Source organism: Leptosomus discolor, chromosome 6, assembly GCF_034619465.1.
Source record: "Leptosomus discolor isolate bLepDis1 chromosome 6, bLepDis1.hap2, whole genome shotgun sequence".
In the NCBI taxonomy this organism is placed as follows: domain Eukaryota; kingdom Metazoa; phylum Chordata; class Aves; order Leptosomiformes; family Leptosomidae; genus Leptosomus; species Leptosomus discolor.
Genome location: NC_141396.1, coordinates 49,328,573 through 49,472,393, shown reverse-complemented (window position 1 = coordinate 49,472,393; position 143,821 = coordinate 49,328,573). Strand labels below are relative to the sequence as shown.

Below are 143,821 nucleotides of genomic sequence, written 5' to 3'. Positions count from 1 at the left end.
GGCTCAGTACTGGGGCCACTCCTGTTTAACATCTTTATCAATGCTTTGGACGAGGGGATGGAGCGCACCCTTCGTAAGTTTGTATATGACACCAAGCTGGGTGGAAGTGTTGATCTGCTTGAGGGTAGGGAAGCTCTACAGAGGGATCTAGGTTCACTGGGCCAAGGCCAATTTCATGAGTTTCAACAAGGCCAAGTGCCAGGTCCTGCACTTCGGCCACAACAACCCCCAGCAGTGCTACGGGCTTGGGAAGGAGTGTCTGGAGAGCTGCCTAGCAGAGAGGGACCTGGGAGTGTTGGTCGACAGCCAGCTGAACATGAGCCAGCAGTGTGCTCAGGTGGCCGTGAAGGCCAATGGCATCGTGGCCTGCATCAGAAATAGCGTGGCCAGCAGGAGTAGGTAAGCGATCATTCCCCTGCACTCGACTTTGGTGAGGCCGCACCTTGAGTACTGTGTCCAGTTTGAGGCCCCTTCTACAAGAAGGACATTGAGGTGCTAGAGAGGGTATAGAGGTGGGCTACCGAGCTAGTAAAGGATTTGGAGCATGTCTCATATGAGGAACAGCTGAGGGATCTGGGGCTGTTTAGCCTGGAGAAGAGAAGGCTGAGGGGAGACCTTATCACTCTCTACAACTACCTGAAAGGAGGTTGTAGTGAGGTAGGTGTCAGTCTCTTCTCTCTAGTAACAAGTGATAGACAAGGGGAAATGGCCTTAAACTGCACCAGGGAAGGTCCAGGCTGGATATTAGGAAGAATTTCTTTACTGAAAGGGTTGTCAAGCATTGGAACAGACTGCCCAGGGAGGTGGTGGAGTCACCATCCCTGGAGGTGTTTAAGAGACAGGTAGATGTGGTGCTTAGGGACATGGTTTAGTTGTGTTGGTAGAGCTAGGACAAAGGTTGGACTTGATCACCTTGAAGGTCTCCGAAGCTGTTCTATGATTCTATTTTGCATGTTGTTCAGTGACCTCCTCTGCAGAAGCAGCCATCCCAGGCAGTGCTGAATCCACCTGTTGGTTTAAATTAAACTGTTTCTTTTTCCATGGTTTCCATGGGTACTAGGTTTAAGCTGTGGAACACATCTGGGGCATTTAAAAGATGAAGACAGACTTTTCTTCTGCTGAGTGCTAAAACCAATTATTTCTGAAAAGCACTAGCAAACTTGGCATTTCTGTGGGCAAGTAACTTGGCAAGTCCAGAGAGAGCAATTGATTTCTTGCATTCAGCTGCTCAGCTGTGTTTTCTATTGTCAATTTGAGGTATTAATTTCCAATGCAGAAAGGAGAAATAATTCCAGTGCTCCTTTAGAGGGAGGAGCAGCCTGTATTTGCATAAGCCATTTGAGACCTTGTTTCTCCTAAACCTAGCCCTGCTCAACCACATACTGTCCCAAACTCACCAGCTTCTTCTCATTTGCTTAGAGATGCTGAAAATAGGTTTCGCATCTTCAGAGCTCTGCCACACAGATATTTAAGGAGTGCAAATATTGAACAATCTCTTCACTAAGGATGCAATGTACACATCCTTAGAGGTAAATTTAATTAATGCCAGTTGATTTTTAACCAAGCCAGTCTTCAGAGTAAGCACTCACGAAGACTGCTCAACTTGATAAACAGCGCAGAAGGAGTTTTCTTGTTTGAAACTGAGCTGGGTTTGCAACCAGAGTATGGACCATGTGTTCTGATTTACCACACTAGTATTTATAGTATATAATCTATAAAATACAGACATTATAGTCATTCAGAAATGTCAACAAGAATTATCAAAGCTGTTCCTACCATGGTGGCTTTAACTCTAAAATCTGTGGAAGTGCTAGAGTTGTTGAACACTAATTACTTTTATGTGTCTGAGGGGATACATATCTAAGCTGTAAAAATCCTGCATCTCTCACCCTGAGACTATTGACTTTATAACCAAAAAAATATTTGGATCTCTATGTTCAGTCCCCATGTCACAAATTCCAAATGTCTTGCTGCTACATATGTGAAAAATACATGACTTCTACAGTATCTTCTTCCCACCAGAGAGTGCCCTGGGAATTGCTGCATATGCATTTCTAGTCTAAACACCAGCTAATGAGGAGCTCTCCCTTGAGTCAGAAATCCCTTTCTGAAAAACATAACCTTGTGTTTGAAGACCAGGGCTGGTTTATTCACTATTCTACTGCTGCAAAAAATACCTTGTTGCTAATCACAGGCCAGCTTTTGTGTGTTTAAATCTTAGGTGCCCTCCCCAGGAGTTTTTTTACTCACACTGTTAGATGCGAGTAAAAATCTGTTAGCTTCAGCAGGTCTGCTCAGTTTAATAAAGGGCTTCTGTTTGCCATAATGCAGCTTCAGGCAGCAAACTGTAAACAGATTATTTTCTCTAAATAACATTTAAGGCAACTCAAGTCCTCATTCACTGAAATTATTTGGAACAAGGTTTTTTGGCAGAAAAGATTTCATATACGTATGCCACATAGCCTAATGTACATGTATAGGTGTGCACACAAACACCCACCTTTAACCTTGAAAGAACAATGTCATTTACTTCACAGAGAACAGGATTAGAGTCTCCATGCTAAAAGGTTTTAGATGGTAGTAACAGACTGACTTACTGGGAAGACGGCTCACGTCGTGCATATTTTTGCCCTGTGTGGCTATTGCCTGGATTGTAATATTTTGACATTAAATCTTTACAATAGTATTTCCACCATATGAATTTCGTCTATTTCCAGAAATTGTCAGCTTCACAACCTATTGGCTTCATTACTCAAAAAGCAGAAGAATCACAGAATGTTACAGATTGGAAGGGACCTCAAAAGATCATCTAGTCCAACCCCCCTGCCAGAGCAGGATGCAGCTGTTTTCTCCTCAGTTCACATATGGAAGTAAAGGTATATTATGTCAATATGAAACATTGAATTATTTGGATTTCCTAATGGCTTGGCAATAAATTGCATCAATGATAAGCAATTACATTTCTGCACAGGAGCTGCCTCTTCATGTTCTGAGTATTGAAAAGAAACTCACCACCTGGATGAAACCTTCTTTTACTTCTATATAAGAGCATCTTTCTAAACCAGTACCTCAAGCAGTTTCTTCAGTTGTCAGCTGTGTCACAAGCACGGACAAGCTACTCTTCTGCTGAGGGCTGATATGTGTAGACTTGACATGAGTAACACAGTAATGAATTTTGTTTGACATTTCCCATACTCAGCCCCTTGTTCAGATGCACAGACTTCTGCCAAATACAGGCCAGAAAGCTAAAGATTATCCAACCGTGCCTATGAAGGTTGAACTTCTGTGACTATCCAACAAAATCAGTTTGGCTGTCTCCAAGAGAATTCCATGTGAGCTAACACCCTGGATTCCTCCTGCTGCCAGCAGGGAAAGCAGGTATTTTAGAGAGGGGAGTCACCAGGCCTCATTCAAATTTATTTAACCTTTTTTCTTGGATATGATGTCTTTTTTTTTTTGGGGGGGGGGGGGGGGGGCAGGGTTAGGGGGGTGTTGATGGTTAACTTTGCGTGGAGGATGTCACTCTGCTAAATCCATCCTTGACAATTATACAACAGGTCAGCTTCTTTCTTCCAGAGCCACATGCTGTTGTCAAAATTGTTAAAATTAACATTGCAGCTGAAAAGAGCAGCCTGTCTGCTGTCTGCTCTGTGAGGTGTCCAGCTATTCTCATCTCTGCTGGGGATTTAATTCAATGTACTGTTCTCACCCTAGCCTAATCTAGAGTGATTTGGTCTGAGCTGAAGAAACTAACCACAGAGGGCCTGTGTTTGAAGCAGCAGGCAAGACAGTCATCTCTTGATTAGTTTCAGGTATTATATAAAGTCACAGGTAATGACTGAATGCATGGAAATTGTCTTCTGTATTTGACTAATGCAGAGGATTTGCTTTTAAGTTTGCAATAGAAAATGCTTTCTTAAAAGCATGAAAATGTCTTATAGTCAGATTTGAAACTGAATACAATGCTCTGATTTTTTAACCAAAATACTTCTAGAAGTAAGCTGGAATTTCCAGAATCAGCTTACTGCTACATAAATATAATTAGATTGATCTCTCTGGGCACTTCTTCCAAAAGCATAGGGTAAGTCCACACTCAGAGCATGAAGAGTGGTCGAAAGGGACGTAAGGAAGAAGATGGAGATGAGTCACAGGCTTCTGAATTGATGACTTTTTTTCCACAAGACTGTTTAATGTGGTAGTGTCAAACATTCCCCAAGATTTGAACTGATGGAGATGATCAAATCCATCTGCCAATGGATTTCACAGAATCACAGCATGACTGAGGTTGGAAGGAACCTCCAGAAGTCACCTGGACCAACTCCATGCTCAAGCTAGAACACCTAGAACATGTTGCCCAGAACCATGTCCAAAAGGCTTTTTAATATCTCCAAGGATGGAAATTCCACAACCTCCCTTGGCAACCTGTGCCAGTGCTTGGTCACCCTCACAGTAAGAAAAAAAGTGTTCAGAGGGAGCCTCCCATTTTTCAGTCTGTACCTGTTGCCTCTGGTACTGTCACTGGGCACCACTGGAAAGAGCTGGATCCACCTGCTTTGCACCCTCCCTTCAGGTATTTATGTACATTCATAAGATCCCTCCTGAGCCTTCTCTTCTCCAGGCTGAACAGTCCCAACTGCCTCAGCCTTTCCTCATATGAGGTGCTCCAGTCCCTTACTCATTCCAACAGCCTCAGATGTCTGAAGAACTTTGCTGTAGCTCTCAAAGGATCCTGCAAAATGAATGTCTTGTTTTGTTATTAATCCTACCATTTCTTATAACTGTCTGAGGTCACAGGTGCAAACACTATGCAGCAAAGTCAGGACTACATTCTACCACCATCATAGGAACAGGCTGTCAAGTAAGATGCATCTTAATCTGTTGATTACATTAACTAAAACATTTACATGGATCCATTTAGGATACAGCATTTTTATTTTACAGTGAGAATCAATGGTTGGTGCAGTAAGAAGATATGACAGAGAGAAGCCATTATCAGCAACATTGCCACTGTCAACTGAATAACGTCACAGAGAAGTCGGTATTTGAAGAAGAAAATGCAGGTTGGCTTCATAAGATCCTGGGGTTTGGCTGCCTGGGCTCATGGCCAAGGTAGCTCAGCTGGGACCATGGGAGAGGCTCCCAGAGGCACTGCAGGGAGGCCAGGGCCACAGATAGCCCTGGTCTTGGGGAAATGCTTGTAAACTGAGGCTCCGTCACTCAGGCCCTACCAGAGCTACAGCCACCACTGAGTTCTGGTCCTGCTGCAGCCTGGCTGTGGCCCCTGATCCAGGTGCAGACCACACCTGCAGGCCAACATGCATATTATCAGGCATTACATGATCCAGGCAAAAAAAAAAAAGAAATAGACATTGGTTTACTTGCAGGAAAATGAAGTTGTTACTTCAGCCTGCAAGCTCCTTCTACATAACAGGGGGCATGTTTTGATGAATTGCCTGGGGCAGAAAGCAAGAAACGTGCAGCCATGAGCACATTTTACAGAGAAACATTAGGGCTCTTTGCCATTAATACTGTATTTATGTCACTGCTGTTTAGAATACATCTGACTAAATGCATTTATGGTTGTACTCAGAGAAGGAGACACAGATGTTTCAGCAGTTTGGCTAAATGTTATCTCACTTCAGGCTCTGACTAGAAAAATTAGTAGTTTTCCAAGTACTGTGGCAGTCATGATTATCTTATTACTGAGTATGCATCTTGCTAATGGGATCCTTCCTCTGATAACAGGATTGAGAGTTTGGTGACCAAGAGCACAGAATCTTTAAAAGACACACCTCATGTAGTTAAATATCTGAGATTAATTGCAAAGACTTAGCAACATTGCCACTAAAAACCTTCTGTTAAACAGAGGTAAGATTTTCACAAGTAATTTATGTAATTACAATTCAAATTTTGAACAGAACATCATTTTTCAGGAGGAAGTGACAGCTACAGCTTTCTTCAACTTCTACATTTAGCCCATAAAAGGCTTAAACTATAACAGCTGCTCTATCACCCGACAACCCCTCACCAGCCAGGGAGGAGAACAAGGGAAAAGGAGAGCAGACCCGTGAGTAGAAGAGAAACAGATTTAATGAAACACCACCAACAGAGATATACAGAGGTATACTCAGCCAAATGAATAGCCAGTCATCACAATCAACTGGAGAGCAGTCCTCAGGAGAAACCAGAGTAGAAGGAACCCCACAGGAACTCTCTCTCCTCAGCGAACCTTCCCCCTTTATAATGACCACAACATTACGGCATGGGCTACCCCTGTAGCTCACTCAGGTCAGCTGCCCTGGCTGACTCCAAACTGCTGATGGCCTGCCTGGCACGGCTGGGCTGGGATTCTGTCCCAGCCAAACCAGGACATTCAAATAATCACGTTTGACAGAAGCTGATGAAGAAAAAAACCTGTCTAATTCAGAGGCATAAGCAAGACCTACAAGGTCCTGTTTATGTGTTCCAGTTATGATTAGTTTGGTAGTATAGATCTGCACTTGGGACTTTGTTACTGCTGCTACAGCACTGTAGGTTGCTTCTGTGTTTTTGCAGTCCATTCCGTTGCTTGTGGGTAACTTTTCCTTCTCCAGTTGGTTGCTGCTTTCAGGACATCAGATATATCTCTGAGCTAATGTGTCATCTGTGTGGATTTTCCAGGCTATTTTGCTGGTCAAACGTCCTACGTATTTGTCAGAGACACATGAAAGAGTAGTCAGTGCTCTGTCATTGCTGTCTTACCCTCCATTACAAACTGCTGCTGTCAGAACAGTCAATTCTTATTGCCCTGGCTGCAGCTGAAACTCAGTTTGCCAGAGCATTTTCAAGATCAGGTTTCTCACTATGCTTCTGGGGCTGCCAATGGTCTTGTTTGTATTCAATATTCTGGCCTCTGGGACATTTATGTCAGGTTCACAGAATCAGTCAAAACCAAAAGACAGAGAAGATACAAGCTCCTTCAGCAATACCTCAGAATACCAGCACCATCAATAGATTATGAAAATCCAGCTGTCAGTGCTAGGGAAACAATGATTGCTTTGGCAAGAGAAAGCCAAAGGGCAGCACTGGCCGCAGCCAACCAAAGTCAGTGCTTCAATCTTATAGAATCAGACTTGTCTTAATAAAGACTAAAATCAATAGGTTCAGTTACAACTGCACAATGAGGAGAGGTATGAAAGATTCTCATGTCTACTTAACAACAAAACTCAGCTGCCTACATTCGCCAGCGTATGTACCAGCTTCAGGAGCTGGGGATGCAAGCTCTGGAGTCATCCTGCTTTGCGTGACCCTGTCAAGCTCTGGCTGCCGTCTTTCCCTCTTCCCCATTTCTCCTCTAGTTTCATTAAATTGTCTCGATTTCTGCTTCCTTCAGCATAACACAATAGTGGCTTACAAAATGCAGGGGGCACGACTTCACTTGGAGTGACAACAGATTGCTCCTTCAAATGTAGGGCATCATCAAACAACAACATGTTCCAACACCTTAAAGCAATAGTATCAACTATATAAAAATTACATGAAAATTTTCAATGTGCATCATGTGGGTATGGCTTAATTCTTAGATTACCAAAGAAAATATCTGGGCAGAGTACAACAATCACAATACTAGAAGCTTACTGGGCAAATAAAAGCGTGTTTAGAGAAATACACCCAATGGCCTTCAAATATGAAAACTTGCCTTTAAAAAAATCTAACCAGAATACTCAAAATCTGGAAACATTTAACTAACAATTAACTGGCTTGAATATATATTTTTTTAACCTACATAATAATGTGCCTTCTTATGTAATGCACTCATCAGCCCTCAGCTGCTCTCTACACAAGAGGCATCTCTGTGTCTCAGCCAAAGCCCTGCCTTCCCAAAATCCAGCAGGCAGGAAAACCCACCTCCCACTGATCCTTTTCTAGTGTCCAGTGTCAGCTGCTTGTGGGTCCCTAAGCCCTACTAGGACTTCTCCCCACCACCTGCCTACTCCGTAGACCTAACTGTTGGCTGCTCTATTCACACTAGGCCTCTGGCATGGACGTCTGCCACTGTGTTTTCCCTGGAACACCCCATCCCACAACCATGAGGTGTCCCAAGGTCAAGCAACAGCCCAGAGCTGCTCCTTCTCCCCTGCTGCTGCATCAGCATCAGCATTGAGCGGTCTGGCAAGCCCCAGGCAGCTGCTGGGCAGATGCAGGCAAGACATCAGCAGACATCATGGCTCGCTGCTTGGGTTTTCGCATTGCAGAATACATGTGCTTGCTTGAGGTGAGCCTCTGGCTGATGTTTAGGGGTGGAGCAGGGGGTTTCGGGAGCTCAGCATGGACTGCTGCTTTTCCAAAACCATGGCTGTGCTTGGGAATAGGCTGCTTCATAATGGCCTTATTTTTAGGAGATCAAGGGGGATTCTCTCTCTGCAGTCGCTCCTCCCGCTGCTGTCCTAAATAAGAAACCATAGCTCCCCTTGATTTGAACTTTGGCACTGGCAGTTTGTCCTGCGGTGTTGAGCCTCCTCACGTCTTCCACAGCTGCTGCTTTACCAGGAGTTGACACAGATGCTTTTAGCATGACTCAGTTAGCACACGTCTAGCGGCTCTCGGTAAGTTACCTCCAGTGTCTGTGGGGCCAAAGAAGCCACTTTTGAGTTCAAATTTTCTTGAAGCAGCAATGAAGCTCTGCTGCACTCTCTCCTCAAAGGGACATTTTCCTTTGGCTCAGGTGTCGTGCTGAGTTCCCAGCACTCCAGTGACTGTGTGTATCTACTCAGCAGCAAGAAGAGCCTGTTGAGCTTCCTGAAGTCTGTGTGAAACCTTTGATTCCACCTTTTCTTTGCAGACTAAGGTGACTGCAGAAGCTCAAGGCTTTGCTCTCCTCCTCTCCAGAGCACTTGCCACATTTTTGTGGACTTGCTGCCATGTTTTTGCAGTTGCCTGGCACAGGTTGGTTCTCCAGAAGTGATTTATGGGCCGTGCTTGTTGTCAGGCCTGATTTGTTGGAAACTGGAAAAATATTTATTGAAACTTCATAGCAGAGCTGTAATCTGTGATTTCTCAGTGATGCTTGGCCCTGCAGTGCTTGCTTTAACAGCTGCTGTATTATGAGATTGAAATGTGTCTCATAATACGAGTTTAGTAAAAGTGTAAATGTCTATATCATAGATCTATCCATGTACGGAGACACAGCAACCTGAAGCTTAAGCAGTGTGATACCTCACACAGGTGATAGATAATACACCCACTCATGGTAGGAGATGTGACATGTTAGTAATCAGTTCTCTCTCTCTCCCTCTTCCAGAAGAGATTTTCTTAGCTTTTCCTCATAGGAATGATGCTCTAGTCCCTTAATCGTCTTCATGGTCCTTCTTCGGATTCTCTCCAGTATGTCCATGTCTCTTTTGTACCGAGGAGCCAAGCACTCCAAGTGTGGCCTCAACAATGTTGCATAATATTCAGGCAAAAAATTTGCTGGTTTGCAGCTGGGATGCATTAATGACTGACACAAACATTATTTCAAATGGTCAGGATGACACAGTGCAATGTTTGCAGTATTGCTGCCTCTGGCAATTTGGGCATATGGTGCAGTGCAGAAACAGTCGTCTGAGGCAATGGAAGCTTCTGCTTCCTTCTGTTACAGCGTTACACAAGTAAGGACATTTATATCAACTGCTGTTAACTGTTTACTTTCCTGCTCGTCAGCACAATTGTTGTGACTGGTGGCCATGTTTGAATTAACAGCAACTGGCCTTAGTATCACACTTTCCAAGATGTGTCCCTTGAGCCACCAACTGACCAGCAACTGATGTCCTGAAGTGTTTTCCAGCCTCTGTATCTTAGTTACAAACGTACTTTTAATCTACTCCTTCTGTGAGAAGCAGCCCCATTACATTACTGCTTTGACCTTGCCATCAGAGCTGCAAGGTTCTTGTGCTTTGCCACAGGGAACAGCACAGGCAACAAGTACAATAAATGTGCATTTTTTTCTGCTTTGTGAGTTGCCTGGCTATTGGTCAGGTTCTGCCGCACCAGAACCACCCTGGATTTAAAATCCTCCCTGTGCCTTTCCACATATGTATATGAATACATATATGTGTATGTGTATGTGTATGTATAGAGTTACTTGCTCCTCAGTTCATTAGCACACTTCCCTCCAAAACATTTGGGCAAGGCCACAGGGGTCTCTGCCCATACAGAACCATAAACTCCGAATGATTCAGGCTGTAAGGGCCATGAATGAAGAAGTGGTTGGGATCAACCAGCATGGATTTTCCAAAGGCGAATGGTGCATGATTACCTTGAAGAATGCAAAGACTGGCTCTGTGGATGAGGAAAGAATTATTACTCACCTTGATTCCATCAAGGCTTTCAGTACAGTCTCCCAATGCATCCTTGTAGCCAAATTGATGTGAGATAGACTGAAAAAGAGGACGACAAGCTGGATGGAGTATTCACTGGACTTCCAGGCCTAAAGGGTGATAGCAGCAGGGCAAAGTCCTTCTGGCAGCAAGTTACTAGCAGCATCCAGCAGGCTCGTTATTAACAGCCAAGCCGACAGGACAGAGTCCACCCTCAGCAAATTCATGGAGGACATCAAGTTACGTGAGAGCATTTGAAGGGGAGGGCCACTATTCAGAGGGACAAATAGCTTAACAGAATCTTCATTAATTTCAACCGTGGCAAATGCAAGGCCTTGCACCTGGGATGGAATTGCCCCCTGCGCCAGTTCTGCACATGAGACAGACTAAGCTGCACAATATTATGGGCTGGGGACTGACTGGCTGGGGAGCAGCTTTGAAGAAAAGGACTCGGGGGTCCTGACGGGCAGTGGACTAAGCACAAGTTCACCCTGCACACTGGCAGCAATGAAGGCCAACAGCCAACTCAGCTGTATCGACAGAAGCATAGCCCATAGATTGAGGGAAGTAATCATTCACCTTTATTCATTGCATCACATTGGTGGCATAACGTACATCACCAGTACACCACACTTTACTCATTACACCACATCTGGAACCCCGGTCCAGTTCTGTGCCCACCCGTACAAGAAAGATATAGGTAAGCTTGAGTAAGTTCAGCAGAAGACCGTCAAGATGCTTGGGGGCTGGAGCACCAGAGCTATAAGGAGAGATTGAGGGAACTGGGCTTGTTCAGCCTGGAGAAGAGACGGTTTCAGGGGACCTCATAGTCCAAGGGTACTCCATGCACTGGAAAATACTACCAGAGCTGCAAGGGACATCTCAGGGTGAATGATAATTAGGTATAAAAGGGAGAATCAATACAAGGACTTTATTCTCGTATTAAGGCTACAAACAAAGTATCCTTCAGTGTCTTCGGGGAAAAGTCTGTATTTTCTCACTAGAGTAAAATAGGGGCAGGTGTTCAGATTAGGGAAAGTTAAACTAGGAGAGTGGCTGAGGGACAAAAAATGAAAATAAGACAAAGATACACTTTAAGTGTTACTTTTTAAACTTTTTTACTATTCTTGTTTATTTAGTCTTTCATAAAAATTGTTAATTAATAAAGAAAAACTATGTTTTACTGTATGCTTTGCAGCTGGTAAAATTTAAATGTTTTGCAGACATAAGGAAAAAATTAAGTTTAATTTCTTGAGAAGAAACCTCTGAAAAAGACAATATCTAGAAGTCTTTCAAAAAGATGCCTGTATTTATACACATTTGATAATATTAAAAAAAAGTAATGCATTAAGAGTACAATAATGATAATCCTATGCTGCTTTACATGTACATTCATCATTTAGAGGTGCAAACATACCATTTTCATCAAGACTTCAATACGGTTTAAAATTGCAATATGCATTGAACATAGAAATTTATGAAATGAAAATGTGTATGTATTAACGTACCTGGTTCCAGTTAAAAACATTGAAAAAAGAAGGCAAAAAATAGTGAAAGTAACAAGTCAAACAATTGTCTGAAATTAATACAGCTAGCACAATGTCAGGAGAACTTGGTGTGGGTTTTTCTAGGTCAATGCAGAAGAGTACATTCAGCATCATCAGATGTTCTACCCTGTCTGCAATGACATTCTGAGACACCACAAAGTGTCCAGTTATCTTCAAAGTTACACGATTGCTGAATGAGAAGACTTTTATGGCTGGCTCTCATTTTCTGCACTTTCAATGGCAGCATTGTTTTTCTCAACTACTCTATTTGCATTTCTTGTTTCTTCTAAAACTGCTACTAAACTTGACAGGGTTGTGTGAGGATCAAGCAGTTTCAGAAGAGGTATGGCCATCTTTCTCTCTTTAAAGACACGGTTCTGAATTGTCATAGCTAACATAGAGTCTACGCCCAATGATGAAAGTGTTGTATTCATGGTTAGTTTATCTGGGTTAAATCCGGTGAGATCACTCACCAGTGAGGTGATATAGTCTTCAGCTTTGATTAAGGCAGTATCCTGGACGTGAGTTTCCTCCAAGGTTTCAGGCTTGTTCCTGAATTCTTCTGACATAAGTGATAGGAAACGACTTTTGAGTGAAATAATCTGAGACAAAACATGATGCGATAGAACTTGAAAGTTTAATTTGATGACAGCTTGCTGCGGGTTATTCAAAAGTAAGCTCTTCCTGAGACACTCATGAATTTCATGCACTTGCAGAATGTCTATGCCCTTGGATCCCAGGATGTTCTGGATATGGTTTTGATTGAGCAGTAAGCCAAGATTCAAAGCACCCCAGTTAATGGATTGGCCTGAAAGCCCACAGTTCCTCCTGTAGAGACAGAAGGCATCCAAGAAAGAGTTTGCAGCTGCATAGTTTGCCTGGATGGAATTTCCCAGAAAGGAAGCAACAGAGGAGTAGCACACAAAGTAGTCAAGCTCCTGGCTTCTGGTAGCCCAATGAAGATTTAGGACCCCTGCTACTTTTGGGCTCAGCACTTTCTGAAAGTCAGCCAAGTTCAGAACTTCAAGATGGCCATCGTGTAAAATGACAGCACTTTGAAATACACCTTTGATTGGACTCCCTGCAAAGATATTTGCAATGGACTGGAAAGCTTTCTCAACATCGCTGGTCAAAGTAACATCACACTGCACAAACACTACTTTGCTCCCTTTATGCTGCTGCTGCAAAGCTGTCATCTCTTCTTGCTTCTCATTGCTTGGAGTTTTCCTGGAGAGTATTGCAATACACCCTCCTCCATTCTCGGCTATGAATTTCACTGTTTCAAAGCCAAGACCAGTGAGCCCCCCAGCTACTACGTAAACAGCATCCTCCTTAAACAGTTTATTCTGGGGTTCATACAACGCTATATCTGAAAGCATGGTGATGTCCTTCTGCCTTCTCAGCACAGCAATTGGGATAGATTTGCAAGTAAAATAGGACGTCACAGAATTTACCCTTTCAAAGTTCCCAGTCTGCTGAAAAACAGAACCTGATAGACGACTAAACTGTTTCATATCCATGGAATTGATCCATGCATACACAGTCTTTTGCAATTCCTTTAGAAGTGCTTTCTGGAAAATGCTGGTAAGTGTAAGGATATGAAAGGTGATATTTTCATGATCAATTCCACTGACATTCTGGATACATTCAAACTGTCGATTGCCACACACTATCACGACATCTTTGAGAAAGTACATGTGGGCCAGATCCTCCTGAGACACTCTGTTTACTGGAGGAAGAACAACAAGGGCATTGCATAAGTTTATATACTGGAACTTATCAGGAGTGGGCCTCGCAAGTATTGTTCTCCAACCCATCTCTTCTGCTGCTGCAGAGAGAACATGGCACAAAACTGATGATGGCTCTGTAGAAATAATACCCAATGTTCTGCCATGTTTCCCCTCGGGTAACCTCCGATTGAAGATTTCCCATGCAATGATAAAGTAGGACAAACAAGGGACAGTCCGAAAGCATGGGAATTTCTTTACATTGAAACAAACTGTTCCTGGAATCCGAATTCTGGATGACCCAGCAGCTGGATAACATGAAACCACGCAATCTCCCACTTTAACTTTCTTCACATCAATGCCTGTTGCTATTACTGTGCCACTGAAATCAAGAGCTAAAAGTCCGTGTTTGTCTACCGCTTGTGAATTCCAATACAGTGTATTACCAAAGTTACGACTAGAAACACTAACAGGAAAATAATCTTCTGAGTGGAGACATATTTTATCCACTTGAATTTCAACACTCTGCTCATCAAGCTGAGTAGCAGTGCTGGTGGATAATTCAGCAGACAAGTCTTTTGCCGTGTACGGATCAGAAGTGTACAAAGTGAATGTTTCTGACTGCTGGAGAGATCTTATGGGTCGGCTGTAATCTGCATCTACAAAAGATGTGCGTGTGATTTCAGCCACATAAGTTCTTCCCTGGCTGATGCAAACTTCTGGATAGTCCGCACCTTTGTGTTTGACAAGAACATCTGCTAGCACTGAGATGTCCAGGGAACTGGAAGAGCCGAGATCAATCATCTGAAATGTGATTTCTGGAACTTCAAGGACACAAGTTCTGGTCATGCCATACAATGCAAACCCACAGTTAACATGGTCTACACATCTTTCTGTTGTTCTGTAGGTGATCACTCTGACTGAACAGTGGGACGTTTTCTCCCTTAATGCCACAATAACTTGGCGATAGGCTTCACAACACTTTGCCAATTGGTCTACCACTTTGCTTGGGAGATCTTCATTTAACTTTTGAATTCCCCACATGAACAGAATTTCATCATAATCCTCAACCTCTGCTCTCATTTTATTCTGTGTATGGCCTTCCAAGAGGGCTTCCCAGTCTTCATACATAACATATCTTGAGTCAGGATGCAAATATTTTTTGAGCTGCTCAGCTATCCCAAATTTGTCAGCAAACACTAGGACTCTGGGCATAGTCCCCAGGTGTCCAATAGTCTGTGAAAGAGACACTTCATTCCACTTGTTTTCAAACAGCAACTCATTGTCTCTGGAAAATGCTTGCTTCATGAAAGTGATGGCAACGCGCTTGAGTTCAGCCAAAATGAAGCCATGTTTGTCCATAAAGCATCCACAGACCTCTAGGCAGTTCCCAATGGATTTGCTTGCTCTCATATATATCATCATTTCTTCCTCCAGCGGTCGGAGCACCACCAGGCTGCCTATCCCTGAAGGAAAGCCTGCTCTGGACTGAAGTATCCTTGACGTCATGACAGTGGTCATCTGCAGAAAACAGTCGAGCAGTACTGGATGGATACAATAGTTGTACAGCTCTCCGATGATCTCCTTGTTCACCTTTATGCTCATTATAGCTTCCTTTAGTTCCTGACAATAATGCACATTACTGAGTTGCCTGAATATGGAGCCGTACTGAAAGCCAATCTGAGACAGTACTTTGTAAATCTCCTCTCTGCTAATCACTGACCTGCATCTTTGATAGATGTCTTGGAAGGAGATGGTGCTTTCTTCCACCACAGCTTCAGGCCCCTTTGTGACTTGGCCTGCAGCATAAACTGCATTGGAGGATGAGAGTATCTCAAAGGCTGTCACTGCTTTTTGTGGACTCAGCTTGATACTCAAGACTTGGGAACTCTGTGTGAGAACACACGGTGCAGAAAAACTGATACTCATCTGGCAAGTACTCAGAGGCACTCTAGGTCTTGAGCTGCTCATCACAGAGGCCAGAGCAAGCTCCACATAAAAAGCACCAGGGACTAAAGCCACACCATTGTTCTTGTGCTCATATAAGTATGATGTCATGTCCTGAGACAGCAGGCAGCCAAACTCCATGTTGTCACTGTTCACGCTGTAAATCAAAGGATGACTGGAGCTGATGCCTCTTTGGTTTGCTTGTTGATGGATATCCAGACAGCCCATGAGTTTTTTGCGATCAAATTGATACCGCGGAATGGCCACTGGAATGCTTTGATACCCATTATAAATGTGATGCCAGTTGGGATTATACCCCAGTTCAAACAGATTTCCTACCAGGGTGAAGAGTGTCTGATACTCCGCATCAGTGTGCAAAGAAGAGAATACCTTTCTGCCTTTTCCTAGAGTTTCCTTTATGCTTCTCTGCAATGCTTGGTGAGGACTTATTTCCACAAACACCACATTTTCCCTGTCTCTAGCTGCAGTTTTGATGGCTTGAGTGAAAGCAACAGGCTCACGAGTATGCCGCGCCCAGAATTTGCCCTGAGCAAAGTCATTTTCAGAAGCAGCCACTCCAGTCAGCGTTGAAATCACTTCAATTTCCCCCTTCTGTTTTTCTAAAGTCTGTAAGTTCTCTTCCAGCTCCCCAAGTATTATATCCATGCTGGGGCTGTGGTACGCAGCTGGGACATTTAAAACACGAAGAAAGATGTTTCTCTGTCTGAAAGCTTGAGCGAAATCTCTCTGGACAGCATCCACAGAGTCTGAATTCCCAGACAAGGTGCAGGAAACTGGGCTGTTGAAAGCTGCAATGCACACCTTTCCTGAGTAGGGATGCAGGCGTTCAGCAATCTCTCGAACAGGGATGTTTCCAACAACCAACATTCTGCCGCTGGCAGTCTTTGCCTGCAGCCTGCTCCGATGATAAATCACTTTGACTGCATCTGCCAGGGAAAGGTACCCAGCAAAATGTGCAGCAGCAACTTCCCCTACTGAGTGGCCAACAGCAGCAACGGGCTTGATCCCCCAGTATTTCAGAAGGGAAGCTAGGGCAACCTGCAGGGTAAAAAGCAAGGGCTGGGAAAGCTCTGGATTCAACAAATCATTTGGGCTACGAGCTCTTGCTGGCAGGAGCCTGATAGGAGCGTGTTTCTGAAAAAGTGCTTCTATTTCCTTACACTTGTCTCTGAACACTGGCTCTGAGCTCAGCAGTGCCTCACTGAACTCCTTCAGTGTTACGCCGTTGCCACAGAACACAAACACCAGCTGTGGTTCCACCTTTGACATGGTAAGTTCAGTGCTCACTGCCAACATAACCTCCTGATGCAAGTGTTGGAGAGAATTTGTGACAAAAGCTTTTCGGTACCTATAGTTGGCGTGGCTTCTTCTGCAGGCAGATGTATAGGCCAGGCTTGGGAGAGTTATGCAGTTCCTTGCGCTCAGCTGGTCAGCTGTATCAACCATTGTCATCTGAAGGGACTTAACTGATGCCGCTGACAGCAAAACTAATTCAAGGGGCCTCTTAAAGGCAGGAAGAGGATCTAGCTGCTTAACCTGTCTGACTATGATGTGAGCATTTGTTCCTCCAAATCCAAAGCAGTTGATGCCAGCTACTCTTCCATACTCACTGGGTTCTTCCCAGAGCTCGACAGTTGTGGGGATGGCAAGCTTTAGCTCCTCTGTGTCGATGCTGCTCATCTCCTTCGAGTAATGCAAGGATGGAACAATCTTTCCATGATGCATCATCAGAAGCACTTTGATTAACGCTGCTGCTCCAGCTGCTGATTCAGTGTGGCCAATATTTCCTTTCACTGAACCAATTTTCAAAATGGAAACTTGCGAAGACCTGTTTTTGCAAATGACACTGCCTAGGCTTTCAGCTTCAGTAGGGTCTCCAGCAGCAGTTCCTGTACCATGTGCTTCAATGTACTGCACAACTGAGGGATCAACACGAGTTTCATAAATGCTGCGCAGTAATTTCTCTTGCTGTATTTGCGATGGTCTTGTGATTGAAGTCACGGACCTACCATTCTGATTTACCGCACTGATGTTTATAACACCCCAGATTTTGCTGTAGTCTTCCTTTGCCTGTTTCACAGAAAGGTAAAATTATCTTTAATAGTCTCATGCTTTCTCTGTGTAGGAGAAAACAAAACAAAACAACAAAACCAAGAACAGAGTACAGTACTAACTTTTACATGCATGATCCCTTCCCCATGGCAGGGGAAGTGCATAAATGCTTAATGCTTAATAAGTCATTGATCTTAAGCTTGAATTGGAAAATCTCAAATTGAAAAGTAATTATTTAATCTGAAGATAGAAAATTCAGATAAGCAACCAGTCTTATTTTAGGCTGCTTCACAAGCAATCTTACCTTTTTCAGTGGTTTGAGGAAAACAACACCACAGCCTTCTCCCCTTCCATAGCCATCTGCCTTTTTGGAGAAGGGTTTGCTTATTCCCTCCGGAGAGATCATTTTTGCTTTACTGAGAGATACAAAGGTGCGGGGATCTAGTATGCAGTTCACTCCACCACAGATTGCTGCCTCACAGTCTCCTGCAGTAAAATTAAAACATGTTCACGTTTAGATGTCCAAGTGATAAACAGAAACCGTAGCAATCCTAATTTCGTTGTCCAGAATCTCTTCAGTCCCATTACCTGATTTAATTGCTTGCAAGGCGTAATGCAAAGCAAAAAGAAAAGACGAACATGCAGTGTCAATAGCCAGTGATGGTCCAGTCAGATTAAATGTGAATGAAACCCTGTTAGCAGCAATGCTCATTGCTGTTCCGATACCATCATAATGATTTATTTCACTCACAGCTCTGCTTGTTACCATTTCATAGTCTCGATTCATAAGACCTGTAAAAATATCAAACACATCTCATGTCAACCCAAACAGAAGGAATGGACAGCTCTAAACCTGATAGCATGTTTCAGTTTGCTCTTTTAATAGTAAACCACATGGCATCAGTGCTGCTGTGGTGAAACTTTGCTTCAACACAAGTCAAAGGCAAAATAATTTCCCCTGGATCAAACTTACACAAACATACCTAACACTTGAAATTTCTACCTGCGGAGTAGATGACGAGCCTTTCCTGACAGCTTAGCTCATTCCATGATGCGGTTAAGCTCTGTGTAGCCTCCTTAGATCCCTGTATCTCAGTTTGAGTGTGGTTGTTTTGGTTTCGCTATGGGAATATATATTAAGAAGTTACAATGAGGACAGCTGGGATATAAATGTACAGGACATTAGCTTCAATTCCTCAGATGTTCCAAGTTAAATGTCACAGCATAAGCTACATGCAATGCCTGTAATTTATCTGTGGTTTTCTCACGGTGATCCAGTAAGTAAGACAGAAATAGAAAAGAAGAACAGGGCCTGTGAGAGTTGTGACGTCTTTCTGTGCCTGAAATACAGTGGATCCCCAAGTCCACAGGCATGCATGGAAAATGCAGTATGTCTATTCAGAGACAAAGCAATAGGCTCATCTGTGAAAGAAGAGCATGTCTCAGACTAAAAGGTAGTCTAAACAGTTTGCCTTTATAGTTACATCAGCCTGACTAGCCCAGAAATTTCCCCTTAAAAGAGACACAGATTACACCAGCAAAAATGTGCTGTTATGGAGGGGAGGGGAGGGGAGGGGAGGGGAGGGGAGGGGAGGGGAGGGGAGGAGAGGAGAGGAGAGGAGAGGAGAGGGAGAGGGAGAGGGAGAGGGAGAGGGAGAGGGAGAGGGAGAGGGAGAGGGAGAGGGAGAGGGAGAGGGAGAGGGAGAGGGAGAGGGAGAGGGAGAGGGAGAGGGAGAGGGAGAGGGAGAGGGAGAGGGAGAGGGAGAGGGAGAGGGAGAGGGAGAGGGAGAGGGAGAGGGAGAGGGAGAGGGAGAGGGAGAGGGAGAGGGAGAGGGAGAGGGAGAGGGAGAGGGAGAGGGAGAGGGAGAGGGAGAGGGAGAGGGAGAGGGAGAGGGAGAGGGAGAGGGAGAGGGAGAGGGAACCATTGAGTTCAGTTGGAACGAACATCTAGTCCATCTGCCTGACCAATTCAGATCTCACCAAAAGTTAAAGTATGTTATTAAGGGCATTGCCCAAATGCCTCTTACACGCAGACAGGCTTGGGGCATTGACCTCCTCTCTAGGAAGACTGTTCCAGTGTTTGGCCACTCTCTCTGTAAATAAATGCTTCCTAATGTCAGGTCTGAACCTCCCCTGGCACAGCTTTGAACCATTCCTACGAGTCCTGTTACTGGATACCAGGGAGAAGAGATCAGCACCTACCTCTCCACTTCTCCTCAGGAAGCTGTAGAGAGCAGAATTCACCCCTCAGACTCCTATTTGCCAAACTAGACAGACCCAGAGTCCTTGGCCGCTCCTCATAGGACATGTCTCCCAGCCCTTTCATCAGCTTTGCCGCCCTCCTCTGGATGCCTCCTTTTTAAATCGTGGGGCCCAGGACTGCACACAATACTCAAGGTAAGGCTGCACCAATACTACATACAGCACGACAATCACCTCTTTTGACCAGCTCATTATACTATTTTCAATGCACCAGATCCCTGTCTGCAAGGCTGCTCTCCAGCCATTCCTCTCCCAATTTATACTTGTGCCCAGTGTTACTTCATCCCAGGTGCAGAATCTGATAGTTGTTCTTGTTAAATTTCATGCCTTTGAGAATTGCACTCTGCAAGGTCTCTTGTCCCTTGAGAGAGACAATAGCACCTCCCAATTTCCTATCACCAGCAAACTTACTAATGGTGCATTCAACTCCTACATCCAGATCATTGATAAAAATATTGAACACAACTGGCCCTAGAATTGAGACCTGAGGAACACCACTGGTGACTGATGACCAGCGACCAGCCAGATCTATGTCTATTCACTGCAACCCTTTGAGCCCTGCTGTTCAGCCAGGTCTTCACTCACCACACTGTGTACCTCATCATCTCGCAGTTGGACAACTTGTCCAGAAGGGTGCTGTAAGGGACAGTATCAAAAACTTTACTAAAATCCAGAAAAACTACACTCACCACCTTCCCTTCATCCACTAGGTGGGTGACCTTACTGTAGAATGATATCAGATTCAACAGAACTTTCCTGTTGTGAACCATATTGACTGTGCCTGATGATTCCATTGTCCTTTAAATGTCTTTCAACAGCCCCCAGTACAGTCTTCTCTGTAACTTTTCCGGGTGCTGAGGTAAGCGGTTGGACAAGTGCACCTTGGTAGCACACTAGTAACTACATGATGATTTCTGCTGGTTTAAAAGGATTTTAACCCCCACAACACCTTAATCAATGTTATACTGGAAAACAGTATTCTGGAAAAAAATGTAGGCTTGGCTACCACTGGGAAGACACTAAGACACTGCCTGAAGACACTAAGAGGAGCACCTGAAATAGATATGTGAGTTAGATAATGAACTTCTAGAGCAGCCTAAGCAATCCTTACCAAAAATAACCCTTAGTGTCATAGCACAGTAGCCTTAGATGTCCAGTGCTAGATATATATGTAAAGATTATGAAGGAGTTCTTCAGTATTTGTGAGGTTCAAACGTTCTTTCTTCACCATGAAGTTTTCATCTTACCAATAAAAACACCTGTTTTGGTACCACTGACAACTTCTACAGGGACTCCTGCATCCTCTAAGGCTTTGTATGTGCATTCTATCAGTAACTTCTGTTGCGGATCCATGCGTTCAGCTTCTGTATTATTAATTCCAAAAAGGTGGTTGTCAAATGAATTAAATCTAAAACACACAGACCAGAAAATGGTACAATATATATACAATATGCATTTACTTCTAGACTCAAAGTACACATTCTTTTTCAATTTCATGAAAAGCAAAGCAGTAATTGGTGTTTAGACCACAGTTCCCATTTACAAAATTCAGAAGAAAATGTTTATAGGCCAAGGATATTTTATGTCCCCCGAAAAAAAGATGTATTTTTATCAACAATTCTGAATTTCAGAGTTATAAGCCCATTTGTAGAAACTTTCATTCACATAGTTATCCCACTAGTACCAAGAGGACTCCTCAGATTACAAAAATTTGCAGAATGAGACTCCCTTTGACATAATGTGGTCTTAGCCAACAAGTTTTAAACAAAAATTGCCTTCTAAATTATTTTAAGGCAATATAAACTGATTACAATTCAAAACCAACAGCTCAGATGTTTCCAAGGGATACCCATACTTCCCTATAATAAGTGTGTTTATCTTTAAAAAATCTTCAAAGTAGGCCCATGCTTACAAATGACCAAGCCCAGGCCTAATCTTGTATCCCAAGATCAGACTTGTATGGCCCCCTATCATTTCTTTATTTCAGTGGAGAATTCAGTATCTAACATGGGATTAATCACTGAAGTAATTCTGGGTCCTACAATTCAAACCTGCTAGTATTATTCTCAGTAGGCAATAAGATTGCTTCCGTGCATGTGAACTTCTTGTTTGAATAAAGGCCTACAGCCTGAGGATTTAAGGTGAACGTGGATTTAAAACAAAAGACATTTATGTTGATCTTACTGTAATTTGCTACTCACATTGGTCATAACCCCTGTGCAGCTATATCCATATGTCTGGGATAATTTGACATGAGACATGAGAACACAAGTGGAGGGATGCATACTGCAGTTTTCTCCTCCGGATTTTCTCTTTACAGTCATATCTTTGCCTGATACTTGTACGCACATAATCCCTTGGTATTATGAAAGGGTGACTCAGAATAAAGAAAAAGTTTCTTTCTTTAAGATGTGACATTATGAGCCTAGAGAACAGCAAGATCATGACGAAATTATGCATAGTTCAGGTTTACAAGCAAGCATAACACTCAAATTAAGCATAAGATCTCCTTCTTGACTATCTAGCAAAACCAGACTTCCTTACTTCATCTCCAAATTGCCACACAAACACATGAATTAGGGCTACTTGTCCCCACAAGCACAGGGTTAGGTCCTAAGGTCCAGCAAAGCTGGCTAACCTTTAGGCTGAAACTGGAGGAGACCTACCAGGCAGTTCTTACAGCTCAGAGTCCATACTCCCCCACCTTCCTCCGCAGTCTGTAGTACTGTCGACAGTATCAGTTATTTGACAGGCTGGACCCCACCTCAGATCCAGTATATATCCCCTCGTGCGTAATGCATATGTACTTCTGTATACCCAAAATGCAGACACCCTCGTCACATGACAGGTGACATCTCAACACGTATGAGTAAGTATGTACATATATGTTGGATTATGTAATTAAAGGTCATATGTGTTCCCAGCCCAGACGTGTACATATGTGTTTAATGCGGCCTGCAACTAAATTTGCTCATCAGTGTCACACACCAGGAATTCCTGCAGTTTGACAGATGCATGTTCATCATGGGAGACAAAAGAAAGCTGGTTCCTAGGTCCCATTTATAAGCTCTCCCTGTGCCTTGCACCCTCTGAACGGCTGGACACATTAGTCCAAGTAAAAAAATAAAAAATCAGTGGCACAACAGAGTAACAGACTCACTCATTGAGAAGAGCAGCTCGCGTTGTACATATTTTTCCTGGCTTGTTATCATCTGGATCATACCACTCTTTGGCATTAAACCTCTCGGGAGGGATTTCTACTGTGCAGTTTTTGCCTTCCTCCAGGACTTTCCAGAAATTGTCAATTCCATCACCTGTTGTACAAAGGTTTTAAAGTAGATTAAGTTATGTGCTCCCCCTCCCCATACAGTCGCAGAAATGCACACTCAGTTACAAGGAGCTCCCACATATAAGCCCAGGTTGCTCAAGTAGAAAATTATCATTCTTTGGTGAGAGAAAAATGGAAAGGCATGACTGATCGCCTCACCGCTTGCCTAAAAGCAAAGGACCCCCACAAAATCCTTAACCTCCCTCTGTCCCTGTTTCCCTATCACCTCACCACATCTGCATCTGCTATATACGTGCATTATTCCTTAATGACCACATGGGTATGACGAAGTCTTTCTGTATCTGTACAGCACCACTCCTTAGGCAGCTCCACTGGCAGCTAGAGGTCATTTCTGGATGTCTCTTGGAAGACAGACTGAGATTACCAATACCAGGAAAACGACAGAGGTGTTATCCTTTGTCCCTAACACTAGAAGGGCATCTATATCAAATATAAAAGTACGTATATATTCAACACTGACAGAGCCCAACACCTCACTACTGGATTGGGAGGGACCCTGTCCTTACTGGTTGAGATCCAGAGCTCCATCTCCAGGCACTGAGGATATGTCTAGGCCCTCTTCTTAGCCCTGAAACCAAATAACATAGCATTGTAATGGGTCTGCCTGAGATGCAGCCCTCACCGTGCTGTGCAGTGGTAGCTAGATAACACACCAGTGTTTTGACTACTGCTGAGCCGGGCTCATACAGCACCAAGGCTGCTTCCCCAACAGGAAGAAGGGGGGGACATTCATTTCGCGTTTGTCATCCGGAGCAACCGCTACGCGTCCCGGAGCCCTGCTTCCCAGGAAGTGGCTGGACATCGCCGGCTGATGGGAAGTAGAGAATAAGATCTTTTGTTTTGCTTTTGCTTCCGCGCACGGATTTTGCTTCATTAAACTGTCTTTATCGGACCCATGTGTCTGTTGTTATATTCTCTCTCCCCTGTCCAGCTGAGGGGGGTGAGAGTGATAGAGTGGCTTTGGTGGGCACCTATCTGGCCAGGGCCAAACCACCACAGGCATCCACACAGTGGCCCACATTTCTCCTCCTCCCAGCTTCCACTTCCCCAACTTACGTACTGGCTTTACCCACACTCACTCTGGAAACAGTCCCTCGCAGGTGCTAACTTGTGGCATGCCGACCGGGAGAGCTCCAACTGACATGGGCCAGCAGGGGGCTGGGACTGCGCTGGCAGTCAGTAACAGTGATCGCAGGACAGCATTCCCAGCTAAGACCTCCCATGGTTAGTCCATCATCATAGACACAGCCTCAGACACCAGCCGCACACGGGGTACTTTAACAGCTCCCATCACTCAACGGTTCTTTTGAGGCAAGCTTAGAAGCACAGTTCTGACCATGTGTAGTGCGGGATCAGGACACATGTTCACTTACTGCACGGCGAGGTAATTAAGAACAATGTTTCTGAAGGGAGTCCTTTTACTGGCATGTCGGGACCCACAAATGGCCTACACCAGATTACTGTTTAATGCTCAGGTAAGAGACTGCTGCTACATATTTACCAGCACTTTACTGGATTCAGAACCATGCATGTTTGCTCACAGTTAGCTATAGGCCACATAGTTACCGCTGTAGCACATCTACCCCTTGAATCTTGGACAAAGTGAAGCCAGGAAAACTGAAATGTGGTGAGGGCAAGAAAGAACACAAGGAAAGGGAGAGATTAGCATGGTCACCTTGAAGCTGAATGCTGACTTGCAAGGACAAAACTGCATTCTACTCCCTTAATTATTTCTGGATTTTTAAAATCTGTTATCTATCTAATGTAAAGAGTATGGCCAGTTGACAGTGGCAGCCAGAACCTAGAAATCCCTCAGAGCTATCTAAATGTCTCCACCCATCTAATCTCACTCAACCATCTAATCTCAGAATATAGTCAACCGTCACTTTCATAGGGCCTAATTGTAACTACGATTGTAAACATGAAACTACTGTAATACAGGCTACTGGCTTTTATTACCATAGGCAATATCTGAAGACAGCTGAATATACTGAAGTCAGCTTCCCATCTTGTACAAGAGGGAGTGTCTAGGTGTGTATTTGTTGTAAGAGGCAGAATCTGTCTAGAGACAGAGCCATATTTATCTAGCTCTGCTCTCTTCTGGGACCTTTCAAAGTGAATGCTGTAACAAGGCAGGAAGCTTTCTTTTAAGAAGACCCAATCTATTTATATTATAGCCAGAGCTGGTGATACTGACAGGCCTCTGATCTGTCCTGTTCCTATGGATGTATAGTCCTGCAGCAATGCACAATCATCCGGCCAGTGCACGTGCAGAAAGTTCAAATCATTCCGGACCCACCCTGTTAATTTGTATGAGTTTCATGTGTGCAGCTCAATGCCCTGCCCACAGCCAGCACTGCAGGTCCCTCTGTCAGCAGACAAATTTGAACTAATTATTTTCCACCAGAGCATGACCTTTTAAAAAGATCCTACAAGTAGCAAAGCAAGGAATTCTACGAAAGTAGGGGAGGAACACATTGTTTTCCTCCACCTCAACATTAATGAGTGACTGAGCTTTTCATTCAGCAGCATGCTTTGCTTTTACCCAAAACTTACCTCCAGGAAAGTTGCATCCTATTCCCACAATAGCAATTTCATCTTCGGCCTCCATCTCCATCTCCTGGACTGTGCAATACAGGTATAAGTGTCAGCCAGCTCAAAAAATTATGCATTTATCATTAAACAAACATTAAGTTAAAAGGTGAACTTCCTGTAAACACACATACTTGTTCAAAGCTTGATTAATCTTGAATGATCTTGAATTGGTTGTGACGAGAAATGACACTTCCCACAAGTGACCAGAGCTGTGCAGTATTTTCCTTGTCGTCTCTGTTGGTCGAGACCTCCAACTCATGGACCACTTACCCAAATTATACCACCTACTCAAAAGAGAACAATAGAAGACTATGACAGAGGCTGTGCGCTAATTTGCATCAGAGGCGAGAAGAACCAATCATCAAGAGAATGATAATGAATATGCATTGTATAGACTGAATATGTATGAATTTAATATATAAATATTTGTTGGTTGCAATGTGCAGGCGGACATCTTTGGGAAGGATCCCATGTCCCCGGTGCGCAGGGTGCACATCGTTAATAAAGGACATCTCTACTTATCTAACTTTGTGTAGATGAGTTTTTCTTACCACTGCAGATTTGCAACTTCTCTACTTTTAGAGGAAAACCCTTGACTAATTCCCTAGACTCCCTCATTCACAGACACTTCCTTTTTACTGTAAACTTCTGCTACTGCCACCAGCTGATCTGCTCTTGAACCTCTCCCTAGATCAGCCCTGCTTCACTTCTTGCCTACAGAAGTGAAGGGTGCATTGATCAAGGCACACTGCCAGCTCTATCATCTCTATGCTATTCACAGAGCAGATCTCCCAAGCAGATTCTGCAAAGTACCAGCTAAAATCAGACCGCCTAACCAGACACTCAAGTAGCTGAAGAAACAAAAGATGCTTCTTCCACACACTGGAAAAGTGCCTGGAAAGAAAAATCTTATTCAGAGCTCTGCTTTGCTGGATCCCAGGGCTGCTTAGCTTTTGTCTGAATCAAGTTCCTCTGTAGTCAGCAGTTAACACCTACCGACTGTACTCAAAGCCACCAAAAGCTGCAAGATCTCTCTCTTCCTGACAATGCACAGCCTCCAGGTAGCCCCATTACAGTCATACTGGCCTTTCAGCTCATTTGCAGCTTCACGGGGAAAGCTTTTTGTCGTGAAGCAACCCAAAATGAAATGTGAATTTTTTCAACAAATTAGATGGCAAAGAAAAAAATTGCTTGAGACCAAATTAAATACCTCAGTGTAGAATTTAAAGCTGACTTTTTTTTAATTCTGAGAAAGGAACTTGTGAGATAAAAATCAGTTCAATTCAATTGATTAGAGCTCACTAGGATGCTCACCTCAGAACCATTCAGTCCTCCTGGACTTGCTTCAACCCACAAAGAGAAGATTCATGTTGAAAGGGATTTTTGGGGATTCTTGGCAGTGGTGATATATTCTTATCTCATGATACCACAGTAGGTCCCAAACAGCCCTTCTCAGTTATTGGCTGATGGAGGTGAAGCAGAGATGAGGCTGTTTTACAGCCCCACACATCACTCATATCTACCATTTTTTGGAGGTTTGCTTTGAAACGCGAAATTAAAAACAACTGCTCAGATTCACACTTCGAAAAATTTACCTCTTGGTTCCATTAACTAAGACAGAGAAAGTTAAAAAGTCACCTAGCAAAAATAAGGAGACCAGAATCTGGCTTTCTAGGAGTAAATTCTATTTTACCAATAACACAAATTCTAAAATGGCATGAAAATAATTTTATATTGAGTCTTTCAAAATTGTCTATGATGTCTATGTTTTTTCCATTTCATGTTTTAATTTCATTGCTAACCTAAAGCTGCAAAGCCTCACATAGATACTCTTGTGAAAAAGGTACTTTTAATCATTTTTCCTAAGTTAGCGCTTAAATAGTATGTAATAGAAAAATAAGGACCTTCCGATTATAACATAAAATATATCCAGTGAGCTATGTGTCTTACCTTGTATCATCCCAGTAGGGTGTACTAATAGGCTGAATCTGCGGAAGTTGTTTATGTAGGATTCTGTGAGGTTTCTTATTCAAATAAGCATGGTAAAATGTGGTGAAAATGTTAATGCCTTGCAAAGAAAAAAGGAAGTCATGTGATCAGTCAGTGACTCCAACTGAAGTTCAAAACTACTTCCCTGAAGTAGTACATTCTTGAGGCAATTGGGTTTTATACCAGGGCAAGAGTAAAATCTCTGTCTTATCTAACTTCTTACACTTAGTAAAACAATAAATTGGAGATATCCTTTCCATGAAATAGCCCATAAAAATTTTATGGTCTTAAGAATACGATTTAAAAGACTCTGTCTTTAACATAACAACTCAATTTGGTTTGCTCTTAATATCAATGAATCTGGACTAGCATTTAAAACCCCATCTATTTGTTGAGGCACCATTTGTGAAAACTAAGCACAAACTCTCTATAAACTTCAAATCTGAGGTTTATGTTGGATTCCATACCTACATTTTTTTACCAAGCAGGAGCATTTAAATATGCAAGCACAGAAAGCCTTGTTGAAAGACAAATAGTCCAAAAATATTTCTGAGTCCACCAGGACATTAAAAGCTATATTGAGCTTTCCTTCTAAAAACTGCCATCTTCTTAAAAGCAAAACAAACAGTAGAATATTCAGTAGTAACCTCTGAAGTCCAGTAGTCTCTGCTAGATGCTTTTTATCTCTCCATCATCTGATTTCACCCCAAACTCATCTTTCTCCTATTCTGACTTTGTAATGGAAACACTGTTGGATGAGCCAGGAGAGTCCGTATATGGTTAACGTTTAACGCCATTCATTTCAATGCCAGTTAAACCAGTCTGAATACCAGTGACCCAAACTCAATATGAACAATACGAACACTAGTGCAGTACTAAGTGCTGTTAATGTCATTGGTTAAAAATGTAAGACTGGTTTACAGTTATCAGTGTGTTGCCTCAGTGTTGGTGACTTGCACTAGTCTCATCACAACTGGAGCATATTCACAGACCTGAAGTAAAGCCATGGTACTCAATCCTTCTGAGCAATGCCAGTAATAGAAGTATGACCAGCTACGGAAGTGCATGTAGCAATAATGGATTGAGGCTACTATTATTGCCATAGGAGCCTATTTATAACTGGATTATAAGAAGCTGGTTTGTAATCAAGTTTATTATACATTTCATCTAAATTTAGAAGTTGAAAGTTAAAAATGGTGACAAAAAAAGACCCATCAGATGGGAGGCACTACCTTTGTTTTGTCTCCCATGTCATTACAGTGCCCACTTCTGAACCAAACCTTTGGTTTGTTCTATCCAAATCTGTCTCTGATAATTTCAAAAGGACAAATAAAATATGTGTGTATTTCCCCAGGTTTTCAAACCAACAATTACGTTCTGCCAAGACTCAGATATAGGAGAACAGCTATTCATTTGCCTAGTCTTCATTATTTCAATCAAGTTTTTCCTGTCTTCATGTGCGAAAACATGCATGAGTGAAGTTCCTGTGAGACTGGATTTATTTCAGAGACCACAGAAAGAAAAAGCAAACAAGAAAATAATTTGAAAGGTTTTTAGTTCCAAGTAGATATGAGGACAAAAATACTTGTGGGTTCCCTACTTCCGTCAGGACACAAGAAGGATTACTATGCAGAACACCAGAAGCTGTTTCTTCACTGAAGCAGTGCTCCGACCAGCTAGCACATGGCAACAGAAATATCTCGTTCTGCATTATTGCGAAAACCCAGTAAGAAAAGGCAGTGGCTCTTGGGCAAACCATTTTTTAACAAGTCAAATATCAAAAATCAGCTTTCTACATAATGGTAATTAATGGATATTTATGTGTCATTGAATAAGGGAGCAGTATTTACCTTTCTCATTCTACATCTATGAAGTTTTCCAGTACATTATTATTATCACTGTTGTTGCCATTGTTACAGCATTGATAATGACACCAAGCACAGCAGGGCTCTGCTATGTCAGGACCTATACTAATCCACAGGGAGAAAAAGGGCCTCACCACAAAGAGTAATGTGTGACAGCCCCTAGTTCTTTGTATTAGTTCCCAGTGCTCTGCACTATGGAGCTAGTCAGAATGAACAGAAGGAAGAGAAAGAGCAGTTTCTGGCCTCTAAATTATTTATCTTGGATTTTATTTTCCACTTTAATGGTTGCAAAAACAAGCCTTCTGTATGACAGTAAATGATGCAAAGCCGCCTGCATGAACTTGCTGAGAGCCTGAAACAATAAAGTTTCCAGGCCCTGCCCCTCTCAGTCTAACTGTGAAGAGTCCAGTGCCATTGCTGATAGTTTGAACATGGATGAAAGCAAGTATTTTCCTGATATTCAGCAGGTAGAAGACGTGAGATCATAGTATGAAGATGTTTGCCTAATTTTCCTAAAATGTGGATGATAAGGAAAGGACTGAGCACAGGATGAGTCCTCTTCATTTCCTAGAGGTGGAATCTGGAAGCTATATGCATTGCATAAACACTGAACCTCTGAAGGTCACTGGGTTATATTAATAGAAATAGTCCTGATAGAACAAAAATGGCCCTTAAATTAACACAGGTTTTGCGTATCAAATGAATTCTGTTGCTCCAAGTCACAGTAACAGTCCTATTATATATACTTTCCCCAACCATATGAAAATGATATTGCTATTAATGATAATCATAGGGAATGTGAATATGAAGCACTAGAAACTGAGCAGGAAAGAGCTTAGGAAACTTTTGTCTTACAGATCTGATGTTCCTCAAGACTTGAAAGAGCAGGATCAGCATCTGCCCTCAACTAAGGATGCTGAAACTGAAACATTATTCCAAGACTGTCAAAAGGAATCAGAGAATCGTTGAGGTTGGCAAGGACTGCTGGAGATCTGGTCCAATCCCCTTGCTCAAGCAGGGACATTTAGAGCTCCTTTCCCAGGACCATGGCTAGAGACTCCACAATCTCCCTTCAGGTATTTATATGCATTAATAAGATCCTCCCTGAGCCTTCTCTTCTCCAGGCTGAACAGTCCCAGCTCTCTCAGCTTCCCCCTCTTTAAGAGATGCTCCAGTCCCTTAATCATTTTCCTGCCTCTTCTCTGGACTCTCTCCAGTATGTCCATGCCTCTCTCATACTCAGAAGTCCAGAACCAGACACAGCACTCCAGGTGTGGCCCCACCAGTGCTGAGTAGAGGAGAAGGATCACCTCCCTCGACCTGCTGGCAATGCTTTGTATAGTGCAGCCCAGGATACCATGGCCTTCTTTGCCATAAGGGCACATTGCTGGCTCATGAATAGGGTTCATCTCTTTTAACCTGGGCAACCCAAATGTTAGGCACATAGTCTATGCTAGCCATCTGGCTGTTGTCTTCAAAGACAACAGACAAAAAGCCTGCAGTGGGAAAATCATGTAAGTTAGATAAATCCACTTTCACTGATGAAGGCAATAGAAGAATAATTTCCCTATACCTACTCAATGTTCTTCTTTTATATATGCAGGGGTGCCATTAGTTCTTTTTGACACTTAATCTGAGATCTGAAATAGACTAGTTATCTTAACAAGGCTACCAGTTTCCTCTTCAGAATCATAGCTTCTTGTAAAGAAATACCACATCCTGTCAAAATCCCCGACTAGCTCTATTCTTGATTCATGACATTGCATTTAGCTATTTCAAAACTTTTCCCTGATGATTCTACTATTGACTAATAGCATCTGGTATCAAGGCTTAAATTGAGGTGTTTAAATTGTTATCTTTTTTAAAAATACAACATAGCTGTGCATAAATAGGTATAGTTTTAAAAAAAAGTAAAAATAGCCTTGAACCACTGGGAAAAGCCATGTAAATAACAAACGAGCATTTTCATAGAGTCACAGAATCATAGAGTACCTGACAATCAGAATGCCAGAATACAATGCTGGAAGGCCAGAATGCCAGAATACCCCAGTGGCAGAATGCCAGAAGACCAGAAGGCCAGGCTGCCAGAATGCAAGAACACCAGAATGCCACAATACTAGAAATCCTGAATGCCTGAAGGCCAGAATGAAGAAAACCAGAATATCAGAATGCCAGAATACCAAAATGCAAGAATACCTTAATGCCGGAATAACAAAATGCGAGAAATCCAGAACGCCACAATGCCAACATGCAAGACTGCCAGATTGCCAGGTTTGAATGGACCTCAAAGATCATCTGGTCCAATCTTTTTTGGCAAAATCACGGTCTAGACAAGATGGCCTAGCACCCTGTCCAGCTGAATCATAGAAGTGTCCAATGTTGAGGAATTCACCACATCCCTGGGGAGATTATTCCTGATTGTTCTCACTGTGAAAAATTTTCCTCTTGTGTCCAATTGGAATCTCCCCAGGAGTAACTTGTGCCCATTACACCTCATCTTTTCCATGTGACTCCTTTTAAAATGGGAGGCTCCATCTTCTTTGTAGCCACCCTTTAAATACTGGAACATGGTGGTAAGTTCTCCCCTAAGCCTTCTTTTCTCAAAGCTGAACAAACGCAGTTCTCACAGCCTTTCCTCATATGGCAGGCTTCCCAACCCTTTAATCATCTTTGTGGCCCTTCTCTGGAGCCTCTCCAGCCTGTCCACATCTGTTTTGTGTAGCAGGGACCAAAACTGATCGCTGTATTCCAGGTGTGGTCTGGCAAGTGCTGAGTAGAGTGGAGGGAGGGAAGTTTTGGGCAAAACGCAGTCAGTTTGGGGCAGCTGTTAATTCCCCAATGCGATTTACTTTGCTCACTGCATCCTAAAGTTGATCTGGCCATCCTGTTTGGTGGGGTTTGAGAAACCTTTTTCTTAGCCCATTAGTCCTTTCAACTGTTCCATTGGCTTGAGGATAATATGGGGTGTGGAGTATCCACTGTATCCCCTCATCCCTCACCCACTCTTGAACCACCCTGGCAGTGAAGTGGCTGCCATTGTCCGACTGAATAGATTAGGATTTTGGCAGAAAACTAAACCACATTTTGAGTGTTTGCCAGTGTTGTCCCCCATAGCTCGTGCAGCTGCCTCTGCTTGTGCAAGTGCTGGTTTCTACTGCCACCAGAACATATTGTTTGCCCTCAGATTTTCTGAAGGGACCTATATAGTCCACTTGTCATGTTTCCCATAATCCTTTATTATTTCTCAGGTGAAGTGGGGTGGATGATGATCAAGGCAGGTATGGCACTGGCCACAAGCAGATACAACCGTGTTACAGAGTTCATGGGTTACTGGCCAGCCTTTACTTCCAGCCTCTTTAAAAAGATCTTTGATTCCTGAGTGTCCACGTTTAATGTGTAACCACTCTAATAAGGGTTCCCATTCTTCTCCCTCTCCTGCTGTCTTACTCCTAGGTGCTAAGCAGGTGAGGGAATCTACCTGGTTATTTAAAAGACAGGCAGGGTCATTCCCACTTTGGTGTGCTACAGCCCACCCCACAAATAGGGGTTTCTGTTTTGCCACTCCTTCCACTTATCCTTTTGCCAAACCACTATTCGATTTACCCCCCATTGAGTCTGTTCCCAGAAGGGAAGCATTTCGGTGCATCCCTCCTACACTGCATATGACTCAGTATAGATATACACAGGTTTCCCTAGTTTCAATTTCAACAACAACACTCCACACTATGACTAATTCACCCACTTGGGCACTTCCCTCCCCCTCTGTTATTATCTGATCTTGTGAATCCACATGAAGAGCTACTGTTCAGCATTTCTATTGTTTTCCTTCCCTTTTCGAGGAGTCATCTGTGAACCATATATTCTTTAAATGAGGTTCGGGGCGGGTGGGGGAGCAATTTTCATGACCATTGTCAGAGGCTCCCAGTCTGGCGTCTCTGCAGAGCATTTCTGTATTTGAAGTAATATGGTCACCCCTTCCTCTGCCTGGTAGGTGCCACAGTAGTGATCTGATTGGGCATTCCATTTTCTAGCTGTATCTCACCAGGTGACTCCTGTGGGCAGAGACATTCCAGCGAGTACCTCTTTAAGGACTTTAAAGGGTCCCCTCAGTATAATTTTGTAATGGGTCTGCCTGAGATGCAGCCCTCACCGTGCTGTGCAGTGGTAGCTAGATAACACACCAGTGTTTTGACTACTGCTGAGCCGGGCTCACACAGCACCAAGGCTGCTTCCCCAACATTTCCCCAGTAGGCTGGGGGTGGGTAAAAACTTGGGAGGGGATATAGCCAGGACAGCTGACCCAGACTGACCAAAGGGATATTCCATACCACATGACGTCTGCTCAGCAATATAAGCTGGAGAAAACAGGAAGAAGGGGGGGACGTTTGTTTTGTGTTTGTCATCCGGAGCAACCGCTACGCGTACCGGTCCCCTACTTCCGAGGAAGTGGCTGGACATCGCCGGCTGATGGGAAGTAGAGAATAAGATCTTTTGTTTTGCTTTTGCTTCCGCGCACGGCTTTTCCTTCATTAAACTGTCTTTATCTGACCCGTGTGTCTGTTGTTATATTCTCTCTCCCCTGTCCAGCTGAGGGGGTGAGAGTGATAGAGTGGCTTTGGTGGGTACCTGGCATCTGGCTAGGACCAAACCACCACAGTCATTTTGGCGCCCAATGTGGGGCACAAAGAATATGAGATAAGGATAATAACTGGGAGAAGTGACGGGCAAAATATGGATGTAACAATGTTAGAAAGTGAAATGATTATGGAAAATTTATGTTGTAATTGTGGTGAAGGGCCAAGGGGTGGATTGTGTGTGAATTGTCCACCTTCATTTGATGATGTGATGAAGTTAATTTAATTTTGGTGTGGGGAATTTTTTCTTGTGTTGATGTTGAGTGAAGTTTCTGTGATAAATGTAGATTTTAATGATAATTCTTACGTACATGATTTACAGAGGTGAGGGGTGGAATGTAACGGGTCTGTGTGACAAGGTTTTGGTGGCAGGGGGGGTTACAGGGGTGGCTTCTGTATGAAGTTGCTAGAAGTTTCCCCTATGTTAGATATAGCCAATGCCAGCTGGCTTTAAGATGGACCCGCCGCTGGCCAAGGCCGAGCCCATCAGCGACAGCGTTTTTCGCCTCTATGATAATGTTTTAAGAGAGTGAAAAAAGTTGTTGCGCAGCAGTAATTGCAGTGAGTGAGAGGAGTGAGAATATGTGAGAGGAACATTCTGCAGACACCAAGGTCAGTGAAGAAGGAGGGGGAGGAGATGCTCCAGGCTCCGGAGCAGCGATTCCCCTGCGGCCTGTGGTGAAGACCATGGTGAGGCATGCTGTGCCCCTGCAGCCCATGGGCAGTGGAGCAGATGACTGCCTACACCCTGTGGAGGGCCCCCACGCTGGAGTAGGTGGCTACCTGAAGGAAGCTGTGACCCCGTGGGAAGCCTGCACCGGAGCAGGCTCCTGGCAGGACCTACACTGGAGCAGTTCATGAAGAACTGAACCCATGGGAAGACTCACACTGGAGAAGTCGTGGAGGGCTTTCTCCCATGAGGGTGACCCCACATTGGAGCAGGAGAAATGTGTGAGGAATCCTCCCCCTGAGGAGGAAGAAGCAGCAGAAAACAACAGTGTGATGAACTGACCCCAACCCCCATTCCCTGTTTTCCCCCCTGTGCCGCTCGGGGGGGGGGGGGGGGAAAATCGGGATCAAAGTTAAGCCCAGAAAAAGGAGGGAGGGGTGGGGGAAAGGTGTTTTAAGATTTGGTTTTATTTCTCATTACTCCTCTCTCAGTTAATTGGCAATAAATTACATTTTTCCTTTAATGGAGTCCGTTTTGCCCGTGATGGTAAATGCTGAGTGATCTCCCTGTCCTTATCTCAACCCCACAAGCCTGTTATTTTTTTTCTCTCCTCTCTCCTGTCCAGTTAAGGATGGGGAGTGATAGAGCGGCTTTGGTGGCCAGGGTCAACCCACCACAAATTTTCTGCTGCCGCATGATTTTTTCCACCTCCTGCAGTGCTAAACTGACTATGAATAAACCCTTTTCCCATGCTGAATAATGCTTTTCTGCATCTTTAAAACTGTGTGAGTAAAACCCCACAGGTCCAGTGGGTCCTGAGGGGTCACACTGCCACATGTGCAGAAGGAGTCCATGAATTGCAAAACCCCATTCAATCTGCAGAGAATCAGTCAGATGGATTGGTCCCAAAGCCTTGCATATCCTGGCTTCAAAGACTAACAAATTCAAGGCCTCCTCATGTGCAGGGGTCCAGGACCACATAACTTTCTTCCAAGTGAGGTCATAGAGGGGATGGGCTATAAGAGAAATGTCAGGAATATGTTTTCACCAGAACACTAGCAGTCTCAGGACATGCTGGAATCCTTTTTTATTCTCTGGCATTTTAATTCTTTCAAGGATATTTAATGTTTCTGGAGGAACACATACTTCCCCTCCTTTCCACCAACGGCCTAAAATTTTTACTTCAGTAGAGGGGAGTTGGACCTTTTCTGAGGGAATTCAGAGTCCCACATTTTCCAGGTGATTAATTATGTCCGTTTGGGTTTGTCCCTCTGTAATCAGACCCTCCTGTTAACACACCATCAGTATATTGGTATATTCTAAGTCCCTCTCCAAGAGTAACCTGTTCTAATTCTCTTGCTAGTACATAATAGGCCAGGGTTGGTGAGTGGCAATAACCTTGGGGAAGGCGCATGAAGGTATACTGTACACATTCCCAAGCGAAGTTGAAGCGATCTTGGTCCTTTTCAGATAAGGGAACCGTAAAGAACATGTCCTTTACATCAATAGTGGCCAGGATTTGATGGGCCTGTTCCTGGACAGTCACAATCAATTCAGCGATATTCAGCACTGCAGCTGTGAGGGGGCTGGTGCCAGCATTGAGGTGCCAATTAATCCACGGCTAGCCACCACCTGCCATTAGGTTTTCTTACTGGCCACACAGGGGAATTGTAGGGGGAATGACTGGCAACAATTATTCCCTTTTCGTTGAACTCAGAGGTCACAGGGATGATACCTTCATATGCTCCCAAAGGAAGTGGGTAAGGTTTTAGAATTTTGGAAGGAGGTAGTTCTGGGATGGTTTGGAGCAAGCATATCAAAGCCATGGGGAGACCAAACACCCACTCCTTCCCTTTTGAGTCGACCCGGGCCCTTCCTCTTAAGATATCAAGTCCTAAAAAGTTGGTAGGTAGGACGCCCAATATCACTGCAACCCACAGCGAGGTCTCCTCCCCTGGCAGACAACATTTAACCCTCGCTGTGGGCTGCGACCTGGAGTTACCTGAGGCGTCCCTAACCCAGGTTTGTGTTATCGGCAGGTTTTACCAGCAACCACCGCTGCCTGCTGGGCAGACCTGCGCCCCCTGCCCACCAGGAGAGCGACGGCACTCTTCAAGAGGCCCGAGGGAAAGGCGATTAACAAATCCCGGCAGTTGTTCTCAGTGAGCCTCCTTAAATACTCCCACCCGCCGTCCCCGGGGGCTTCCCGCTGGTGCTTCTGCAGGGGCTGGGGGCGGAGTCCGCAGAGAGACACCTGCACACACACACCCACCCACCCCCGGTTTTTTTTCCCTGGTTTTCCACATTTTCACCGAGACTTGTAAATTTTGAAGGGGCAGCCCGTCCATTAATTCCCGAGGAATGCCTCTTTCGATCCTCTCTGTCCATGTTTTGTTCCTCGAGAAACTCCCCAGATTTTCCCCTGTGTCAGTTAGTTGGGGCTTTCCCCAGTTTCTGTTCCACGAAACAAGGTTCGGGGTTTCCCCTTACCCTGCGCCGGCCGGAGCATCAACCCCTCCCCTGCGCTGCCCCCCCCCCCCTCCGGCGGGGCCCGGTTGCCCCCCCGGCTACACCCGCCCTCGCGCTGCGCCGGGAGGGTCCGGAGCGCCTCGGCAGCCCCCTCGCCACGGGAGCCGTCCTGCGCGGGCTGACAAACCGCCGGAGCGGGGAGGGGTGTGGTGGGACCAGCCACATGCCGTGCCTTAGCTGGAGGCAAGCGGCCTTCTTGTCCCGGGGGCAGGGATGACAGAGGGGTCTCCTCTGTCCAGGGACTCAGACCTCCCACCCAACAGGCGACCCTTTGGGTTAAAGACCACGGCTCCTGCTCATCACCCACCACCAGGAACACGCTGGGGCCCCACACCCCTGAGCCTCTTCCTTCATCAACTCAATCCGGTCCCCCCTCGCCCCCTTATTAGGGAGACTCTTCACACATAATTGTGTTTCACTTTCCCATGCCTGCTGGCTGTACTTCTCTTGAAATCTGTCTAATTCAGTAGCCAAATAAGGTATTTGCTTTGTAGAAACCATAGGTACAGCCTCAGGACCATCATATGTCACCTCAGTTTTAGTAAGGGGTCTGAGGCAAAGATTCACATGACCATCCTTTTGTGATCACAACCTCCTCCCAAGGGTGCTTAGAAGCAACATTGCCATTCAAATCTGCCTCCTTTATTCAACTCCAAAAACCCAATTCACTATCGAAGTCCCTTTCCAATTCCAACCTTAATTCCCTTTCCCAGTCAAAAGCATCCCAGAGACTATTCTGTAATCATTTATTTGTCCTCCATTCAGCAGGTAATAATTTCTCAGCCTGATCCCCTTTTCTCTTTCCACAGCTAATTCATCCCAGAGACTCTCAAATAATTCCTGAAGGGACTCGATAGCCTGGCGCTCTATCTGCTGCACAACATGGTCATCCTGTTGTGCAGCCATTAAAGCTGCCCCCCAAAACTCCACAGACCACAGTTTTTCCTTTTCCTGTTCTGGATGTGTTTTGCAAAATCCCTAATTCGTTCAGCTGCCACCTCTGGGGTTTGCCAGTTTCCTCCTGCCCACTCACATCCTCTTGGTGTAGAGAAGGCTTTGTACTCTTTCAAGCAATTTTATCAGCGGGGAGCAGTTGAGATCGGGCTTGTCCCGGGCCACCATGATCCCCTGCCGAAGACTTTTTGTTCCAGCCAGAATCAGTTCCCCTTTTTCAGCTCTCTGGCCGATATCCCCCTCTTGGAAAGCTTTACGCCGCTTGTTGTGGATATCCTGCCAACTACACCAGTTTAAAGTGTCCTGTCCCACTTGTTGGGACAAGGCGAGGTTGTTTTGAATCTCCACACAGCAACAAGGAGTAACAACAATTACTCAAAGGTTCAGAATTCAAATCAGCTTTACTCAGTAACTTTAACATTGGCAAAAGACAATAATCATAATGAGAATTATAACCTGGATTGAGAGTTGGCAAAGGGAAGTACAATCCCAACACTTATTGAAGCCAAACACAACCACAATGCCCCTTAAAGGCAAACGCTTGGCCCTTGTAATAGTTGAGAATGAGAGGAAGAAAGAAAGAGAGAAAGGAAAGAGACAGAGTGTAAGATATCACAACCCTCGGATCCCACATCAGTAAGATGTGGCTGGCCGGCAGATCCCCAGGCATTGGGCACATGGTTTCCTCGCCTCCGCGCCTTTTTGAAATCTTTATCCCCACCCCTTAGAGGCAGATTGACTGCCACTGCAAGCATGCATGCTCTGAGACATGACTCGTCTAGAAATGAGTCGGAGGGCTACACCAAGGCATGTGCACTTCACGGCAAGAACTCTCTAGAAATGGGTTGCGGGTGGTGGTGGCATCAGGACACGTGAACTTTGTGTCAAGGGTCTGCACCTCAGTGGCAGATGACTGACCTCACCCAGTGCACAGGCACCAAGACAGAACATTGCCAAGAGGGGACGCTGGCCCACTAGACACCCTACCCCACCTCTGCAGGATGTGGTCCTTTGCTCCCCTCTCCTTTCATCTCATTCAGACGAGGCAAGTGTTTATGACACTTCACAACATCTCTGCAGTGGTATGACACAGGAGGCAGCTAAGGAACATTTTTCACTGCTCTCGTTGGCCTGGCTTATTCCCCAGCTGGTTGCAATGGCAGGAGTGTTGCCACTTTGGACCCTGCCCCCTGAGTCCTTCAGTTTAAAGCCTACCTCACCACATTGGCCAGCCTGCTGCCTAAGATTCTCTTGACTCTTCTGGACAGGTGGATCCCATCCCTCTCTGACAGGCTATAGTCAAAGAGTGTCCTGTTGTCATAAAAGCTAAAACCCTCACAAGGGCACCAGACACAAAGACAGAAGTTGATTTGCATTATATGTCTATTTCTGGCTGCACTCTCCCTAACTGGTAAAATGGCAGGAAAGGTAACTTGGGCACCAGTACTTTTTGCTTGCACCCCAGGGCTTTGTAGTCCTCCTTGATTCTGCCTAGGTTCTGGCTTGAGGTGTCATTCATGCCCACAGGGAAGAGTAGCAATGGATAGTAGTCTGAGCCCTTGACAAATTGTGGCACCCTCTTGGCAACATCTCAGACCTTACCTCCCAGAAGGCAGCACACCTCTCATGACTCCATCAGGCCAGCAGACGCGTGCCTCAGTGCCCCTTAACAGAGAGTTATCTACTACAAGCTCTAGTTGTTTCTTTTTGCAGTATCCACTGTATGCTGCTGGCACAGTTTCTCCTTGCAGACCTTGCTCATGGGTGTCTACAGCTGTTAAACCTCCATACTTGGTTTTTGTTTATAATGCTGGAGGGTAGGGACCAAAGCAGAGTCATGCTCTTGTAGGTCCACAAGGTTCAAGGTGCCTCATTCTTTGATGTTTGCCACAGAAACATGGTTCTGAAACCACTTATCCATCTCCTTCTCCGCCCCTCTAATACTGTGCAGCCTTTTAACTGCTTCCTGCAACTTGGCCACCTGATGCAACAGATCATCAACCTGTACACAGTGTTGCAGGTACTTATCTCATGTCCAGGAAAAGAGCCTGGACACTCCTTGCAACCTACCATCTGTGCTGAAGTCTCCGTCCTTACTGGTTCCATCTGGGTGGGAGTATCAGACATTTCAGGGTCTTTCTCTACAGAAACACTGGTTTTAACTCCGAGGCAAGTGCCCACTGTTATGGCAGAGACCTAGAGCACTTCCCCAGGCTGTGGGCCTACAAGAAGTGTTCACAGCCCCTCTCACACACCTTTCTGTGCAAACTGCGGCATCTTTGAGCCCCATTTGCAGGCCCTGGTCACAGCACTCCTGGTCACGACGCTCCCCAGGGCCAATGCACTCCCCTGTGACTGCTGCTTCAGTGCCCAAGCTGTATCACCTCTATGGAGAGCTGCCGGCTCCTGGCAGGGCTCTCTGCCCTCCCTCAGGTGTCCCTGCCTCCAGGAACACCCCCGGGCACCTTGATATAGCCCTCAGCCACAGGGCTGACCACTGCCGCCACTGCATGCCTCACTGACTTTCCTTAATATTCAAGAGCAGATAATTTACACCTTCCCCCAGCATTAAATTATTGAACAATTAAGATTTTTAATGCAAAAATAAATTGTATAAATTTAAATCTAGCCAGTAAGCGAAACAGTAATAACAGAAATACAACAGAAGCTTTCTATATGACTGCAAACAAATTGTAGTGTGAGGCCTCAGCTAACAGCTCACTCAACTCAAAAACTTCTTTAAGAAAAGCTCGTTTTCCTCCTGGTTCTTGTTAACAGCCCTCAGCTCAAGAGCATGCAACAGCCTTCACAGCTTAGCAGGCTGTTAAAGGATTACACAGTGAACAAGGTTTCCCAGAAATCGCTTCTTCCAGCAATTCATAAGGGTCTTACCCAAGAAGCAAGACAACCGTATCACTCTGTTTAAATATATAACTATATTACTGAAGGGAGTTTCTACCTGGCCAAATGTACAGGTTGCTTTGTGAGTCCTGTAGGCAGCAATATCACATTTCACTATTTTAAGAAATTCACATACATGCACTCACACCCAAACGTACACCAGCTCATAAAGTGCAAATGGCTGACGTTAGCCAGAGAGAGAACAGAAGTCAAAGGAATTAAATAATTTTAATTAAATTAAATTGCAGGATCTCAGATACACCAAGCACACACATTCATATTTACAGCAGTCAGTGAACATATAACTAGACATGTAGACAAACACTCCGCTGTAGAGATACCTCTGGGACTAAGAAGCAGTCGACTAAGAGAGAGACCTTCTCACTAAAAGAATTCCTAAGATGTATTATGTGTTATAGGCTCCCAGCAAAGTAAACTAAGATCCACCTCAGACTTTTGCAGTTTAGGGTACACTTCCAGCATTTATTTTTAATTCTTAACAGCACTACCTCCAACACAACGATCAAATAGGTGAATAAAAGCCCAAGAGAGACTACTGATGACTGTTCTGCTCTGCTGTGGGCTTGTGCCACAGAGGCACCCACACAACAGCCAGAGCAGTCACTCAGCACACCCCTACAGACCCAAGCAAACCGCAAACCGGGTGCCAGGCAGAGGCACTCACAAAACAGACAGAGCAGCTACCCAAAAATGGGGATTTATCCCAACCAAAGTTAGAGAACACTTCGACAGACCACAGTAAAGCTCAAATCTCAGTTGGGAATATACCACTACACAGCCGACTTAAGAATTCCTAAGTTTTTTAAACAGACCTTGCAGGAAAACGATCCAAAATGGGCATGCACTCACCCACGAAAAGGGGGGAAATCTCTTGCTTAAGGGGACCCAGAAACTACAATCACTCACCCAAAAGGGGCGAGGGCTCCCTCAGGGCTCTATCCAGCAGTATTCACTCACCCAGGGTGGGGGATGAGGGCGCTCAGCCCCGGGGAGTTTCCTCAGGCAGGTCCCAACCCCAGGGGAGAGTCCCCGACCGCAGACCCCTGCTCGAGGAGGACCGACTCCAGCCGCCCTTCCGTGGGGCCCCATTTATACCCGAGGGCCGTCTGACCTGTGGTCAGTTCTAATGAGTCGGCTCCAGCAGCAGAAGGCGAGGTAAACACAGTGATCAGGCTTTCAATGGCCGGAAAGCCCCTCCTGGGTGTGCTTTGTCCGCCCCCGGGAAAGACCTGATCTTTATCGGGGCTATTAGCAAGCCCTGTCAGGGCAGTGCAGCTGCCATAATCCACCCCGTGACCACAGTCATGACTCAATGGGTTTCCTTGAAATGGTGGTGCAGTAATCTCTTGCCTCCGAAGTTAAAAGGAAGCTCAGTCTTGGTGACCTTAGGGCTCATCGTGAATCATCATTCCTTAATTATTCTAATATCCAATACACAAACAGGTTTCAAGGGGTTAGTCTACCATTAACACAGGTTTCACTACCATGCATCTACTACAGCTTATTACAATTGTTTACATTTAGCCTGTACCCAGGACTAAACTGTAACTGTCGCTTTGTCACCCAATGAACCCCTCACCAGCCAGCGAGGGGAACTAGGAAAAAGGAAAGCAGACCCACGGGGAGAAGTGAAACAGATTTAATGAAACACCACCAGAGATATACAGGGTTATACTCAGCCAAATGAATATCCAATCCTCAAGAGCAGAGACAAGCTAGAGGAAGAGCAGGCAGAACCTCAGCAGGAACCCCACAGAAACATTCCTTAGCAAACCTTCCCCCTTTATAATGACCGTGACATTACAGGATGGGCTACCCCTGTAGCTCTCTCAGGTCAGCTGCCCTGGCTGACTTGAGCCTACCTAGCATGGCTGCCCTATGATTCTATCCCAGCCAAACCAGGACAACAATTCAAATTACAATAATTGACATGCAGAAAACGGACTCCACGATCTGTGAGACTGTAAAGTAGGTACGTTTATTCAGCGCTGGGCAGCACGGGGGGGGGGGTAGCCCCACCAAAGTCATGCGCGTCCCAACGCGGCAACTTGGCTTAGATTTATACAGTTAAGCGTTACATATACATAAGGTTTCCCAATACACCTATACATATGTATGACCTGTCCCCGCTCCGTATTAAAATTAGTCCCAAGAAGTCATTTCCATAAACTTCTCCCATCTGCGCTTGTGCAGTGCCTCCTTGTGGTGGTCGTTGGGGGTCGTAAAGATGAAGGCTGATGGCTCCTCTTCGTCACCGCTGGTAATCCCTTGTCCTTGCGCAGACTCAGTTGATCTTCAGCTCTTGCCCAAACTTCAGAGTCGGTTTCAGCCGGTTCTTAAGACAGGTTCATAATTCTTATTGGGGACTGTCTATTGTAGGAGGGCACAGCACTTCTTGCTTCAACTAATTTGTACAATGGCTAACAGAAACATTAAGCAGCATCTATTAATTCCATCCCCTGGACTATATAGCAATCTAGGTAATCATTAAGCAACGCCTTATCTACTAAGATTCCCTTAACTCCTTCTCTCATAATCATAACTACAATCATGTATTAAAGAAAATCCAAACATATTGAAACTTTCCTCAATTATTCCCCAGTACAGCAACAATTGCTTCCATGTCTTTTGTCGCTTTCTTCATTTCATTGGTCTGATCCTGAAGTGACATTGATACGTTCATGATGTGAATGCACCGAGCACCATATTCAGCAGTTTCCCACAGAAACATTAAAACATAGCACAGTGCCGTTCCAATTCCCACCCTGTGACATCAGCAGCAGGTAGGAAAAGTGTAAGTTCATCATTCAGTCAAGTTCCACTACCATTTTTGCCACCACGTTGTCATGCAGGTCCTGGCTGTTACCATTGCCAGTAGGAACACCAGGGCAATCCACTTTTCATTGTCCTGTAAGAAAATACAGGGCTGGCCTCGGCTTAGAAGCTGGGCTTCAGGGTTAGAAGTCAGGGACTATCCACTGAGCACTAATACGGACTGGTTTACACTTCCATTCAGGGCTTCACAGGCATATAAGCCTCCGGCTTTTGCCAAGGTCATGGGTACAATGCCAATGGAGGGTATCTTCCTGTTACAGATTGGCCCACGTATGTCTGCAGTGGGAGCTCGTCCCTTTTATCATCTGGTATAGGATCAATGCCTTTTAGTGGTCTTGTAGGACAAAACACTCGAATTTTGGGGTTTCTGTAACTTCCCCAGTGGCCATCAACAATAAAGACCACTTGTGGTAGCCACAAGTCCCAGTTATGGTGTGAGATATCAGCAGGTCTTTTAATCAAACCATTGGTTCATTCAGCTACACCATTAACTTGAGGATAATATGGTGGTTGGAACACCCATTTAATGCCTTCCCCAAGAGCCCAGTCCTGCACCACTGTAGCCGTAAAACATGCAAGTTTAGCTAAGGCACTGTGGGCAACAGTAGAGGAATGTTTATCCTTAACATCTAAAGTGACAATCCATGAGTGGGCAGCAGCCTGTATCGCTGCTACTATTGAGGTTATACTTAAGACGGCAGCCATTAGTCACGGGGTATTACTATTCAGTTTTCTATAATCAGTTGTTAAATGCCACCATCCATCAGGCTTACGGACTGGCCAGACTGGAGAATTGTAAGGAGAATGGGTGAGACTTATTGTCTGTCTCTTGTCCAGGTCACCAGCCCCTTCAGTGATGCCCCGTTTGGCTGCGGCTGGCAGCGGGTACGGAGCAACGCGGGTTACGTTGCATCGCGGCAGCGCAGGAGCTGCAGGGGCCTGATGCGAGCGACCTCCACCCCGCAGCCTCCGAAGCTCCACACGCTGCCATTGGGCAGATCCCACTGCTTGCCTGCTAATACATCAACTCCCAATATATTCCCCTTATAAGGGCTCAGAGCTACCTCCATGGCCATCGTCCGCTTTTCCCCAGGCACCCAAAACTGAGTTCGTGCTACGGGACATTTTTCTGCTGCACCCATTACCCCTACTATGTTTATAGCTTTCCTCGAGGTTTAATCCCTAGCTCTTCGGTTTGTTGCATGTTTAGAACCCTAATTTGGGCTCCTGTATCAATTAAGGAGCTTCGAGCCCACGGGATGTGTATGTAAGGCTCCCTGTCAGCGGGCCACGGCAAGCACCCACCGTGGGGGGCGGGCGGCCGAGCCCCACACCGCTGCTTCCAGGGTTCCGACCCCTTTGGCGGCTCCCGCAGGGGCGCGAAAGGTTAACGGCGCTCTCCCGCGGAGGGCGGTTGCCCGCCTCCCCCCCGGCCTCCCCTTCCCCCCTCCAGCCGCTCCGCCGTTCGCCGGGTACGGCCGGGACAGCCCCTCGGCACCACCCGGGCACCCCCAGCGCCGGTCGCCCAGGGCCGCTCCCGCCCGGCCTGCGGGTCCGGTCCGCTGTACCCCCGCAGCCCTTGAACGAGCGGCCCGAGGCGGCCGGGCCCCACCGGCGCGGCCACCGGCGCCCCGGGCCGCCCCCCCGCACACCGCCGGGACACACGCAGCCTCAGGCGCCCCCTCCGCCAGCCCCAACCGTCCCTGACCCGGACAGCGCCGGGCTCTCCCCGCTCTTTGGGGCCCACGCCCCAATAAGCCAATAAGCCACTCGGGCCGTGGGCGACCGGTCGCCTGCGGGGCCGTCGCTCACGGACACCCCGCTGCCTCCTCGTCATTCGGCAGTATCCGATGCCCTCCCGTTACTGACACCCTCCACAGGTATTCGGTTTTGGTTTCACCCGGCTTCCGCGAAAACTTGGCCGGAATTCCCGGAGCTCGGCTCCGACCAGAGCAGTGCGGCCGGTGGGTCGGGGGTTCCCGCCGCGACGTCCCGCGTGACTATCTGTTTTAATAAGAGGCCGTACCTCATTTCCCTCCAAGTCCTCCGTTTCCTCAGAGCTATTCTCCTCAGGATCTTCCCCATCGTCCTCATCCTAAACCACGGGGTCAGTGCTCGTGACTAATTTTCGGTTTTGGACATCACTGGGGGGCTTTTTTGCTTGCGCTGGCACGATCCCCATTAGCAAACATGTCCGGACTCTCCCTTTCCAGTTCTCTCTCTGACTTCTCGGAATAGTCCTATGCCCGAATTACACAGGCACCTAGGATGGCACACACAGTTTCTTTATCTACGCCGCCCCAAAAAAATTCCACAGCTTTGTCCCAGCCTTTCTACGACCAGCTGCAGGTCGGACCACTTCTCCCGTGCCATCGTATATTTGGGGGAGAAGGGGCACAGCTGTCCCCATAATAATTTCTCTATTGACATCCAGCTGACTACACCAGTAAATGTCACAGAGGCACCCACACAACAGCCAGAGCAGTCACTCAGCACACCCCTACAGACCCAAGCAAACCGGGTGCCAGGCAGAGGCACTCACAAAACAGACAGAGCAGCTACCCAAAAATGGGGATTTATCCCAACCAAAGTTAGAGAACACTTCGACAGACCACAGTAAAGCTCAAATGTCAGTTGGGAATATACCACTACACAGCCGACTTAAGAATTCCTAAGTTTTTTAAACAGACCTTGCAGGAAAACGATCCAAAATGGGCATGCACTCACCCACGAAAAGGGGGGAAATCTCTTGCTTAAGGGGACCCAGAAACTACAATCACTCACCCAAAAGGGGCGAGGGCTCCCTCAGGGCTCTATCCAGCAGTATTCACTCACCCAGGGTGGGGGGTGAGGGCGCTCAGCCCCGGGGAGTTTCCTCAGGCAGGTCCCAACCCCAGGGGAGAGTCCCCGACCGCAGACCCCTGCTCGAGGAGGACCGACTCCAGCCGCCCTCCCGCGGGGCCCCATTTATACCCGAGGGCCGTCTGACCTGTGGTCAGTTCTACTGAGTCGGCTCCAGCAGCAGAAGGCGAGGTAAACACAGTGATCAGGCTTTCAATGGCCGGAAAGCCCCTCCTGGGTGTGCTTTGTCCGCCCCCGGGAAAGACCTGATCTTTATCGGGGCTGTTGGCCCCGATCGCTGGCAGGTCAGGGCGGTACACCGGCCACAGCTTGCCTCCCTGACTTTGTGCCTCCCTGACTTTGTGCCTCCCTGACTTTGTGCTTCCCTGCAAGCATCACTAAGTGGCACGTCCACAAAAGACGTGGGACAGGCAAGTTTTCACAGAATCGCAGGACGGTTCAGGTTGGAAGGGATTTCTGGAGATCATGTAGTTCAACTCCCCTGCTCAAGCAGGGACACCTAAAGTTAAAGCTAGTCAGCAGAATTCTGGGAAAACAGGAAGGTTGAAGGGAGACTCCAAAACACATTAGTAATGGATGTAGAAAAAATTTGACTTACCCAAAAAAGGCATTCCATGGTGTAGATTCCTGCATGTAATGACCCTTTTATTTTCTATACTCTATGCTGAAACTACAACAAAGATTATTATTGTATTCTGATTAAAAACATCTTACAAAGCATGTGTCCATCTGCTATTGTCAACAGGAAGACAACACAGACTGGATCTAAATAAAGATGGCAAGAGCTACTTCAGGATTTCAGTGAACGTTTGGCACTTAAAAGACAAATTTAATTTAAAATAATAATTAAAAAAACCCAACCAAATTTGCTCATCCAGCAGTCATCTAATCTGGGAGATGAACTGACAAGATGCCTCTAATCTTCAGCTTAAAAGGTTCCTGACCTTCTGTTGTTGACAATCTGTTCACACCCAAAAGTGCTGTGGGCTGAAGGGGCAAGCAACACGTTCTAGACAAGACCATGAGATTCTAGGCAGATGCGCTAGACATTCCTATGAATTCAATAAGGTTTAACAGGCCCAGAGCACACTTCTCTCAACCAACACGAGTGGATCATTTCAATATACAGCACTGAGGACATTCATTTGGTGGATTGAGAACTGGCTGAACGGCAGAGCTCAGAGGGTTGTGATCAGTGACACAGAGTCTGGTTGAAGGCCTGTAACTAGCGGTGCTCTCCAGGGGTCGGTACTGGTTCCAGTCTTGTTCAACATACTCGTCAATGACCTGGATGAAGGGACAGAGTGCACCTGCAGCAAGTTTGCTGATGATACAAAACTGGGAGGAGTGGCTGACACACCAGAAGGCTGTGCTGCCATTCAGTGAGACCTGCACAGGCTAGAGAGCTGGGCAGAGAGGAACCTAATGAAGTTCAGCAAGGGTAAGTGTAGGGTTCTGCACCTGGGGAGGAATAACCCCGTGCACCAGTACAGGTTAGGGGTTGACCTGCTGGAAGGCAGCTCTGCGAAGAAGGACCTGGGAGTCCAAGTGGACAGCAAGTTAACCGTGAGCCAGCCATGTGCCCTTGTGGCCAAGAAGGCCAATGGCATCCTGGGGTGCATTAAGAAGATTCTGAGCCAGCAGATTCTGAGAACCAGAGGAGGTTCTCCTCTCCCTCTACTCTGCCCTGCTGAGGCCACATCTGGAGTAGTGTGTCCAGTTCTGGGCCCCACAGTTCAAGAGGGACAGGGAACTACTGGAGAGAGTCCAGCGGAGGGCTGTGAAGATGATGAGGGGACTGGAGCGTCTCTCTTTTGAGGAAAGGCTGAGAGACCTGGGGGTCTGTAGCCTGGAGAAGAGAAGACTGAGACAGGACCTTATCAACATTTATAAATATCTAAAGGGTGGGAGTCAAGAGGATGAGGACAGGCTCTTTTCAGGGGTGCTCAGCAACAGGACAAGGGCCAACAGGCACCAACTGGAGCACAGGAAGTTCCACCTGAACATGAGGAAAAACATCTTTACTCTGAGGGTGGCAGAGCACTGGAACAGGTTGCCCAGAGAGGTTGTGGAGTCTCCTCCTCTGGAGATGTTCGAAATCCACCTGGACGCAATCCTGTGTGACCTGCTGTAGGTGAACCTGCTTTGGCAGGGGAGTTGGGCTAGGCGATCTCCAGAGGTCCCTTCCAACCCCTACCATTCTGTAATTTTGTGATTTAGCTTTGTTCTGATTGACACTGGAGATGGTGACACCTATTTGCAGCCAGAGCTAATAAATTGTTCATCACAATGAGGTTCCAACTCATCTGTCCTACAATGCTCATCTAGGCACCAGGGAACCACTAGGAAAGTTTTCTACCTTCTGCCCTGAATTATTTTGCTATTTGAGTCAGTAACTGTTTCAGAGAAACCCTTAGTCTTGATTGGTAACCAGGATCAATTATTTCCACCTCCCAAATTAACACCCTAGCCTCTAGGCTGCAGAGCCAAACCCCCTTGTGCTCGCCCTCTTGGTGTCCTCTTCATTCTCCTTATGCAGCCACCCAGATAATGGGACTCATACCCATGCTCTACCCTTCCTGGATAGGGGCTGTAATCCCTGATAAGCTGCTATTGAAGAAGCTGGCACCTCTTCACCTGGTTGCTGTTCACTTCTTTTTAACTCCAGGCACACAGAAGTACCCATCCGCAGCCTGAAGTTAGGTATGCAAAACATAAGTTGATCAGTGCCACCCAGAGTTGTCATTTCCCCTTGTTTGCTGGTAGGTAGGACTTCATGCTCCTTAATCTCTGCACTTGGGGGCCAGAACACGATCTAGCCAGCCTGGCAGCAGCAGAATTCTGCACAAGCACTTCTGTTGAATAAAACTTACCAGCCTAACTTGGCATACCCAGTGGAGCCATTCACTGAAGCAATGCATAGAAATTAAGCAGAAAAGTCATCATTTTGAGGGAGGGAAGAAATAGGTGGCGCTATTGCTAAGGTTATTCTGCTACTTTCTTGCTTCCTTTGTGGCCTCTATCCTCATCCTGCCCACAAGATACTAGTTCTTTGTAAAGATCAGGTAAAAAGGGGAAAGAAGCAGAGGAGGGAGAAGGAATTGTACTGTGTTAAGATCCATTTACACCTTTTTTTCTGCCACCTGCTCAGTTAAGGTACAGATGAATGAGCACTAGCTCCATAGATTACTGCAAGTCTGGGTACGGCTTTAGGTATTCTGCTTGATGGTAGAGTCTGAGCTGTACAAGCTGTCCAGAAAGAACTTAGCTTGCCCTTTCTTTGTGCTGGTGGAAGGTGAACCATTGCACATTTGACAATCGCACAGCAGTGTTTGTGTGCTGCGCTTGAGAAAGAAAGTTCTGCTTGGAGGCCTTTTGGTTTAGCGTTTGCATCAAGTATCCTGTCCATTAGGCTATATGATTTCTGGATGTCAGCTGTCTCACCTGCAGTCGTTTGTGAGAGCAGACAGAGCGAGGGTGGTTCCACCAACCACGCTTCTTGCCTTGGAAGCAAGAGGTTCCCTTAAAGTTCAGAAATGGTCTGCAGCCTGGGAAATATTACTAATCAGCCAAGAGGCAACTCTTTACCCCCTCAGTGTGGTGCAAAATCTCCCTCTGGGAGTGTTTCCTGGGGAATCCTTGAGCCAGCCCTCAGGGGGTCTTGGCAAATGGCTGGTAACCAATCTGCCTGCTGAGAAAGCTTCTCTACACAGCACCTACTGCCTGGGAGATGCTTCCATACTATGCTGATATGCTACACCAAGAACCCATGTGAAAGAGGTTCTAAAAATTCATCATTTTTTGTGTCACCCTAAATCTCTCCTCTCACTGGTAGAGCCTATGTATCTTCACCTTGTCATCTTTCTTGATGCAAAGATCAGTACATATCTTTACTCTTGTGCATGTAACTGTCCAGCGCTAATAATGTGTTTAGCACCTCCCATATAAACTAATCTTGTCCAGTGCTGACACCTGGGAGCTCTCCTAGCAAACAGCAGCTTTCATCAAGAGTTCTCTTCACAGACAGGGTATTGTTCAGATCTGTGCACTTGTCATGCCAAATGCCTTGGTGAAATATTTGACATGTAACTAAAAGAGCCCTCAAAATACTTTCAGACTGAGCTGTATAAGAAATAATGCCTGGCTTGGATGCTGTGGGGTGTTTTCTGCCGGTCTAGCTGTGTTAAGCAGCTTTGGATTGACGCTCTTCTGCAGAGTGCCGTTTGTGGTCATGGTAGCAAAAGCACCATTTTTTATTCCAGGTAAGTAGAAAAAGAGAGCGGGACTCAGATAGGAAGACTAAAGCGGAATTAAAACAGCCTGCAGGGAGGGGAGGAGATGCTTGGAGGTGCAGCCTCCTCTGAGCTCCTCCAGGCGGGTTAGGCACTCAGCTCAGCACCCACACTGGGACTGGAGCTGGGCTCTGGCGGAAGGGCAGCTTTTCCCAAAAAACGATGCCTGCTCTAGTTCCACTGCTACGGCATGAAATCTATAAGTGAGAGGGTGGTATGCCAGCGCTTCTGACACTATTCTGGCATCCCTGGTAATTTGGCCATGACGATTAATCATTTATTTAACTAGTGATGACACTTGAGGTGTGCTCAACTGGGTTCTGTCGCCACATTCCCCTGTATCATCCCCTGCAGTTTTCTGTAGGCATACTGTATATATTTGCGTATCTCATGAGCTCTGGATAAGTTAGTGTACCCCAAAACAGCTTGTCGTTAGTACTGTTCTGTGGGACTGCTGAATTTGTCAGCAATTTAAGCAGGTGCAGAGGTCTTCCCCAAACCATCCACCTCTTGACGACCTCTTTTTGTGACACAGTGAGAGCTACCTACTTCTCTGCTGTTAGTCAGCCTCAGAGTAGCTCAACAGCAGCACCATGGAACGTGTGTCTGGAGTGCAGGTCGTGCTACACTAGCACTGACTTAATCCAGTACCTGTATTGTGAGGTGAATACGGGAAGTAAGTTACCAAAAGTTTTTGTATCCCATTTTCAGAGCGTAGTCTTTGGTCAGATAAAATTGACCCTGAATATAGCTTAAGCAATAAGCAGGATTGTCTATAATTCATGTGATGTTCTCTTGGTCTTGGTCTCATGCTGAGGAAAGTACATGGAACTCCTGGGTAGGTAGAGGCTCTGTGTCATGCTAGATATCTAATGCAAGTGCTCCTTAGGGCACGCATCGTTTCTTTGTTTCCTGCATAGTTCAAACGCATTTGGTATTAGCTTTTGTTTGCTTATCAATTTCAGAGGCTCTAAATTTCAGAAAGACCCTTTTGTATAACTGAGAAAGGGCTTAAGCCAGTCCCCAGATCTTTACAAGTAATATGCAGACTTTTATCTTCCTTGCATTAAAGCAAACAAATTATCAGTACATCAGATGAATTTGTTTGAAGCCTGCCTGGTTTCCAGAAGCAGCCTGGCTTGCTGCCATCCAGGAGTACCTTCTGACATGCTGCATAATTCACCTTTGCATGTCTACTGGCAACTGTCTGCTCTGGCAGCAGATAAGTGATTATATGCTTAGCTATAGCATCTGCGCTTGCCTCTCTGTTCACACGGTCTTGCTTCACCTTTTTGTGTGATTAATTTTCAGGGAATAGAAGAGCCCTTCACAGAGTAACATTGGTAAAATACTGAAAGGTCTGTGATTAAAATCTCAAGAGTTAGCAGAGCTGAGAGAAAGCACATCGGCTTTTTGAACTTCAGCTCGCTTATTCTTCTGTCTTAGTAAAAAATCTAGCCCAGGACCCAGCCTTCCTGGTAGGCTTTCATGGGATTCTGGTGGATAATATATGTGAGTGCATCAATATTAATGTGAAGATAAATTAATAATAAATCATGAATAAATGCTCAAAAACCAACTGTAGAGAAGATAAGTGGAGAGCAAAGCGCATAAAAAGGCAAACCACTGGAAAACTGAGGTCACTGTTCTCCCATGTGATAACAGCTGTTCTCTCTGTCTGCTGAAGGCAGAGCAAGAAATTATTGGTCTAATTTGCTGCAGTGATGAAGAAGAGAGTCCAGAGATAACAGGGGATGCTTCCAGTGACAAAGGTGGTTGAGCATCAGAATAAGCGATGTATTTAAGTCTGTGTAATCTACATCACTGGACACCTGGACAGCAGATACAAGACTCTTGTCAGAGTCGGACTAGGTGTGCTCAGTCCTTCAGAAGAGCAGGGTGAAGGATTAGCAACCCATCAGGGCATCAGGAACTTCTGAAAGGTAATAAATTCAACTGCACAGAAAGGATCTGTTTTCCTGTACCTGTTTTAACTTGCATCAGCACTAAAGCAATGTAAATAGCCTAACTTTCTTTTTCAAATTTTTAGGCAGACTTAAGTATGATTGATTTTTTATTTTGCTGGGTGTTAGTGGAAGCTGTCGTTTGCAATGCAGTGTTAACTTGTCCTCCTCTTGCAGGAGTTGGTGTTGATGACATGTTCATCACGATTGCTTCCTGGGAGCAAAGCTCAAGCAAAAAAAAAGAGATTTCCGATGTTAAATCTCTGCTGTCTGAGACTTGCGCAGAAGCAGCACTTTCTGGGAACATCACCACTCTCACAGATGTTTTGGCCTTCTTCATTGGCACCTGGACTGCTTTTCCATCCACAAGACCATTTTGCCTTTATACAGGCACTGATTTTATCTTCTGCTCTGTATTAAATCATAAAAGGGAGCAAGGAAACCAACACTGACTAACTTGTATGCCTGTGAGAGTAGACAAAGATGAGGCTGCTAAGTCCTGCCTCTACAGTGCTTGCTGTATAGGCAACTGTTCTAGGCAGTCATCTCAGCTGGAAACCAAACAGCCAGGAAGCAAACATCCAACGAGCATTTTCTTTAAAAAGTATTATGGTCCTTTTTTTACAAATAAATCGATCAAGCTACTTGTGGTGTTGCTGTTCGGAGCGTATTTGGGTGGCAGTATTTATGGATGTATCAGATCAGGGAAGGCATCGATCTTCAAAGTCTGGCAAGTGATAACTTATGTTATTCCATACTACGATGACGATGACAAATACTTCTCAGCATATGGCCCCAGGGTCGCAGTTGTCATTACTGAAAGTGTAGATTACTGCAATGAAACTGTTCATCTTGGCATTGGGAGCTGCACACAGAATTTAGAGGGCATTTCCTATGTAGACAAGAACCTCTCAAGAGTCATGGCTGAGGGTATACAAAAAACTTGCAAGCAGTGGTTTGATAAAGATAAGCAATAAGGCTCTTTTCATTGATAACTTACCTACACTGTTCCGAATTGTTCCCAGTTTTGAGTGGAACATTAGCAAGACTCAGGATAAAATAGAAGCTTCATGTTTCTTCATCCAGATGGTGAACGTGACTTCAGCCATTGACAAGAAGAATCTTCTCAATCAGTTAAGGGAGACAGCCAAGCAGCGCAGCATTCCATTAGCGGTGTACCACCCCGCGTTCACCTGCTACGACCAGTACCCAGTAACAGCGCAGAACACTGTTCAGAACATTGGTGTTGCTGCCAGAGCAATGCTCGTCGTCTCCCTTTGGCTTATGCCCAACCTGTTGCATTCCTTGTGGGTGACTTTTGCTATAGCTCCTGTTATAGTTGGCATTGCTGGTTTCATGGCATTTTGGATCAATCTAGATTCCATATCCATGACCAACCTGGCCGTTTGTATAGGGTTTTCAGTAGATTTTTCTGCTCATATTTCCCATGCCTTTGTTACGAGCAGAGTCACCAGCCAATAAAAGGGCAATCGAAGCTCTGTCCCTGATGCATTACACAGTATTATGAGGTGCAGTGTCTACTATATTAGGAATAGTTGTCCCAGCTGCAGCAAAGCCTACGTATTTAGGACATTTCTCAAGATCATGTACCTTGTTATTTTGCTCAGGGCTCTTCACGATCTTATTTTTATTCCAGTGGTTTTAACCTTTTTTTGGAAACTTCAGCAAATCACCCCACAGTACAAAATCCAATGACAGATCACTCCACAATACCGAATCTAAGCAGCTAGAGCTTAGGTTTGGAAACTACAAGGACTGTCAGTGACTAAGTTAAATGCAATACATATTTATTATATGTAGATTCAAATGCAGTGACTTTCAGGGAATATAAGAAAGGAAGAAAATGAAGGACAGAAAAATAAATGCAACAGGGAAGGGAAGGCTTCACAAAAGCCAGGCAAGAAAAAGAACAGAAGAAATGAAAACACACAGAACGGATTTGCATTTTCTTGTTGTTTGTGCGTGCTTGATTAACACCTTAATATTGGGTGGTTTTTTTTTTTGGTGACTTCTTTACTGGGTATATTGAAGTTGTTATAAATGCTGACCACTGCATCAGCTTAATGGACTACGTTACAGGTTTGTCAGCCAACGTACACAGGAGGGAAGAATAACCCACTGGTTTGCATTTCCTGCCTGTTTACCTTGAAGCTGCAACTCAGCCTAACACTGAGCCTGAAGACAATTTTCTCCCAAGAGGCTCAAACCTGGAGGTTTTACAGCAAGATCACAAGAGGTCAGAACGGCCTCATGCTGCACTGCCCCATAAGCCTTCAGGAGGCAAAGGCTGCTTAGGCTCTTAATGCAGCACAAGAAGGGAAGATAAACTGACTCACATTTTCTATTCAAATCCCTCTTTTCTTGGTGTCCCATTTTCTTGCATCATGCAGCTGTAAGAAAACTGTGTGTAGCTTCTGGTGGCTGCACCTAGGGAAGGGATATGCTGTAGGCGATTGAACTCATGTGGACCTCCTGTGTAACCACCATGGAAGATGCTGTGCTGTGACACGACAGGGCAAGGAGCCACTAGAGAGAATCAGGCCCTGATTGAGGACAAAGTGAAAAAGCAACTCAGGTTTAAGCCAGTCAGTCCTAAAACCATAAACCCATAAATTCTATTGTGTTCATCAGTGACCACACATTCTGTGATGTGTTGATAGAGTAGAGGAGCTTTCACTGAATGTGAGCTAAAAATGTAGGAAGTGTTCTTTTAACCTGTTGGGATGAGACACCAGATGAAAAGTCAATTCATTATTTGTTGCCAATTTAATGAGCTACCTGTTGGAAATCAAATCAATGATGGTAACTGATGTTTGTAATTTTGGAAAAAATTGGTCTAGGAGTTACTACTATTCAGTCCAAATCTGCAGCTGTGGAGTGTTTTTTCCCAGAGATAGAGCAAGTGCGACAACACCAGGGTCTGCCTCTGTTCCACAAACAGCTGGCAGAAGCCTTGAAAACACCAGCCCTTGTTCTCGTGTGGGACTTCAACTTACCAGACATCTGCTGGAAATACAACACAGCAGAGAAGAAGCAATCCAGGAGTTCCTGGAGTGTGTGTAGGATAACATTACGACACAGCTGGTAAGCGAGCCCACCGGGGGAGATGCCTCGCAGGACCTCCTGTGTACTAACAGAGAGGCACTGGTGGGTGATGTAGTGGTCACAGGCCGTCTTGGGCTTAGTGACCATGAAATGACAGTTTTCAATTTTTGGCAAAGTAAGGAGGAGGTGCAGCAAAACCACTACCATGGACTTCCGAAGGGCAGACTTCGACCTGTTTAGGACACTGGTTGAGAAAGTCCCTTGGAAGCCAGTACTAAAAGCCAAAGGGGTCCAGGAAGCTGGACATTTTCAAGAAGGAAGTCTTAAAAGCACAGGAGCAGGCTGTCCCCATGTGCCGTAAGATGAACTGGCGGGGTAAACAACCAGCCTGGCTCAACAGGGAGCTTTTGCTGGGACTTAGGAGAACGAGTCTACCACCTTTGGAAGAAGGGGCAGGCTACTCAAGAGGAGTATGGAATTTAATCAGGTCATGTAGAATGAACATTAGGAAGGCAAAAGCCCAGTTAGAACTCAGTCTGGCCACTGCTGCTAGAAATAATAAGAAGTGTTTTCACAGATACTTTAACAATTAAAAAAGAGCCAGAGAGAATCTCCATCCTTTATTGGATATGAGGGGGAACATTGTCACCAAGGATGAGGAAAAGGTTGAGGTACTTAATGGCTTCTTTGCCTCAGTCTTTAATAGTCAGACCAGTTACCCTCAAGGTAATCAGCCCCCTGAACTGGAGGTCAGGGATGGAGACCAGAAGAATTCCCTCATAATCCAGGAAGTAGTAGTTAATGACCTGCCAGGCCAATTGGACAGTCACAAGTCTACAGGACTGGATGAAATCCACCTGAGAGTGCTGAGGGAGCTGGTGGAAGAACTTGCCAAGTCACTCTCCATCATTTATCAGCAATCCTGGTTAACGGGAGAGGTCTCGGAAGTCTGGAGGCTTACCAATGTGACATCCGTCTACAAGAAGGGCCGCAAGGAGGATCTGGGGAACTACAGGCCTGTCAGCCTGACTTCAGTACCAGGCAAGATTATGGAGCGGTTCATCTTGGGTGTGCTCACACGGCAAGCGCAGGACACCCAGGGAATCAGGCCCAGCCAGCAAGGGTTCATGAAAGGCAGGTCCTGTTTGACCAACCTGATCTCCTTCTATGACCAGGTGACCTGCCTAGTGGATGAGGGAAAAGCTGTGGATGTTGTCTGCCTGGACTTCAGCAAGGCATTTGACACAGTCTCTCACAGCACCCTACTGGACAAGCTGGCGGCTCATGGCCTAGACAGGTGCATTCTTCACTGGGTTAGAAACTGGCTGGATGTCCAAGCCCAGAGAGTTGTGGTAAATGGAGTTAAATCCAGTTGGCGAGCGATCACAAGTGGTGTTCCCCAGGGCCCAGTTTTGGGGCCGGTCTTGTTTCCTATCTTTATCAATGACCTGGGTGAGGGTATCGAGCGCACCCTCAGTAAGTTTGCAGATGACACAAAATTAAGCGTGAGTGTTGATCTGCTGCAGGGTAGGAAGGCTCTGCTGAGGGATCTGGACAGGCTGGATTGATGGGCCAAGGCCAATTGTGTGAAGTTCAACAAGGCCAAGTGCTGGGTCCTGCACTTGAGTCCCAACAACCCCATGCAGCGCTACAGGCTTGGGGATGAGTGGCTGGAAAGCTGCCTGGTGGAAAAGGACCTGGGGGTGCTGGTTAACAGCCAGCTGAACATGAGCCAGCAGTGTGCCCAGGTGGCCAAGAAGGCCAACAGCATCCTGGCCTGTATCAGAAATAGTGTGGCCAGCAGGAGCAGGGAGGATTGTGCCCCTGTACTTAGCACTGGTGAGCGAGGCTGCACCTTGAGTACTGTGTGCAGTTTTGGGTGCCACAGTACAGGAAAGACATTGAGGTCCTGGAGCGTGTCCAAAGAAGGGCAACGAAGCTGGTGAAGGGTCTGGAGCACAAGTCTGATGAGGAGTGGCTGAGGGAACTGGGGTTGTCTAGCCTGGAGACAAGGAGGCTGAGGGGAGACTTTATCACGCTCTACAACTGCCTGAAAGGAGGTTGTAGTGACGCCGGTGTTGGTCTCTTCTCCCAAGTAACTAATGACAGGACAAGAGGCAATGGCCTCAAGCTGCGCCAGGGCAGATTTAGATTGGATATTAGGAAAAATTTCTTTACTGAAAGAGCAGTTAGACATTGGAACAGGCTGCCCAGGGAAGTAGTAGAGTCACTATCCCTGGAGGTGTTCAAAAGACGCATAGATATGGTGCTTAGGGACGTGGTTTTGTGGTGGGCTTGGTAGTGTCAGGATAATGGTTGGACCTGATGATCTTAGAGGTCTTTTCCAACCAAAACGCTTCTATGATTCTATGTTCCGTGTGGATTTCTGACCAGTTGCATGAGACCCAGCAGCCAGGGCAGAATCCTTCTGTTTCCTTCATCATGTCTCTGTTTATGGGGACAATGGACTGGAAGTCAAGTCACTCAGAAATTAATGATTAACTTCCAGGACAAAGTGAAAGCGTTATTTCATCAGCTGAACATTCTACTATTCATATAGTAGAATATGAATATACTAATATACTAATATTCAATAATGGTTAAATGTTTGTAAAAAAAGTTACAAGTCTTCTAACACTGCGGAGCTGAAGAGCCAGTGTTGTTCACAGAAGGAGAAGCAGTTCTTGAAACAGTAGTCAAAGACTGAAAACTAGTAACAGTCTTAGAAGAAATATGTTCCTGAGGTGGAAGTCAAAACCCAGTGCTGCTACAGCCCATACGGTACATCACAATCTCACTACTGCAGCCAGCAGCATCACATTTCCAGGACAGGGCACTAACCACATAGCTAGATTTAAGAAAAATAAAACCGAAACACCCAAACCCATGCACCAGATTCCCCCCTTCTCCCATTCATGTTTCAAGGTCCATATTAGTGCTTTTATTATGGCAACTGATACAGCCATTTCTGCACCAATGAAGCTCCCAAAGGGGCATGTGACGCACTTGCCTTGGCCAACACCAGAGGAAGGCATCTTAATAAACACTAGAGAGAAGGAACAGGAGTCCCACTCTTGGAAAAAGAACAGGAAGCGACTTCTGAGGGAAGCAGAGCAAGTGCCCACTTCACACACGTAGTCTCACCTCTTGCCCTGTCCTTGGGCCATGTTTCAGAAGCAAAGATAGCTCTACTTGCTTCTAGGAAAGGTTTCCGAGCAGATGAATAGAGCAGACAGCTGCCAATGGCCTGACTGCTCTATTTTCACAGCCAGTTTAAGGGATCAAGATTTAGAAAACTGCTGTGCCATTTGAGCTGACTCAGGTCATCACGCCGTAGGAAGCAGCCACAAAAAGCAGGTCATGTCTTTCACTGGAAGTTTGCATTTTCTTTGTATGAGGCCAGAATTCTGCCATCAAGCTTAAGTCAGCCTCGGAAATGCAGAAAATTCAGAATCGTGTCCAAGTCTGAAGCTCTTATTTTATGTGCCACCGTGCTTGTGGCCAGTTTAGGGCTATTTAAGAATCCAACATCCATCAAAGCACCCAGCTCTGCCCCGTTATCAACAACACGAGGGTCTGTACTTAAAGGGAACTGAGGTTATTCTCACCATCTGACTGATGGCTGGAAGCCGCCGTTGTGCTCTCCTACCCCTGTCCAGTGATTCTGGGAGGAGGAATTTCCACTCCTACATGCACCCGAAAACACCAAACCCAGAGCCTAAATAGCCAAGTTTCTTTGAGGCCCCCCAGACAGCACATGCACACAGCCAGCTAGGGATGACAGCAGACTCTCCAGTAACACCTCGGCTGTTAAGCGGGCCAGAAAGCAAAGATACCTTTCACAGCTGATGGTTAATCTCTAACAATCTTCCCTCAGGACCCAATGAGATGCCACCTTTTTTTTGTTTGTTGGGGTTTGGGGGTTTTTTGAGACTGTGCTCACTTCTTTGCATATAGCAAGCAGCTTTTGAATGAGAAAAACAAGTCAGACCTCAAGGACTTACCCCCCAAACAAGATCATTCAATACAGACGATTTTAGTGCCTTCAAAAGTGAAACGTGTTTTTTTTTGTTTCTAAATGCAGATTCACATTATTTGGCTGGAAAAGTTCCCATTCAAGTCCCGCTACTGAAGCAGCAACTGAAAAACGGTCTGAATTTCTAGGGAGAACATTCTCTAGAAATCTAATTAGAGAGTGTGCAATTTTGCCATAATTCTGAAATTTATTTACAAGTTTAAATGTTTTATACACCTCAATTTACATAGTAGGGAACTTGGTATTACATTTTATAGCAATTTACAGTGAATAAAACCAAATATGCATAATTAAAATTAACCTTTATTACTCCAAAAACAGATGCCAAATATGCAGTATACCTCCATTGGCATATTCCTAAAATACATGTACAACTCTTAACTAGTCAGCCTAGACATTTGGTATACTGTTTTATAACATTTGGACGTTCTCCCACACTGCACTGGGATGCCACTATAGTAAGCTGACAAAAATAGGCAAACAGAAAGTTATCCTGGTTTTGAAAGAAAAAAAAATAATGCATGTGCTCTTACTAAACCCCCCCCAGGTTACAATCAAGCACTACACTCAGAAAACTCTAAAATACTATGTTACTTCTAGGTTTAAGTGCAGCTACCAATTCCCATTCCCATTTATTGGCACCAGCCCAACTACTTTAACATCCAGGTACGGTAACCTTCAACAGGAATACGCTAAGGCAGGCCCTCTCTGCAACACAAGTTCATAGTCCCAAGAGTCTATAATTCTTTGTGCAGAAAGATCATCAAGGTGTGTTATTCCCAAAAACCAGTTCCAGGAGATCAGAAGAATACCGGCATATAATCGCTAGCAATCACTTCCACTTGATTGGAAACTGCTTTTGTTTTCAAAACCTTTTTCTTATAATTCTTAGAACTTCCAGAGGTTTCTGTAAGGGTTGAAAGAAAAGGCTTTGTTTCCTATTTCTGCTGTTGAACAGAACCGGGAATGTTATTTGACACAAGACATGTTTCAAACATTTTTCTGAACTACTCTCCAGTGAGTAATATTGCCCCTTTGAAGAAGCGATCTGTTGGATTATCAAACGCCCATATGCAGTATTACTAGAAACTCGTGCTGCAGGATCTCCAGCAGTGTAAAAGCACTGCCATCAAAGCACAGTTATCCATCTCCTGCAGTCATTAAAAAAAAATGCAAGAATCCTGTCAGCAGCACATCAGAGGTCACAGGTATTTCTCTCATCCCTGCCACAGTTCTGCCCAAAACATGGTCCAAAGAGTCTTAGACATGTTCAGCCTGTTGGTTTCACACTACAGTTTCTCTCCCAGCCATACCTGTGTGCATTTTAACCCCGAGAGCAGTGCAAACACAATCACTTACGTTTTTGTCTGACGTGGAGCTCCTACAACTCCCTTGAACAGAGATGCACTGTGTGGCCACTTCATTCTTAGAGATGTTTTGTTACATTTCTAAGTAAGAAGTTGTCTTTAAAAGTGATCTCTAGCCCGAACCAGAGCGTGAGCACTAGTCAGACTGCATACTACTGTTTTATACATCAAGCTGCCACCACCCATAAAACATTCCATAGCACACATTGTGGGGCATCACTTCAAACGCACACGCAGCAGCACGGCCCAGGAAGCTATGCCAACACACAGCGGTCTGTCTGCATGTTTTTCTTCTCAGCTTCCACACGTTTGACTAAACCAAAATGCCAAATTCAACCCTGAGATTTAGCCTTCTGAATTAACTTCTTGTGCGAAGAGTACAGGGAGCAGAGGATGAGGAACTTGCTTTATTTTGTGTGTCTTATTCTGATGAGACACAACAAACAGATGAGTAATAGAAGCTCACAAGAGACAGAATAATATTAAAGTGTCACTAATGCCATACGCACATCAGAAGGGAAAAAAGGCTACGCTGCGTAAGACTACTGCATTGCTAGATGTACATTCTTCAAACATTGCTAGATGTACATTCTTCAAATTACCAGTTACTGCATCCCGGAAGTTATCATCTTACTTCCAGTTTTTTTCCCTCTAGAACAATTTGGATTTCTTTGGCATCCAAGGTCTCATATTTCAATAAAGCTTCTGCTAAATTCTTGTGTTCTTTTGCACGAGTCTTCAGGATGTTCTTCGCTCGCTCATACGAGTCCTAATATTAAAAAAAGGTGGAAGGAGATTTTAAAACTTTAGGACAAAACCAGCAAGATTCCACTTTAAAAATTGTTTCCAGGTAAATACAGCTTGAAACAAACATTTTAAGTTGTGCTTTACGCTTCATAGCTGGCACAGTTCCCATCTCAAAGATTTAAAACCTAGCTGGCATACTTAATAAAAGCCAAAACAAAAAACCAAAACCACTTTATGCCACCTTTGCATTTGCAGAAGTAGGACTATAAAATCCGGGGACAAACCTTAGTATTTTTACATATGACTTAGAAAAGACTGGCTAGATTTGAAAATTTGCTGATTAAATTAAATATATTTGATTTTACATTATGAGCAGTGCTACAGCATTCAAGGAATGTCCCTCAAAGATTAAAGTTTTTAAAAGCCTATAAAGCTCTCCAAGTATTATGTACCTGTAGAAAGCGGAAAGCTACCCAACAGGGTACCAGCTGCTGCAAGTAGATGCACATAGCCAGCATCGCCATCTCCAACTTTAACTTTTAGTTCTACCTAAGGAGTTCTTACACAACCAAGTCAGTTCAAAAACAGCTACAGCGAAAGTGTTGATCATCCAAGTGTTATGACAGAAACAATTCTCCTGCCTGTACCACAGTAATTCAGATTACCAGAGCAGTGATCTGGAAGTTCTGTAATTATCCAATGTTACAAATTTCCCTGAGCATCTGACACTGACCACTGTGAGGAACAGGAGGATACTGGAAAAGGCAACTCTGACCTGACACGGCTGTTCCTGGGCGTCTACACAAAATTATTTAGCTGCAAGTTACGAAATGTGTGAGTAACACACACCATTCACATCTGTTCTAAAGCAATTCATAGCCACACATTTTTTTCCTGTGAATTGAATAGGCAAAACACAAATCCTGACAAAAATTCACTTTTGTCATTTCATAAACACACTAAAGTGTGTATTAAAGAACCCAACACCACCAACTTGTTTCCCACTACTTGTGCATGACAATCACCAAAAAAGTTTTGATATGCTGAGATTCAAAGCTGCAGCTATAGTAAATACCTGGGAATACTTTCATCCACCTGAGTACTTTCACCCGTAAACATTACCAAACCGAATAATCCAGTAAACTGATGCTCAAATCATCTCAAAATAAACATATCAGAGGGAGGGGGGGAGAATCTTACCCGCAGAAGCGATCTTACTTCCTGTTCAATTGCAGACTGAGTTTCAGGGCTAACCTTCCCTGTATCGGTGTAGGTCATAACACCAAGCTAAAAACAACAAAAATAACATTTCTTGCCCCTGTTGCGGTAATACACATAGAACACTGTAAGAGCTCCATCACCTATTGCTTCTATGCACAAACAAATAAAATCATTAATCAAATGCTTGCTGAAGTGCTGGCAATAGCGGCAAAACAAGAAGCCTATGCACCAACTATGTAGTCACAGCAGAGTTCTATTTCAAGGGGTCACTGTACAGATCCTGATTAAGCGTCTTCTCATTTAAAAGATGAACCAAAATATCTCCAGATTACTACAATTTGATGAGTAACAACAATGACTGAAGAAGCTTCCTTAGAGGTCTAGAAAAGTCAATGCTGTCACACACCTCCCACCCCGCACCCCCCAACCACAAGATTATCCTCAATTCCAACATGTTTCATTTTATTATAAACATTTTCTGCAGACATTAAGTAACTTTCAAGGTAATTTTGAGGGGAAGATGTTGCAAGGTAATCTTTAAACTGTCAAATATACAGGTTTTCTAGTTGAGCTCTCTACAGCAGGGCCAGTCATAAGGCTTACTTTCTTCTTTGCCAGAACTGCTTAGTCTCTGCTCACTGACAGCCACACAGGCATTTAGTTACGCAACCAAACATTTCTTGTTACCATATCAATATTTAAGGATTGATGATACTACCTTCTCGCTCATTCCAAATCTAGTCACCATCAGTTTTGCAATTTTAGTAGCATTGTCAAAATCACTGGAAGCACCTAGAGAGCAAACAGATTTAAATTAGTTACTGAATCCAAGTTAAACACGCCAGTCCACAAGCTTCGATCAAAAATTCTTTTAACTACTGATCAGATGACCTGTTGTGATGTGATCACTTCCAAATATAAGCTCTTCTGCTACTCTTCCTCCCATACAGACATCCATCTGCGCAAGCAACTGGGATCTAGTTTCACTCCATCTGTCATTTTCTGGGAGCAAAGATACCTGTAAGATACAGAACTGTGGTCATGTAACGACAGATGGAAGAAATACTGAAATAATCTGAAAAATATTCTTGTTTATATCCAAAGCAGATACAAAGGCTTTTACGCAACAATTCAACCGCTCTGGACCTCCTCCTAGTCTACACACTCACCAGGTTTGCTCGGAAGTGCTCAGTCTACCAGCTGAAACAGCCTCCTACAAGCACCACATAAAGTTAAGCAACTTAAACCTACCACCAGAAGAAACACAACAATCTATTCTATCTGTTTCTCCTTATTCCCTACACTTGTACTGAGCACAAATCAACTTGCCCGGAGGATTCAAGCCAACGAGTTTCTTTAATTAAACACATTAACTTGGCTAAAGTTCAACAAGAAACAGGCATAATAGAAGTATGTTTCTGTTCAAATGCTCAGCAGCTAAAGGCAGAAGAGAAAGATTTCGGGATATCTATGCTAGAAACTGGGTAATAATCAGTTAGGTTTGGAAAAAGTCACATTGGACAAAGAACAACTTCCTAAAGGACGTTTGTGTTAGAAGTACAGTTGAGCAATGCTTCTACTTTCCAGTCCTTTCGACAGTCTTCGAAGTTTCGCTGTTGGGTGCTATTTTAACTGCAGCAGAATTAAACATACTTACCTTTCTTTCCTTGTATATGTGATCTATTATGCTAGCATACGCTATTTTGTTTCAAAATGAAGGAAGGAGCTTTCTATCACAGAAAAGATGATCAGGGAGTTTTCCAAGTGATTGCCCATAACCGAGTATTCCACCACACTACAACAGGCATTAACAGAATTACCACAAACAGCATTGTTGGCAAATTCCTCAACAACACTAAACCAACATAAAATTCTAGAAATACTCACATGTCCAAGTGTCGTTCCTCGTGTCATGATTGTAGCCTTGTTGATGGGCATTGCATCCTTAGTATAATACGCAATGATGGCATGTCCAGATTCATGGTAAGCGGTGATGGTTTTGTTTTTCTCATCAATTTCTACGCTTCTGCGTTCAGGTCCTTAAACATTAGATAAACTTTTTTGTATGGTTGACCACCACCATCCACACGTTACATATACTCAAAGAGAGCACAGAGTAGCTGAGAAACAGCATGCAGGCAAAATTAACTAACGCTCAAATGTTTACAAGTAGGATTTTAATGTCTGAAATGGACCTCAATATACTCCACAGACAAGCTGCTTTTAAAGGAATAGATTTAAAATGCAGTCTGAGTATCTGAGAAAATTCCATTTCTTCTTCCAAGTATGAAGAGACCAGATTTTTAGTTGTATATGTCTCAGATCCAGGTTTCTGGACACGTCTTCTCTCCTTTCCTTTACGAATAAGTAGGGGAAGGGTAAGAAATCAAGCCTGTGTCTTCCTCTCGGCTGAATTACAACATGTGGTATTTTTGATTAAAAAAAGTATCAAGCCTTAAAGAATGTATTCCATACTAGATTTTAAATACTGCTCTCTCGTCTCAAAAGATTCTATTCAGAATTAACTAACAGGAGACTTACTTTTATAAAACAAAAAACCAAAACCCACCAAGAAACCAAAAAAAAGCACCATAAAAACTTCTGTCTCAAAGTCTTAATCACAAAAGAAAACCCCTGTGTTCTGTACCATGTATGTGTGTCTTTTGTAGAAAAACCTACCCATTAGAATTTTGTCCTTGGAGAATTCTAGTTCCTTCATGGTTACCATATCTTTTCCATCAACAGCTGCCTTTAAGGCAGCTTGATTTACAAGATTCTCAAGTTCTGCTCCAGAAAATCCTACCGTGCCTCGTGCAATTATTTCTGGATCAACAGCTGAGGGGAAAAACAAACAAACTTGTCATTACAGTCCATATTGCTCCTGAAAAAGCTTGTATCACAAAGAAATATCATGAAATGATATTTTCATAAGCAAGAATCACGTTCTATTAAAAACAATGTGTTAAAAAGATTTTCAGCTTTAAAAGTGACACCTAATTCTTAAGACACTATGAACTGCTGGGGACTAGAAAGAAACACTGCCTCAGAAAACTGCCATCACACCCCATACTAGACAACTTGTGTGTTCTGCACTGAGATGCATGGTAAAGCCACAGTTGCAGATGGAATAAAGGACTAACACGAGTGGGCTGATTCAGTATAAAAACTGTTACATAAAAGGATATTACAGTCAAGTATTTTACTTACATGGATCATACTTTATCTTATTAAGGTACCACTTCAGAATTTCCGTACGACCTCTTACATCAGGCTTGGGAACAGTAACTTGCATATCAAAGCGACCAGGACGTATTAAAGCGCTAAGGGAAAAGAATTTAATACACTGATTTAAAAACACTGCAATGAACAGTTACTAACGTATATAAGTATCAAAAATCCATCTGGTATTTCCAAAGACATCTACACAGGCTATGCCTAGTGCACAGATGCAAAGAATACATTTTTCTTATCTGTTTGTAAGAAAGCGGATGAGAGATGTTTGTTACTCCCTCATTTTAAAGGTTTTTTTTGCATTTGAAAAATTTCACATTGCAGACAAGGAATGCAGCTGGTCAATTTAAGTAAAAAACTGCCAGAAATCTGAGATGCTTAGAAGCATGTTACTTATTTCTTCTCCTTATTTAACTTAACAACATTTTAAATGCCAAAAACTGGTCAACACACATCCTCTTTAGGAGGGGAAAAACCCCAGCTGTACTGTCATACTTGAAGATTATCACAAGCAACTTCATTGTTGCAGCATTGGGGTTTTGTTTGTTTCTTTCTTCCTTTGTGTTTTAATACACGCTCTGTAAAAATAATCAATACGTTATACTCACTTATCTAATGCTTCAGGGAAGTTTGTTGCACCAATGATAACAACACCTTCATTAGGTTTAAAGCTGTATGGGGGGAAAAAAAACGGTGAGAATTTTTTTTTTGGAGACAGCATATACACCTTTTGTCAATAACTACTTCTATTTATTATTTCAGGTGCCCTCAACTGGCCAGTCAAAAACACGCTATCAAACCACAACATGTGATCCAAGAATGACCACGTTTAACCCAGCAATTGGTTAAAAACATGATCTCAAGAGTTGAACTTCTTCCTTTAGATACATAGCCAGCCTAAAAAAAAAATGAGAAATTATTTAAACAAATTGCAGCTATTGTTACTACAACTCAGAAGCTTCTATATGCTTTACAGTAAGGCCATTAATGCTACTGTTGGCAGTACTAGGAAGTGGTCATAAAAGCATCTTAAATTTGTAACCTTAAAAGCATTACAAAAAAGTACAAAACACACCAAAGCTGTCAAGGAAGAAAAATCCACCCAAATACTCAAAACCCCAGTCAGTCAAGCACCTTCTGTGCCCTCAGAATCCATATATTTACCCATCCATTTCAGCAAGAAGTTGATTAATGGTCTGTCTTGAATAGGGATGCATTGGAGATTCAATTCTCTTCCCACCAACAGAGTCCAACTCATCAATAAATATAACACATGGTGCGTTTGCTTTTGCTTCCCCTGACAAAAGAAAAATAGGACACTTCAACCACATAAAGGAACAGCGTACCACGTAATTTAGGATTCTACTATTTCTATTACTCTTGGATTACAAAGTGTTCTATCAGACATCTGGTGATGTCTGATAGATTTTAGCCTAAAAAAACCCAAAAGAAATATATTTTTGAAAGTAAGTAATACAAAAGAGAAGCGAGGTTCTTCATCTCCACGTCTGCTTATTCTTATCATGCTACAAGAAATTTCTAGTAAAACAGATCAATAAACTCTTTGTATTTTGTATCAACTCCTCACAACAGTTTATTTCATAGGCTTGGGCACAGAACATTGACCTATTGAATAAAAATAATACAAAATGTGATGGGTCTAAACACTAACTTATTTTAATAGAACCTCCTTGTTATTTAACAGCAAAGACCTCACCCTCAAGTATACAAGTATTAAAAACACAAAACAAAAATACAGTAATAAACTTTAAGACCATCAACTGGTACATGCATACCAGGATGCAACTCATCTCACCCAGCTAGATGTATCTCTAACACCAGTCACGTGCACTTCTGCTGTGCACAAAAAGAAATGCACATTTTAAGGTACACGTGTTACCTGTCGCACCCCTTCTGTGTGAAGCAAGTCACAACAAAGTCTTCTACAAACGCAAACGACTGCCTACGTTGCATATGCCTGACACTATCAACCCTCCATTTAAGAGAGAAGCTGGATTCCCCTCACCCCACAATAATATTTGCATACTGAAATTAGAAAGCCTCTTCTGTGAAAGTTACCAATCTAAACCTTAATTTTAAAAGTTTCATTATAACGCCCTTTACTCTGGGCCTGTTGATAAGTGTGAGAAAGGAAATCTCAGCTTAGTGCTACACTGTGATGCCATAAAGCTCCAATTCAGATTTTTAAAAATATAAAAATATGAGGGAAATAATTGAGAAGCTTAACACTATTTTTTATTCTTAAATGTACAATTTAATTCAAATTTACAATAATTTATGTATGACAGTAAGTAAATTACAATTTAAAACATTTCATTTATTTTATAGGACATTACCTTTCTAATTAAATTACTTCTATTCTCTCTGGGAGTGTTATAAAATCAGTTACAGTTTTTGCTGTAATTTCATCTGACAACCAGCAAGATTCTACAGTTAATTGATGCTCACAGAATTCTGAAATTTACCTACACAATTAAAGTTTATTAGCCTCATACACTACTACTTTCCAGTACCCAGAGCTGTACCTAATCAAACCTTGTGAACAACACTGAATACTTAATCTTGCATGTGAAAAGACTTCAAAACCACAAATATTTAACTTACTGAACAGGCTTCGGATGCGACTGGCTCCTACACCAACAAACATCTCATCAAACTCTGATCCAGATGCATAATAAAACGGAACATCAGCTTCACCAGCTACAGCCCGTGCAAGAAGAGTTTTACCAGTACCAGGTGGTCCAACTAACAGAATACCTAAAGAGACAAACAAAAAAACAAACGACAATAAAAGCACCAAACTCACACAGTCTTATTATACAGATGCTCTTTCTTCCATGCGTTAGAAGAAATTATTTACACTTGGCTTCAAAGAGCTGGTAACGGCCCATTTCAGATACTGCTCACTACTTGCAGCCCGAAGGAGCTTCCTGTAACAGATCTAGATACACTCCGATCCATATTTAAACAACAAGGACTTCTAAGACTATCAAATAGAAACAGAAGCCTCAAGTATTCTACAAAATGACTGCCGAGCTTAGCAGCTGAATCCCTAACAGTGTGTCCTTCAAACTGACATTTGCCCAGCCATTTCTGAAAGTGGAACTTTTTTCTTTTTAAAAAAATTAAATCATTCCAAGTAATTGACTCTAAACAGTACAGAGCACTAACAGCGAACAGACTTATCAGGTTTACATATTTCAAATTCACTTGGCCTTCTACTACAGTCAAGCTTAATCATCCTTTTAAATGAAAACATTTGTTTCTGAACTAAAGGTGCCGAAAGCTGTATGGAAGAAATAAAGGCCGTTTAAGAGTTCAGTTGCAGAAAACCCCTGCCTTTCAAGATAAAGAACTACTGTGTATTAGTTTAATAACTAAAGAAGGCACAGTAAATTTTGTCTAACCCCAACATATTCATTTGCATAATACAGGTTCTTTTGCAGACAATTTTGCATTGTCTTGGGTACGTTTTCAAGACTAAACAGACATTATGTATCTTTCTCAGATGAGAAAAGGTACAATGGAATCAAAAAATGGTGATAAGAAGCTATTAACTTTCAGAAAAGCTACCCCATAGAGACAGTTAAAGAAAGTGGGGGGAAAAAAAAAAAACAACCAAACAACGAAACAGACCTAAAAACCTCTGGGCTACATAAAGTTCTGTTCAAAAAGGCATTAACACCCATTACACATAACTTTATCGGTAATTTTTTTTAAATATTATGTTACATTCAGTGACAAAGTAAAAGAATTTTTGTAGTTCAGTACATAATCTCTAAAAGGTTTACTTGGGATTTCAAAGAAATACCAATTCTTAGCCCTGTAAATAAGGCTGCTAACAATTATAAACACAGCTTTGGTTTTTGAAAGGCTTTTTGTCTGGAATCTACAGTCTGCTGCTCTGCACTGTCATAGCTTATTACCCTAATATTGAATGTAAAATGTATCCAGGCATCTTTGCTTCTTCTATCTGATTATCTCAGATGCGTCAAATTTTCTGTGGGGGTAGGCAGTAATGACCAATTTTTACGTATAGGGAACTGAAGGCAAGACAGGAAACATGCGACATAACTACCTTAACCTCCACTCCCCTCGCCCAAATACCTCAGTGAAGGGTATCCTTTAACAAAGAAGCTTTCACAACTCTGAGGATCCATTCATTCCTCAAGTATTTTAAACAAGCAAGGAAACCCACTACCTGTCTAACATTACTTCCACTATTGTTCCCAGATACAAACGAACTACAACAACAGTATTTAGGACCATCTTGGTTATATACTTTTTTGATTCCCTAACTAAAGGAAAACTAATCAGAAGCTAGGCTGTAAATTAGTCATTCAGTATAAACCAAAGCTACAAAGATAGCTATGGCTACATAGGATTTTCACTTCTGCTGAGCAATGGTTCTTACCTTTTGGAAGTTTACCACCTAGTACAGTAAATTTATGCGGGTTCTTCAGGAATTCCACAACTTCTTGCAACTCCTGTTTAGCTTCTTCAACCTACACATTAAAAACATGCCACAAAACATAACGAAGCATTTATAAAATACTGCATCTTTTTTTTTTGTACGTGAGTTTTGTATTAGAGGCTAAGTCTCTAACTGTGTATTGATCAAAAATTACCACAGAATTGGTGTGCATACAGAGGGTCCATAAGTTTAATCCAACCTACTTCCTAGAACTGTTCATAGGAATCAGTAAACACTAAAGTTAATAATAATGAAGGAATAACCAACAGTTCAAGACCAGATCTGACCAACAAGATGAATACAGAATCAGAAGCTCAACATCAAGAGACTAGTCTAATTAGTTAAAAAGAGATTAATTGTATCTATTTGTCCAAGGGGAAGGAGAGGAGCAGGTCCTCATTTTGCCACTGACAACCAAAGAACAGTTGAATAGAAAAAATAAAGCTATCCCTTCAGCAGTGACTTGCTCACTTCTTTCTGGGAATCTCCTATCCCCTGTCCTAGCATCAGATATCAGAAAGATACAGTACTAAGACAGAAATGACCAAATGGCATTACTATCTTCTTGCATTGGTCAGTTTCTGAAAAAAAAAAAAAACCAAAAACAAAACCCAAAGAACCAACAGGTTAACATGGATACTTATGCCCTGCTTTTTGCTATTCTAGCCTTTAAAAATGTGATTCAACAAGTCAAAAGTGCCCCTTTTATAAGGTATTAAATGCCATGAAGATATAAAATAAAACAAGAGTGGTTAAAACCCTCCTTGATCTTGGACTGGTCAAAATACATAAGGCTTCAGTTCATACAATGAAATTTCTTGAACAGAGTAAGACATTCCTCAGGCCCACACTAATTAGTTTGGCAAGAACTCACACACACTTTACTTTTGAACTTACCCCTTTTACATGTTCAAAGGTGACATTTTTCAGCTGGATTGGATCAACTGCTGCATCAAAGATACTCGATGTTCGAAAGCGCACTAGTGGCAAACAGCAGATGATGAGTAACAAATTTACACATAAAGTCATTTCATTCCAAGACTGAACTTTGTACTTGAATGTACACCATTAAGCCACTAATTTTACACCTGCCCCTTTAAAAGGGCATGTTCCCATTTACAAGTGTCCACTTAAGAATAAGATTTATTAATTAAAAAAAAACAAAACAAAACAAAACAAAACAAAAAAAAAAAACAAACCACAAAAACAAAAACAAAACTTTAAAACAGTTGCAGTTAATTTAGTGATGCAAGTGCCTTTTAGTCACTTGTGGTACACAAAGCCCTGCATCCAGAAGCATGTACACAAAGCCAGAAGTCCTCCCTCAGCGTTACTGCACATACCCCAACTTTCTTGATAGCCAGGTGGTAACTTAACACAAAGTTGAAATTCTTCATTTACATTAGCTCAGCCTTTGACCGTTCCGCTACTTCCAATAGATTTCTCAAGATGACAATTTGGCCACACAAGTACCTAGTCACTATAAACTAGGCTGTGATTACAAATAAAAAATCAAACCACTTTGCCTACTGCTGACCTAGATAATGCATCATCTAAATTCAAACACATTACATAATTGGGGAACAGTCCGATGATGTCTCTGCTTGGCTCCATGTAATTGTTTCACCAAAAGAATTATAATAATTATACTAACAGCCATTTTTTTTTGTTTCCATAAACATTTTGTTACAGTACTGCCTGAAAGGCTGTAGCCAAAAGCAGTAAGTAACTTTCCTCTTTCATTAGTACATTGAAATGTCATCCTGAAACAATCATAATGTCAAAGTGCACTTAATTTGCGCTAAACCTGCTGGAAGAAACAACAGAAGGGAAATAGGGCAGGAAAAAAGTTAACTAACCAGCATCAGAAAAGGAACCTTTCCCAGGTAAAAACGATGAATATATAGCGAGATAAAAACAAAGAACGAAGAGGAAGAAAGAAAGCAAACGTGATCTTCTTAAGGAATCTGTAAAAGAACACAACAAAGAGTTTTAATACGGGCTGAAGTAAACTACTTGCTGAATGCAAAGACAACACACATGAACTACAACAACTTACCAAGTGTTTTTTGTAGGAATACCTGTGCTTTCAAAAAGCCTTCTGCAAAACCAGTTTTAAAAGCATCCTGGTGTGCCTCTGGGATGTTTTTTGTCTTCATTAGAGTATCTAAGTTTTCAACATCAATTCTTCGCTTTCTCAGGATAAAGCCCTGAAACATTTTCCACAGCAGCATTAGCATACACTAAGTTTTGATACATGGTTAATGTACTACCGGCTAGCACAGGTGAGGGGAAAAAATATAAAAAAGAGTATATAATTCAGGTGCTAGGGGGTCAGACAACATGGGGCAGTAGTTTGAGTGCGGAATCACAGCAGCTACAGCAGGGGCACGCTGGTTTTTGCCAAACAGGTCAGGCTGAGAGCCCTCCTGGACCCCAGCTCCAAACAGAAAACGCAGCCCGAGGCCAATTTGTACACAGGACTCAGTGGGAGTTATTAGCTCAAGCTTTTAGCCTCACAAAATCAACTTAAATTACTTCCAAATGTGAAATATCTCTAAGTAGTTTTGATAGACCTACATCTCTCACGCCCTACCAAATTTGAGAGCAGCACTGTATGGAGCTAGCTCTGGTTTATCTTCACCCATGGTATACCTAGTCCACATATGCCTATAAGGAGGGGAGAGTTTTTACACACACAGTGAGATCAAATGCTTTAATCAGCCTGACTTCTGTACAACCATCAGAAGGAAAAAGTACCGAGGTTAATTCAGTTTTGTTAAGTGCTTTGCTACCCCAAGCACGGATAGTTATCCGCTGAATTAAAAGCATATGAGTGAGTTTGTAACCATAAAAATACCAAGTTTAAAATTTTTGTATCTTAAAAATATACTAGCCACAAGTAAATCTATCCTTAAAACATCAATCACATGCTGAACTGTTTCCAGTTATATATTTATAACATATACATACATTCGTATGTTATACGTTTCAAAAAAATACACATTCTTCTATGTTAAACTCACTGTATTTCTGTTTAAACAAATAATTTATTTGACTCCAAGCTATTTTTAACAAAGCCACAAAAACAGAATACGAAGAATTCTATTTCTAGAGTTTAACATCATATTTATACTCTGAAATTACTCTCCTTAAAAATTCAAATAATCTTTATATTGATGATAATTGAAGCAAACCTGTGTATTAGCAAGAAAAACAGTATGTTGTCATTAGCCTAGCAAAACATCCTTAGTAAACTGTAAAGGTCCATTCAAGAGAAAGAGATGGTCTGAATAAGCCCAAACCAACTTCATAACTTTACCATATTTACCTTCAAAAGTGAAGAAAGCGAACTTTTCGTTTCTGTGAATTGTTCAGACGTTGACTGCAGACGTCTTGCTCTTGATCTCAAAGTCTTAAAGTTCCGTGATGGTACATAAACTTAAAGTAGTAATAATAAATAAAAACGTTAGAAACTATCCAAAACCACCATAAAAAAAAAGCCCAAGAAATTTCATAAACTATTATATGAAAAAGACTATCATGATTGAATTGAATATAATCTTCCCACATATCCACAGCAGAAAGCGAGAATTGCAAACAGCAATCTTCTTAAGATGCCTGATCAAAAAAGTAAAAACCAGAAAACTGTATGAAAGTCACTTCTGGATCTAATAGTAATAAACTGGATAAATAAACCAATAAATTTTAGTTCTGTAAATCATTAATTATGTGATGATGAACCATGTTTGTGATCTGAACTTGCCAGCAAACTGCTTAGTTTCACAATGTATTTTTCCCACAGTTTTTTTTGTTAAAATAATCAGGAGTTCATGCTGTGAATTACAGATAATTAGTGGACCCTATCATTGTCTCAGGGAAGAGAAGAGACATACAGCTGAATTAAATCCAGGCAGGCTGACAAACATGTAACATTCAGAAGCTAATCCAGAAGGATGGGAATGAAGGTTCATACTCTAAGGTAAGCTTTGTCTAAAAGCTCAGTTGTTAAGATGCCCTGAAGAGCTCGCCAACGGCTTAGGGCGCTGTTAATTTAGAGACTGATGAAAGAAATGAGACCATTTAAACGCAGTGAGCTTGGAGCCCCGCACCTCCCAGTGAGCTTGGAGCCCCGCACGTAATCTTCTATCGCATCAGAAACCTCGCAAGGGAGACTTTATCACATAAGTAACAAAATCCAAGGATATTTATTTTCTTTCACTACCACATTCTAAAATAATCACCAATACCACTAAGTTATACAGTTTTAACTAAATCTTCTGTTATTACAGAATAGCACCAGATAAAAGGAACTTCTGGAGGTGACCTAGTTAAACCCCTGCTCAAACAGGGGGGTTGAGCTAACCCCAACATCAGATCAGCTGGACCTCATCCAGCTCAGTTTTGAAAATCTCCAAGGATTAAGATGTCACAACCTCTCCAGACAATCTGTTTCAGAACTTAGCCATTCTCACTGTGAAAATTTTCCAACAGGAATTTCCCTGATTAGATCACTCCTTGCCTCATCTTCTGCTAACTTTAAAACTTCAGATCCTTCAGCTTCTCCCATACATTAAATGCTCGAAAATCCACACCCTTGCTTGTGGCCCATCACTGGGCTATCTCCATTTTGTCAGCACCTTTCTTAACCATGGGCACAAACCCAGACACAGCATCCAGATGTAGCATCAGAAGAACTGAATAGAGGACATCACCTGAACTCCCTGAGTTCCTGGTTATGTTCTTGCTAATGCAGCCCTGTTGTCACCCATCACAAATCCAGGAGTAGTTTAAATCAGTCACTAAACACCTTAGAAAGTTCATCTGGATGAATACTAGATTCAACTGATTTATTGTTTCAAAAGTAGTCAGCTCATCTATCACCTTTTAACAATATGTTCCACAACTACTGACACATACCATGCTTACTAACTTAATTCTGGAAATATACTACCCAAATGCAAAAATAACTTCATGATTTAAAGTGTTAATATGAATATAAAGTTCCTCCTGGAAGTTTACCAGTATTTCCCGAGTGACACCTCTAATGCAAAAGTAAAATATTTTCCCAGAATAAAAAGATACTAGATTAAAAACAGAGTAGTCTATTGTTTTATACCTGGCCAACACCGAACATCTGAACAGAAATTTTGGAGGGGATTAGGACGCTGTCTGTACAAACAAGATGAGCGTAAAGCACTGAAAACATCCACAAAACCTGTAAAAAGGTACAGCAAAGTGTAAATACATATTGCATTAAATGGCAACTGAACATTACTTCTCACATAGTGGCTGGTTTGGCTTTTTTACTTTCTCAAATATTAATTCTATTTTACTATGGTCGTTCAGGCATCTATAATTAAACAAATTAACCATTACCAGCACATAGACAGTTAACTTCTTTACATTAACCTATGTCAGGCACTTTGCAATATACTGGAATTTTTTCTAATTAGAACTTCCAAAAAATACCGGTACCCAGAATCATGAATTTTAAGCTGTATCTGCACATCTGTACACAGCTGAATAAAGTTATCTAGACTGGACAGGAAACCAAAGACTTCCATGAAGCTGAAGGACCAGCATTCAACTAATCATTCAGTTTCAAAGGTTTCAAAGAACAGATTACTCATGGGCATTTTAAAACAGACTATATGTAATGTATGAAAACATTTTAAACTATACGAAGTGTAATTAATTGTACAGTCCTTATGCAATGCAGAAACAAAAAGAAATAAAAGAGTACCACAGTGAAAAAGTTAGTAGCAGATACTATTTCAAGCACGCTGCGGACTGCAAGACAAGCGGACTGTCATTTAACTGTTGTTTAGCTACCAAAAGCTCAAAGAACTCATCCTCATTTAGCAGGCAAGAATCATTTAAGAAACAGCAGAGACCTGGGGAGGCAGGGGACAAAACTGAGGCCAAGCCTGCATATGCTCTCTTCCACAGTAATTCAGAAGCTAACGTAATCACAAAAAGGGTGGGGGCGTTTGTTCTGAGAGAGTTATTACATCAGTTAGATGCATCTAGGACAGCAAAAAGGAATACTGAAAGTTTCTACTAAATTTTTTGAAGTTATATGATTGTAATAACAGCCTACAGCTAACAACTGAAATACTGAGGAACTATGGGAAGGCGAAAAAAAGATTAGCTGTTAATTCTCCAATACTGTGTATTCCACAGTCTCCTACACTGCTGTATATTGGCTAATCTAATACAACATAATTATGAGCACATTAGTCTAAAAAAATATACTCTCCTCACTTCACGCACAAGTATACACACAACATACACATATCAATAGTAAGTGTCATCCATAGCATGCAGTGTCACCTACACCAAAAGTACGCTCTAGAAGATTCAGCATCTCCCTCACCTCTGGCAGTTTTCCACCTCTAACCTTGCCTTCCCAACTGTGAACAAAACAACCAGCCTGGGGAGCTTCCATGTTAATCTATCAAAGCTTTGAAGGATTGGAAACCTTTTTCTTCACATTCAGGTAACTACCTCCAGGCTAATTTTTTTCTCTCTCACATCACAATGCAATTTAATACTTTTTCTCTAATAGTAGCCCTGAGATACTATTCTTTACTCCTTCTCCCAGCTGCAATATTACATATGCAGCATCTCAAATGTCAGCTATGTGCTTCCTTCGAACATATTCTCAAGCACCCACAGTGGCCTTGCTTCCTGTATTTTAGACTAATCCAAGCAAAGCTTCTTTAACTGTAAGGAACCACTCTTGGTTTATTTCAGCAATGAAATACTCTACATGGACTGTTTACAGTTTGCCACCCTGAATTCCTTTCTAATGAATGTCCTTGTGTAACGTTTCTTCAAGCAAAAAAGGAATAACATAGTAAACTGGAAAGGTTCATGACCATGTTACATTAGTACATTAGCAAAACCTAATTTCTTCAATTTGGTGAAACAAACTGGTGTAAAAATTCATAGCTCAGGTTCATCATTAAGTGACAATGCATTTGTACTACAGCTGAGTTCAGACAAATTTAATAGCAGCCAACTTCAAATCTGAATTTGAAGAAAGAATTCCAAAATCTGGGTTGAATTTTCTAAAATTCCCAAGATTCAAAAGCATCACTCTAGAGACAACCTGTACACAATAAAAAAAAAATACATTAATACTCTTTTTATTAAAGTTTTTTAAACTATGAGTTATCTACAGCACAAGAAATTAAACTAAAGAATAACTGTGTTTACCTTTATAATCTAACTCTTACCAATTCTCATTAGCACTTTACTCTGAAACATACCATGCTTATTTTCAAAGAAGGACTGTGCAGAGACGTATGATGTATGCCACTGTGAAGAGACTTTGTTTTCTGCACAGTAGCCAGGAAGCAACCTGTTCACCAATTCTTTGAACTGGTTAGCTTTCAAATCAGACAATCCCAGATCTCTTAAATGAAGTACAGACTGCAAAATAGAAATAAATGTTCAAAATTTACTTAAGACTACTTTAGGTGAAAAAAATAAGAATAACTGAGTGAAAGGATGTGAGTTTAAAGGAGACCAGATTCTCTTACCAAGTAGAAAGACAAATACAAGAACTGAATAAATGAAACACACTTTCAGTTTCATTCAGTAATCCAGGTCTCCCGCAGAAATATATTAGAAGCAAATACAGAATCACTACAAAAAACAAACAATGGAATCACAACACAGGGATGATTGGTACAATCCATGCTGATTTCCAAAGTTCTGCAGTTAGTGAGAGACTCATCTTTTTTTTTTTTTTTCCCCTCACAAACACTTTCTTAGTTATAAAATTTGTTGTAAGAAATGAGTTGAAAGAGAAGTGGCAAGATACAAAGTGGCAAGATTTTACACTTTCTGTATTTTGATTTTCAACGTGAAGAACAAAAAAATACCTAATAATAAAAGATATTTTAAGGAAAAAAAAAAAAAAAAGAAAACATGCAAATATGCTATTTAATCTCTCAAAATCCCTCAACATATTTTGTTACAATCCGTTTTCTCACAAGCAATAACGAGACACACTTTGCCAGAACTCAGAGAGTGAAAAGACAATACGTGGTTTATTAACAGAAAATAACAATAAGTTGAAAGGGAAAACAAATCCCCTCCTTATTTGCAAATAACTACCGAGACAAGTAACAGTATTTCATTAGTAAGAAAAAAAGCTGGATTTTTGTAGAATCCTTACTGCCAAAGCTCCAGCTGAAGTTCTGTCAAAAAGTTACATTCTATGTGTTAATGTTCTGTTTCACTTAGACACATTCCATTATTTTATAAAAAACAAGTCAAATATTAAATTCACGTAAAATTATGTTATCCAGACTTAATTCAGTTAAAAGCAAACCACTACTTCTTCCAAAGGTTTTCAGTACCTCGCTCTTCTGAGGATCATGCTCTGGGGCTGTGTCCCGCTGGACAGGCTGCAAGGATGCTGTGCTGGCAGCAGTAGTAGAGCTTTTTGGTGAATGAAATGCATTGATAAGGTGACTCAGAGGAACAGTAGCCTGCGGGGAAAAAAATTAATCAGATAATGATTTAAGCTTGTTTAAACTATTTAGACATATCTTCATTCCAAACCCTGACTCATAATTGCATGTCTTGTACACTGCTTTTTAACTGAGGACTTTATTATAAACCACATGAATTGAGCTTCAACACCACAGTGCTAGCCAATACCTCTATTTGAAGAAAAAGGAAAGTTTAAGTAAGCATGACAGATTGGAAGCTCACAAAGTTTGTAAGAGGAAAAAAAACCAAACCAAACCAAAACAACCAGGCTACATTTCCTCGTTTTCAAGCATGGTTTAAAGAAAATAATCACTAGATTTGCAAAGACGGAAGGAGGTACAGGTCATCAACACTGAGGAGATGCAAGGACTGCCCTCAATTTGCACCTAAGATAATGTTTAGTTACAAAAAAATAACAGCCAACTTCTTATAGATTGTTCTCTTTGAAACAGCAGGGAAACAAAACTGCTACTACACTTAATACCTCCTTCAGAATATCTGCTCTGTTTTTCCTTTTTTTTTTTTTTTAATCTATCACTTGTTTGCTCTGTTAGATGTGTGCTGCCACAACCAGATGCCAGAACAAGGATTGTTGATGTCTTCTAACAAACAAACTAACTTAATAATCATTTCATGCAAATAAAATACAAAACTTTGTGAAACTGAATGTTTTTCCCTGTAGTCACCACATCCCCATCATAGTCTGACATCAACTGACATTCCAAATAGGTGGTTTTTTTCCCCCCTACATAGCAATAAAAGACACAAAAAAGGAAACACAATCAACATGGGGAGAAAGAAAGGAAAAACTATAGCAAACAACTTCTATGCTGAAAAGTCTACAAGTTGGGACCATCTCTTGAAGTGTTTAAAATCTGTTTATAGTTACTCTCATTCAGGAACCTTCTCTCCTTTGGAAGAAATGTTCACTTAAAATAATCCTGAGCCTGTTTTGGTGTCTGTCAAGACAGAACTACAGTCACCATTCTGATAACACTTCACAACACAGCCCCAGAAGAGAAGCAATGTTCTTTCAACAACATAAACAGAAAGAAACTGGTAAATGAGATGTTTACCTATTTAGTGGTAGGCCTTAATTTCAGACTTTAATATGAAACACTACAACAGAGTAAATTCTAGATCATCCCTGGACAGATATCCAAGCAACAGATCTCATCAAGCTGGTTGCCCTTGAAACAACTTGAACAGAAAGCTCAGTGGCTGCTTTACAATAGCATTGAATCACAAGGATTTATCAACATCTTACTAATTCAGAGATTACCATTCTTACGTAGTACTGAATCCTGTATTATTTTCCACACTAATACTTTTATAACTTGAGGCATCTGTATTTTTCCTGCATTATACAAATGTTTCCCAAAAGTTTCCTTTATGTTTTCTTCCCACTTTGGCAACATACCTAAGTGTCAAACTAACCTACTGCCGTGGTTTAACCCCAGGTGGCAGCTGAGCAGTGGGATGGGAGAGAGAACTGGAAGAGTAAAAGTGAGAAAACTCATGGGTTGAGATAAAGGCAGTTTAATAGGTAAAGCAAAAGCCACATGTGCAAGCAAAGCAGAACAAGGAATTCATTCCCCACTTCCCATTGCAGGCAGGTGTTCAGTCATCTACAGGAACGCAGTAACCATTACTTGAGAAGACAAATTCCATCACTCTGAACATCCCCCCTTTCCTTCTTCTCCCCCCAGTTTTATATGCTGAGCACATCATATGGTATGGAATATCCCTTTGGTCAGTTGAGGCCAGCTGTCCTGGCTGTGTCCCCTCCCAGCTCCTGGTGCACCCCCAGCCTGCGGGTGGTGTGGGAGCAGAAAAGGCCTTGGCTCTGTGCAAGCACTGCTCATCAGTAACGAAAACATCCTCGAGTTACCAACGCTGTTCTCAGCACAAATCCAAAGCACAGCCCAACACCAGCTACTATGAAGAAAATTATCTCAGCCCAAACCAGCACACCTACTCAAAGCATACACACACATCACAGTCAATTTGCAGTTCAGCAGCACTCGGTCAGCTCAGTGACACCTCGTGATGGGTACAGAAGTCCAGGTGCACCACAAATCAGGGCTCCTCCTCTGGCAGGTGACTTCCGTGTATTGTGAATACACGGAACACATAATTCCAACACTTCCAAAACAACTCTGTCTCATCACATGTCACCAGGGCAGAGAGTGGGGCTGCAGCTCTGCCTGCTGGAACAATACCGGATTGCAACACCTCATCAAGCCTCTGCCTATGAAAGTCCTTTCGCAAGAACTTTCATTTCTGTGGTGACTAGATAGAAGATCAAGAGACAATGCTGTGAGACATGAAAACTGCCTTGGAATTAATTGTCCGAAGTTATAATTAAACTCTGGGAGTTTGTGGTAAAACCACTGAGCCTCCAGATGTCAAAGCCAGCATCGCAACCACTAACAAAGCTTTCCTCCTGCATCTCCCACTAGGAAAATGTGGAATGACAAATTCCTAAAAATATCACCACAAGTTCTGTCATTTCACTACACTAACAAAAGCAATTAGCACGTTCCCCGCAACTGGAAAGCACAACCAACTCCCGCTGTGGAATAAGACCATCGCACACTAAACACAAAACATAAACCCACTGGTTCAGATCAAAGTCCATAAAACTCAATAGTCCCACCCAACTCACTACCTAATGAAAGATGCCTTCCCGACTGCGTCCAGACTATACTATATAACAAATAACTGAGGAACTTTTCCTCCACTAACTCTTCCAAGTCATTTCTTTTTGGCTTCCACAAGAATCTGCGACAATCAACAGCACAGTTCAACTTCAGCTATGATCACAACATCCTGCCTTGCTTCCAATAAAAAAAAAAAAAACACTGAAAAGCGCCATCTCCAGGCGATTTCATCATTCCAGATTTTACAAGCTTTTACTGTACCTTCCCGTCTCCACTTACGTACACTTCCCCCACGTAAGAACCCTAGGCCGCTGTAGCTCCTCTCCCAGCTGCGACACTCGGTGCCGGCGAGCCGGCAGCCCCCGCGATGCGTCCCCCCACACCTCGTTCGCTCACGCCCGGTCAACACTCTCCAAATCCCCGAAAACGTGGCATCCCCGATCTCGGCTCCTCCAGCCGAGGCCCACAACCCCCGGCCATCCGAGTGGCCCCACCCGGACATGAAATGAGCCGCCAACCGCAGCCCCGTGGAGAGGCGGCTCCAAACATGCCGAACTGCGCACCGCAACGGGCCGGGACCGCCGCCGGTGCGCTCCGTGAGCCCCCTCACCTGCGGCTGCACGGTCGAGAAGGAAAACATCCTCCTGGCGGGGACGGCGGCGGCAACCACAGGCGCCTCTTCCGCTTCCCAGCCCAGACGTAGGAGCCGTGCCCGCCTGTCAGCCGCTCACGCCCTGTGGCGGCCGCCGCCGCCGCCGCCGCCGCCGCCGCCAGCAGGAGGGCTCCGCTCTTCGGGAAAATGGCCGGCCCCTGCGGCCGGCAACGACCAGGCCCGAAGCTGTCCCGGAAGCGGCTGGTAGAGCTTCCGAGTCGCCTCTCCCTTTGCCCCCCCCTCACCTCCCCGCAACCAGGTCGCGTAGCAACCCCTGTTTTCCCGTGTTTCCCGACTCCGCCGCGTGCGGGATCAAACCGTCAGTTACAGGGGGAGGGGGAAGAGGGGCAAACCGTCCTCCCGGGCAGGCCCGTCTGCAGGGGGAGCCGTGCGGCCGGGCCGGGGCAGGGCCGGGCAGGGCGGCGCGGCCGCCGCACAAGGAGCGGCGAGGCTGCGCGGGGAGGGGGAGGCCGAGGAGGAGGGCGGTGCTGGGCCGAAGGCTGCCAGCGCGGGGCCGTGCGCGGGTCGGAAACGGGGCAGCCCAGACCTAGAAGCGCCTGGGGAGCTGCCCGCGCCCCAAGGGGATCGCCGGCGAGAGCAAAAGATTTTACAAATTAGAATATGTGACAGTAACCTAAATACCGCTGTTCACATTCAGTTACAATGTAATCTCTAAAAGACATTATGGGCACATGCGCCTACATAGAGCAGAATCTGGTCTTCGATATTCATCCTTTTTCTATGCTGTGTGCCATTTTTCCCATGGGCTCTCCAATTATTGGCATTTTCTTTCTTTCACCTGACCACTGTTCTTCACTGTTCTTCCTTTCCTCACTGAAAGAGCTACGCCACACCAGCTTACACTGGTTTGGACCAGCACAGCCACAGTGCTGCCTCCCCCTGCCTTCACGCAAGTCTCCTGTTTTCCACCAGCCCTGTCGTGATCACTATCACGAGGCTCAGTGCGCTGATCAGCCAGAAACCTCACCCAACAACAAAAAAGAGATTTAAAACGTGATGAACATTTACCTGGATCCACCTCATGAAAGAGTTTTCCACCCAGCTGTACAATGGCTCGAAGGAAGGGAGAGGTCACATAGGTCCTCTCAGAGGAGCTCAGGCTGCAGCAGAACACACACTGCCTGATGCTAGAGTTTCACAACTGGCATTGCCACGGGGTGCCACCGAAAGGAGCAATCCCTCCTGCTCTCAGCTGGGCTTCTCTGCTGAAATTGCTGCCAATGAGACACAGCTAAACTAGTGCTGCAGAGTTAAATGACAAATACAGCCAATGGTAAATTTGATTTAATACCATTATAGAAAGCTAATTTAAAACACGTTTTATACGTTTGCTCATCAAATTTCATCTCTTGTTGGGATCTGTGGGATAGCAGCACTCCTCCACAAGTACAAGCAAGGTCCCCCTGTGCAGTATCGGGTTATAAGTGATGTATCTTAAAGCAAAAGAAGGGCCTGCTGAGACTAATCGAGTGTTAATAGAGACCCACCATTCTGCACTGACCTCTCTAGAGCTAGCTCTTTGCTGGTGTCGACCCTGCAACAGAACAACTGAGATCGGTGTGAATGAATTATGAACAGCCATGTGTATGTGAAAAGAATGTAAAAGCAGTAAGGCAAGGGTTAAAATAATGACCAAGAGCACAACTGAGAGCAGTAAAACTGGTGAACTTGGAGGACTGGACAGAGCTGTGTAAACCCAGAGCAGATGGCAAGCGCGCCGATAAGGTGCTATCACATACGATCTGTCAGAAGGTCTGTGCTCTGGGAACAGGAGGATGGCAACAAGGTCTGAGGACATTGTAAATGCCATCCCTGTCCCTGCTGTCACAACAGGAAGGCAGAATGTAGCCATGGAGATACCCAAGTTAAGGAAACAAAGAACAAAGGGAGCAACCCTGCCTAAGATTAATGGAGGCTGGCATAACCGAGAATTGGAGGGAAGCAACAGATGGCATTATTCTAACTCCTGACCATAAAAGACCTGCCCAGAAAGCAGTTTGTCATCACCACTCCAGAGGACGCCAAGAGACAGCAAGAGCTCAAGGGCAATAGTAAGGCCTGGATAGGTAGTGTATTCCTGCACACAAGCTATTCTGGCTGCCCCCTTTGGACGCAACTCTTCATAGAACCACAGAATCATGGGCTGGGTTGGGTTGGAAGGGGCCTTACAAGACCATCAAGTTCAAATCCCCTGCCAGGGGCAGGGACACCCCCCACTAGGCCAGGTTGCTCAAAGCCCCATCCAGCCTGGCCTTGAACTCTTGCGACTTGCGAGTATCCAAGTGTGAGAAAATGTGGGAGAAGCGTATGAGAAAATGAGTACGTGGGACAAAAATCACTTCTTTCTAAGTATTACCTTCCAGTTCCCTAGTGCCTCATACCGAGTTCTGCTGAATTCCTACACCCTCAAGCACCCCATAGGGATGAGAGGGCAGCCTACCTGCTCACAGCAAGTAACAAACTGCCAAATTAGAAACCTAGATGACAAATTGAGTAGTTACTAGTCAGATCAAAGCTTTGAGTTTGTCCTAATGAATGTTCTAAAAAAAAAATAAAGACTGAATGCTGTGGGGTTTTTTAACTGCTATATACAATAAAGAGAATGAGGAAATTTGTTAAGAGTCCTAGCGAGGCAGCGTGGTGTAGCCAGGGGTAGCAACATGGGCCTATCAGAAATACTCGCGCTAAAGCAACACTCACAAACCTCTACGGTGACATTGCAACCAGCTTTATGGAGCTTGTCTGTGCCAACAGTGAACATTTAACTCCTCCTGGCTGTGAGCAAAACTGACCACGCCGCTGAGCAGGCGCAGCGCCGCAGGGGCGGCAGCGGGCGGAGGGCGGGCACCGCGGCAGCCCCGCCACCCCGCAGACGCCTGCGCCAACGGCACCGATGGCGCCCCTACCAGCGGCAAGCTGGCTCCGGAGCGGGCACGCGAAGCGCCCAGCGTTGCCCGGACCCGAGAGCCCTCAGCGACCCGCCGCACGGAGAAGCGCAGCTGCCGCCAGCTGCCGCCCCGCTCCAGCCGCTATTACAGGTGGCTCCCTACGGCCGCAACGGTCGCCGCGTGAGACTCTCGCGAGAGCAGCGCCAGCCCGCCCATTGGCCGGTGGCGCCGCGGGGCGGGGCGGACGTCGCTTTGAATCGGTGCGGGGCGGCGGGGCCGGGGCGCGACATGGGGACGGTGGGGCCGGCGGCTGGGGCGCCGCCGGACGAGGGGGCCGCCACCGCCGCAGCTGCCGGCCCGAGGCGCATTGAGGTTCCCCGGCCCCCTTCCATTGAGGAGTTCACCATCGTGAAGCCCATCAGCCGCGGCGCCTTCGGGAAGGTGTACCTGGGCCGCAAGGCGGGGAGGCTCTATGCTGTGAAGGTGAGGGGCGCCTCCCCTCCCCCCGCGGCCCTCGGGCCTCTCGCTGCCTGGTGTCGCCGCGCTGTCACCCTCCGCTGTCGTTTAACCCCCTGCGGGAAAGGGACGCCCCGAGGGGACGGGGAGGCGCCCCGTGAGCCCGCCCCGGCCGCAGTCCTGCTGCCCGCCGGCGCCTGGGCGCTCGGGGAGCTGCCGCTCCTGGGGCAGAAGGCTGCTTGCCTGGGCCCGTGCGTTGGCTGCATGGCCGCGATTAGCTTTTTCCTCCCGTTCCGAGTCGCCTGGAGGCTTTGGTTAGGAGGCACCTAGTAACGACAACTGCTTTTGCAATTACTTTTAAGTGTCGAGGGAACTGCGCCAGAAGCCTCCCAAAGCGTCAGTGCGCTCTTTGCTTCTTGCTTGTAAATACGTGTTGTAATCGAACACGTTCGGCGGTCGTGCCACCGGGAGGGCGTTCTCACATTTGTTCCTGAATGAAAAGTCTGCCTCTGAGGTGTATAAAGAGAGGAAATTTTGAAAAGGATTTTTGCTGAGTGCACGTTCAAAGAAAACTGTTGAATTTTCTATGTCGATGCACAACGGACTGAAAACTAGGCTTGTCAGTAGTAACAACTTTACCGATGGTTTGTGCAAGCTTACTTTTGTGATTAAAGGGGTTATAACCAGCCGCATAGTACACCAAGGAAAGGAAAGGAAATTAAAAACAATCAGGCGAAATAGACATTGCTCTTCAGAGCTATATATGACTGTTTAAATGATTTTAGTATGAACTGTCAAGGTGAAAGTTTTTGTGTGAACCCTTTATCACTATTGCAGTGAAGCTTATAGCTTGTTCAGAGCTACAGTGTTTAACAAGTACTAAATTTTTGTACCGTTAAGGTCAACACTTATTAGAAGTGTAATTCTGTGCATTCTGTGCATTTTTTATTAACTTCGGTAATAGTGGTAGTAGCTGTGGAAACTAATTTTCTACAGTTTAGGTGCTGCATATAGAGTGGTTCAATTATGTTACTTTAGTATCTTATGCAAGTTTATTGAAAGTATTGTGACCTAAAAGCTCTTGTGTTAAATCATTTATCCCTATTGCGTGAGACTTGGGGATTTTTCAAGCTATTTACTTTAACATATGCTAAATATTTTACAGTTGGGATCAACACTTATATAGAAGGTATCAAATTGCACTTCTTATTTCTTGATATTTTTATGTGTTATCACATTCTGTTATTGAATGGTGGTGGTAGCTGTAGGCCCAAGTTTTTACGGTAGTGTTGCATAGATAAGTTAAACTTGCTTTAATATCGCCATACGTGTCTATCTGGACCAAAGATGTCAGATGAGGGCAAACTTCCAATGCGTACGCAATGCTTCCCTAAGTACCTATCAGCTGTGCTGTTAGCATTTTCTAGTCAAGATTAATATTGAGTGGGCATGAACATATAGTGTCATAATTCCACACAGGGATTAGAGCACAATTCACAGTTAAGCTTGTTATTTCTTCATTGTGAGTTGCATGCCTTTGAGGCTTCTGCCCAGCAAAATGTATATTTGTTGGGTGATTTGATTGTTAAATTTAAATAAAGCAAAAAATTCACTTGCTTTCTCTGCAAAGTTAAGAAGTAGAGGCTGGAATAGTTGCAATCGTGCGTTTGAGGATACCAAGATGGGATGGTTTGCGGCTGCACTCTGTTTTCAAGCCTCAGGCCATATATCTCAACCTCTGAAGAGACGGGAAGACATGATCAGCAAGTGCATATCTAGGCACTGAACACTTTCCTCGTTCTGAGTTGTGTACTGTGATAAGAGGATTAACTGAGGGCAACTTGATTTCAGATATAGCCTAAGCACTCATTTCCCAGTGTGTGTGTAATAGCAGTAAATATCAGTGGTGTCCATTCAGGACTGAATTAGGAGAGCAATGGAAAAGGTTCTCTAATTAAACCTGTGGCTTAAAATTCTGTCTGCATGTGAAGTTATAGGTCTGTTTTACATGTATATATGTATGCAAGTTTGAAGTATAGAGATAAATGAATTGACTAAAGAACTGCAAGTTGAGCAAAGGATAGAATGTTTATCTACTTGTTCTTGTTTTGTTTATTTTTTTAGGTGATGAAAAAAGCAGACATGATCAACAAAAACATGGTTCACCAGGTCCAGGCAGAGAGGGATGCATTGGCTCTCAGTAAAAGTCCTTTCATTGTGCACTTATACTACTCACTTCAGTCAGCTAATAACATCTATTTAGTGAGTAAAAAAATGGCTGTGGTGTTTTATGATACTGTTGAAAATGGAGTGCAGAACTATATTCATGTCTGAAAACATACTTTTATGGTAGTGAGGGGGTATTTCTTAGACACTTTTACTTTCTTTCTCGGGATGGTTGAACAAGTGAAATGGTTGAGCTCTTACCCTGGTACCTTTGAGATATTTCCACCTGTGTTCTCTCATTTTATTTATTTTTCTTTTTACAGGAAAGTCCTTTCTAATAGCTAATCTGTCTTCGGAATATATAGAAATCTTAGGGAAAACAAAACAAGAAACCATTCTGTTCAAACAGAATCCAAGTGACTGAAAGATACCCTGTGGCTCACTTAAAGGAAATCTGTTTAACTTGTCGCGTGTTCTCAAAATTCATTTGTGGTAGTTGTCATCTAGGCCAAGAGGATAACTGAGCGGCAAAAGTAAATGCTAGTCTATATGGAGCACTGTGGAGTACAGTGGGACTTGAATATGGTTTTATGTACTGCCTCCACATAAAGGTAGAATGGAATATGGTTTTATGTACTGCCTCCACATAAAGGTAGAATGGATTAAGAATGTCTACAGAGGGTCTAGCATAATTTCTCCGCTTTACTGTAAGCGCACACAGTGAACAGCCTGATTAAATTCTGAGGCAAGATTGCTATGCGCTTCTAGAATGCATTTTGCATGTTAAATTAAGGCGTCTTTTCCTGGAATCTATTAACTGCTGCATGAAGTTGAGGAGTTCAGGGTGAAGAATTTGTAAAGGAGGTGCTAGAGTCGTATATATGGGTTGGTATTGTATATTGGAGTCGTAAGTACTGGTACTGGTGAGATTTCTTGACCAAAACCCCATAAATTCATTCTTGTCATCAAAGAGTGAGTTTATGAAACCCTGCTGACTTTTCTTTTATCTTGAATACAACATGGGCCATAACAACATGTAGGTTTGCATCATTTTTTATGTGTGTATTTTTTTAGACATTTTCATGTCTTAAATGCACAGTAGGTATCACTGTTTACAACTCCGGAAATTTGCACTTGTTTCGCAAAGCTCAGGTCTGAATTTAATATTGTGTATAAACACTTGCAAAACAAAATCATTGAGATACCTGTTCTATACAAATCACAGTATCTGTGGCCTTATCTTCAGGCCTTGAGTTTTGCAGGAGTGCTTTGCAATTTGTTTTCTATAATACAGAAATCTTTCAGAAGTTAATTAAAAATCTGACTACAGTAGTTATTGGAGAGCTGACTACAGAAAGTAGGCTAGGCTAATAATATAAAATAAGTAAATAGTCTATTAACAGAAAATATGTCGTGTCCTCTGTCATCTGAAACTTTAATTATTTTACCCAAGTGAAAAGTATTGTGTGAGAAATGAAGTGAGCACAAGGAAGCTTCTTTTAGCTTTTACTTTTTGAAATCATATTTTCCTAGGGGTGAAAGCTATTTTAAATTTTACTTGCAAATTGGAAATGTGTTTTAAAATGTTAAATTTGAAACGCTTGAATGGCAGGTGATGGAGTACCTTATTGGTGGAGATGTCAAATCTCTTCTCCATATTTATGGATATTTTGATGAAGAAATGGCTGTTAAATATGTTTCTGAAGCAGCATTGGCTCTTGACTATCTCCACAGGCATGGGATAATCCACAGGTAAAACCTACTTCTTTTTTCAGACAAATGAGTATTTGGTAGTTTGTGTTTTTATTTTTTCACTCAAACGCATAACCAATCACCACTTCATAGTAACAGCTACCTCATTTGCTACAGCTTCTGGAAGCTGTTTTTGCATGTGTACACTGCAGCAATGTCATGAAACACCACCTAAAATAAATTCTCTCCTTGTGTGGTAAGCAGACAAATATACGCAGCTTTCCCTTGCCTGCATGCTGTTCCCCCACTACAGTGGTGTATTAGCAGCTATGCTGCCTTCTAGGTCCCCCTCTCCCTGTGGCTTTTAAATGGTTGTTAGTTCAGGAACCCTCTGGATACTGCAAGCATGTTAACTGTAGGACAAAGGGACATTGACTACTCTAATGCTCCCTGTGTAGTGAGAGTTCTTTGCTGATTCAGTAGTTCTACAGAGAACACACGTGAAAACTTTATTAGTAGAGGTTTGCTTGTCATGTGTACTGTTGTGTGTAGGAGCTACGTGTTAGTAAATGTTGTGATGGTAATACTCAGGAAGAACACGTAAACCTGCTGAAACACAAAATGTGCAACTCCTGTGACATGCCTGGTGGTTTTACAAGGCATGAGACGTTTGTACAATATTTGGTGCTAGATATGTTTGATTGTTTTGGTATATTCCTCCAATTGGCATCTTCTAGCTAAGAGATGCTACTGAGAAACAGCTGTAATCAATGTTTTGTACTGTTTCTGGTCAGTTAACTTTCTTAATACTGCTCAGTTGTCTTTTTGCTGACTTCAACTATATTCGCCTTTTCAGGGATCTGAAGCCAGACAATATGCTCATTTCTGATCAGGGCCATATAAAACTGACAGACTTTGGGCTTTCCAGAGTCACTCTGAACAGAGGTAAGAGTTGTCTGCATCCTTTCTGTTGTATTAGAATGTGGTTTTGTGTCCCATTCCCGTATGCTTGAAGCTTTACCTCCCCATAGGGTGCAGCTTTCAATTAAATAAGCCCCAATGTTGCACCAATATCAGTACTTACCTACTAGAAATCAGGTAAGGTACATGCTAGTAAAAGGTCTGCTCTCTGCATTGTACTTCAGAAGCTAAAATATTTATTCTCTGGGACAAGGGTGTATGAAATATCATCTAGAGACATTTCTCTTGAGGGGTATGAATTTCAAAGTTTTCTATGAAGTCCACTAAGAGAATTCTAAGGGTGAATGAATAATTCTGGCTTTTTCTTGATCTACCTCTGGCTATTTCTGTCCTTCAGTGCATGTTTCTCTGTCCTTCTATATATGTATATGTGTTCCAACCTGAACTGGGACCTTCCAGACATTAATGTGAGGGACAGGGGGAGTTGGTGAGCCCCTAACAGAAGATTTATAAATCAGTGCTAATGCATATAAACGTACTATTTTCAAGTAGCAGAAAATACAGCTGAATATTAAAATGACTGTCTGGCAATAGGCTGTGCAGGGGTTAGGGTGAATAGCCAGTTCCTGAACTAGTTTGCCTCCAACCCCTTAGCCATATCAGCCAAACTAATGCTGGCCAGCACCAGTTTAGTTTGAGACAGCTGCTGATGGGTCCATCCTTTTTATATAGTTAAAGGAATGTAGAAATTCAGAGTTGTCTAGGGGGTTTCTGATTCGTGGATTTAAGAGTGTGAAGGAAAATCCTGTTTATGCTGTATTTTCTGTAATATACTGCTTTAACTGATAACTTCTAATGGGGCAGATTATTGTGTCTAGTTGAACATGGTGTGTAAGCTGTAAGCCTGCGTACCTCTAGTGAACAAAGGATGGCATCTAAGGTTAAATTTTCACCTATGAAAAATTTTTCTATAGCTTTTTTGAGATGTCTTTGGGAGAGAAGGTTGGCTTTGAATCAAATTTACTATCTTAGTCCACAGGCCATAGGCTGGAATTGCTACCTAAAAATCAAAACTGGTATAGAGTTAGAAAATGTAACACTTACAACATAGTGTGTTGGAAAAGAAATTGGACTCTTAACAGTTTCTGTACTTATAAACTGTAATTTTATGATGGGTGTAAAGGAAGAAACAGCTTGTCTTGAATGAAAATGTATGGGTATGTCTTCCCTTGGGTTTGGTGGCTTCTTTTGCATATTTGTTCAGTATGTGTCTAAATTTTTTTCCCTCTTGATAAAACTTAAGTAAATGCCTGTAATTTTGCCTAGGAAAACCTGACCTGCCTTGTTTCTTTGTCTATTTGTAGAAATAAATATGATAGATATCCTTACTACACCATCAATGGCAAAGCCAAAACAAGATTACTCACGTACTCCAGGACAGTTGTTGTCTCTCATCAGTTCTCTGGGTTTTGTAAGTAATTTTCACTGTCTTGGAAGTACTTTGTTTTTTTAGTTTGCTTACTATCTTAAATCTAATAACAGGAGTGATAAGGCTATGTTTCCAGTACCCTGAAGTTCTGAAGCGATTACCTCGGACTGTATTTCAAATTGCTGATGATCAGTTGTGCTTCAGATTGGTAAATGGGCATGGCTAACCTCCAATGCCAATGTAATAAAGAATGCCTGAAGTTACGCTCTTGATCCTGGATGTTTTGTTTGTGCTCTATTAAATGTTAACTATGCCTCTTCCTGCTTGATAGTATACTCCTGTTGGAATGAAAATGCCAGGGCACAATTCGAGTCAATCATCTGACAGTCTGCATGGAGTGGTTTCTCCCTTACCTATGGTCCAAAAGGAAAATACCCCTCTTCCAACTAAATTATTCAAAACATGTGAGTATACCAAGCCTTGTACTGAGTAATACTCTGGCTGTAAGGTTTTAGTCTTTCAATTTTATGTGAGTGGCTGGGATCCAGTTATAAAAGGCATGCTTCCATCAGTGGCTTGCTGTCTACTATTCATCCAATACTTAAGGTCTGACATTTTTTTCATCTACACTACTTATGTCATCTTTTGCTATTTTTTTTACATGCACAGCTACTGAGGTTGAAATAACCCTTTAAGATTTTACAGAAATAGTGTCAGTACTTGGCATACTTCCGTTGAAAATTATTTAATACGGCAATGTGTGTTTTCATTTAAATTGTCTTATCTTACTGCTTTCTCATTTCTAACCTGAAATGAGAAAGAGGGCTATTATGGTGCTAATGTTCATAGTTCTTTTAAATTCTTGGTAAGAATTCAAAAAATGAATGAATTGACTATGCAGGAAAGACAACAAGAGAAATTATGATGTCACACATTGCTTTCCATAACTTCCTTTGATGTGGAAGCTTGACATAGTGTGAAGCTAGTTAATAGGTGTTGCTTATTTGTATCAACATTTGATTTCATTATTTTTTTCCTCTCAAGATCTCGATACTTCTCCACTAACCCCTGTGATGCCAGTGAGAAGTTTAACTCCTACTCTACTTCAGTCAAGAAAAAGGTTTGGTACCTCCAGTGCCAGTAGTCAGTTGCACACATGCCTGTCCAGTATGGAATCAGAATGCTGCAGCAGCCCCAGGTGGGAGAAAGATGTAGAGGTCAGGACTGTTTCATCTTCCCACTATAAATTAATATTAGCTTGTACTTGTGTCTGCACTGTTGTAGATCTCCTCTACTTACTTCCCCAAGTTATTTCAAGCGTAGAGAAGCCTTCCTGCAGGAGAAGGAGCAGGGGAGTTCTGGATCAAACTAGTATTATTTCTTCTCCAAACAAACAGTAGTCCTGTGCAACAGGAAAAGCGAATGCCTCTTAGCTTGCAGCAAAGGTGTGAAAGAGAAGGCTTCTACTGGACGGCACTGGTTTAGCCCTGTTCTTCACAAGGTGGGCCGTGCTGGGAGCACTGGCTTTTTGGAAGCTGACTTTATCCCTATTGCTTTATTAACTCAACACAGACAACAGAATGCCTTTAAAAGGCAGAATTTGGGGAAAATAACAAAATAATCTTCAAACTTCTAGTAGCTATTAAAAACTGACCAAGTTTTAGGTTTATTTTGCTGAAGGGGTTTGTATCAACTAACTGAACACCAGTAACTAATACAAATACAGACCTAAAAGAAAATGCTGCTGTGCTATTTAGTCCCTTGCCATGATTCTTATTTAGACCACACACAAAACCTTAAGTTTAAAACACCTTATAATTCTTTGCTTTATCTGTCTGTTTCCCATGGCTTTGTTTTTAGTGTTGTGTTACCAAAAGAGTAGTAATATCAGTCTTTGCTTTTGTCATCTCTAAAGTACAATATGCCACAGGGTAGAATGATGGAGTTCTTTGGTTTGGGTTTTCTTGGAAACTGAGAACTTCTGTAGCTTAACTTCTTAACATAAAATCAAAAATACAACTTTAATTGCTATATTTCTTCATCCTTGGGCATTTAAAAATACTGCATTTTCTATTGTATTCTAGCAAGCTTGGTTTATATTCTTAAAGTCAAATTATCCCTAATTTATTTTTGAAGCCTTTGTATTATGCACATTTGTCACTACTAGTGGTCATAAAGAATAAGTAATGCTTGCCAATTTGCAGTTCTTCATGAAAGTAGCAATAAGGTATTTTAAAGGACACATTTCTGTAATGCTGTAATCCTGTTTTTCTTGATACTCAAAACTTAATGTGCTCATTTGCAGCAAAGTGAAGATGAACTATGTTCTACAACAGGCGAAACAAGTAACAGTGGGTCAGGTCTCCTTTCGAATGTAGAATTACTGAATAGCAAAGGTATTAACATTTCAAAGAAAAAAGAACTGGAGTCTGCCATTTCTCCCATCAACAATGATTCTGGCAGTAGGCAGAAGCTGGGCAGTGAACATTCCAATATAACAGATACTCCTGTGGCCACACTGGATGTGAAAGGCATAGTCAGAAAATGTCTTTCTGAAAATAAGATCTGGGAAGAAAAACTCTTTGTAAATAGAAGAAAGATGACTAATGAAACAGCAGAAACTTCCAAGCAACAACAGTCACCTTCAGGGCAGAACAAGCCTGTTGAGCTTATCAAAGAGGAAGAATTTTTTGAGAAGCCAGGGGTGAAAAGAAGCTTTGAATTAGTTGACACTAGTCCTAGTCAGGAACTTAACTATGTTAAAAAAAGCAATGCAGAATATAAACGTGGTTGTCAGATCACAGAATTTCCAGCAAACGAAAGGACAGGTTTGACAACAGAAATTCAGTCCTTAATGCTTTGTGATGATGGATGCCTACGTGACACCTGCAAAAGCAAGGAAGAAGTTAAGAGTCTTATTGTTAACCAGCAAACAGTAGAAAAATCTCTTGCTCCAATTGTAGCCGAAAATCTTATGTGTGATCTGGATGCAGACACTGAAAAGGATGATAAAAAGGGGTACAAGGAGTACATGAACTCAAGCTTTTTAGGCACTGATGATGAAAAACCTTTAGGAATCCTGAGTGCAGATTCTGACCTGTCACTTCCCGAAATGTCTGTTACAGAAAGCCATTTAGAGAAGGAGCTTTTAGATTTGGACAAAAGTGTTAAAGACCTCTCCTTTGAGGAGCCAAAACCAGAAGGCATGCTAATAACATCACTGGCATGCCGAGACGCCTTGCAAAACGGAGAGCAAGCACACACTGTCCAGGACTGCAAGCCCTTACATCATGAAAAGGATAATGACCAGAAACACACGAAAGAAACTTACCTTGACACAGCAACTTCTCCTTCAGAAAAAATGATGGAAGCACTGAATATCTTCAAAAGAAATGCTGTTGTTTTTCGAAGTTATAATAGTCCAATTAATGTATCCAATGTATCTGAGCCATGTAGCATGGCTTCCTTAGATATAGTGGATCTTTCACCTGCTTGTAGTGGCTCTTACCCAACAGCCATTACTCCATTACAGAAAGGAAGACCATACAGGGTCTATCAGGTATGTAAGGAGACATGTAGGAACTCGGTGCATGCATTAGACGTGAGTGATCTGAAATTATTTTTGTTGTTAATTTAGGGAAGAAGGAAGTGGTTTGTGGTAGTCTGTCAAAGTGACCTTTGCTGACAGGCTTTCTCTTATTCCACTTGTGTGGCCAAAATGATAATTTCTGTAAGAGCTTAACAATAACTATGTGTCCACTGGTTTGCCTCTAGCTCAGCATGCATTGTCTATCTGTCTTTCTGAGAAATCCTTTGTTACAGTGAACTGGTAAAGAAAGCCTGTGCTATTTTGTCTCATCCTACTTTTAGTGTAGTGTGGTGCTTCCTGTGAGTAATTATAGGTTTCCTGATGTAATGAGAAGTTTTTTTTTCTTCCCTTTTTTTTAACCTGCATCCCTCCCAAGATGGTCTGCAAGTGCTGTTCAGCTGCTAGTAACTGCTATTGTGCTTGCTATTTTTTTTTGGCTTGGTAAAAGTGGTGTGATGTGTGTTTATTGCCAAGTACCAATTACAAGCTTATTACAAAGATTGGTGTAAATTATAGCTGCTTGCAGGTTATGAAGTTTTTGCTTTGACCTTTTTAATCCTCCTCATAGTAAGTAAAAATATTACTGTCCTAAAGTAAACTAGAGCCCCAATGTGGGAAAAGTGTAACTATACTTTTTGAAAGACAAGTGTTTCCTCTTTCATTTTGGCATGGCTTTACAAGAGCTTTATCCAGGTACTTAGGTTCTAGTTGTAGGATTTAAAGCTTTCTGACAGAACTGGCAGTGTGTTGAATGATTTGATGTAACGAAAGGGGACATTCAAAACATTATTTTTGGGGATGCCTTTTTTCCTGATGCCTTTGGATTGCTAGTGCATAAAACTTTAATTTAGACTGTGAAACTTAGCTTGCATTCAGCTGAAATGGAGTCAGAGTAGTGTGCACTATATCCGCTGAGAAATAAATGGCTGATGGCATTATATGTTTTTGTAACTTAGATTTGAACAGGAAGATACCTTTTTTATATACCTTTGACTATTTCTAAAATCACATCATTGCAATCTGGTTACCCGTTTTCTATTCTGTAGCCTTTGTGGCATAGTGATAATGAATTGATCTCTGCTGTGCTGAAGATGAAGCTGGAAACAAAATTATACTGGATATATGGGAATTAAGGGTATATGGAAAAATAAAGAATGAGAGCCTCTGCAAGGTAATTTAGTAGTATCTCCAGATCATAACAGGAAATCTTTCATTGTGGTCAGCCTGTAGGCTGCAAGAATTTATTTATCTTTTTGCAAGCCTGGATATTTTATCTTCAAATATATTCTGAATTACTTTCAGAAGGTTCCTGTAGCTGAAAACAGTCAATGAGTCTAGCCTGAGCAGAACTTCATCTGCAGGTACTACACAACCCATAAGATACAGGTTAATAAAGGGCTCATTTGATCTATTTTGAGTACATCTGGCATGCAATATGTGAGAAAAGTCAGGATTCTCCTTTCTTTTATAGGTATTTGACATGTATGCTTGCTTTCGTTGGCTAACGTTAAGAACTCCATGTTAGAACTGAAGGCTATTTTGACATTCTACTTAGTAGGTTATCTTTAGATTTGCATTTGAAAGAGGAGTTTAAGATTGGTTGGTTTTTTGGAGACATTACTTATGTGTTTGACACTGGAGGAAGAACTTTGAAAATTTTCTTAAAGAGTAGGCATTGATTAAGTCTTCATGCTTCAAGATGGTTGAGATAAAGAAATGGAAGCATACTTCGCACATACTTTTTCAGGGAATGAACGTTTTTGTGACATGTTCTTGACTTGAACTTACGTATCAACTGTTACATCATTACTAAACCTGGAGATGGGAATTTTCAGCTGGTTTTGTTTGACATCTGAAGTGTTTGTTGCATCTTTTAAGACACCTCATCGGGGAGATGCTGGCACACCATATAGGACTCCAAAGAGCGTAAGAAGAGGAGCTGCCCCAGTAGAAGGTGATCGCATCCTGGGGACCCCAGACTACCTGGCACCTGAGCTGCTTTTGACAAAGCCTCATGGTAAGACAAACCATGGATTTCGTAAAAACTTGAAAAGTGACATAGTTACATTTCTAAGTGTCTCCAGAGCTCTAAACCCTTCAGGTAATATGACAATCAATGCTTTAAAAATACTCAGCGCTTGGCTTTTGCCAACATGGATGGCTTTGTTTGCTTCAGCTGCTCCCGTTTACTTTTTTCACATGACCAGAGGTTTTGACTGCCCAGTGTAGTCTTGCCTGCTGCTAATCTGATGCTTTGGAAGCTGTGCTTAGCAGCCTGAGACTTGTATCTGGCTTAGGAATCACAACTTGGTCATCCTGAATGTCCTTAAAGATTCTTTGGGGTGGGGTGGGGGAACTCAGTGAAATTGAGTATGGAAAGATTAAGCCTGCAATTATTCTTAGAATGCATTCTGTGTTCATTGATATTACAGTGTTTATGTGCATCCAGACAAGTTATAATATAAAGTTTGCATTAAAATCAGTTATTGAATTGAGTGACCTCATGAACACAAGATTTCTGGCAGGATCTTCCATATAAGTGGGCAGTAGTAGCCATCAATTTTTTTTTTTTTTTTGCAAAATACTATAATAAAATATCCCAACTTTGAAGTGCATAAATTTCTTTGTCTCAAATTCTGAGCTCCACTGAGATAAACACAAATTCTGAAATTTTTTCCTGCTAACTTACAAGAATCATTAACAAAAAATAAATGCAATGTATCCCCAATATATTTGTATTTGTTACATTTTACTTCCATCTCAAAAGTATACTTTTATTTTGTAGAGCTAATAGTCTTAGGAGAATTATATGGGAGATGAGATCTTCATTGAGAAATAGTGATTACTAATCTGTGGAGCAATAAAATTCTGCTGTGTGCAGCCAATATACGTAAACTAATACTGCATGTAGAGATTGAACAATTTAACTGCAACAACTGAAATTACTAAACATACGTAGCTGTTGTTTTGCACTTGCATTCAGGAATTGTGGTTATTTGGCAGGCATTGAAACTGGATAATAGTTTGGAAACGTAATCAATGCTACTTAGGCAATGTGAAACTTGATTGCAGGGTGACTTCTGTGCAACTATTGAGTGTTTTCAGGACTTCACTGGTAACTTGCAGAGCCTGGGTTTTATGTTGATGACATGACGAATGTCCCATTACTTTCGTTGAAGCCAGAGTTTTCTGGCTTCAGAACTTAAAACTTTCCCTCATAAATATTTCTGGTGTTGTCAACTTGCTTGTAAATGTAGTTATAATCCTAAACTATAATCATGTTACAAAACTATTTTATTTCTGTTTCTAACCAATTTAACATTGCCATCTTTCTTTATTGTTGAATTAGTACCTTAAGAAAAAAAAATCTGCGTTCTTGTGCCTTTAGAGACTCATACTTGATATTTGGTGTTGGTATTTGTTAGGGTTTTTTTGCAATAACTGTAACGTTCTTGCTTCGTTGTCTTTTCATGTGCAGGGACTCTGATCTCTGGTGAGTTTGCCGCATACTGTGCAGAAATGGAATGTTCAGCATAACTGTGAACAGTCAAAGTAGAACTAGATCACAATTTCCAAGAAAACTGTTTGGGTGAACTATGTTTGTTTATAGAGAGACGTCCGATATGCACTCCACATAAGAATGTGTGATGCTTCCACAAAAGATTCAGGAAACATCGATATCCCTGTGACTGGGCTACCAGTCATCACACTAAGCCTATACTCCAGGAGTAAAGTCAGTGTCCTTAAAGACCTTGTGTAACAGGACATAAACCAGAGAGACACTTTCTCATTGCTTCCTTCCACTTTATGTGGTCAGTCTGATTTACTTTGTGTATGGCTGAAGAAGGTTCAGCTGCACAAGACTTGGTATTTCTGTTTCTTGCTTCAAATATTGATAGACAGGATTGAGCAGGGACATGGTAGGAGTTAATGTAACTTTTAGTTAAACTTTGGGTTGGAAAAACTGCTGTTGAAACCTGTGTTAGTACATTGTTCAGAGCTGTGATCTTACTAGACTTTGACTAAAGCTGGCAATATTTTATCTGAACATCCAAGTACCTCTAACAACAGTGGATGTGATCTCACTGCTTTGATGTGCTCGGCTCAGTGGGGCACTCTGACTGCCGTTAAATGTTGCTAAAGGTGCATTAGATTAGTAGTTACCCCTTTCAGTTTTCAGCATTTCTAAACTTAGTCAATAGTCCTTTTGAAGTGGCTCAAAACATTTTGTTTTCTTAACTTGGAGTTGTCTTTAATTTTTTTATACACCAAAAAAAAGCCCAGAAAAACTATACTTACTGTCTTTCAAAGACTTTTTTTTTTGCAGCAAGTGTTCTTTATACAGTGGACTAGCTATGGCTTAAGGATGCAGAAAGCTTAGAATGCATGCAGTGGTGTCTGGGATTGCTTTGCCTGCTTGTTTTTAAGTAGGTTAATAATATGGGTTTGGCAAAAGAAAACCCTGGAATGTGGAAAACCAAAATTATTTAACAACAAAGGAGAGTTAGCTAGCAACTACACGCTGCCCTAATCAACTTCAGTGTAATGGAAAGTGATTCCAGCTTCTTGCATGCTGGCTCATGTCAGCAAGCTGTCGTCAATATTTTGACATGAATTTAGACAAATGAAAATTAAGTTCAATGGTTTGAATTCTTGGAGTCTTCTCAAAGAACAAAGATACAGGTTACAACATGAGCATCCAGGCTCTAGAGCTGTTGTTAAAGACAACTGTTTATTGTCATGAAACAATCTCTTGGAGAAGTCAGCTCCTGGATTCTCTGTGATGGGAGCTGATAATTAGAGGTTATTCTTAAGAGCCCCTTGCTTTTATCAGTAAACCCTGGTATTATCTATAATGAATTAAGGAGCTGACTGGCTTTAAACCCCCTTTAATGTGTCTTTAGTCTTTTGGAGATTATTGAATACAACTTATTTTGTCTCTTTCTTCATTTCCAAGAAATTTTGCAAGGTTTAAACACTCAATTTCTGGCTAATCTTAATCCTTATAAATATCATTAGACCTTTGTATCAGTGTCATCACCTGGATTTCTTTTATCAGGTTCTGCTGTAGACTGGTGGGCCCTTGGAGTTTGTCTGTTTGAGTTTCTAACTGGAATTCCACCTTTTAATGATGAAACACCAACACAAGTCTTCCAAAATATTTTGAAAAGAGGTAATCTGTTTCAGTAAGTGGGGAAAGTATGTATTTCCAATGTTTGTTTTATGGTTTGAGTTACTGACTCATCTGCATCTTTGTCTGTAGATATTCCCTGGCCTGAGGGTGAAGAAAAGCTGTCCGATAATGCCCAAAATGCCATAGATATTCTTCTAACAGTTGACAGTACTAAGAGAGCAGGACTGAAGGGTTAGTATTAAAATTCTTTTGTGTTCTTTGCAACTAATTAAAAAACTTCAAAGTGGTGATGTCCTCCTCCTGAAATTTGGACTAATAAACTTTAATGCCTACTTAGGTTCCACTCATAGTGTGAGAACACTTAACAAGGTGTGGTATTTTCTATTATTTCTTGTGGGATTTTGCCCTTTTCAATGGGGAAATTTTTTTGGTGGGTTTTTTGAGCTCTTGGTTTGCTTTAATGCTGTTTTGCAATGGATGTTTAGTGTTGGACATCTGACGTACCAAAGTTCACTCTTGCCTAACTCAGTACTGGTATTTGGGGTTTTTGACCCAACTGATTTTAGGAATGTCAATTAAAAGCCTATAGTTTGGGAGAGAAGCCTCCTACAAATGTTAATTCAAAGGAGCTTTTTCTTCAGAATCAGCCCATCTTTACTGAATGTATAGGGGAACACAGAGTTAGACAATATATAATACACGAAGTCTATATAATTTTTTTCCCTTATAGAAAGACTTCAACTGTTTGCTGGTGACTAATTTTATAAAAAAATTGATAACATGAAGGAAGCTTAGTGAGATGTTTTGGAAAAAAAAAGGGAAGAAATCTTATGAGAACTGCCCAAGAAATCACTAGAGTAGTATTATTATGGAAATGCTTACTCATAAGGAGACTAAAGGCTAGAAGTTGAAACCAGGCCAATTCAAACTAGAGAAGGCACACATTTATAAATGAAGATCATGATGTCAACAGGGAGTTCTGTGGCTTTTTAATGTCTCCCCAAAAGTATCTGATGTCTTAATTTGGAGGTGTTTTAGTTGAACGCAAGTTACTGTCTTTATTCCCGGGTGATAGGGTGAAATCTAGTTGCCTGTCATGCAACAGGTGGCTGACTTGCTGATTTATTGCCTTTTGTTTAAAAAATTTATTTGATCAAGAAATGTAGAAATAATAAATCATGATGTCTTACTGTCTGTCAGCTAAAAGCCTGTGGTATGTGCTTAGAACTAAAATTTGTAGTGAGTGTTTGCCTTAGTGGGGCTTCCGCCTCCTAAATGTGCCTTGTGTTGGTTTTGTTTACCTGTCCTATTTTTTCTATTTGCTTTTGTGGTGCAGGTGATAAAAATACAGGTTTGTATCCCACCAGCTGAAAAGGTGCTTTCTTGGATTGAATCAAAGTCACAAAGTCACTTCCATCAGGCAGTGGTGTTTCCAGGTTATGCAAAAGACACAAAGTCAGATCCTGTGTGCCAGGAAGTCTCACCTTGTCGTCAGAACGGACAGGGCAGGGGAGTTCTCCTTCGGTCAGAAAGTCTTGCAGCTTGGTTAGTGATCCCACCTTCAGGCTGGGAAAGAGAAATCTGGTGGTCTGTGGTAACTTCACCATAAGGGTGTTTAGATTCTGTGCTGGTGGTAGGCCAAAGGGGACTGTGTGAAGCAGAGAGGACTGCTCCATGTGCTGGCAAAAGGCAGGTGGCCTGGAGTGGAGAAGGGCGGGAGTGACTCCCACATGTCTACTCAGCACATAACTTTGGCAAGACTAGAAACAGGCTTTGAAGTGATGCTTAAAATTTCTGTGGTGCCCTACCATGAGAAATGCCCCTGGGGCACCTCTGATCCACCGTGTGCACTCTAGAGCAGGTTCCCCAGCTGGGGGAAGCTGGTTAGTTAGCATGGCAACGGTTTGGTCCCACTGGGGCTGGGGGTAATCAAAACCCAATTGTGACTTGTGCTTCTGTGAATTTCCAAACCAGAGCAAATCTACTGACGGTGTTCCCTTGATGCCTAACAGTGACTGGGGCTTGGACAAAAGAAGTTTAATAATGCTTATATGAACTTCTGTTTCAGAACTGAAACATCACCCCCTCTTTCATGGTGTGGACTGGGATAACCTACAGAATCAAACTATGCCGTTCATACCTCAGCCGGATGATGAAACAGATACCTCTTACTTTGAAGCTAGGAATAATGCTCAGCACCTGACTGTGTCTGGATTTAGTTTATAACATCAAGATAAGTGAACTTTCTCCATGTATTTGCACACTGCAGGTTGTCCTATAACACTAGGTTGGGCTTGCCATATTTAGAGCGTGTTTTCAGTTATCAGTCTGTTTTGATTATTGTATCCTTTATTCTAAAGTGAAACTACTGTATGAAATCTAGCTGGTATCAAGTGCCTTCATGCTACTCTTTCTTTCACTTACTGCACCTTACTCAGCGGTTAGTGTCATATTTCTTGGAGCTAGTAACACTTGGCAGCGATGGGGCTTTCTTAATAGCGATTAGTAACTCCAGTTAGGAGGTGTGAAGTTATTTCCCAGTTAAACATAATGGGGAAAGGACATAAATGCATGCTAATTGTATCAAATTATGTGTTGCCTATTGGTGGCTCAGTGTGAGGGCAGTCTGGTTTGGGATAGTCCTTTCTGACCACTTTGAATATGTATCCACTGTGCAAAACTGATGTTTTTATTTGAGGTGGAAAATTGAAATCTTAATGCAGCATTGAAAAGTTTTTACTTCTGTTTATCTTATCCCAAGGAGACTTAAAAGCGACAGCGCTGTCCAGAGTTAACTCTGCTAGATGTGGCGTGCGAGACTGACAGTACGGCCGCTGGCTGTTATCCTTTCCTAGAAAAATGGGGCAGGGAAAGGGTACTTGGGGCAAGTCTGTTAAACAAATGCTCTGTTTAAATTGTTGCATTGTAACCACTTGCACTGTATGAAGATGGACAGAACAGCACACATTTTAGCAATTACTTGTTTTAAATAGAAAATGCTAAGTACATGTGTTTGTGCTTGCTCATGTCAGATGGTGGATACCAAAAAAATCACCTGAGTGTTAGCCAACAAGTGAAGTATTATTCATACTGAAGCTGCTATATAATAAATATATAATGTATTGTATAAATTAAGACTGTTCTGTAAACTCACAACCAGATCTTATATTTTACTAGAACTTAAGTTACAAGTGTGCATTCAGCATTTAAAATCCTCATTAGGGGGAAGTATATTTAAATCTACTTTTAACACAAACTTGCATCTGCTAGGTTTTAAAGGTTTATTTATAGGCAATTCTGTTTAAATTATCTTCAGTATTTTTCTTGCATAGGTATCTTATCTGACTTGATGAAGACTTATTTTTCAGGTTTGTGCTTGTTAGATAAAGATCACTTGTGCCAGATGGTGGTGCCAGCCAGTGGCCACATGCCAGAAGCCAAGCATTTTGCTAGCTATTTTTGCCAAGTGGCTCTTGAGTGTCATGAACTGACCCTTCTTGCAGGGGGAGTAAGTTGTCCCTTTATTGCCCTGCTTCCTGGAAGACAAGATTTATTGATGGAGTTGTGAGCAAACACTTGTGTGCCTGCTAGGCTTTCTGCTGTCCCCTCAGGTAGCTGGGAAAGGAACGGGAGTGGTGGAGAAAAAGGAAGTTTCCTAGGACCAAAAGAGCGAATTCTTAACAGCTCAGAATGACAAACCCCAGTGCTGGGTGTGACAAACATAATGAAATGGAACCTTGGCAAGTTGCAAACCACACAGTGACTCTCACTCCCTTTGCAAAGGACTTCAGTTCCAGAAAACTTACGCATTGTTGAATCTTACTGAAATTAACGTTACATGAAAAAGGTTCAAGCAATCAAATGTAATCCATTACTGAAGTGGTATCCATAGACAACATTCTCTGAGTATGATCAAAGTTCTTTAGCATTTTTCCTGTGTATAACTAGAATGGATAAACTGGGGGAGGAGGAATACCTTAATTTAAGTAATCACTGGTATATTATACAATTTATTCTTCCATTTCTAATAATTTGGTTTAAGAAAGCCAGTCTTACAAGAAGGAATCTGTTTCATGCTGAAGAAAATACTCTAAAAATGTGTTAGGAAATAATGTAAACTGAACACCACAACAGCTCTTTGTCTTCAGTACTTTACAAGTGGTTACAGCCTGTTTCCATTTTGCAGTATAATACATTCCCTTCAAGGCAGAAAAAACTAGTTACAGTGGTATGACATTTTACAGATAACCTCTAACCCCTTGAAATAACTCTTAATTAAATCAGCTGCAAGGGTCAAGGAAGCTTCTATCTAAACTTTTTCTTGACCCATCACAGTGAACTATAGAACTGCTTAAAAGTCTTTCAAGTGATCTAATGCAGGAGAGGACAGGGCACCAAAACATTAGGCATAAAGGCTCTTGTTAACTTAGTGTTTTGTTCTTATAAAAACCTCAGACCTTCTTTTAGAAAAAGAAAATTATGGTTATTCTACCTTGGTTTTATAATGTTCTGTAGAACAAGAAATAGGCCAACTGACAAACGGGCATGTTTGCTGTGAGCAGTTACCACTGTGCTGTCGAACTGCTAGGTTCTGCCCAGCAAGCCCTGAAGACTTGCAATACCCCGTCCTCTTCAGCATCTTGCATTTATCCTGGTCATAGCAAACACGGAGTTGGATTTAACAAGTTGAGTGTTGGAGTTTGTGATGTGGTTTCGTTTGTTGTGGGGGTTTGGGGGGGGAGGTTTATGGTTTTTGTTTTGTGGGGCCTTTTCTTGTTAAAAAGGGGAATCCTAGCATTATTCTTCTACATGGAATTCCTTGTCAACTCTTAATCACATTGGTTTTGCCCTGCTTATTGCTTGACTTGAAGTACTACAGGCAAAAGTACAAAAGGCTATAATGTAGTAGCTGAAGGGGATTTAAAGTTTCTTCTTGTTAGTAATCAACTACAATTATTTGTGTAAGCTGGCAAAAGTTTCTGGTCCTTAGCAGCTGTGGAATACCAGTTGGCAAGTACTCTTGCTGTTACATGGTGTTCCTTGAAGGCCTGAATTTTATGTGCATAACCTATATCTGAACTGTAGCTTCCAGGTTATCTTGGGAGACAGTTTATGTGGATGGAAGTAAGTGTGCTAAAAACTGGAGCTATCTGTTAGCTGGATGGAAGTGTGCTTAAAAACTGGAGAGAGATCAGGAACTGCCATGCTGTTACACAGAAACAGCAGTCTCAGCCCACTGTTGCTACCCCTGACTTGCTGTTGGCTCACCCATAACCTGTGTGATGGCTGGAAGCCAAGATACTGAAAAGCTGCTGTGCGCTCTGAGATTGTAAGGTTCCTGTTTCAGCATGATCAGGTTTACCTGTGGATACTGCTACAGTAAAACACATTCCTTCCCTCTCTACTACAGTCTCAAAAAACTTACTTTGCACACTTTTGTGTAAATATGAAATAAAATACTGCAGTCTGGCTGCTGCTTCCATCTGTGTGTTTTTTGTGTTTAAACTCTTATACTTTTGACCCTGAGGTAGATTTTTGCACAAAGAAACCCTGACTTGTTTCCCTACCCCAGCAAGGACAGTGACTGCAACCAGGGAAATAGCAAATACTTTCTAATATGGGTGTGTAACCTCTTCTGTTCATCACTTGCTAACCCCCTCCTGCAATTGTTAGTAGGAGCCACATTTGTATAGTCAGTGGCAGTAGAGCAGAGACTCCTGAGATGGTCAGTACCTCCTGCTGGGGTAACCCCCATGAGTCAAGGAGAGGCAGTGGGTTCATCTCCATTGGCCCTTACTGTGCTGCCATGGGACTAGAGCTGGAGAGAAACAGAGCCCTGAGGACAGAACAGCTGCTGCCCCCCACCCCCAGTCTACCTGCCTCTGTCCTGGTTCCCTCAGCTGAACACCAAGCAGTGGGTGGAACACCTTCCATTTGCTTTAATGGAGCAAACCTCTGCTTTTTAGACAGTGTTTGACTCTGCAGGAAACTGGCTGGACACTTGCTTCAGAAGCGCTGTTTTGAGCTGGGTCTAAATGCTCCCAGTGCTCCACAGAGCTGTTTTGACTGCCTGCCCTCCTGAGGAGAGCACCAGCAGCAACAACATCTCTGAGCTCCAATGATCTGCTTGTGCCCCTTCCTCCAAGTTACAGCTGTGTCTCTTGGTACTGGGCAAATTATAAATAAAAAAAATCCTTTTCCTTACCTTTCTGATGAAATACCAGCTAACTAAAAACCTGTTCAAGTTAGGGTGAGCTGAGAATAGCCCTAGCAGCTGAGGCCCAGTTGTGAGTGACAAGTAAATGGTTATAGAGGTGATGTTGTTTCATAGTGTGACTTTGCAGTTGCAACTGGTTCTTCACCATGTAGCCTGTACCACTCACAGAGAAGGGTACAGCACTAACTAAACCTTAAGAAAGTTAAAATACAAAATATTAAGGGATTGATTTATTGAAACATGAATAAATAACAAGGATGGCACATGCCTACATTTCAGTGGGACATTAACAGTTAAAGTACCTTTGACAGAGTCCAAACCATTGCTGAAAGCTGGACACCTACATGTAACATGGTTATGAGCAGGGAGGAGGCACGCCAGGGTGCTTCATCCTGTCAGAGATGCGCTGCTTTGGCGGGCTGTTTTGTAAAGTGACCTCCAAGCTGGAGCATCCTTCCTGTATAACCGTTTCTGTCATTTTACGGTAAGTCATCACTCCAGGAGCTTTAAGCTACAGGCACAATGGCTTCAGGTCACCTCAGCACTCCCACTCCAGCACAAGCTTTGTTCAAAGCTGAGTTTTCAGTACAGCTCATGCCAAAACTCCTCTCTGGCACACAAAACCATCGGATTGTTACAGCAGCCTTCAAACAGGTTCCAATAATTTTATTTTTTAATTCAGCTTTACAATAAGAAAATCAGAAAAGGGTAAAAGTAACTTAAAATAAAGAAAACCCCACACTTAACTAAAAACAAGATTAACAGTGCTCTGGTAAAACAAACATTAAATTCTGTGATTACAGTTTTATACAGTACAGCTTGTATGAAAAATGTTTTCCAACCTATAAAAGATTTCCAGGAAGGACAAAACTTTCCTCCAAAATTATCTGTAATATGCAGTCCCTGTGGAGAATGGAAGCACGTCAATGATATGATGAAATTTCTGAAGATTCAGCTCTTAAACATGGGTTATGTTATTTTAATATAATTGTTTGTAGCAAATTAATGTCTTAGTTTTCTGTCAAATCTTATTTAGTGCCCTTCCCTTTTCCAGAGATTTAGACAACTTAATATATTAATAAGAATGAGCACCAAAATTAGCTGAAAAGTTTTGTTTTGAAAGGAAGTAGAAGGATAAGAAAGAAATACCAGAACTGCTATTTTTTGTAACGCAACTTGGGAAAAGTCCACAGTAGCTTAGGGCTAGATTAAATCTTCATTTAATTTGACAAACTGACAACAGAAAACTTACAGTGCACTGAGCTTTTTAAAATCTTAAGAGATATACTTACAGAGCTAGCGTTCATCTCATCTTACAGCACCTTGTGCCTAAACTATGTATTTCAGTTAAAACAAGCTGTTGTCAACAAGACGACAATTATCAAAGTTAAAAACAGAAGGTGCAGCCTCTTTAGGTGGATCCCTTGTACTACACACAGTTTCCAACCTTGTCCCTCTGTCACATTTTCAAGACACGGATCAGTTCCCAAATCTCCTTTACAATCTTCAAGGATAAGTGAAGGATTCAACTTAATTTCTGACCAATTTACATGGAAATTTGCCCCACACTGGTTTAGCAGCAAAAAGAACCAGTTGAATTCCTCAGAGCTATGTTGGACTTTTCCAACAGCTCACTGTGTATTGAATTTTCTAATTTATTAGTGTTTTCATCTGATAATATGTAACCCTGTGGAAGAACAGGCAGGGATGTGTAAATATATATCTATATTAAAGTGACAGTTTTACATATTTTTCACTTATTCTTTTACAAAGATGATATTCTCTTCCTCATCTGCCATCAGCAAGACCAGTAATTACTGCAGGCCCATCCACAAGCACATTCCGAAATAATTAATGTTCATATGGTTTTGAGGATGGAATTACTCAATTTATTTTATTTGTACCTAGGAGCTGTGACTCATTCAAGTTTCAATAATGTTAGTCCTTAAATGTTTAGCTCAAAGGTAGTACAAAATATTACTATAACAGAAGGAACATCATCCCAGATTCTGAGATTCTATGAGAATTCAGAATTCCTTCGCTTCCCAGGGCCATTTTCTTCTAGCCGTCTTTAAGCAATGTCATGAATTCTCAGTTCAGTTTTCTAGAAGAGGAACCAAATAAATTAATGTACCTTCACATACAAGATGATTCTTCATTTGTCTAAATAAGCAAATCAATTACAGTTACATGTGAATGATTTCCAATCCATTAAAATACACCAGTGCTTCAAGATACCTGAAAATTTGCCTTCTTAAGTTAAAACAATCTGCAAGTTTATAGAACTGGCACAACTTACACTGCGGAGTACAAAATATCACCAAGAATTCTGAATTGCAGATGAAATTCCTCAGAACAGTCCCTGACCACATCGGTCAGGGGTTTGCTGGCCCACAACAGAGCTGGTTTTGTAGCGACTCCAGAAAACATGCCATCAAGAGTGCTCTAAAAGTCATGAGCTGAACCTAAACAACTCTCAATTACTATTAAAAACCTATGCCTATCTGTGATCTGGTTTTACAGCCCTTAGGATTCAGGTTTTCAAGGTTTCTTTAGTGAAGGCTCCAAGGAGTACCCAGACTTTCAGTATTAAGTTCCCTATAAAGGAATGAGACAGGTTAAGAGCTCAGAAGATGACCTGAGCCAGCCAGAACACCGTTCAGCAGGGTGCTAAGGTGCGCTGAGCTGCCCCTTCCCAGGGACACAAGCTGCACATAAAGCTGCTGGCTACAGAAGGCTTTTTCTCCGCTAGTTCCACGGCATTTGCTCCACCATGCAGAAGAGTTCAGGAGGCACGGCTCCACAGCCTCATGATGAGAAAGCCTGACACGGCAGCACAGGCTCCTGGCTTCAGCTCCAGGACAGTTTATGTATTGTAAAACCAGAAGTACACAGATACGGTCAATATACATGCTGTGTACCGCTGCTGCCTAAAAGCTTACACACCTTAATGGAATGCAAGCTGAAACTGGCAATGGGACAACAGAGAAGGACTCTTGCTTTGTAATTCCATTTTCTCTCTGAGCGTACTCAATCAACTTCCTAGCCATTGCTAAAAGAGATGGAACTCTGGAGGGAAAGGTGATGCAGAAGCAGATAGTCCTTAAATTCTGTCTATGGGTAGACAAAGAGGAAAGCTGAAGAACACGATTTCTTGAGTTGTTTCTGTTCTTGAATTCATCTCATCTTAATACAATCCATGAATGAGTAAACCAAACAAAGCCTAGGTGGGGCTACACTCTCTCTGTGTCCCACAAGGATCCTACTATTGCCATTAGTAGACTGTGGTACAAATTCTGGTGTCTGGAACTCAAAAAGACTGTTGGTAAACTGTGGAGCAGTTTAATTCAGGAAAGAGCCACAAGAATCATCCCAAGACTGGAAAACAACTTTAAAATGAGATTCCACAGTTGCTCCATCTGTTTCATTTAAGCAAGAGATTACGAGATGACCTGCTGACAGCAATAAAGTACCCATGGAAAACACATCACAGGTTTTTTGTCAAGTAGGTAAGATCTAGGAATATCCAATGGATGAAGGCTGAAGCTAGAAAAATCCAAACTAGAAATTATGTACCATTTGTTTATCCATTTAAGCTCTGAATCATTAGAACAATAGATTAGAAAAATTGCTGGAAAGGGCACTTTTCCAAAAGTTGATTTCTGACCGAACCTGTGAATTAACTGAGGGTGCTACAGAGGTCAGAACAGATGATCAAAAAAGGTTTACAAGAACAGCATACTGTTCAGAGAGAGAACAAGGCCATTGGAGGGCTATTAGCTAAACAACACCAAATACAAAAAAATTGTATTGATTTAAAAAACTTTGTCCTTGCTGATGAAATGGAAATCTCCATTTACCAGTGCAGAAGATAAGGAAAATGTGTGTAGCTGCCATAAGCTGTTGTAGTGACATCTCTGGCTTCATCAGACAGTGCAAGTAACACCAACACTGCCAGTGACAGCTCTGACACAGAGTAACTCCCCGACAGACCTGTAGCCTCTGTGGGCACTGTACTGTTTACAATAACACGGGCTGGGCGCAGCCGGTGGGGATCGGTGACAGAAATCTAGTTGGAGGCCAGTAATTAGTGGTGTATGCCAGGGGTCGGTACTGGGCCCAGTCCTGTTTAACATCTTTATCAATAATCTGGATGACAGGGCAGAGCACGCCCTCAGCAAGCTCGTGGGTTACCCAGAACTGGGAGGAGTAGGTGATATGCCAGAGGGTGGTGCTGCCATCCAGAGGAACCTCAACAGGCTGGGAAAATGGGCTGACAGGAACCTCATGAAGTCCAACAAGGGGAAGTGCCAAGTCCAGCACCTGGGCAGGAACAACCCCAGGGACCAGTACATGCTGGGGCCTGCCCAGTCGGGAAGCAGCTTGGCAGAAAAGGACCTGGGGGTCCAGGCAGACACCAAGTTGAACGTGAGCCAGCAACGTGCCCTTCTGGCAAAGGAGACTAATGCTATTGTGGGCTGCATTATCCCTCCCAGCAGGTGGAGGGAGGTGATCCTTCCCCTCTACTCAGCACTGGAAAGGCCACAGCCGGAGTGCTGTGTCCAGTTCTGGGTACAAGAGAGACATGGACATACTGGAGGGAGTCCAACAAAGGGCCATGAAGACAATTAAGGGACTGGAGCACCTCTCCTGTGAGGAGAGATGAGCACCAGCACAGGTTGCCCAGGGGGGCTGTGGAGTTTCCCTCCTTGAATATACTCAAAAGCCATCTGGACAGAGTCCTGTGCAGCTGGCTGTAGGTGTCCCTGCTTCAGCAGGGGTGTCGGACCAGATGACCTCCAGAGGTGCCCTCCAACTTCAACTATTCTGTGTTTCTGTGATTTACCATATAAGAAACCCCATGAAAACTGTCAAAACATTTAAAAGCTAAAACAATTTAAGCGAATTCTAATAAAATCTACACACATGCAGACACTGCAGGCTGACAGAGAGCAAAAAACTTCAGAGCACACTAAACTAACCAAGTCTGGTGTGAGGTTGAAGTAAGTAGAGAGCAACTAGAGAATATTCACTTGATTTTCTGAGGCTTAGAGAGTTGAGAAAAGGTAAAATGAGAGTACAACTGTCCTTCAGCTGAAGGAAGTCAAAGCAGACAATACAAAAATATCGTAAGGTGCTAGTAAAGACTAAAAGAGAAACAGGTGACAGAAGTGACTCTGCAAGTGATTTGATAGGAAAAAATTTTCTCATGGCACAAGGGGACTACGGAGTCTAGAAGCAGTGAAAATGGCTCAAGAGGTCACTGGGACCGAGGGTCAAAGAATGTCACGGAGACACTTTCAAGCTATCCAGCCTCACCCACTTGCATATGCTCACTGAAATTAATTATCCTGCATCACACTCCATGGATTTAACATAAATTGCCACATACAAAGCATGCCACATATAAAGTCGATTAACCAATACTTTTTTACGCTGAGAAACTTCCAAGGCAAAGAAAACTATACATGTCTCCTCTTAGAATTCCCAGCTAATGGGAAGAACTCCTACTAGCTTCCAGAATGTCCTGTTACATATTTGGCTTGAGTTCTTGGGACTGAAACATGCACCTTCCTGTCATAACCACACCAAGGACTCTACTGTACAATCTGCTTTAGCCCCGTATCTTCAGAGCTATGAGTCACACAACGGAACATTAAGCCAGACACATCTTGAAACAAAGAACTCAAGGAAACAGGATTTCTCAAAGCGGTTATTATCAAGCTCCCCATTTTGATACTGACCTGATGTTTCAGCTACACTGTCAAAGCCCTATTGGGAGCACACCCTTGCACTCTTCTTATGCATGAAGGCAGTATTTTATGTCCTGTCTAAATAACAAGCCATACCACGTATTCGTTTAAACACATGCAATGCAGTATATATGCCCTACTTAACACAGGTCTTTACCTTCGCTTTCTTTGAAGATACACATGTACCAACCACTGGGCAATAAATGGCCATACAATAGCAAAAGCTAAAATACCAGGAGAAATTTCAAAGGGCCACCATGATGGTTTCTAAGGAAAACAGAAAAATATTCTAGTCAGCAATCTGTGTGCACACATTGAACACCGCGTGCATACTTCTCAATCACTTCAAATGCTACAGTATCAAAGTAGAAAGATGAATCTATCAAATAACTTCTTCAGGCACAGATTATTTATCATCTCCTCGTCCAAAGAGAGACAGTATGAAAAGCACATACTAAGAGCTAGACATAAAATATTAATCTCATCTTTCTTCACCATTCACACTGCTTCTGACAAATAGAAAAAACAGCATTTTACCTTGACAGAGGAGGCAGGCTGATAATTTGACTGTAGTGTTGCAGATTTTGCCTTTAAATACAAACAAAGGCTAGTAAGTATAATAAAGGAAACTGCAATTAAAATTTTTCCGCTTCACAAAATGAGACTACGAAGTTTTTCACCTTGTGAAGGCTTTGCAATCTGTGTATGTGACAGTTTAAGGAACAGAATCACCTCCATGCAATCCCCTTTTCACCACTTAGTTTCCAACTTACCTCTCATGTTTCCATCGCTCTATAAGCATTTTTATCACATCTAGGTGTTAAAAAATTAATTAATGTCACTTACTGGACCTCTTTACAGTTTCAAGGCCCCCAAGACAACTTGTTGTCAGAACTTCCTCAACTCTGGTCCAGTGCCAGCAGTTGTAACACAGAGTAGAAATCCCAGCAGCTTGATTTGCACCATTACATGTTTTGACACTAGTCTATAAAAAGGCAAAAAGCACTGGTTCAGACTGCCCTGAGCTATAGCTACAGGCATGTCTAACAGCATAAAGAGAATACTCTGTTCCAAATCTTCCAAGGAACCCAAAAATGAAAAGAAGTACCAGAAACTTTTCAAGACTATTCCGATATGCTACTGTGGTGCTTCCACAAAAATGAAGCCGTCTGTTTTCTAGGTTCTTCTCCATTTATGTAAGTGTGAAACAGAAGGTTCTGTTTCTCTTTAGGTAAGGGTAGCAAGCACAGTATGAACTGCTGGGGAGAAATCTTTTAATATTTCTTCACATATTGCTCAGACAAAAAAAGAAAATCAATCTATCCAAACATCAGATTCTTGAGTAGCTGTGATGGAGCAAGATTATGGCTTTAACAAATCCTTTTGCCTGGCTGCCTTAGATTTGGAGTATGTGCATCCCATAGGATGATGCTTGAACAGCGCTCTCATTTTGATGTAGATCATAATGTATCGGCAAGTCAAACAAAACCAAACATTTTCAGGCTGCTGGTTCAACTATATTCACAGCATATTCTGTTCTCCCAAATATACAGTATTTCCATTGAAACAGAAGGGAAAAGAAACACAACATCAATATGTATCTAAGCTTAAGACTTCTTTTACCTATCTTGTATACATCATGTGAAATTCCAAGTAAACTGGATTACTTCACAGGGTAAGAATGCTATGAAGAAGTGGTTTTCTGCTAACTGAAAAATGGCATCAGAAGTTTTGCCTGCAAACGTTTACCAGTCTGGAAGACTAAGATCATTTCTCACTTCCTTTGACAATCCTTTGAGATCTACTGATGAAGAAATTATCTGGGATCATGTACAGAATCATAGAATCACAGAATGGTTTGGGTTGGAAGGGACCTTAAAGACCATCTAGTTCCAACCCCCTGCCATGGGCAGGGACACCTCCCACTAGACCAGGTTGCTCCAAGCCCCATCCAACCTGGCCTTGAACACTGCCAGGGAGGGGGCAGCCACAGCTTCTTCAGGCAACCCGTGCCAGTGTCTCACCACCCTCACAGTGAGGGCGAGTGAGACTTCCTAATATCTCATCTAAACCTCCCCTTCTTTCAGTTTGAAACCATTACTCTTCATCCTATCACTACAGTCCCTGACCAAGAGTCCCTCCCCACCTTTCCTGTAGGCCCCCTTTAAGTACTGGAAGGCCGCTAGAAGGTCTCCCTGGAAAATTCCGTTCTCCAGGCTGAACAACCCCAACTCTCTCAGCCTGTCCTCAGAGGGGAGGTGCTCCAGCCCCCTGAGCATCTTCATGGCCTCCTCTGGACCCCCTCGAGCAGGTCTGTGTCTTTCTTACACTGGGGGCCCTGGAGCTGGACGCAGCACTGCAGGTGGGGTCTGACCAGAGCAGAGGGGCAGAATCCCCTCCCTCGCCCTGCTGGCCACGCTGCTCTTGATGCAGCCCAGGATGCGATTGGCTTTCCGGGCTGCGAGCGCACGTTGCTGGCTCATATTCAGTTTTTCATCCACCAGCGCCCCCAAGCCCTTCTCCTCAGGGCTGCTCTCGATCCACCCATCACCCAGCCTGTATCTGTGCTTGGGATTGCCCCAACCCAGGTGCAGGACCTTGCACTTGGCCTTGTGGAACTCCATGAGGTTTGCATGGGCCCACCTCCCCAGCCTGCCAAGGTCCCTCTGGATGGCCTCCCTCCCATCCAGCATGTCAACTGCAACACACAGCTTGGTGTCATCGGCAAACTTGCTGAGGGTGCTCTCGATCCCACTGTCCATGTTGCTAACAAAGATGTTAAACAGCGCTGGTCCCAGTACCAGCCCCTGAGGAATGCCACTCATCACTGGTCTCTGCTCAGACCTTGAACACTGACCTCAACTCTTCGAGTGCAACCATCCAGCCACGCATCAGTAACATTAACTACGGAAACTCCATATAGCAACTGTGTTGTATATCAATAAATTTGGCTAAGATTAGTCTGATCAGAAATCAGTAAAATAATATATAGTTGATTTCTAGGTCAAAATGCATAGTTTTGCTCACATGTACAAAAGTCCTGAATTGTGTTCCTAAGAGTAGGTACCAATAAGAAATTTTAAGCTGGAATAAACTACAGAATATAATTGAAATGTCTTCACAGTTTAAGAAAATATTGTCTGAAATTTTCATCCGAAAAAGCATAAAAATATCCAAGGAAATTTAATAAAAAGTAATCAAATAACTTCAATGAAAATTACCTGTGATGCTGTAACTGCCTCCAGCATATGCAACCTCTGAAGGACATTCTGCATGTCTTCTTGCAACCGCATCAGCACTATGGCAATCTGCTCATTGAGGCTACCCCTGGGTCCTCTATCTGATCCCCAGCGCTCTCCATCCCCTCCACTACCCATTTGTCCACCTTGTGAACCATCTCCTAGAGGCTGAAGTCGATGCCCTATTTTGAGGAAGAAAAAACAGACATAAAACACAGAATGGGCTATCAACTCCATTGAAAATATCTGATTTTAACAGTTCAGTCTTCTCCCTCTCAAACTGAATGTGGTACTCCTAATCACAGGCTACACTCAGACAGTTCAAAAGCACTGGGAGGTTACTGCAACATCATTTGAGATGTTTCCCCATAGCCTCAGTGTGATAGTGTCATTCAAGTCCTAGAACCGCATAAACATTTAGCAAAAAATTATTAATTCACATCCAGTCAAGTTCAGCAGTCAGCTCTGCCCTAGTGAAAAGAAAGTAAGATCTGTTTTACTACCAAGGGTAGGTGTGTTTCAAGTCTGGCACAGTCTGCAGCTTGAAAACAACACTGGAATAGAGTGATGAGAAAAGATAATTGTTTTGAAACCTCCTTTAAACTATATCCAGCTGACTTATGTTTCCACCTGCAAGTAGCAAACGTAAGTACAACAACAGAGAGAAGGGGAGATGGTTAGACTATATGTTCTTCATAATAGTTTTCAATATGTCATATTTGGATTTTCTTTTTAATTGTTGCAGCTGATTACATGTAAGTGCCATACAAACCAGCATGCTATCTGTATAAATAAAACATGGCTTTTTTTTTTTAGTACAAGAAAACTAAACTTTATCCTTGACTTTACAGATCATACCACTAGAACATGGTGCTGCTCCTAGGTGACAGTATCATAAGTATTACGGGATGAAAAAGAGCAGAGGTCCAAGATAAACTGAACATCTGGACTATTATGTGATTAAGAATCATTAAGTTTTAAGAATCATAATAGATAGTATCAGAATCATTCAAAGGTGTGGCCAACACTCCAGCTATATAGAAAACAATGCGTCACTGATACCCTTCCAAGATGTTCCATGGTTTCAGATAAGACACCATAAAGGTATAAAGGCATATGCATTTAAAAATAAATACGTAACTTGTAAGGAAACTCTTCTCATGCATAGACAGGTTTTCGAGACTACATTTCTAAAGACAGGTGCCACAAACAGCAGCTGGAGTTAAAAGTAAGCCAAACCAGAAGAAGCCAATATACTTAACACAAGATCTCCATAGCACACAAAAATCCTTTTGTAATCCTTATCATGAATGAAATAAATACTCTGAAGACAAAACTGATTGCTACCCATCGTCACTAGGATTTTGTTATCTATCTTATTGTGAAGGACAGAAGCACTATACAGCACAACTATCTTACTGGACACTGTTGACAAATGCTTCTCAGGCACCAGTAACTTATGGCAGTCAGCAGAGTGGGAAACACAAAAGCAGCATGCACAGTACCTCTCCCTCTTCTGACACTGTAGAAATCTGCTTTCTCTCCACCTTTCTTCTCCTTGTGAGGGCCCCCATTACTGGCTTTGCCATCTTCTCCTCCACACTTGACTTCACCTTGTTCTTGAGCTGCTCCCTCTACAGTATTTCCAGGTTGGAGATTCCCATAAGTCATGCAAGCACGCCTTGGAAAATCCGTATTTTCTAATGGAAGACTGTGATCTACATCCAAGAAATGGGATGAATGCTTTAAAGATCCTTTAGCTGATGTGATGATCTCCAAGGGCTACAAATTAACATTAGCAAGTAATTAAATTCTGTAAAATGTGACAGTTAACCAATAAAAAGGAAGAAGCATCATCTCTACTTTCACATTAAGAAAACAAGTTTGCCCAGAATTAAGACTTTTTTTTTAACAGGAGCAGTTGTTTTCCTGTAGAATGTGCTTACTATTGTCTAAATATCCTTTTCATATTGAAAAAGGCATTTGAGGCAAATATTCTCAAAACAGTGATACCACTTGGAAGTACTTCAGACACTTCCAACATACAGTAATACTCAGTAATCATTAAAACAGAACATTAAGATCTGAAATTGTTCAGCTTTCCCTTGTAAAATTGGCTTTGCTTCCTAGACAGTGAAGTGCTATCCCAACTTGGATTCACAAGCCACACTGTCAAAAGGCAGGTGCTATTAGCAAGCTCGAGCAGGCAGTGTTTACACTCACAGCAAAGAGATCACAACGCTTATTATCAACCTGTTCAAAACAGCTTAGCTGCACCCTGTGTCTCTCACCAAACAAAAGAAAGGCATAATATTCTATCAACTTCTCACCCAAAAATCAGCGCTATTGTAGGAAGATATTAAAAACGGATGACATACGTGTTGATCAGGTCACAATTACATGTCCTGCAACAGGACTGCCTTAAGGTGGTTCAAGAAACCCTTTGTTCAGCACAAGGACAAGCACTTGCACACGTATACGCTGAAGCAGACTGGGGACCTCAGCTAGCTGAAAAATAACTCCATGAAAAAGCCAAAATAACCAAAAGGAGAGGCAAAGAAACGGAAACTGCTGCCAAAATCACGTTTTTCAAATAGCAGTTCATAAATCTGTATCATCAGAACTGGAGGACAGTGTTCGCTACATCTTTTCCAATAAAATGCTGTGTTTGGTTCTTTAAACAAACCTCTTCTAGTTTGAATTGATTCATCTGTAATTCAATCTGTATAAATTATTTATATATACCTGAACATTTTTTATTTTGTTCTAAACTAGAACTTTTCTCATGGAGGTTGGGAAATTCTGACAAATTATCCACCCACTTCAATTAAAGAATCTCAAAGAGGCTTGAACAATACCCAAGACGATTGGGAAATCACCTAGATAAGACAGCTTGCAGCACTCCTACCAAATTACCTTTCCCAACATACTTCATTACGAAGTAAAGTTTTGATTTGCTAAAAGGAATTCTCTAGATCCTCAGGAAACAGCTGGATGAGAGAATAATGCAGTATTAGAGTGCTTACTGGTCTTTCTGATCCCACACATCATTTGTATATTCCTACCCAGAATCAGGAAACCGGCTGCTTGAGTACAATCTGCAAAGTCCACACTTACAACTAGACCTCTAAAGGAGGTCCAAGCCACTAAGTCAACTAAGACTACAGTTATTACAATAAGCAGGATCACAAATTCAGTCAAAACTAAGCCAGCACAGTTGGTGCCCACCTTTTATATGAAAGTCAGAGACGTCCATTACAGCTGAAGAGCGTGCAAGGGAACCCAGAAACCACTGTCATCTCCCACTTCTTTAGACCTAGGCCACTTTCAGGCACTGGCTTAAAGGCCACCTGCTGAGGCTTACTCATTCTAAGAAACAAATGCAGCTTTTACCAAGCCAGAAAAAAGAGCATGCAAAAAGCTCATTGTTTCAAAGACTCTCCCTCCTTCCTAGAGAAAACTGGATTCTGGTCCCTACCTATGTTATGAGACCCTGAATCCATTTGTGGACCCAGCCCTTAGTTTCTTTGTTCTGTTGTTTTTGATACCTTCCCCTCACAAATTCTCTGAGGGCAAGAATTTCAAGGCTTTTAGATTAGTAGTAACCAAGTTGTGAAAGACTGACAACAAAAAGACCAAAATCCAATAGTCCAAACAGGGGAAAGGCACACATCAGTCACTTCATTCACCTCTGCATGTCCAGGTTCACCTTGTAGATTGGAACCTATTTAAAAATAAGCATACCAGTTTCAAAAAGCACCTGGGAATACTAAGCCCCTACCTCTTCTAGTCCAAGTTGCTCCATAGAGTCACAATATACCTCACTGTCTGAATCACTGGTTAAGTGCTGAGCTGCTGAGACCTCTTCAGCATTCTCTTCATTTGCACCTGTATGGAAAGGCGATACAAACACAGCTTTGTAAATGTGAGCCAATCTTGGCCAATAGAAAAGCAATGAGTTAAAACATCTAGGTGAGCTTCAACTCATGCTTCTTGTTTACAACTGTCATCCTAAAGTTTGATTTTGACTAAAGAGGTTATATTAATACAGGAATCATAAAACTTTTACTAATGGGAAAGCTGTACCTCATATTGGCATTTCTGCATTATAAGTTGATAATTTTCATTTTACCTTGTTCATTCCACTCCTAAGCTCCTAAGTTCATTCCTTCCTAAACTCAGTACAAAGCCGTTTTGCCTAAAGTTATCTGCTAGTTTTAGAATGATATACTTAGACATCAGTCAACAAACTGGCATTTATAATACGTTCAGCCTTTGAGAATGACAAATAAGCTATTAGTGATTTTCATTTCAGTATGAATTAGCTTTCAAAGGCAGATAGTATTTGCATAGGTAATATACTGATTTTAAAAGAAAACAATCATATTTCTATGGTTCTCTGTCTCTGAACTCACCCCTCTCTCTGTATGAGACACTAAAAGAAAGAGTATTCTTTCTTCAGGTTTCTACAACTGAAAGACACCAGCGCTAGTATCCAAATCCTGGGATTAAGCTTTCAAGAAAAATGTTTTCTATGAAAAACACGTGTAAATGAAAACATGGTCTTGCAAGGACAATACCTTGGTGAGCACTGTTATTAGCTATTTCTAGGCTTGGCTCCGTTTTCTTTATTTCTTCCTCACGGTTCAAGCCATTCAGGGAAGATTTGGTCTGGATGCCATTCTGCATATCTGGGATAAAGCTGTCCTTGTAACAGCCATTAGCAACAATACTTTCCAAATCCTTAGCAGCTGCTGATTCTGCTTTCACATTCTTATAGTCTGTAAAACAGTAAGAAAACCTTGCAAATGCACCTAATAGCTCAAAACTTATTTCTTCAAGTAGCTAACTTCCTAATGGACTGCACGTATAATATATCTGCAGAATGAAACATATAAATGCTCCTAGATTCACATTTGCAGGAATTGTTCTGTTCTTGTAAAAAGTGTAAACATAAAATCTAATTTGCATAAAGAGCAGATGATATTTAAAACATATGCAAGCAAATCCAAAGTAGGTCTCTCTGATAAATTAAATAATCCTAATGTCCTTGGAGGGAAAAACCTGTATAGAATTCTAAATATGTACTTCCATTTGGTTTTCACTTGATGCTGGTATTTCTCAAAACTCTTCATGTACCCCCTAAACAAATCTCACTGAAAGTTCTATTTTATTTTCCTTGAAAAAAAAAAAAAAAAAAAAAAGTTATTTTCAATTCTACTGTTACAGCCTGTGTAGCTACTCACAGCTCTTACAAACAGCACTGGCCACAAAAAACCAAAACAATACAGGGTATAGACTTTTAGCTAACCTACCAACAGAACTTTCTAGCAGAGTCAAAAATCGTATGGCATAGCTCACAAATCTGTACTAATTCTAAATCTTACAACCCAGGCTGAGACACTGCCATTTTTCACACATGCATCCGCATGTATTTGCACCTAATTCTCCTGAAGAAGTACAGCATTCATGATCCTTTGGGATTTTCTGTCACTTAGGTGGTTAAGAATAACTTTGGAAGAGACAACGGTCTAAGTGCAGAAAACATACCCTTTCCATTTAGCTGCAGTTCTTTTTCTTCCTCTTCACGAAGCCCTTCTTCTTCTGATTCTGCTCCGCTATCGCTACTTTCAGCTTTTCCATTCACAGCCTTTATATTTGGAGTGGAATTCATGACATTACTAAGGTCTAAGAAAAAATTTAAAGAGAAAAAAAAATGTATTTTAAAAGAAACAATCATACAACCCTCCCCCCCTTAGAAAAGTATTTCCACATTAGAAGTAGTAAGAGATAATACCAGCTTTATTTCTGTGAGCTCTTCCTTAATTGGTTTAATGTTTCTCTTTTGTGGCTCACCACAGAGTGCCTGACTACCAGTGAAGAGATCCTCAAGGATTCTGAGGAAGCCTACTGGAAAGAGACAGCACGCTGCTTTCACTACCAAGTCTCAGACCAAGCCTATTACCCATATTTATGGTATGGCTGCAGGAACATTTTACTTAGGACCAATGAGGCCATATTCTTTTAAACCCAGAAGTCAGCATTTTTATAGAAGTACCCTTTTGGGCTGAAATGCTTCAAAAATGCTCTAAACTCAAAGGCAAATTTTACAACTTTCTATTCAACTGTGAGCAACAGGACTGTCACATAAGAAGGTGAATACAATATCCCATGCATGTTCTCCTGCAGTGATTTAAGCAGATGCAAAATGCGGTAAGAAGACTCAAGTTTATACAGATCTTTGTCTGGCAAAGAGCACACAGAAATAAATTCTCTGATTTCAGTGAAAAAGATGATGAAACAAATACACTGTGCATTTGTTTGCATGTCTAATTACATAATTTAAAAAAATCCTGAAATAGACAAAGTAACTGCTAATTCCTTGTTTTCCACATCTTTGATCACTTCAAGGATCACAAGTGAGCTACTCTGACTATACAAAGATTGCAACATAAAGATTCTTAAAAAACATGGAGAACATAAGGGATAATTCTACCACCTCCTGTAAAAAAGATGTGGTTAAATACATCCTGATGATCATTTAAGCCTCCTATGTTAGGACAGAGTGATTAAGGTACAAAGAGGGGAGAGTTTCTGCAAGAAACCCGCACATTTTACGTTTCTACATTCCCTTGTCAGAACCTTGAAAGATTAATTCTTAAGTTTAGACTTAACAGCAAAATAATATTCAATTATACTGGAGCTGCCAAACTAGCTCTGTTACTTTCTTTGCTGCATGGTAATTCACAGCTAAGGGTTTTCTGCTTTAATCTTGCAATGAGGAGCATTCCCATATTCCTCTAGTTTCAAAGCTTATCCATAGTGCTTTAAAAAAAAAAGAAAAAAAACAAGGCAAAATAACTTCCTGTATAGAAATAATGAATATGTTAAATATCCAAGGCCAGGCTGGATGGGGCTTGGAGCAACCTGGTCTAGTGGAAGGCGTCCCTGCCCCTGGTAGGGGGCTGGGAACCAGACGATCTTTAAGGTCCCTTCCAACCCAAACCATTCTATGGCTCATTCTATGATCCTGTTCACCTCAGTTTTACTGCAACGTATGGTCCCTGTGGGAACCTTGCATCACTGTTTTGGATTGATTTAATTCAACTTTCATCTGAAGATTTAAAAAAAATACTTCTTTACTGTAAAAAGAGAATTGGAAAAGATATTGTCAGTCTTGTAGACTACAAGAATATAAGAGATCACAGGCTTATTCTCTCCTCACTGAAGAGCACTTCTTATTTGTAAGGAAATTTGTTTCACAAAAGAAAAATCCCAACATATTCCCAGTTTATTTCTCCTAAGCATGTTTCATTTATTGTGAAACCCAATTCCCAAGATGTTTTTCTGAGAAGCAGCAGTGTGAGGAGGATAAGGTAGCAGTTAAGTCCTCACATAGTGATCATTAAGCACAGACACAACTCCCTTGGCACGGTAAGGCAGGCGTCACCCCTCCCTTTCAAACAAAAATGGGGTGGAGACACAATCATCCATGCATCTTACCCCATCGTGGGAGTAAACAGGAAAGACAAGACTAGGAGGAACATTTAGCTGTGAAGCAAGGTGAATTAAAAGTGTAAAGCTCCTTGCTCTACCAACAGTATTGTAAAAAGCTCCAGCTATACCATAAGCTTTTTCCTTAAGATTTACTTTTTTCTTTTTGAGGGGAAACTTTGAATATTCAAGCATGTTCTCTCCTCACTTAATTTCAGTAAGCAGATTATTCATTTGGGGAAACTTCTAAGTGATACATCAAATATATATATAAATAAAGAGGTGAAACTGAGAGAAAGTATCAACAGTAACAGATTTATGGTATCATGCCATGGGACACCTGAATAACTGAAGTCCATCACAATCATAAGTCTTCCACAAAGGCATTTTAGCAACAGTGCTGCTGAAGACCATAAAGAGGAATTGCTTTGATGCAGACTCTGAAGAACATAGCATTGCACAGTTTTGGCCACTTGAAATACCACACATAATGGTGTACTTTTCCTCAGAACCCTTACACCACTATCGTCATCAGGTCCATCCCCAATTGCTTTTACTACCTGGTAAAACCACAGTTTGCTGCTGTCCCCCTTGTTACTCTGAGTATCTGCCAAGAAACCAGCAATGATAACTAACACTGGGGTTGTAAGGTTAAAGACTAAATAGAGCCAACTAGTAGTGACTTCTACAGTCCCTGTTTGTAGGTTAATGGCAACTTCCTGAGGAATGTATCTTTTAATATGAATTGTAAGAGTCAAGCAAGCTTTTAAAACCTTATGCTAATCCCACCCCTCCCTTTATTCTGTTTACCCACTTCAACTGCAGGCCAAATGTTAGTCGCTTTCTCTGTTGCCCTCATTTAGATACTACAGCATCCCTCTTGGTTTATTATTTTCATCTCACTGCCTACACTGCCAAACTGTGAGATCTGAGAGAGTTTTCTAAACCAAAGCTGTACTGCTCTGTAGCTGTACAAGGAGTTCTATTCTACTGTAAAACCCTAGATTTGTTTTTTTTTTAATGCTATACAGCAAGAGCTGTGTGACAATAACAGGCAGACAGAAGGAAGAAGGATTTAACAAAAGAAAATGTGAGATGGAAAGGATGTGAAGAACAGACACACAGCCTCTCCACCAGCTTTCAGTAGATGTTTATTTCCTGGTGTCAGCTCTATTAAGAGATTCCCTAAGAACAATTCTAAATATATTTCCTTAAAGGCAGCATTACAATTCTTCGCAATGACCAGTATAACAGGGCCAAGTTTCTCAAAAGTATGTATTTGATTTCTAACTCCCCACATGCTTCAAGGCAATTTTTGTTACCCAGATGGGAGTTAGGAGCTTAAATGCCTCTGTGGATCTGCCCCAGCTTGATGGCCATTTTACAAAGAAAACCCAGCCTAGCAGGTTTCTCAAATGCCTTGTATTTTTGGTTTTCTGAACAGGCACATAATTCTTATACAAAATTAGCATGCCCTGCTGGAGCTGTACTGATGGTAGGCTTGGCACAACGCAGTATCCCCACACAAGTCCTACAGCCTCTTTTGTTCTTTGCAAACACCAGTGATCAGGAAACAGTCTACAACAACAGGTAAAACATATCATAAAACATTTGACTAGCTGTGTACACTATCATTTAATAAAAATTACGTGGTTTTGTAAAATACTGTAACTTTACTATCTGCTCAATAGGAGCAAAATCTTAGCTACTAAAAGATTATTTCCATGACCTACATTATATAGGGATCTCTTTGCACTCCCTACTTTACATAGACTTAAGCTCTGTCAAAATTTTTAAGTCAGAGACCTACATGCTGCACAAAATTGTTTTGACAACCAGGTAACTACAATTCTTTTCTTGCCATTACAACCTGATGTTTCATGCTTGTTAACGACCCAAGTAGGCTCTCTGCTTCAGTTCCAATTTATGCAACTATTTCCACCACACTTGTGTTACACAAATATCCACTTTCTTTTCAAAACTGATGTACCCCAATACTGCAAGGAGTGATCACAGTGAGAAAGGTGGGGTACACACAAGCATCCAGGAACAATAAGCTCTTCAGGTAGAAGAACAAGGGTTTCTATACCCTCATTTCCTTCCATTCTTCTTAATATAGCACACTACAAAGAAAATTTCCAGGAGCCCAGCCTGCTCCGTAACATCTGTTCTACTGTACTCAAATGAGTTGCCATCACAAAAAAAAAAGATATTTTAGAAAGATCTGTCAAAAATAGAGACAGAAAACTATAAAATTCCTTACTTAAAATTAAAAGTGATAAAGCAGTGATAGTTAAAGTGCACTAATTTTAGGTTCTCTGAAAAATGTATTCCCTAACCACACAGATCGTGGCAGCCAAATCTTCCTCCATACAGTTTTCTTTTTTTTTGTTTAAACTTTACTATAACAGCAAAAAGAAATCTCCCCTCCTTTTTATTTTTCTTTTAGTATACTCCAAAAGACTACAGCCTTGTTTTCTCAGCATTCCTCTCTCTGCCCTTGTGTTTTTCAAGCTGTTACCCTCAAAGAGATGCCACTGTACTTAAAAAAAAAAAATCAACCAACAATATCCATGTCTTTATTTACCATTTATAAACATCAAAACAATAGTTTGTGGATAAGAATAAGCACAGACAATAGCAGCTTCTTAGACATTTATATTAACTTTCAAGTACAGTATTTAGGATTACTGACCAGTCACCCTGGACCTTTACACTTTTCAACATCTATAGAGTTTCTCATCTCCATCCATACCATCAGCACTTGTTCCCTCGAATTTTCAGAATACTTTTGATATAATTAAGGTTACCAAGTTTTCGGGTTGACTTAGATACATCTCCCTCCTCCCTGTCACCCCTAAGCGTTCTGCCAGTAGAGACAACCTGCCTGGGATTTCCTGATGGAGAGCAGCCCAGGGAGAACAGCAGCTGCCCCACAGCCATTCCCAGCACTGGCACGTCGTTCCACGAAGGCCATCAGACATCCAGAGTACACAGCAACCAAGCACACACAGCTCAGTTACACGGTGCATGTGCAGCAAGACCAACGGATCCAGGCTTTGCCAACTTACTGTCAACACCTTAGCCAATGATCACGCGTGAGAATGAACATGAAGAATAGTTGCTTCTTAGGTATTTATAGTAACTTGCAAGAATAGTAAGATCATTCCAGGATCCAGGATGTCCCCGTGTTTGGTACTACTTCCCTCTGGGAGAATAAGCAGGATTTGCTAAGCTCTCTTCTGTGTGGAAGAGACACAGTCAACATTTGGAACTTTTACTTTGCATGGCAAGTAGAGAGGAGCATTACATTTGAGTTTTGTCCCAGAAAATACAAAATAGGAACACAGTGAACTCAGAACCCCATAAAGAAAATTGAATTGTGCTTGAAAGCAACAGAAAACGATATTGCTGAGTCACCCGTAGTCCAGAACCTCTGGTCTATGATATTGTAGCCTGAATCAAAAATTCTTTTGCCCTGTACAAGAAAAAAACCAAACAGAAAATAACATTAAGATTATATTCTCCTGTCACCTACTCCAAGCGTACCAAGTTGAACAGCCTTTTACAATGCCCATATTAAACACAGCCTCATAGATAACACACACTGCATATCTTAGAGGCTATGATTAAAGTAATTATTTTTGCTGTAATAAATTTATGCATAAAACACCAACACTTGCCCACTGGGCACTTTTCTGAGAGCAATCAAGATACATCTATCTACATCTGTTCTTCCCCAGCTCCCCATACCTCTATCTACTACTTCTTTGTAGCTGGTCTTTGGAGAACAGAGCTGTGAGAAATCAGGATTCCAGTTCTCTCATCACAAGATCTTAACTACAAGCGAGCCCTCTAAAATGTAAGGCACCAACAGTTGATAGCAAGTAGGTACACCTGCTGGATTCCCAAAACCTGAAGAGCTTTCCCTTTTGCAGCAAACTGTTGTCTGGATGGAAGAAAAAAAAAATCCAGGTCCAATGGCCAATTATGCACAAAACCTGTTACTGTTGACTCAATCCAGCACAAAGAATACAGACAGGCTTTTCTTTTCACAGAAGAAAAGTTCTCTTAGCTCCCTCCACTTCAAAAGAAACAATTTTTATTCTTACATCTTCACATTTGGATACTTTGCTGCTCACTCTGTGGTGACGTATTCTCTACTACTCTGTATGAGAGGAAAGCTGTTGATATCCTCAGGCTTGAGCTATACTGATGCTCTGCCCTAATTTCCAAGACTGTTAGACAGCACTGGCAAAAAAGCCATCAGCCTGAAGTTGAATCAAAGTAGGCTCAGATTTGAACTGGAAAGCCTGAAACAGGTATACATTGCAACAGGACAAGCCACAGCTTGTTGAGAGACTGATTCACATCCCATTGAGACTCTCCACCAACTTTGGCACCTGCTGGCCCAGCCCTTTATCCTGTAACAACACCATCCTCCAGCAGCAAATGCTGCAGAGAACCTTCTAGATGCTTCTGGAAGTAAGCTATTAAACTACTGAAACTATACAAATATTTTTGTTAATATAATTTCACACTAGCCTCCCTGAATATAATCCCTTGATTATAGCTGCTATCTTATCACTGGAAACTAGGTGAGGAGAAAAAGTTTAAAGTACAGAATTTTAAAAAACCTCTCTCACCTACCCACCAGCATCTCCTGCCTCATGCTTGCCTGGCCCTGCCTTAATGCACCCCCTAGCCATGGTGCTGCCACCCATTCAACATACCCTCCTAAAGCACAGGAATTTCAGAGTAACAGGGATTTTAGCTCTTTTTTTCCCCCCTTCTTACAAAGCATTGAGATTCACAGCCAGAGTTCCTTAAAAATCCCAGTGAGGAAAAGAGGAAGAAGGAGGAATGAAATCAGTTTAGCAAGTATATCTGAGGTCAAACAGAAATGAAAAAGTGAGCTTATGAGCAAACAGGGTGTTTCACAGAAGAGGTCCACACACAAGCAGGAAGCACATGCCAACAAATGGTCCATTACAAAGCAAAGATATTGAAAAGAACATGAGAAGCTCTTTGAGAAAATAAAACTATTTGAAAAGAGAAACTAATCATATGCAATCTACAACAGCACAGTTGGAAAATATATTGTATTTTAAGAGTAAGAATAAGTGTTTCTACCTGGAAAGTAATGATTAAGAACAAACTCACTTTTTTTTCTAAGTGCAGTCCTCCCCTCCAAGCTTACCTATGTATTTTACTGATTACTGCCTCTGAAATGGAAGTGTTTACATGTATTTGCTTGTTCTAAAAGCACACAGACCTCAGTGAGCATCGTCTTGTAAACCTAGCTCCCATATCCAATGCAGGAAGGCAGCAAGCAAATCATTAAATAGCCTGTAAGCTAGGCCAACTTTTGCCATTCACATGAGCAGCTACCAAAACAGTGCCCTGCACGGGCTCCTAGTGCAAACATCCTACACTGCAATCAGGACTGCTCAGAGCCAGCATACACAGCAGTACAAGTCACCTTGCTTCTGTTGGGCTTCATCTGGTATAACTGCAATACAGCTGGCAGCAAAGTTTTCAGGAGAGGAACACTCATTAGGATGACAAAGTATAGGAGTATTATAATGCTGAAACTTTCCACAGCCTCTGCAGGGCATAATTTGTCATTACCGGAAACAACATTTAGTCTTCACAAAGGCCTACAAAATGTACTACTATTCAGCACAAAGGCAAAGGGTCATCTTTATTTAACAGGATTTTAAAACAGGTTAAATGCCGTGTCACAAACCAGAAAGAATATACAGGAGGAACAACTTGTGGACAGTTTCTAGACACTTTGCTAAGTTGTTGACATACCTTCATGCAGGCCTGTCAGGTAGGGATTTTCTTGCCCCCATTTGGATTCATTCACATTCAGAAAAAGCAAAACATCCACAAACATTTTCAAGGAAACATTCAGAAAGGCAAGTTGGCTCTGAAACTCTGGTACTTTCACACCATATCAGATCAGTAGGGTGCCAATTCTAGCCCATCTTTGCCTTCATCAAGTGTAACAGAACAAGCAAACTTGAATGCCCATTCTGAAAATTTCAAATTCACTGAGTAACAGTATTTTGAAGCTTCTTTGTCTTTTTAGCATTGGCTTGGACATCAGATTTCTTGTGCATTTAGTAGCAAATGCAAAAATTTAAGAGATCACTCTTCTAAAGCAGTCCCCCACCTTACCTGACAGTCCCTCTACTCTTCCAGCAGCTGCAAACAAAAGGGTCCTTCTGTAATGCTGCAACAGTTAACCTATTCACTTCTGCAGTGCTATGATGGCTAAGAGCCCGCTTTTTTCTTTGATGTCCAGTATTTTATGTATCTGAAAATAATTTGTCAATAATTTTCTCTGTAAAGTACTTCATAGCTGTCAGAAAGAGACTACTGACTGAATTATTCCAGAGAACCTAAGCTTCTCACAGCTGCAGAATGAGCTTTTGAACCACCCAGGTTACATGCTTTTGAAATACCCCTCAGATTTGCTCAGACTATTGGAGGGAATTCTCTATTTTCCTTTTTTCACAAACACATTCAAGTTGGGATATTCATAACACAGGCATCCAGCAAGTTTGTCCTAGTTGTCTAGTAGATGTTAGAAGTCATTTTAATGCTGGCATATCAGGCTTCAGTGTTCTTAATTAAGGAGAGGCAAAAGCTCTATTGATTCAGGAAGACAGTATTTCAATAGTTTGTATTTAACATTTTCAATGAAACCACAAGGAGCAGAAATTAAATTTTAAAAGGCTATACTTTTCTCTTGAGGCCAATCTGCTAGACACAACACACCAGCCATAGCTGATGTACACGCAGCTTTCAAACAATCTCTTTGACTAACTCAAGAATACTGTTGATTTTGAGCAAGTGGCATGCAACTCTTCCACACTTAGGTAAAGATCTTCAGGCAGATTAAAATCTGATGGAAGACGACTGGATGGCAAACTCAAAACAGAATAGGCCAGAAGATGAGGGGTGGCAAGGAGTACTGTACGAAGTAGAAGATTCGAGAGAAGGGTCCCAGTTTCCAGAACACACCAATTGCTTGACCATGAAAAAACATCTTCCACAACAGAAGCTACAGAGAATAGGAGCTTGGGAAGAAACAGGACTGGAGGAACTAACACAATCAAAACATAACCATGTGTCAATTTTTAACAGTATTGTCACCACTGTCTACACCATCTGAGACAGACTTGGGCAGATGGGTTCTATTCTTTAGCAAGCATCTGGAACATTGAAGGTACTCATGCTTCCATACTTCTGTGAAATATTTTAAGCCCTGTACCAATAATAATTATTTCCACCTTCACTTTTAATTCAGGGAAGTAGTAAGAGCACTGAAGAAAGGGTTTCAAAGTCTTAAATGCAATAGTTTCACAACAGACTGAAAATTCTGTCTTAATTCACTGTGGCATAATTAGATGTTAAACCATGTAAATTATGATATATCACCAGATGTATTGCAACACTGTCAGAACAAGATAAAGCTGAAATTCCCTATTCTGTTTTACTTCCACTGCCTTGTGTTTAAGCCGCCTCTTTGAAAAACAAGTATGCTAAATTGTTATTAAACCAAGTATAGTTTAACTTCCGTGATTCTCTTTTTGCCTAGATAAGTCACTTCAAAGAGTAGCTTTTGCCACTGTACCATAGACACCAAGTCCAAGTAAATCCTTATTACACAGATCACTGACCTGAATCTACTGATACTCTTATAATCTTGCCTGTCAATCCAGCTGTCAGGCAAGCTCATTAAATCCCAGACACGAAGCACACAGTTTTAGTTGACAAAAAACCCACATGCTTTCAAAATGGCCATTTAAAAACTTCTACCATTACCTTTCCCCAAAACCAATGAAAAACTACTACTGTTTCTGTGAGACTTGATACCAAATCCAAAATGAAAACTATGTTCCTTTAAGGTGTGTGTGGGGGAAGCCACACACAAAAGGCAACTTAACCAGCTGACTCCTACTTCTTAAACACATTTGTGGAACGGTATGTTTTTTAAAAATTTAAATACAACAGAGCAAAATTTAACTGTAATTTTAAGCCAGATTTAAACAACTGTAAGCCTTATATTACAACCTTGTGAACACATTACCTGTAACATAACAACTGTTATTATCAAAACATTCTCACAATGGTATCGCTCAATAAAAATCACCACACTGATTTTTATGCAGCTATGACATCACTAGGTTTGCCACTTGTCAGAGATTTAAAATGTTTAAATGGATATTCCCTTCATGAACTTGAGCCTCAGAAAGCTTAACTTGAAAGTTTCACAAACTCATCTTCGATTCTGTATTAGAGAAACCACAATTAAAAAAATCATAGATTTTGATTGTGGCTTTTTTCAGATGAGAGCGCTGGATTACCAGCTCTGCATGCAGTTTGATAATCCACAGCTACATCAGGATGTAGCACTACACAATTCAAATAGTGGTTCCTCATTAACGGAAAGGCAGAAACCAGATCTGGTTGGAGGAATTAGTTGTGTTTTATATACTCTCCTTGTTTCCAGGAAAAAGAGTTCCTTCAGCAGCTCAAAAGGCCTGAAGACAAGGACTAAAAATGCAGCTTCCTGGGTCTACCTTTGTTTTGTATCTCAAAAGCAAAATAAATCAAAATCCAGCCTAATGAGGTGGCAAGCCCAGAAGTCACAAGTGCTAGTAGGAAGTTTCTACAGCACCAAAAGAATGGAAGAGATGGACTTACACATAATTTATCATTCCTACCTTCCAAATACTTAGAGACTTTCTCCATTCGAACTGCCATGTGGTAAAGAGAATGAAGAGAAAGATGCAATGTTTAGCTTTAAAAATCACTTACAGAAAACAAGCCCCAAAAAATCTGGAGTTGTGATTATTATTAGTATAAAGGAAGTTATTTGTTCAAACCTGAAGTTAGGTCAGATCCTCTGTTCTTTTTATCTTCTACTATTTCATAGAATGGGCCTATTACTTGTAGTAATTCTTCAACTTTGTCCGTCATTGGCATACTCTCAAGAATCTGGACAAATTCAAAATACGAAGCATCTTATGAAACAGCATTTCAGTAATTCATTCATTTCTACTGATTTTAGAAACTGCTGATCATTGCAACCTCAGTAACATTTCACTAAGTCACTTAACACATGATTCTGATTTTTTTTTCTTTTTTTTTTAGTTAAACGAAAACAACATAAACCTAATTTACCAAACAAGAATCTTAACTACCCGTATGAGCTGCTTCTTAGGTGAAGAGAAGACAGGAGCGCTGATGGGAGAGCTTTTGCATTTGCCACCACTAAAGGACTGCCTCAGCATGGTACCAGTAGACCTTGGAATCCATTATTTCAGCACTTTGAAACTAAACCAGCTCAAAGTTCAACAGGCTGCTGTTACCCAATGCAGTTTATTTTATAGACAAGTCTTCCCACAGAGAAAATTAAACTGAAAGGCTTTTTTTCTTAGAGGATTCTTTCTATTCAAACCCTGCCATCTTCAATGGAATGTAAGGAGCAGCTCAAAAATGCCTTACTGGGCCCATCCAAACCCAGACAACAAAATGGAAAGAATACAGCAGAAGTGGGACAGTGCAGAGACATGCTTAGCAGAACCAAATTCCGTTCCTGAAGTCCTTTGGAGCTTCTCCTTTGATAAAAATTTCTTCATTTTAAAACCACAAAACCAATACCTTTGGTCATCTGATAGGAATGCAAAATCTTAACTCTAAAATAGATTAAACAGAAGACATTCAATAATGGAAAATTATTTTAAAAGCATACAATATTATTGTCCCATTCTAGTTTAAGTCCTTTCAACCAATTGCTGATAGCTTTGTTCCTCTTTCATCCTCTACTATTTTTATTAGTTTTTTTTTTTTTAAAGAGGCAATAGCTACAGGAAAAGATTCAGATAGAAGCAAACTAACAGCTACAATACACCTCCTCCTCCAGAAGAGCAAAGAGCCACAGAAGGAGATACAAGTCATCACAGAGCATGCTGCTCAAAAGCACCAAGCATGTTACTAAGTAGTAGAAGCAAAAGCTACAGCATTACTTCACAAAGCAGGAGCTCCAAGCAGGCTAGCAACAAACCAATCAAGGATACCAAGAGACAATGATCCTGTCAAACTGCAGTTTCATTGCCACTTCTCTCATCTCTTCATTGCATATAATTCATCCCATATTTGTTAGAGAGAAATGCTCAGTGCTGAGATAGAGCTGGATATGAACCAGACAGGCCAGTTTTGTGATTATTTTTTTCTAACTGCAATAGCGTTGAGAGAAACAAGAAATCTGTTCTAGAATTTCACTTGTATTTGCTATGTATTTACTTCTATAGTCTGCACTGTAAACTGTTTCGTACGTGTATTCCTATGATGTCTGCACGTAACTGCTCTTCATCTGTTCTAAACAGACCTCAGTATATTCTCTGCAACTTGGAGCAATTCTTAGAATCTTACCACACAGTTTCTGTTGAAGTAAGAGTTTTGTAACTGCTAGCTTTTAGGTGAGCAAGAAAAGAGCAAATACTTCCACAAACAAAATCAATTGCTTACTTATATAGCCACTAGGCATAATATGCAATCTTAAAATTTGAAAGTACAAAATAATTTATGTATCGTGAATTACTGTTTTCTCCGGATGTCTGACAATCCATATATGAAGACTCTTTTTAAAATAGAAACATCATAGAGTGTTAACACTTCTTCATGCTAAGAAATCACTCATTTCTAATGTATAACAAAAACATCTCTGAAATGTAAATAAATTCAACAGTATTACAATATAAAATTTCAGAAATGCTACTTGGAAGATAAATTAACCTTAAACAAAATGCACCTGAGCTCAGCTTCATCTTAGCTAAGACTAGGACATGTTTGGTCATCTCCCATCAGCATCTCAAAACCTCACCCATTCCACAACAGCTGTGACTTGCAAGGCTACCACACGAAGGGAAAAAAAAAAACACCAAACCACTGAACAAATTTACCGTAAATGTATCTTGTGACAGGGTCATCCAATGCATGCATAGCCCAGACACAGTGGGCAAATGCTAGGGTCATGCCCCAGGGGCAGTCGGGAAACAGGGTGATCTTGTACTCCCTTACAGAGTCCTGTGGTATCAGTCTGCAGGTGGGTTTTTGCCCCCTTACACCTGGATACCTGTGCAGCAACAGCAGAATGCCCACAGTAACACCACAAGGATTAGTGCAGTATGTGCGGACAGAACAACCCAACAGACCCAGTCGAAATGCACTTCCATTGACATTTCAAGTAGAATCAATAGGGTTGGAAAAGCTGAAGCTAGTTATTTCAACTGTGAGAGCTGAAACAGCACCAGAGCAGGGTAAACAGACTCATGAGTTTCAGAGCTGAGCAAGGCAAGAAGTCATTTGTGCTCCAATCCCTCCATGTAATCTGTACAGAGGCAGAATATTTGTGCCTCATCAGGGTCAAGTAAGTAGACTTCCTCACAGGAGGCTTACTATGAGGTGGTTTTTTTTAGAACAAACATTGTAGTTCCACTTAGTTTTAGTGTCCTGACCAAATCAATTACTGCACTGAAAAAAAATAAAGTACTGTATTGAAGTATTAACACATTTTGAGTCTGGGGTTTGAAATGAAGCACTAAATCTTGTGGCACACATTCAAAAGGAATTATTAAAACTTAGCAGGATTTCTAACAAAATGAGCAATATTTGGCCTTCTGGGTTTTTTATTTAAGAGTTGTTTATTTTTTCTTTTAAAGCAGCTACAGTAACACCAGCAGGAATTAAATCACCAAAATTACAGACAGGAGAAAGAACAGCAGTCAGACTCCAGCTCCTTGCCTACTGTAAGTTTTTATTGTATCAATCACTAAACATGTTAAGAGTTCAATGTCAAGACAGCGGACTAGGAGAAAAGCAAGTGTATTCAGAACTCACATTTTCTCTCCTTGATGCTAACCTCATTATAATAACAGATTACAATTATACTTTTATCCAGATTGACAGTAAATAATCTTTAAACTGGAAAGGCCACCTAGAAGAGCTTCAGTGAAAAGACTGCAGTGAAAAGGGCTAGTTAATAGCAGACAGGAAACTTTAGTTCTTTATGTTTACTTCAGTTAATGCTGCAATTCCTGCTTAATAAAGCAACTATGACTGTTTACAAGTTACACATCTATTCAAAAAAAAAAAAAACGAGACCAAATTACTCAATTCTAACTGTTTGGCTGCAACTATTATATACAAGGAATATTTTCATGACAAGTACAGAAAATTCAGGTTGCCGATTTCTTCTCAATCAAATCAATGAAACAAAGACTAAGTTTATGTATTAGATTATAATCATGACTCTAGTCATGACAGTGAGACTCTTGCTCCTGAAGCCCTTCCAGAGGGTTGTTTTTTTCCTTTCCAAGAAAAGGATCATTTACCTCTCTCAACTCAGAACTGAGGCGGTTTGCAGTAAAACCATTTCGCTTTTGCTGCACTTTAAGTTCCACTGTTTTCCCCACTGCCCCCTTTACCATGATTTCACTTTCTTTAGCTATGTCATTTAAGTTTCGTATCAGCTAGAGTTCTCACACTTCTCTGAGAACAACCCAAATTCTTTAGCTTTGGAAGGAACTACATAATCTTCTTCTCCCTGCGGGCCAAACAGCATAGTACTGAAATGTAACAGTTCATATAGGGAATAACTCGTCTGGAGCTTTGACAGTAGCAGTCAGCAAGAACCTTCTCATGTTCCCCAATTTATCTCTGGAACATTTGTTCTAGAAGATCCCTTCTGCTCATTAGCAAACTTACCTTTTTCATTTCTTCAACATAGGCTATCATGGCTTCTTCTTTGGACATGTCTCCCAAGGCACTCCAAGCATCCCTAGGGAAAAGTCACATACATCTTCAGTATCTTCAAGGCCTACTGGGTTTTTTCAGCCTGGCCTTAAGTAGGTCAGTTATGTAATGCCCAAAGTTTCTCCAATACAAATAAAAATGCAGCAACAACTCACATTTTTTGTTTTTAAAGTCCAAATATATAATTTGCTATGATAATCACATAGTGGTACATCAACAAAGAAGCAACAAACTGAACAGCCTTGGGACTGAAGAGTTCCTCACTGACCAGCTATGATCTTGTACCTGCTAAGTTGTTAACAAGCCCAGATATCAGACACACACATTTCCCTTTTGATTAATTTGATTTTTAAGACCCTCTGCTGCAGAAAAAGAGCAGGCACAGACACTTCAGGCAGCACGTACAAACAGTTGTCAGCAAGTTAGAACAAGCTGCAAGAAAAATCTGTCCCTTTCAAGTTTAGCAATTGGGAAAAGACACATCAGTCTAGTAGGCAAATAGTTTAACCATCACCCCCAGTTACCATAGCAGCTATTTATGACCTAAAAAAAACCCCACCAAACACAACTCCCCCTCCCCAACTCTGGAAGATGGAAAACTCCAAACAAATGTATTGGTATTGCACAAGGAATCTGTCAGAACACAGACTGGAATAAAACATTTCCTTACTCAGTATTGCACTTGATTTGATACTGTCCCTTCCTCTTGCCAGAGCATTTGTCCCACTTAAAGCAAAACCCCAAGGCTGGTGGCTCACATTTCAGTGGAAGTTTACTGCCCTAGTCCTCCATAAAGATACTGCCTTCATACCTCCTTCACCCTGACTTGGGGAGAATGGGGAAGGAAGGGGGAGGGGTGGGGGTGTGTGTGTCAGGGAAGAGTCAAAGGAATCATCAATCATTTCACAGATCCCAAAATGACCATGACTGTAGAGACAGCAATAATACTTGTTCCTCAGGACAAATCAATATTAAAATATAATAAGCAGAGCATTCACATGGCTTTTCCAATAGATCTTAGTAGCTTGCTGAATCAGAAGTCTCTCCAGCACAAGGAAAATACAGACAGCAGTAAGCCTTCACTGAGCAGACAAACCAGAAAGACACACAAACCAGAACTCTCTCCAAAAGCTTGAAGCTATATCAATGGCTGTAAATGAGCACTTACATACTTCAGGCTTACATCATACATGAAAACTTGATAAGAAAGAATTCCAGACACTCATCCACACCACTCATTCTGCACAACACCTACAATTTCGTTCTACAACATGCAATAAACACTGCAGAGGTACCATGATGGTGCTTGCTCAAGAAAAACCTGCCCACATGCAGAACCCGAGAGAATGTTTTCACCTGCAACCGTGAGAAGTTACAAGTTAATCGAGTTAGAAAGTTGGAACACAAGACAGAAAGTTAATTCAAGCATTAAAGGTTGTGAAAGTTCTTTAAGAGAAATAAACTCACTAAATTCTTTCTCCAAGTGCCACTCCAAACATCTCCACTCCAAGCATAAAAACAAAGCAAAACAACAACTCACGAAAAGTTACCATTTATATCTACCAATGGGATCCCAAAATCCAGGTCGTGGAATGTTACAGGGTCCTTGGGTTGCTTGCTTATAAAAGCTATAGAACTTGAGCATCATTTCATTCGTTGGCTGGAATGAACCTAGTGAAAGCATTTTAAAATACAATTAAACTGTAACCAAGAACATTAACAAGTGCTATATTAACGAGCAATTTACAAGCTTAGTATTTCTGTGAGAAAATAGCCTGCAGTTTGCTACAGCCCGATTCACAGCAGCGCAATTTAATTCAACGGAGAGTATCTTCACTTCATCTACCATGAATCAGCACCACTGACAATATTTACTTTACAAACAGAAGTTCCAGACTGAGTTTAATGGACTGTAACCTTTACTACTCCTAAAGTCAATTTCCAGAATTAGAATAAAGAGAGAGTAATAAGTAACAAAGCAACTCTCCTTTCACTCAGTTTAAAGGGACAGGTTTAGCTCCCAGTAAACCAAGTATCTTGCAAGTCACTTTACTGTTACAGACAGTAACTTACCAAAAGACTTCAGAACTTAGAAAACAAATAAACAAAACCCATACACAACAAACCCAAACCACAACCTTTCACAGTGTTTTTGTTTACTTTGGGTAATCGACAGCACTTTCAGTAACAGTTTCAGTGTACCTCCTGTTTTTGTTTTCTCTTCTTCCTTTGGGGAACACATTTTTGTAGAGGTAGAAAATGTAAATATAAAATTGTAACAGCTGGCAGGGAAGATTCATAACCAACACATTAAATCAAATACTTAGGTTCAACTCTAGTCATTAGAAGTTCACAGCCACCTTTAACTCAGTACCCTAACAAACCGAGTTTTACTTACACCAGAATTAATGATGTACGTAATAAACGACCTTTTTTCTTACTCCTATTAAAAAAAAAAATACATTCCGATTTTTTCACTTTTCCGCTCTGTTAACTCTTTCAGCAGAGGGACCTCACGGTAACAGCTCTGAAGCCGTCAAACCAACTTCAGGGGTCCGGGGCGGCAGAGGCCCTTCCCCGGCGCTCCCCGCACCGCACGGTGGGGAGCGGACAGGCCCCCTCCTCCCGGCGCCCGGCTGGGGAACTTCCGTGTGGGCTCGGCAGGCCCCAAACGGGCGTTCTTTCAGGAGGGGCGGGCGGCAGCACTAAGATCCAGCTTTCCAACCCGTTCTCCAGCTGCCGCCCGCTGACGAGCGCCCGGCCCGGGGCGGCTGAGGGTCTACTGCCCCGGCCCCAGAAACCCGGCGGGCCGCGCCGGGGACCGCTTGCCCCGGGAGAAGCGGCCGCCAGCAGGAGCTCGCCTCCCCCCGCCCTCCGGGCCCTACCCGCCTCGCAGGTGCCAGCCGGGCGGCCAGGCCCCGCGCCGAGGCCACCGCACTTCCCCCGCCTCCGCCGCCCCCCAGGCCGCACTCACCATTTTTGGGCAGGCTCTGGATCACCTTCACGGCCGCCTCGAACCTAGTGGCGTGCACGGAGCCAGTCTCCGCCATGTCCCCGTCCCCTCCTGCTCGGCCGCCGGGCTCAAGCTCAGCCTCCCTCGTCGCGGCGCCTGCACGGGAGAGGGGCAGAGACGCCGGGCCCTAGGCAGCCACCCCCGGCGGCAGCGGGGTGAGATGCCCGGCTCGTCCCCGATCCCCCAGCCCGCCCAGCGCCGCGGGCCAAGCGCGGCCCGCGACACCCCCAGCCTAACCAACAACCCACCCGTACCTTCCCCCCGGCTTCAGGCGCCCATGTTATGTCTCCCACAGCGGCACCCTTCCCCGCCCCTCGCACCGCCCCGAGGCACCCAGGGGCACGCCGGGAAGCGTAGTCCGCCCGCCTCGCCTCTCGGCCGCCCCGCGGCACGGCCGGGCCCCACACGGGCGCCCCCGCCGTCCCCCTTCCTCCCCGTCTCTTCCTCCCGGCGCCATCGCAGGCCGCTGGCTCCCCGGCAGCCCCTCCAGCGAAGGGCGAGGGCTGCGCGGGGGCGGCCGGCTGGTCTGGGCGGCCAGGCTGAGGCCGAGGAGGAGCCCCTGGGCCAGCCTGTCCCTGGGGACTTCCCGGAGCTGCTCTGGGTGATGGCGGGTTCAGTCCTGGGGCCAGAGAAGCCGTTGCCGATCTCCCCTGTGGACTGAGGAAACAGTTCTCTCCTTTGATTTTTAATTATTTTTTTCCCTGTTTCTTTTTGTCTGCTTCTTTCCTCTTCCTGCCCTTTCTCTTCCCTGTTTGTATAGCTACACTTACGTGATAATGAATGTAATGGGTAACTACTGATAATTTGTTGATCAAAAGCAGTTGAGTGGGAAGAACAAACTCTGTTAGAGGAAGATATTGTGAAACATTAAACCTCAGTGTTATCGCAAGAGTACAGCTAACCGCAAGTTTGAGTAAGCCTGGAGGGGCCACGTAGACAGAAGAAGCTGGAGGTTTTGAAATCAGCCGCCATGAAGATAAAAGGGGCCACTCAGCTCACCTGAATTTGCGAGCCGTAGGTGAAGCTGCGACTTCCCACGGCCACCCAGTGCTGCTTTGCTTTCCTACCTTAATAAATTGGAAATAAATTTATTCCCGTGTTGATTGACTCTTAATTTGACTATAACAATGAACATTTAAAAACGTGCCATATTCCACTCCTTTTATGGACCTTGGTTATCCGCAGGAGATCCCCCACCACCCTGGCAGTCTGCTTTGCTACTTCCTCCCCTCCTCACAGCCATCCTCCTGCCCACAACTAGTTCCACATAACTCACCTAAATTACCACTGTAGCCACGTATTTTTGTAATAGCTTTAACGCCTTCTATTTACATCAAAATGGTAGGCATGAGATTTTAAAAGCCTAGAACCTGGGGAGCAACTATGCCCATGGTATTCACAGATGAGGGTGAATACCAATACAGTACCACCAGCTAGCTCAGTAGCTAAACAAATGAATGGCCTTATTCAAAAGCACTGCGCATCCAGCGCTCTACAAAGTCAAACAAAAGTATGCTAAACCAACTGCTTTTGTAGCAAGTGGAATAATTTACCCAGTGAGCAACAGGATGAATTAATAGCCCCTTTGAATAGAATCGGGTACAAAATCTTGGCATTTGAGTCAGTTCATTTATCTGGTACACAATATATATTTTAAATTCCTCTGAAGGCAGTTGTGTGCTTACAGCATATGCCCTCTGGTGGGAAAGAAAAGCTCCAGAGAGAGGGAATTGGAGCAGATCAACCCCTGCTCTGCTGAGCTAGTACATTCCACAAGGTCAGCAGCCAGCTGGCCAGGGGAGAGCTTTGCTGGAGAGAAGCTGACACTTCCAGAGGTGTTCAAATCGGGTTCCCTACACTGGGCAAATGATGAACCTGTGTTACGAACATCACTGCTTCACTCACGTCAACATTACAGATTAATTTCTCTTATTTTTTTGTTTCAAGTGCTAGATTTCTAAAGCTCTTGTGAACTTTATTCTAAGATCTATCACTTTTTTTATCCATGAAGGTAGGAATGACAGAAGCTCAGATCAAAGGAAAGTGTTTGTTTGAAGATAAGTAGGTCTCTGTAAAAATACAGATTCTTTGAGCATGCAAGGAGTTAATTGCAAAAAAGTAATAAAAAAATTAAGGGTCTTTTGTGAGGCCAGCTGATGTATAAATTCTATTTACCTGAGAAAATCTATAATGACATTTGCCATTTTAATTGATTTAAGAGAAATGCTGTCTGCATTTTTATAATGAATCTTCCCAGACCTTCACTGGAAGCAGGCTTTAAAAGAGATGAAAATGACAACCTATTTAATGGCTGTGCGCAGAAACAGAAGCTGCCCTCTTTGCACTGAAGGTGTGTGAGACTGTGAGATCTGTAGATCCAGAATGAGGCACTTGAAGTAACCCAAAATAATCAGTACCATCATGCCGTGAGACAAGAATGAAATAGTAAATGAGAGGCAAATTTTGAGCACTGGTGAGCCTGTGAGAACATATCACAAATGACTATTTAATTTAAATGCTCATATATAATACTAATTAGCATTGCTATTAGCTGTTCCTATGTATACATTTTGCATTCTCATTGCAGTAATTTCCATGTAGGGTTAACAGTAATCAAGTGTGGAGCACAGGCAATAAAGGAGACCCTCTTATCTGTTGCAGACATCCAGGAATGGATCTGCAGCTTTCCCTCAAGCTGAGGCTCTACACTCCATTCTTTAGGGAACAAAATTATATGACATTTCTCTGTTGACTGCTGAGTACCTATTGGAAATGACCACATGTTTGTGAAATCTAATTATAATCTATGTGTTGAACTGGGCTGTGTTTCTATTGCTCTGCAAGAGCAGACTCCAAAGCAACCATAAGTATGACCAGCTCTTATTCTTTTTTTGATCCAATGTATGAGAAGCTAAACATTAGGAACTGTGATAGAAAGACTGACCAGTGATGCCCATCAGTTGAGATGCGAGAGAGGAGAGACCATGGTACTCTGCTACCAGTGTGTTTTGGCAGTGGGTGCAATGTGTGAAAATGTCTGAGTGCTTTGCTGTCCTCACACTTCTCTATACTTGATGTTTCACACACTAGTTACGGAGGGCCTGTGAATTGCTAATACAAGGCACTCCTGGCAATGTGGAGACAGATAAAATCTTGTATGGAAGCAACTACTATTGTAGTCACTGAAGGAGTACACTTAGGGGGTGTCTGGAGAAAAGGCAGACAAGTGTGATCCTGAGTGTAACCTTGGACCTATCCTTCACAGATGGATTAGGGATGGTGCTTGAGTCCAGTGGTGTTACAGTACGGGTAGTCTATCAAAGTCTGATGTGCTGAGCTGCCTTACAATCCTCATTTTGTGCTGTGTGTAAACTGCCACTGTCCCTTCATGTTGTTCTCATTTGTATCCCAGGTCTGCCCTAGTTTTCTAGCACTTGCTTCCAATGCCAAGCTACACCCCAGTCCAGCTTGAAGAGCTTCTTCATTTTCCTTGACGGACAAAGGAGTCAGTTAAATTATGTGAGTGAAAAGCAGAAACTGGAACCAATTGTGCCTGTTACTCCCTCAAGGGTCTGAATCACAGCAGTGTATTTTACAGAAATATTTTTAAATGGTTTGTAAGAAAGTAGACCA

At 42.4% G+C, this 143,821-nt stretch overlaps 5 protein-coding genes across 12 annotated transcripts; 2 read left to right on the top strand and 3 right to left on the bottom strand.

Moving 5' to 3' along the window:
• Nucleotides 1–12,090: 12,090 nt before the first annotated feature.
• LOC104347470 (uncharacterized) lies at nt 12,091–25,859 on the bottom strand. The gene is made up of 6 exons (XM_086467326.1): nt 25,799–25,859; nt 23,054–23,207; nt 21,141–21,301; nt 18,220–18,423; nt 17,936–18,117; nt 12,091–17,649 (listed from the first exon to the last, which is right to left on the bottom strand). Exons 1-6 carry the CDS (start codon nt 25,857–25,859, stop codon nt 12,091–12,093), a joined length of 6,321 nt encoding a protein of 2,106 aa, XP_086323452.1.
• A 23,327-nt stretch (nt 25,860–49,186) lies between these two features.
• Nucleotides 49,187–55,069, top strand: PTCHD3 (patched domain containing 3). Its single transcript, XM_009953110.2, is given in 8 exon segments — nt 49,187–49,227; nt 51,214–51,359; nt 53,531–54,046; nt 54,049–54,091; nt 54,093–54,267; nt 54,269–54,816; nt 54,818–54,921; nt 54,924–55,069. Coding segments are annotated over 8 exon segments (1,719 nt in total).
• Nucleotides 55,070–60,622: 5,553 nt separating this feature from the next.
• Nucleotides 60,623–83,411, bottom strand: YME1L1 (YME1 like 1 ATPase). Of its 5 annotated transcripts, XM_086466653.1 has the most exons (20): nt 83,301–83,411; nt 79,892–80,023; nt 78,794–78,956; nt 76,636–76,734; nt 74,848–74,957; nt 73,576–73,726; nt 73,376–73,483; nt 72,414–72,496; nt 71,457–71,547; nt 69,647–69,799; nt 68,186–68,318; nt 67,630–67,692; nt 66,998–67,110; nt 66,470–66,625; nt 65,678–65,829; nt 64,682–64,808; nt 64,509–64,582; nt 63,770–63,856; nt 62,425–62,591; nt 60,623–61,362 (listed from the first exon to the last, which is right to left on the bottom strand). In XM_086466653.1, the coding sequence occupies exons 1-19, from the start codon at nt 83,328–83,330 to the stop codon at nt 62,448–62,450; spliced, it is 2,169 nt and encodes a 722-aa protein (XP_086322779.1). In that variant the 5' UTR covers nt 83,331–83,411; the 3' UTR covers nt 60,623–61,362; nt 62,425–62,447. The 5 variants fall into 5 exon arrangements, with proteins under 5 accessions (XP_086322779.1, XP_086322778.1, XP_086322781.1 ...); XM_086466652.1 differs by having other exon boundaries at nt 60,741–62,591; XM_086466655.1 differs by having other exon boundaries at nt 60,741–62,591; nt 73,394–73,483.
• A 3,128-nt stretch (nt 83,412–86,539) lies between these two features.
• On the top strand, nt 86,540–103,864 carry MASTL (microtubule associated serine/threonine kinase like). The gene is made up of 12 exons (XM_009951930.2): nt 86,540–86,734; nt 88,832–88,969; nt 90,486–90,625; nt 91,422–91,510; nt 92,851–92,957; nt 93,247–93,379; nt 93,960–94,132; nt 95,221–96,474; nt 98,383–98,521; nt 101,564–101,677; nt 101,768–101,869; nt 103,707–103,864. Exons 1-12 carry the CDS (start codon nt 86,540–86,542, stop codon nt 103,862–103,864), a joined length of 2,742 nt encoding a protein of 913 aa, XP_009950232.2.
• Nucleotides 103,865–108,129: 4,265 nt separating this feature from the next.
• On the bottom strand, nt 108,130–140,225 carry ACBD5 (acyl-CoA binding domain containing 5). 4 transcript variants are annotated; one of them, XM_086466561.1, is made up of 12 exons: nt 140,150–140,225; nt 138,726–138,846; nt 137,128–137,200; nt 133,245–133,356; nt 122,398–122,535; nt 121,428–121,628; nt 120,629–120,735; nt 118,353–118,629; nt 116,830–117,029; nt 114,146–114,196; nt 113,766–113,875; nt 108,130–109,959 (listed from the first exon to the last, which is right to left on the bottom strand). In XM_086466561.1, exons 1-12 carry the CDS (start codon nt 140,223–140,225, stop codon nt 109,947–109,949), a joined length of 1,479 nt encoding a protein of 492 aa, XP_086322687.1. In that variant the 3' UTR covers nt 108,130–109,946. The 4 variants fall into 4 exon arrangements, with proteins under 4 accessions (XP_086322687.1, XP_086322688.1, XP_086322689.1 ...); XM_086466562.1 differs by lacking the exon at nt 113,766–113,875 and having other exon boundaries at nt 140,150–140,168; XM_086466563.1 differs by lacking the exons at nt 138,726–138,846; nt 140,150–140,225 and adding an exon at nt 138,471–138,490.
• Nucleotides 140,226–143,821: the final 3,596 nt, after the last annotated feature.

What these genes read in the sequence shown, in the direction of transcription:
- ACBD5 (XM_086466561.1), bottom strand. Translation starts at nt 140,225, where the DNA reads ATGGCGGAGACTGGCTCCGTGCACGCCACTAGGTTCGAGGCGGCCGTG. An exon ending in CCAGAGCCTGCCCAAAAATG is followed by an intron (nt 138,847 to 140,149) that starts GTGAGTGCGGCC and finishes TGCTTTCACTAG; the next exon opens with GTTCATTCCAGCCAACGAAT. An exon ending in TAATAACAGTGCTCACCAAG is followed by an intron (nt 120,736 to 121,427) that starts GTATTGTCCTTG and finishes CTTTCCATACAG; the next exon opens with GTGCAAATGAAGAGAATGCT.
- MASTL (XM_009951930.2), top strand. Translation starts at nt 86,540, where the DNA reads ATGGGGACGGTGGGGCCGGCGGCTGGGGCGCCGCCGGACGAGGGGGCC. An exon ending in GGAGGCTCTATGCTGTGAAG is followed by an intron (nt 86,735 to 88,831) that starts GTGAGGGGCGCC and finishes TTATTTTTTTAG; the next exon opens with GTGATGAAAAAAGCAGACAT. An exon ending in CAGAGTCACTCTGAACAGAG is followed by an intron (nt 91,511 to 92,850) that starts GTAAGAGTTGTC and finishes GTCTATTTGTAG; the next exon opens with AAATAAATATGATAGATATC.
- YME1L1 (XM_086466653.1), bottom strand. Translation starts at nt 83,330, where the DNA reads ATGTTTTCCTTCTCGACCGTGCAGCCGCAG. An exon ending in TCGCATCCGAAGCCTGTTCA is followed by an intron (nt 68,319 to 69,646) that starts GTAAGTTAAATA and finishes TTCTTTTGTCAG; the next exon opens with GGGAAGCAAAAGCAAACGCA. An exon ending in TAAGATAAAGTATGATCCAT is followed by an intron (nt 66,626 to 66,997) that starts GTAAGTAAAATA and finishes TTTTCCCCTCAG; the next exon opens with CTGTTGATCCAGAAATAATT.
- LOC104347470 (XM_086467326.1), bottom strand. Translation starts at nt 25,859, where the DNA reads ATGGAGATGGAGGCCGAAGATGAAATTGCTATTGTGGGAATAGGATGC. An exon ending in AGGATGCAACTTTCCTGGAG is followed by an intron (nt 23,208 to 25,798) that starts GTAAGTTTTGGG and finishes TTTGTACAACAG; the next exon opens with GTGATGGAATTGACAATTTC. An exon ending in CAAAACAGGTGTTTTTATTG is followed by an intron (nt 18,424 to 21,140) that starts GTAAGATGAAAA and finishes ATATTTTTACAG; the next exon opens with GTCTTATGAATCGAGACTAT.